This window comes from Falco cherrug, chromosome 11, assembly GCF_023634085.1.
Source record: "Falco cherrug isolate bFalChe1 chromosome 11, bFalChe1.pri, whole genome shotgun sequence".
In the NCBI taxonomy this organism is placed as follows: domain Eukaryota; kingdom Metazoa; phylum Chordata; class Aves; order Falconiformes; family Falconidae; genus Falco; species Falco cherrug.
In genome coordinates this window covers 12,754,614-12,898,792 of record NC_073707.1, presented here as the reverse complement: position 1 = coordinate 12,898,792, position 144,179 = coordinate 12,754,614, and positions in this window count along the sequence as shown.

Below are 144,179 nucleotides of genomic sequence, written 5' to 3'. Positions count from 1 at the left end.
ATCTGGCTTATTTAAGACTGAAGTTGTTAGATTTGGATGCATGTTTCTTAATACAGTGTCAAATGCGGGTAACTGCTAAATTTATTTTTTTACATGGATGTAGGGAAATATTTAACACTCTTTGACTGAATGCCTGCATGTACTAGCAACGACAGAGAGAAAAAGACAGATCCTTAGTGGGAAAACTTGACTACCTGGCAGACTGATTAATCACAAATGGTCAAAACTGAGTAGAAATCCCCCTGCTTACAGCTTCCAGAAGGATAGGAGTTGGATACAACATAATTGCATGTGCTAATGCAGAAGTAGCTAGGTGTTGCATTGTACTTAAACAGTACAACAAAAGACAGGCCACAACACCCTCAGATTGTGCACTTAATTACGAGGATGCCACAGAAGAACATGTATACAGAAACAACAAGAACACTACAGTAATGAAAATACATGCATTAGTTTGTTAATGATGTAATCCACAAGCAATGGCAACATGCCAAATTCATTTCTGTGGCTCAAAGGACAAATGGTCTTGGAGGGTTGGTTACCTTCTCAACATGCTTCCATGCTAATTCTTCTGCTTCTGAGCTACCTGCCTCCAGCCACCATCCAGGCTCGCTCTCACAACTGCTGCAGAAACAGCTGCATTGACTTTGGACGGTACCATTTCTCAGTTGGTTATCCCCAGTTTTCAAGTAGAAGTTACCAATGCCCAGATGCTCCACAGCAATCCTTGAGTATTTAAGCACAAAGTCACCCTTTTGACTTCAGCTGGGACTGAAGCTTATTTGCACTTCACAACCAATTTTGCAGTGTGATAAAGGAACACTGGTGACATTAACTACACAAGTTCAGGCACTGGGACAGTAATTTCTGATTGTGAAACAGTGACAAAAGTTCATTGGAAAGTAGCACCTTAAAACTGTAATAGCTGTTTTCATCTGCACAAAGGATCTCACTCTCAGTGACAGGATAGTTGTCCTGTGAGACCACTGGACTTCTAGTATGGCAATGCCAAAATGTAACCCTAAAGGATAGATCAAGAAAGGAATTTGAAGCAGATTCTGCTGGTTTGAAGATATTATTTTGAAAATGTGTTACAGAAATAGCATACAAATCCAGATCCAGGTACATCATATGAAATTAAAGCCCATTTAAATAAACCATGAAAAATAAAGCATTCTGTTCTGCACTGCCGTAGTCGAAGTATATTAGCAAATCACCTACTGTCAGCAAGCAGTTAAGTTTACACAAATCGGGTCTGTGCACAGGAGTTTCAGAACTTCATAATTACCTTTTTCTTCCTATCAGTTTTTAAAGGTGTCTTCTGAAAAGACATAATTTCCGCTGTAGTTTACATCAGTTAAATTATTCCCTATAATTTTGAAATAATTTAACAAAACAATGACTTAAAACCCAGTGGAAAATACAGGGTATTGTGGTGGGGTTTTTTAACTTATTCTTTTGAGCAGCTTCATTTCTGTCACTTAAAAACCAGGGTTATATAAGTTACTATATGAAAAAAAGCTAATTAGAAAAGCAGACACATTCTATCCTCCCTATATTTCTGGCAAGTTGGTAAATGCTTCAGAGTGATCAGAGACTGGCCTATTTCTCAAGTACCTCATGAGATTATAAGACTTTAAATCATAATCTTAGGAAAATGCCTAAAGCAATTTAAAAAAAATGATATTCTATTATTAAAAAAAAGGAAAAAGGTTCTACTTTCCAAACTGGCAGAAAGACTATAAACAATGGTTTGACGAAAGCTTGTGACACCTTGCACTGAGATGGTCTCAGGCAAGTCTAAACTTCTGCCAGAATAAATACACTTTATCTGGGAATGAAAAAAAACAAAACAAACCAACATTAAAACAATGCTGTACATGAGCAAAGGTAAAGCAGTTCAGTTGGTCAATGGTACAAACCAGTCCTGGTTAGAAAGAATGGGCTGAAAATGTGTTGAGGAGGAGAACAGTTTAACAGCTTTCCAAATTTTGCATGACTGTATGAACACTGGAGAAAGCCTTTAACAAGACTGAAGGGTGTTTAACAACTTCATAGTGTTGTCCATACTATGATCGCAATTTCCTCTTCACAAGGGCAGAAGCTACGGCCATGGGCAGGTTGAGTACATGGACTACAGATGATTAAGCTGATTAGGGACCGGCCCTAAATTTAAACATTACCCTTAAGGACCTACCCTCTTTAATTCAGTCCCACACTCAGTAGGAAGCATAAGAGCCAAACTTTGTTTGCAACTCTGCAGCAAAAAGTTTTTCTATCTTTTCTATCCCATCATGCTGTTTCATGCCAAATAGTGTTCCTTTAACATTGCTTGCAGTACCTGCACTACTACAGTGTTTGGGAACCAAGTAGTTTGTGAAATCTGGATCTTAATTCCACTATGTGATTTAATGCCCCCTCTGAAAAAAGACTTGAAAGCATGTACCCTCACAATAGCTTTGTGAGATCAAATAAATTAAAGATCATTCTTGGTCACTATATAAAGGTCTAATATAAAGTCTTAAAATGGTCTTCTTTCGGGACATCTTACATTAATTTCTTCTGGTTTTGTTATAATTCTTTTAGCACACATGTTCTCAGCATGAGACACCCACAATCTGTGAAATGTTAAAACAATTTATTTTAACAGCTAGAAAGAGCTAGTTTAGCCTTTCACGTCAATGTCTAACACTAAGTAGTTTTAATTAGAACAGGACTGATAAACATGAATATTCATTACAAGTCCTGTTAATGTTAAAATCATAACGTATATACTTTTGGGTATGTGATATAAATACACAGGTTCTCTCTTTATCTAGTTTCCACTATGTCTAGCAGTCAAGTAGTCTGGAGTAGATAAATGCAATTTTGGTATCTCTTCTTGGCTTCAGTGTAGATTTGCATAGCAGAAACAGACACAAGCACGTAGGAGGGGAGGAATAAACTTCTCTGTAGTGTTGCCTTTCAACAGACTACTGATGTGATGTATTTCAGATTGTCCATTGGTTTTAAAGTACAAAAAGAAAACAGGCACATGTATCCTTACATTATTTCAAAATTACTTAGTCTGTTCAAATCACTGCATCCACTCAGGAAACTTCAGAATTCTTGGGGGGGGGGGGGGGGGGGGGGGGGACAGGGGGACACAACATGACAAGAGGGGGACAACTGCAATATTGAAGGGACAATGTATCTATATTATTGTAAACATTATAGTGTCTTTACCAAAAAGAGGGAGGGAAGGATGAATTTTACTCTTATTAACACCACTTGCAAACAGCTTGCTTTACAACCTCAGTCAAAATTAGAAGTATCAAAGGACCCAAGGTAGCCTGCAAAATAATTGGTTATATTTCTATAGAGTTGCTGAATTATATATCATTTTAGTTTCTGAATATTTTTTTAAACAGTAAAATAATGTCATCCTATCAGTTTGTAAGAGTTCATAAAAATAAACTGATTGATGCAGTATTAGATTAAAACTATTACTTCCCAGGACAGACTTCTCATATACTTTGATGAGATGCTGGAAATAAAATAGTCAAGATATTTCCCTTCTTTTGCAATTAGTGTCACTGATATATAAAATTCTTTGGAAACCAGAATAATAATTTAAAAAAGATTGCAGAAGAGTTTATTTTAGCCCTTTCTTTGTTGAAACAAAGAAAGTTTATTATCTTTATTTCTGACTTATTGTCCAAGCTGATAAACCAAGTGAATGATGTTTTTCCTGGGTAAGCCTTTATTTATTTTATGTTCACATTTCATGGATTAGTATCAGTATAGGTTAAGCAATAACAATCAGAATTTATGATAATAAATATTTTTCCAAGCAGTCAAAGATGAAGGTCTGAGAAGGTTAAAAAACCAGAAAAAAACCCAAGTAAACCTCTTTACAAAGAATCTGCCTTCCCCACCCTTGCTTCACAGAACTTCGCTAGGTCTGACTGAGGTTTATAATTTCAATACTATGTTGTCTTAACATCCACATGTGCTTTTTGCTGTCCCTGTGACATTAAAGACCACAACTTCCTATACATCTGTGCACACAGTCCAATTAAACAAGGCTGTTCAGTCCTCCTCCAAAGAAGGAAAACTATGTACCTCTCACAGAACACCGTGAAGCCTCATTCAAATAGCTTAAACTTGATGACTAATGACAGCCCTACTGATCTCAGTCAGACAATGGTCTTTATAAGCTTTTGAAGAAGTATCTCAGGTTCATTTTATATCCCGAGTTCTGATAGTTCTGGCCATGAGCGATACAGTGTAAGAGGCCACAAACACATAGAGAATATTTTTATTGATCAGCCTCCCACATACAACTTCTTAGCGCAGCCACTAACAAACAATTGCTTTTATTCCACTTTCAAGGAAAGATTGAACATGTTATTTTCCCACAACTTTAGTACATGTCCGAGTATCCTATGTAATCTCAAACCTTTTCTTATCAAAACAATGCTTTATGCTTTGGAGGATTAAGACATGACAAAAGGGGTTAAGTAATCAGGGAGGTGCTGATTACAACAAACTCTTAATTTACTTTGTCTGATAAACTTCTCGTTAATTACATGAGAAATTCACTTATTGTATCTGGGGAAAATATGGTTTAATGTAACAGGTTTGTATCATAAATGTGCATTAAATTGAAAAAATGCAGAAATGTATTAAAAAAACTCTTCATCATTTTCTCTGGGACAAATTTATAGGTCTCCAAATATATAGGTTTCTCCAGTGACTAAGGAAGCACTTGAATTTAATGTCTTGTTCCTCTGCAAGCACCTTATTAATCACTGATGTTTCAGACAAACTACAAGAAAGTTGGTGGTTATATTTATTTCTCAAATACATTTCATATAAGCGACTGTACCTTTCTCTCAAATACACCTTCCTTAACAACTTTACAGAACTGGAGTTGGATACAACTCTTCTACACTGCCACTAGTTCTGCACTGAAAGAGTGGTCAGGCATTGGAACAGGCTGCCCAGGGAGGTGGTGCAGTCATCATCCCTGAAGGTGTTTACAAAACACGTAGATGTGATGCTTGGTGACGTGGTTTAGCGATGGGCTTGGCAGTCCTGGGTTGGCAGCTAGACTTAATGATCTCAAAAGTTTTTTCTTACCTAAATGAGTCTATGTTAAAAGCTTTATTAAACTTCAAACCCATCACTTCTACTGGCTGTCCTTGGTCAACTAGATGGGTGACCTTGTAATAAAAGGAAACTAAGTTCGTTAAGCAGGGGTTGAGCCATGCTGCCTGTAACCAATGACTGCATTGTTTCTCAAGTATTTTTCAATAACTTCCAGAATAACTCTCTTGGTAATTTTATCAGACACTGAAATGAGACTGACAGGCCTGTAATTACCAGGGTCTTCCTTCTTTCCCTTCTTGAAAATTAGGACAACATTTCCAGCTTCCTGTCAACTGGGACCTCTCCAGACTTCCAAGACCATTGAAAAATAAAAGGGAGATCCCATGATGACACTGGACAGCTCTTTCAGTGCCCTGGGATGAATCCCATCGGGCTCTGTAAATTGATGTGTACCCAGCTGGAGCAGCAAGTCTCATCTGTTCATCTGTATTTGTAAAACTAGAAGGGAAGGTCTCCCGTTCCAGTATAAGTGGTACTGTTAGTTCTCCTCTATGTGTCATTATGTTGGCACCCATCACAAGACAGTAAATTTATATACATTCCAGGGACTTCAAGTTTGAATGTATTATTATAATTAAATAATGAAATGACAAATATATAACATCTCATATTGAACCACATTAATAGGGGGCTTGCCAGCCCCCAAAAGATATCCAATGTGAAATCCTTCCAAAGCACTAAATAAAAAGGCTTCCAACCTTTTTGGCTCCCCCAGTTGCTAAAAGTTTTGATCCATGCATCTATTGAGCCCTTAGCAAGATCCACAGCAGCTTCATTACTGTACCTTGAAATCTATATAAGCTGTCTACATCAGTGAGCAAGGCAGATGGTATCATACTACTAGCTGCCATGTGACAAAGCAATCTTCATTACTAACTACAGCTGATCAAATAATCCACTGCAAACTACTTATTGGATCTAGCATGAGGTTTCTATGAACGAATAACAATTTGATTGAAGTGCTGACACCACAGTAAGAGTGGATTTATCAGTTCCTAGCTGGTTCGTTCAAGCAGTAGAGGACTCAACCACTTTTGATGATGAAGTCAGGCATGGCTTTAGAGGCTTTTCAGTCGTGTATTAGTGTGATACCCCAGCTGCCACAATGGGCCCCGTCCGTTATGCTCTCCAATATTAACCCTGATACCGTGCCTTGAATTCGGTATATAGATGCAGCACAAGGAGAGGAGAATTCAAATAAGAACATAATTTATATATTCTCTTGTACAAAGTGTAAAAGAAAGGCAAAGGGTCCTACATTTTATTCAGTTATTTACAAATATTCTTCTGGGAAAGAAAAGCACTCAAAGGGAGAATTCTATGTGAATGAAAGTCAATGAGCTAAAGTATCAATAAGCTCAGGACCTGGCTAAACCTAATATGCCACAGAAAGTCATATAATCCCCTGTATCTTAAACTCTGCTCCCAGACAATTAGACAACAATACCTCTGGGGGACTCTTGCCCAACACATAAAATGTTGGCACAAACTTACTATTTATAATTCGGGTAGGCAACATACTTTGAGATTCTTATTTGCTGACACACGAGTGTAGGTTCTTGAATACAGTAGGCTTAAGGAAATAACACAGCCTTTAATTCAGCTAGATTCTGTATGCAGCACAGACTATAGACAAAGGCACAGCAAGCATAGATAAACATGCATGTTTTTAAAAGTATGATTTAGTCTTCTTTCAAATATAAGAAAAAACAACAAATGGAGGGAGGGAAACAGCAGCCACAGTACAGTGATTTTTCAACCATAATGACATCTAAGCAGTAAGCATAAAAGAACATATAAATTTTCATTACTTTGGTCACTGTCCATCAGAAGATCAGAATCACACACCAGTCACTGTGATACCAAACATATGATTCCGCAACCATATGTTAATACTAGTTAAATGACTAGTTACCCACATTTAGCAAACAGTAACCCTACTAAGGGCTGAATTGGCTCACCTAATATAGACACTGCTGGAAATGTTTGTATTTGTGTCATGCCCCTAGTGCCACAGGGGTTTAGTCAATAATCATTTATCTACTTCATTGTGGAAATGTAGCTCATGTCAGCTTCTGTTTGATGAGCTTTCATGGCTGAATCCCAAAGTCAGTCAGTGAAACAGCCATTGAGGAAATGGTATAGTTCAGGAGAAACTTGGTTACGCACTTCACCAGTAAAGATGAACAGAACAGCACCGCAGTGCTGGCAGCCCACATGACTTAAAAGGGTGCATTTGTTCCCTATTTCTTGACTGTAGCAAAACCACTTCAAAATAAACTCCTGCTGATTAACAAAACTTAAATCTTGGAAATTAAAAATCATTGGCAAAAAATAGACCACATTCACCCCCAGTGGGACCTGGTCAGTAGTACTGTGCTCAGAACATGATTTGAAGTTCAAGTTATGCATTCACAGTCCTTTGCAAAGCACAAACTTCGCAAATTATTTGACATCAGCTTTAATGTAGAGACTGTGACAGTGGCAATCATTGCCTTGCACATGTATTGTATATCCCAAGTGTTTTCCTCAAGGCATGAAATCACAGAAGTACTTGTCCTTGAAAATTTGGTTACTACTTTTTAAAACTTTATTTTAGAATTTAATTTTAGAACTTAAAAAAAATTAGAAAGCAATTAATAGTGAAATATTTAAGGATTTTTTCCAATTTTGTTGTCTGGAAGAAAGGAAACAACAGTTCTACTTGGAGGTGGAAATTGCACATACTAATTTGTTAGTGAAATTGAAGATACTTCCTTTACGAGATGAATAGTATTTTCCTCGCAAAATTATAGAAATATATACTGTACTGTCATACATAATCAATATCATTTTTAAGAAGGTGGATAACACACCAGGCAGAAATAGACCACAAAGTCAAATTAAATGAGAAATAAAGTGCTGAAGTAGTAAACTGTACTAAAGATCTTATTCAAGAACCATGATATTACATTTTAAAATAATCTGTATTTATTTTAAGAATTTTTCTGGTTTTCCATCTTTATATAACAGAAATATATACCAGAAAGGGGAACAGTTGAAAGGCAGAGACACATTGTCATTTCCTCAGTATTCCTCCAAATATTTTATCCTTCTCATTCTGAAGTTCAATTTATAAAATTGCTTATAAAGAACAATAGCAAAAAAGGAAAAAATTGAAATTGCTCTTTGTCAGGCTAAGCATGGTTCTTTTCTGTGCTCCAAAAGCTTTCATTACACCTCTTCTCTGACTTTAGCTAGCATTAAAAATGCCAGAAGAGAACAGGAGGGCCACCTCACCCACTCCCAAGGAATGTATAGAAAAGAGCAGTAGGAATTCACAGGTCCTTGGAGACATGAGATTTTCTACTATTATACCCTCCAGAGAGCTGAGCAGCTACCTATGTGTGCAAGGTGAGGTGCCAGTGAGGTAATCAAGACCAAACCAAACCTAAGACTTCTAATTTAGATAATATAAACCTCACCTGCTTTAATTCCATGTGCATTTATGACTGCCTTTTTTGATTTACAGTTGCCGAAATTCCAGGATTCACCAGGATTGGTGAAAAATACAAACATTTTTCATTCACGAATCTCAAAAGGGGGTAAAACACCACATTCACTTTGTAAAGGTGAATTCAGATCATTTACCCATAGGCCTGGAAATGTCACTAGTTCTGAAGTTTTCAGCTGGGTTCCACCTGTTGATTTTAACGTAACTCAGCCAGTTCCTTTCACCAGGGAGATCACTTTCCTCCACACTTTTGAATACCACTGTGGAGGAAAGCTATGCATTTAACAGCCAGTCCCTTATTTTTAAACAATAACGTCTGCTTGGCTTCTCCATAGGAACTTGGAAAGTTGTCTCCCTGCTCTATCAAGGTGATCTTTCTGTTCTCAGTGTCTGCTGCCAGACAAGCCCTTCTTCCAGATACATGGGAAGAGGAATAGATATTTGCTTTGGAGTTATGTTGATATTTGCAGATATTCTTATTTTGCCATTCCACTTGCTGGAACTAAATTATGCCACAACACAGCCCCCTCCCTTAGTAACGCCTTCTTATATTCTTACTAACATCACTTCTGTGATGCAGCAAATTTAGGATTTAATTATTCTTCCTACTGCCTAAAGTACAGTCTTTCCCCAATACCGTTTGGACAGTTTCCTAACACCATGCTACTGCACCTATGGAACAGCTGTTTATATGGGGGTGACAGAATGAACCCAGATGGCCTTCTTCAAAGGAAATCTGTGTTGCTAGCTTTCTCTCTTTAGTCTCACAGAAGAGGTGATCAAAATATAGATACCTTAAAAAAGCAGGAAAAAGGATTTTCCGAGCTTTCTTCACACTGGGAAACCTATAATAGAGAAGGCATGCCTCAGTTCAAATAATCGCTGCTAGAAGTGTTGTGAGTACATTTTAAAGGTTTTTCTTATTGCCTACTGATACTGTAAAACTCTACATAATTTTGGCTGATAATTCCTAGCAGATGAACTGACAAAATTTAAGAAGGCTGTGAGAAGAAAACCTAGAAGTCTGATGCAACTGGAAGAAACAGTAATTCCAGACCTCACACCACTTTTTTTTTTTTTTTTTTTATAACTGTACATTTTTTTGGAGTGGATTGCAGGGTTAATTAATAATGATGTATAACTAATAATTAATCTCTCTCAGTTTTGGCATTGTATTACTCAAAGAAAAAGATGACTTTGGGGACTGAAAATGTAGGTTACAGAAGTATGCTAAGGACATACTTTAGGGAATTCTTGTAGGATTTCCATCCTCTGAAGTGAATAGTTCTATCAATTCATTGAACGATATATTTTTTTCTTTATAAAGATATAGTCTACACTCACTGGAATAGCCTTTTGCTTATGACTTCCCCCCACCCCCCCACCTTTTATGTCTACTGGGTATTTGCAAAAAGATATGACATAATTTGCTCCTTGTCTCTTTGGTCTTGAATCTTTTTCCACTGAAGCCATAAGCAAAATTCCCACTGAACAGAATAGTGATGATCAGGCCTTAAACTCCATTATTAGACTGTTGCATTTATCGCCACCTTCCTTGTCTGTCATCCACCACTGATTACCTGGGCCAATAAGTGTTCTTTTTCATAAAGGTACTGCTTATATGTTTCCATCTTGGGTGACGCAGATAATGAAAGAAACTACATGCAAGGCTCAGAGACATCTTGTCTAAATAGATCACTACTACATAAAAGCTGAACTGGGAACTTTTCATTACATTGTGTCATTTTTTCACTATCCTTCAAGAATATTAATCTACAAACTAAGAATCAGGTAATAATCCTGGAGAAATCATCCCATTATAAGTTAATGGCTGGATTTTCAGTTAATGGACCAAGCTGAAGACAAGGGCAGTTAACACTATAACAAACTACAGTAATATAACCAATTTCAAGGGGATTATTGCTATCATAAACTGTATTAAATGGTTTATAAAAGCAATGGCTTAGCCCCCCCCCCCCCCCCTTTTTTTTTTTTTTTGAGTTATATGAAGTAGGGTAAATGAGAGACTGCTTTGTTAGATAAAGTTGTTTCCAACCAATTTTCTAAGCATTTAGGACACAGGAAATGCTAACAGTTGTGTAATGAATATTTGAAATCCAGCAGAGGTTGTTATTTGCTCTAATAGGTGGGGGGAATCATTAACCCGTTTATGTGATCAGATTTCAATGAAGCTGGTCTATAATTCAGTGTAGAAGAGAAACACCAGATTCAGACTATGCTCAGTTCCTTTGCCAAACTCCATGGCTTGACCATTTCAAAATCTCATAACCTGCCAGTCAGTTACATTACAAGGCTAAAAAGGAATAAAAATAAATATATTTGACAGCCCTGTTCCACACTCGGTTCTACAAGTAAACTAGATCAGTAACTGCCAGGGAAAAGTCAAGCTATACACATTTCTGCTTTTTGACTACTCAGTGAAAACAGGTTTTACCTCACTTTCAGGTATGATGCACATTTTCTTCATTCTTCTACTTCATAATGTAAGATCTCCATTTAGATTATTCTAGTTTAAATAAGTACCCTTTAATATTATCAATTACACATCATGATTTAGGCTAATATAGCTTTAAATCTGTTTGAAACAAACAAACTGGAGACAGTATGCAACATATAAAAATACTCATCCATTAAGACGAAAAAAATAAGAGAGTGAAATGATGTTTCAAGTTATCTAGATAACAACTTGTACATTAAAAAAACCCTGAAAAACTAAAGGTCCTGTGTCCATGGACACGGTAAACAGAGTGCAGTTAATCATGCTCCTTTATATTATCTGTGACCCAAATCTTTTCTTGGAGTGTCTATTTGAATAGCTACATCACGGAGTAGAAGCAAATGTCATGCTGTTGCAAAAGGGCAGTCACTGCAGTGGGATATATAAACATGAGTATAGTCTGCCAGATGCACAATGTCTTTGCTCTCCTCAGTGCTGATAAGGTCTCCACTGCAATATTGTCTTTCAATGGAGATGTGGCCCAACAGCAAAGAATCCAGAGGACAGCAACACAAATTGTCACTGCTTCAAAAGATGCAACCTGTAAAAACAATCAGACTTATTTAACCTGAGAAAATGAAGGGGTGAAGGGGAAAAAAAAATCTTCAGATGCAAGCATCTTGCAGAATAAAAGAAAGTAGTTCTTCATATCCATGCTCAAAAGGTCAACAAGTAAGCTTAATCTTATCTTCCTCAAAATTTGTATATTAGGAAAAACATCTACCAACAACTGAATGCTAGAATAATTTTCCTAGGAACATCATGGTGTTCTATTGTAAATCTTTTGAGTTCTACTAAAATTTATATCAGTATATTCCATGTAGTATCAAATCTATTTACAGAATTTCAGTCAAGAAAAGTTTGGAATACTAAGCCAATTACACCAGGCTCTCTGGGTCATAGGTAGAAGTTATCAGGATCATAGCAAAGGAGAAGAAATATTGTTTAAAGTTTTGAGGGCTCATCAAGAAGTTGTGCTACAAAATATTTCCCGTATGAAGTAAAAGCCTTTTGTCAGGCAGTGATTAGAATGGAAACTCTGGAAGCCTAGGAACCTTTCTAACTTCTACTGTGACCTGTCACAGGACCTTAGACAAGTTTGAGGCTCTTCTTAATCAGTCAGCCTCAAAAAATCCCCCAAATGTGTGCATAATTTCTTTTATTTGAGATACAACTTAAAAAAACAACACTGTCAACTGGAAACTAATTCTTTTTTAAAGCCACTTTCTTAGAGCTAACACCACTGATCACTCAGCTATTGCTTAATCAACCAACTTTTCCACACCTGGTTTACTTGACATAAGACTTTTATCAAACATCACTAAATTGTGAGTTTCCTGATCAGATACATCTCTCAGTCACAGCTTTTCCTTCTTTACACATGGTAAATAGGGATATTTAGATGGAAGAACATGCCTTGAATTCTACCTTTTCACATTCAGTAATAGATCAGACGAAAAATCAGTGTTCACAGTCTCATCACATCTCATGAAATGTACTTGATTTCTTTATCAGACAGTAGTTTCTCATCTTTATGGTCAAGGTAAACAGATTATCAGATTAATTTACAGGACTAATTTCAAAATTAGGTTGACAGAATTCTGTACATATACCATAGAGGTTAAACATTATCAGTACCATAGGTTTTTAATCCATCTATTGTCTTCCTCACACGTTTGTGTACATAGAAATGGTTTTTGTGCCAGTGTTATTTCATTTAAAAAATCTTCAGAATATGATTCTTCCATCCTGTTCCTCAAGCAGCTGTTCCACATCCTTAATAGATTTTGCATGTTAATCATCTTCTTGTATGCATTTCAGATTTCCTTTTATCTTCAGTTTCTGTCCCTTTGTGGTTCTTTAAGCTTTGTACCTTCCAATAGTTGTATAAAATGCATGTTTTCTCATATCTACAGTATAAGTAACAGTTCTAAAAAGATTAAGCTAATCTGTTCAAGTTTCTTTATCATCTTAATTAGGAGCTACAGTCTTCAGCTTATTAAAGTCTAGGTCCCACGATGCCACTTCATTCTGGGCTAAGCAGGACATGAGGCAAACACTCCTCTTTCCCAGGATATGAGAAGGATGAGGAATGGTATTCACGAGCAATGTTCTTCCTCTCAAAGAAAAGAGAGCCACAATGATACTCTGCTCTTCCTCAGTCAGTGCACTCAGCCACAGACTGACATACTGCAAGATGAAGTAGAAGAAAATGCTGCTTCCATTCTTGATGCAGCTCCTACTGTCAAAAGGTGTAGCATGTATCAGACAATTATCCACTAGCAGCCCTCATTTTCACCTTTATTAATAGTCAACCTCCTCCTTCCCGTGGAATACCCATGCAAAAGATAATTTTCCCTGAAATGCAGGTCACCTTCCTCCTTCTCACAAATCCCATTTTGTTATTTTGTGTTCATGTTCCTAATTTTACTCAGTCCTTCTGTATTAGTTTGCTCTGTCCAAAGGGCAATTTGCAATTTCTTCAATTGCAAGTGTCATTAGTATGCTACTTACTTCTTTTTAATCACAAAAATGGATTTTGCCCCAGTATCAGCAGTACCCTTCCAGAATACTTCATTCCTGATGGAGGTCCCTTTCAATTATGGACTGTGAACAGGCACATCAAATTCCCTCTTTTTGTACAGAGATAGACCATTCACAGTCAGAAAACTCCTTTGACTTTCCCAGTATTGATTAGGGGAGACTTGGACTGTTTCCATGCTGCATTACATCCTGTATATCTAACAGGCTCACAGGCAGCGCATCTATATTTCACTGCAATCTGATTACAACAGACAACGGGCTTCCGATTCTCACTACTATGATTTCAAGGCAACAAGCAGTGAGAAACATACGGCACCATTGCTACAGGGATAGGATTTTTAAGCCTTCTAGAGAACCAGCCGACCTCTGACTTGCAAATGGTAATTTCCTGATTTTTAAGATCTCGGCAGTCTATGCTGCATAAAAACTGTCAGTTAGCTTAACAACCTGTACACATACAGCATAATGTCTTCCAATAGCACTGCCTGCCAGGAGTCACCATCTGTACTTCCTTTGCTGAGAACAGCCAAACTGTTACACAAAGTTGGGCTAACACAGGAATAACGTACAAGATTTCTCACCACAAATGTCAGAGTATATATGAAGGCTTCGCCTTTACCATTTGATAGGTGCATAAAGATTCCTAATTTTATATCTTTTCTATCAGGTTCCTAAACAGCAAGAGCAAGGAGGTAAGTTACTGGAACAGAGCAAGGTCTTTGGGACTGCAAAGCTTTTCAAGGCTGTGACAGCTGGTTATGTCTTCATACGACATGTTCTGGGGGAGTGAAAAACAAAACTACCCCATCCATCAGCCATTAGAAACAGGAGTGCTGGAGCCATTCAGATGGTGGAGCAAGCATACGGAAATCTAAGTCATGCTTTGACTAATCAGAGGCAGCTGCTTAGCTGGTATAAACTGACTGGGTAGTAACAAAATACACGGCTGAGGATCTACCCGCTTTCTGTTATCTTCTCTTCTGTAACCAAAAGTCTCAAAGCTCCATGTCCACGTGGTCCTCTACAGCAAGTATGCAAGAGTAAGAGTAACTCACAACAAAAATTACTCACCCAAAGCTGTTATTGGTCCTGCCCTGCCTCAACTAGATCACCAAATGCTTGCCAGGCTGGATGTGCTGCAGGTAGTTCACTGAGCTGTGCATCTCTGGCAGCTGAGGCGGCCTCAGCTACGTCCCACCTGAACATTAAGAGCTCATAAAGACCCACTTCGCTCAACTGGACAGTTTTAATTCCTCCTGACAATTTTTGATGCAAACAGATATCTATTCTACCTTCTGCTGTCTCCAGGGTAGGATCCCATTGCACAGTTCTTAGTTCAAGCTTGCTTTCTTGGCTAACATATTTCTTTCTGCTTTCTGCTTCCTTCCTGTTCATTGGGTAAGCTAAATGATTCCCACGTGCAGTACACAGCTATCTTTTTGGGTCTCAAGCCCTTAGCATTCTGAGAAATTTCTAAAAACACAAGCCAATAAAACCATTGTTATAAAGCTTCAGATTGAACCCTAGCAGGAACTGAGCTAGAAAAAAAAAAAAAAATTAAAAAAAGCATTCCCTTTGAGCCTCCCTACTTCCATCCTAAAGAATCCTGGCAATCAAAAGGAGAAGAGAAAAATGCGAGAGTGATTGCTAAAGTCACATGTAAATGTGTTATTCTCAGCCAACATCTTACAGCAATTTTTTATTGGTGTGCACTACTGCTTAGATAAAGGAACACTTGGGAATTTGTGTCCTGCACTTCCACTATTTTCTGTACACGTAATTTTCTGGAGAAGAAAGTTGCCTTTATACCTGTGAAAACAGCATCTCTGTGATAACATGTGCACAAAGTTTCTCTGTTGCTAGCTGTGACATGAAGGAGGTTTGGGGGAGGAGAAAAAGCATAAAGGGTTGGCTCCAAAGATGTTACATCTATTTTAGAAATAATACTGGGATACATGGGTGTTATATAACACTATTGAAACAAATTTTGTTTCTTAATGCATTTGCTTTACCTGCGATGCTGTATTTGCTCAGCAGGTCAGTACACTGGAACACTGTTCACTTACAATGGCCACCTGTACACCATGTTTACAGTATTGATTTAGGGTAAGCTTCACTACAGCATTTGGGGCTTTTAGAAGCCCTGGGTTTTAACCAGTTTTCCAGTTGGGTTGAATGAATTTTCCAGTGTCACAGAGTAAATATATGATTTACTTCAGATCAAAAATCCAGGACACTCCTACTCTTAGCTTTCTTGCTTTGAAAAGCTAAAACTTAATCCACATATTCCAAAATAAGAACAGTATTCTGCAGAAATATTATTTAAAAAAACCCTCTCTGTAATTTGCGAACAAGTGTTTTCTTTATAATAGCTATTCTAGAAAACACTACTGTTACTATGCCTATTTGCTGCCTTTCCCTTTTCATACTTACATGAGTAACATATACTAAAAGAGACATATGCTACAGAAGCTAGCAACAGTTCAGAAATTAGATTTTAAGCTTTGGAGGATAAGATTTGATTAGTTACAGAGTTGTTCAACATTTCTGAACAAGTACCCTGATCGCACAGTAGGACTCCTGGGCCAGAGAATATTATTAACAGAGACTTAACCTTGAACCTAGTCACTACAGAAAAATGTATCTGTTCCTGTTTCATCATGAGCCAAAAAGTTGCCCAAATAAATGACTACACCTCTCCATTGTAAAGAGGCTTATTCAATTGAGCTCTTGACAGGTGGTCTTAAAAATCTACCTAAAAGAAAGCATGCACTGCCATGTGATATATCCAAGCTAGCCAGCCTATTATTTGGAAGAAGCCACCTGTATCAGCTCAGTAGTAAAGGTGTAACGCTGCACTTGTTTTTCCCAATACATCAGCTGGTTTAGAGGTATCTACTGAGCCATGAGCCAATCTAGTCCTCAGGCCATATGTGCCAGCATACTGTTTTAAATGCAAGGATGAAAATCATGATCACAAGAAGACCAACTCTGACCATGTGACAGATTAAGAAATAACGTATTAAGCTTTTCATAATTCATTCAATTGTTTGTAATTAGGACTCCTTCACTCCTGCCAATTATAACCTAAGTTATAGATTTATATAAAAACAGAAAAAAAATCTACAACTGGTTAAAAAAGTGTTGACAAAGTGTTTTATATTTCAGCATTTTTCACAAAAGTCTAACAAACAAAAAAACAAAAAAAAAAAAACCAAAACCAACCAAATAAAAAAAGCCACAAAAAAACCTATTGCCAAAGTAAAGGAAGGAATGCAAAGCCAGCTGTTACCAGATGGAAACCCAAGACTTGCAAGAGTTGATAGGTCCAGGACAGTCTCACCTGAGCAAACCAGGACCAAGGCTGAGCAGTACAGGCAGCAAACACAATTTACAAGTTCACAGTTTCCTCTAAAAATTACACATACAAAAGAAATACTCCTGAAACAAAAAATGCTATCTAGCTGTTCCAAAATCTTTTAGTGTTAAGTGCAGCTGACTTTGAAGCTCTTCAAAGTTTGCATGTGATCCTTTAGGGATCCTTTACAGATTGTAAGGATTTCTAAAGCACCTGCTTGTCCCTCAGGATGCTCAGCACAACACATCACTACTAATAACATACATAGTTTGAATCATCAACTTTACATTTTGAACACCGAGACGCTCTTAGATACCTCAGTAACACACCACTTCCGCATTGATAATAGGTGCAATATCAGACTTTCTGCAATTTTCTACTTGTGCATAAAACTACAGTACCAGAGCCTATATATGCCATATTAGAAGTCTGCAAGGGCAATCCTGTTTTTACACTGTCCTGAAAGACAACATAGACTCAAACAGCAAACAACTTAAGAAACTAGCTGCCAAAACTCTCTTCCAAAGGCCACATGATACAAATCCTTGCCCTCAAAACAGCCACCCAACCCTTCTCAAGATCCCAACTTACCTCCAGCCTGTGATTGTCCTTCAGAAGTCAAAAGTTTATGTGGTTTTACCTCAAACCAGACCACAGTGCTTCTGCCCTTTCCAGTGTTGTTTCTCTAAAGAAAACTTACCTCACCTCTTCCTGGTCTTCAATTGTCTACAGCTGGGCCAATGTTCTGCCACTCTTTAATTGCAGCCTTGGTTAACTCCTTTATTACTGGCATGAACACAGAAATAAGGGCAAGTACTAGATCAACGTCCTAAAAGGTATTGCAAGTTCTAGATCAATTTGTGGCTCTTCCTTTGTGCATCAGTCTCTGTTTAAATGAGAAAAGGCTGGTCCTGTAGCTGTGCCTGTGATTTCCACGCTTTAATTAAATATTTCAAATAATTTCAAGGACTGAATGTAAGGTGTAAGCATTACAATTATCAAGAGAGTTTTGCCAGCAGGCAAGAAACTGATGACTGATTCTTAAAAGGTCAGATCCAGCAGTAATTTAGTGCAGACAGGTTTTCTCACTCTCTGATCATTTACTGAATTCAGTCCTTACCACCATTAGAATTTGTGTTGGTTTTATTTATGGTGCTCCCATAGCTGCATTCTGCTCTTCAGCAGTGCAAGCAGCGACTTGCTCCACTAGCAATATCCAGTGGTAATCTTTCAGAACCCTGAAGTGCTTTCTAACTTCACAGAGCATGTGCAAGGTACTCTAAGTTACAACATATCTAAATCCAGATTTCTCTGTCGTATCAAGAAGACTGTTTACTTATTGGTCTTGTGTGAAGCGGCCTTTACAAACTGAGGTGTGCCTTTTATTGCCTAGCTAACAGGTAGCAACATAGGCTAATATTCTGTTTTTACCTGAAAGAGTAAAATTCCTAATCACAGGTGGAGAGGTACTTTGACATATTATTTTTTATCACTGAAGTCAATTGGGCTTCAGAGACCTTCAGGAACGATGAGATTACGATGTTCTATGACAACTTACAATTTTTAGGAGGTTTAAGTAAGCATTCAGACTGTCAGGCTTGGAGGGTCAGAATGGAAATTATTTAAATAAATTATGCTAGAAAATGGCAGGAATAAGAAAAGAAAAGCACAATGGAGAACGTCAGAGGGAACTCACAGAGGATTCAAAGGGATAAGGAAGGAGACCAAAGAGGAGAGCAGTTTGTATATTGTTTAATTCAATAATCTAGTTTAAGCCCACTGAATGATTGCTTACTTCAGGCAAACTATAATCAAATCAGGTCTCTATCAACTAGTTGCTAGGCTATAAATGTTAAGATGAGCCACACTTACAACAATTTCAATACTTTCCAGCCCTTACAATTAGTTGCTGCTGGTTGGCAGCATAAGCCACTGTTTGCCTTGCTCCCTATCTTATTCATACAAGTTCTTCCATCTGTACTTCACGTACTGATTCCAACCTTTTGAGTGACTGTGGAAGTATTTAAAGAAGAAAGTTTTGAAGGGTACCACAAATTTGAGATGAGATGGAAAGGACTGGTATGCATTAGAAAAAGTTAATTTCCTGATCTTTTTCAAGGAATGGGATTCTTAAATGCAGGGACAGTATCAAGTCCAAATTAATGCTCAGATCCTTACTTAAAAAAAAAAAAAAACAAAACAAAAAAAGAAAATAAAAGGCTAAACACAAGCATGACTAAGCAGAAAGGATTCCACATTGGAATACAGCCAATTCACATAATACTTACTTATCTGCAACCTTCTGTGGCATCTCCGTAACATTTAAACTAGCAATTGTATTTAAAATAAATTTGTAATTCCACACATTAAATATAACAATGTATAAAGCAAGATATCTGGTCTGATTTTCCTACCCCATGAAAGTTATATTTTAATGGTTATTAGGTTCTTGCCCAGGACCACCCTATGTGGAACTGCAACACCTTTCCAGTCAGATGCTGCCTTTTTCTTTTCCTAGTTTGTCAGGGTCCTCTTGGGTGACTGCGGTGAGGTTGCTGACTGCAGCTCACATTTGCCGATCCTGGTATTATTCATTGTCTATAACTGCCTAATTGGCACACGCTGCCTCAGTCACTGTCCAAATGTTCTAATTAACATTCACAATATCCTCAGGAAAGAGAGAGCAAGTATCTTTTGTGGCTTGTTTAGATATCTCCTGTTTCATACACAGGATTTATCCTCAGAAAAAGTTGTGATATCTGACCTTGATATGTATGGAAAATTTTGCCTGGGCATGCTGCCAGACATTTTGTTTGATATCTACATTTTCTCCCTCTTGGCCATCTTGTACTTCCCCCCCCCCCCCCCCCCTTCTGGCTTCTTGGCTTTTTTCATAACTACTTGAGGGCTCATTATCTTTACCCAAAGATATTGGCATTACATATCTTTCCCATCATGCTTTTTAAGTGCTGTTCCTAATAATATTCTGTGAAAAGCACAGAGGAAATTTCAGAAGCATCTAACTTAGGAACTTCATTTCACTGCCTTTCAGTCAGGAAACTATGAGATAGTATTTTGTCACCACCTGTGACAATAACATTTTACACTTACAGTTATGAAAGTACATATGATCACATATTAAAATATATAATATAATATCATGTTTGATTATTTTTTTAATATTTTAACAAAAAATTGTGCATAGTTTAAACAGAAAGAAATATTCTTTCTGAAACTTCAAATATCATCACTTGAGAATTAGGATAATTTGATGAGAAGATAAGGTTACATTTGTTACAGTTACAAACATCTTCTTCTCCTACATACAGTCATAGAATCATAGAATAATTTAGGTTGGTAAAGACCCTTAAGATCCAGCCATTAACCTAACACTGCATAGTCCACCACTAAACCATGTCCCTAAGCACCACATCTATATGTCTTTTAAATACCTCCAGGGATGGTGACTCCACCGCTTCCCCAGGCAGCCTGTTCCAATGCTTGGCAATGCCTTTGGGGAAGAAATTTTTGCTAATATCCAATGTAAACCTCCCCTGGTGCCATTTGAGGCTGTTTCCTCCCATCCTATCACTTGTTACTTGGGAAAAGAAACTGACACCCACCTCGCTACAACCTTTCAGGTAGTTGTATCATCCTTCACTAGAAGATCTGATTTACAGTAGCCAGATGTATAGATACAAGCCCATCTCTAATATGTAAACATATATGCATATTTATTTAGGGTCTCTTTCCCAGTCACACTGACAATATCAAAAAAGTGATGTTGCTGGTAATCCTACTTGCTTACCTATCTCAGAAAATTCTTTGAAAAAAACAATTGACATAAAATCCATCATTATAACACTGTAAACCACTGGCTACTTCTGAAAGCTGACTGGGTTATCTCTACTGTTTTGCAGTTTGATAACTTTAGGAAACTTCCATGGCTTTTTAATAGGTTCTTTATATTTACTAAACTTACAAGACAATTACTGCTTTTATCAACATTTAAACATTGTGATTACGTGTATCTTAGACTGGTTGGTCCTGGCTTAACCTTATTCTTATGAGTTCTGATAAAATCAAGAAACTGTGGTACTGGTAATTTTCTGTACTAGTGACCAAAGAGACATATGAAGTACAAGTAAAAATATCACAAGTAACAAACCAACACCTTGAAATTTGAGGCACTGGGAAATAGTAACTGTCAGCTTGCTAACATTTTTGTATTGGTGTGCTGAAGGTACCATTTTATGAATCTCTGAGTCTGCCAAAAGGCAGACAGCATCCAAAGGGAAGCTGGAGGGGAAAAAGGGAGAGGGGCAGACAGACAGACAGAGCCTTAACCAGATATGGAAGTTTGGCACTTCTGGAAAACATTTTTGTAATTTCTGGTTTGCAATTTAGCTTGTCTAGGCAATTCTATTACAGAAAATGCAAACCACCTACTGAAGATCTTGTAGAAAGGCCTAAAAATGTCTAACCTCAAAGGAAAAGGTAGTGGCGAAATACTCTGTATCAAGTTCTAGCCCAAAGAACTGCCCAATCCCATCTACAGAGAAATAAAGGCAATCCAAGCTGACCTCGAACTGTCACTGAGAACAGGGCATGCATACCACCCAAATCAGATGCTCCCAGATCCTCAGAAGAAACTGTACCTTTTCAAGCTTTATATATGGTTATTAGATTTCATGCAAGTGAACTGAAGATCTGCTCTTGAGAAAGGAGGAAGTCTGCCTGAAGCTAAAGCAAATTAGTGTTGTTGACCTTGGCCCTGACTCTGCTCCTGTTTAAGTTAACAGAAATACTCCTGTTAGTTCCATTGAGACTTGGCTCAAGCCTCCTGTTGAAGTAAAAATGAAAGCTTTACTTTAGAGAGATTTCAGATAGTACTAGGATTACTAAGATACAACATAAGGTCCTAATATTGAATAGTTATTGTCTCATGTAGGGTGTTTCTTTTATTGACAAGAAAACCTGTGCATACATCCAAAAAGACAGTGAAATCTCAGTTGACTGTGAAAATGAATTACTTGGAGAAGCTTTATTATTTTTTTAGGTGAAAACTAAAGCTATGCTTTTAGGTAAGCAGGAATGCATACATAGAGTCTCTGACAATCCTGGGCAAATGATGAGGAGTCAGATGACTCCCCTGTCTTGGGAACGGGGATATACCTCTCAGCACCACAACCTCAGTGTGACTTGAATGCTTACATTTTACTGAACCTCAGTTCAGTAATTTTTTTCCTATTTCAGTGAGAATAATAATGTTACTTTCCCTGAAATGTGACACTAAATATACTCAAAAGGCAAAATTTCTCAGTTTGTTGTGCTAAATACAACTACAAAGCCAAAGTTAAATGTGACTCTAATATTCATTCATTAAATGTTTTAACCCCAGCGGTAAAAATGCTTACCATACTGCTTGGAATTTTGTTCTTTCCTAAAAATTTGTTTGTTTGGTTCAAAAATCTGCTTTGTGTGTTCCTTTCACCAAACTTCAACTCATTTCATAAATAATGGGTAATTGCAGTAAATCAGTTTAAAAAAAAAATTGGAATTCAGCACAAAAAAATGTCCCCATTTTTTAAAAAATATCAAACAGGCTAAGTCAGCTATCTGGAACAACACATTTACTTTTCTTATGTCTTGAAGAGCTCACTAGAATCTTAATCCAATGTTTACAAAAAATGGTTTTATTGTTCTAGTGAAGTTTAAAGGTGTAGATTTTACTGCCATATTTCTGAACAGTTTATTTGAACCATGGAAGGCTTACCTAGGCCACAGTACATGGGAGCAGGGTCAGAACTACAGTCATCTAATATCACTATTATAAATGAATGTAATTTTTTCAAACTAGCATTTACACCTTACAGATTTTTATACTAATAAAAATGATACATTCCCTAGAGCCTTCTGCTCAGTGTGCATTTCTGTGAGGAACAAGCAGCATTCTCAACCCTTTTCTGATCTCAAGAATAAGTGCATAAGAGTCATCTTCTTCCTGTGATTTGAGTGGAGGAAATGACCTATTGTGTGGCAAAAATAAATCACCTCTCATACAAAGGGAGAAACAGTGCTAAATGCTGAGAAGTTCTCGAGGGAGTGGATTCTTGAATTTGTATATCTTGATTATTGAGTAATACAAGGTACAATGTATAGCCATAATCATGGAATTTAGACAGAACAAACCAATTCCTTATTCAATTTTCAGCAGATTTGACTGTCTATCTTCAGAGCGTGTGGCTTATAAATTTAAGCAGATCGCCTCAACGGCTTGCATTAGTACAAAATCCCTACATGGTGGGGGATATCACTTTAAGGAACCCATACTTCAAAGAAAGCAACTCTATTTCACTGCAGTATTTCAAAATAGGGAGGATATATTTCCATAGCGAATTTTTTCTTAAGGAGTATTCTTGATGCCGGTATTGGGAAATATGAATACAGTTGTATTCATAGAAGAATATTAAGACAACACAGAACAGTCACTGTGCTTTAACTTTTCCTTGTATTAGGAGGAACTGTAATTCACTGAACACTATTGTCGCTTTTGTTTTGCACTCAACAACAGTGACTCTGGTTTCTCCTCATAACACAAAAATGACAAATATCTCCAAAACTGCATAGATACAGAGGCTTCAATAGCTGTCTCCCTCCACATCAAAGCATTAACAGGTAAGGGACACAGACCAGAGTTATGAAACCGGGTTTTTAAAACAACAAACAAACCAACTACCACCACCAACAAAATAAATATGTAACATATGCAAAAATGTCCCATTATGGAAAAAGAAAAAAGAAATCTATATATAATTAGCATTATTAGAAACTTATGATTGAAAAATTAACACGGAACAACTAAGAACACATCATCAATAAAAGCTAGTTCTTGGAAGCAAGTAAATGCAGACTTAAAGCCAAAAGTTCAATGTTAATTCTGCCCTATCTGCTTTGTACATTAAAATACATCACATGGTTTGAGTCATTTTACATTTCCTGATTTATTCAGGTTATAAGGAAAACTCTAACTAGAATTTCTCACAGTCTGACACACATACATATGAAATGAACATAGCCTATTTTTGGCTTAAAGTTTCAGTCTCACTGAGATCTAATAAAGAAGTCAGATTTGAATGAATTTGATTTAATAAAATTAGGTCTGTATACGTTTGTTATTAGCTGGTGGAAATTTAACACTGGCTCAACCTGAAAGGATTAAAACCTTTTGGGTTGTTTTAAATGTTTTCAGTCTGGATGAGCCTTTAACAGAAAAATGCCAGGTGGTTCAAATGGGATAATAAGTGAAGATGGGAGAAGTGAAGTGACTGGAAACTAATTTCCTGTGGATTTAGGCTTTTGTTAAGTCCACCACTGTGGTAACGCCAGCATCCACCATATCCCATAATGTTCAGAGCGAGCAAGAGAAGCTCATGCGGTCTGAAGCTCTGCTACCAGCTGGCTGATGGCCGTGTGCTGCTGCTGGGCCTGCTGGCTTATGTCAGACAGAACCCGTGATGTCTGAGCCCCCTGGGCTTTTCGTTGGTGAACGCTAATTTGAATCTTTCTCCTGTTCACCAGTAGCTGATTCCCATGATATTTGAAGGTATAATCCACCTTCTCCTTGTCTGTTGCAACAGACTGAATGTGACTTACAGGTCAGGAATCGGTTAGGAAGACAGGTAAACTCAATAGATTACAGTTATTCATTTGGGTATCATTCTATTTTGGAAATCGTCCTATATATGTTCTAAGTATGAAAACTGAAGAAGGAAGATAGAGTATCTGGACACCGTACAGATTTTTTATGGCATTTTAAATGGCTAGTGTCATACACTACACATTTATATGGCAATTACATTTTCAAAAGTACTGTTTCAACCTGTGTAACTAAGGGATTTCACTTACCAGAAAAGAAAAAGCACATCAGTGTTTGATAAGTCATCTTCTGTTTTCCTAGGCCACACAACAATCAAACAAGAAGTTTGCACCACTCATGGCTTCATTTAGCTCTTAACTTTTAAGTGGATTCTGAAGGTCATGACTTAAACAGAGGGAGCTATATTTTCTATTTTGGTCTGGTTTTAATTTGGGTAATCTTTCCATTAAATATAGCTATTTATGACATTTGTTAAAAGCCTATACTGCTAATTTAGTTTAAAAAAAAAATCTAATGGAGTTGTATTGGAAGTTTTCCATAAAATTAATGTTCCAGACTTAATGGATGTCTAAGGTATCATTATTAACGGGAATATTCCATAAACTAAAATCAGAGTCTTTGAATTGGTGATCTGATACAGTTAGATCAGAACTTATTGAAAGCTGGAACTGTGCCAAAGTACCCAGGAATTCAATTTAAACACCTTATGGAGGTTAATGCTTTTACAGTATTTACTTTAATTAGTGTTTTATTAAATGCTCAATTTCACTCACATACTTGGGCAAGAGTAGTGGCCAGCCCACGGGTAAAGCAAGTACAACAGAGGTAAGATCACTTTACTTTCTCTACATCTGTCAAAAATACCAATCTTTTGCATGGTTTCTAGGGTTATATTGCTTTTGGCTACATTACCACATCTCTGAGAAAGTCATATGAAGTCATATGTGTGTATCACAGACTGTACCATGGCCAGCCATGATTACATTACAAACTGTAGGCCTCATCACAAACCTTTTTGCAGATTCACTTCTATTGGTCCTCAATACTTGATAATGTAACTTTTCAAAATGCATGGGGTGTTGGCATATCTTGCCTTCCCTTCCATGCTGGATTTAAAATCACTGGTTTTATCTGGTTGATTATACTATGTATTTTTATCCTGTGGGGAAAGAATGGATTGCCATCGTAGCTAACTCTTAACACAAAAGAGTTTGTTCTTCCTTTACTTGGAGACTGGTCCTAGGCCAGTCCTGGCCAATAAAATCAGATTTTGTCCCTGTTGACTACAATAGGTTTTAAAAAAATTCTTACTCCATGTTTTGTCACAATAAAATTAACGAACTAAAAATAAAATTTTAAAATGTACAGAATTTATCTTTATTGTAATTTACAAATTAATCAAGAAGAAACCCAAATTTTGGAACTATGAGAAATTCTGTAATCATGGTACATGTGGGGTGACTATATTTACCACACTCTTTGGACTGTCGTGTCTGACCCTTATGCAAGAAATTAACTCCATAAATATTTAACCTTCCAACTCATATATCAACTTCACAAGACCACCATATTTAAGCTTTTTAAATGTAAAATAGATACAAAATATTTATCTTATTTCTTCACCTCCAGTGTGGAAGTTTATTCTCCCAGATGCATCTGCTAGTATGCGATGACAATAGCAATTCTGTTATGAACCAAAGTCAAATATTCTACACAGAGAGAATTCAATAGTTGATACTGTTTTATTTCTTGGCAACATGGGGCTTAGAAAATAAGCATATCCTTCTATGAAAAGCACATTCTCAGCTTCCAAATGTCACCTAACTAAAGCCACTAACATAGATAGATGTCCTTATATTCTATTGTCTTCTTCTACAGCGTTTTTATATGCATCAGAATTAAGTAAACACTTTTACTAAAACTTTGCAAATAGGGAATCAGATTTGTTTGCTTCATTATCTTTTCAGGTTCATTTTGTCATGGACAGAAGACTATAGAGACTAGAGTATATATACACATCCATATATTAATAAATACAAAGAAAAGGACAGAAATGTCCTGAAGTATTCATTTTCAGCAGTGATGCACAGAACAAAGGCACATGCAAATTATAGATGCCACCATTACCCCAGTTTAAAAACATGAGGACTTCAGAAGAGTTTCTTTTGTGAAGATGAACTCATGGTGGAGCTGATTTGAAGGCACATTTAAGCATGCACATGGGCAGTTACCATGAGTGACTTGCTAATATGCTTGCTATTCCCTAGTAACTGTCAATGATGAAAGAAATGAGAAAGTGTAAGCCCCCTGATATTTACAGTACAGTACTGAAACAGAAGAATATGCACATAGGCAATAACACTGAGAAGTTAATGCAGTAAAGGTAAAATTAAAACACCACCTGATCCCCTAGAAACTTACTCATCTGCTAGACTCTGCATATAGTCTGGATGTAATTCTTGTCTTTATAAATAACTATTTTGTAGTCTTGATCAAAACAGTCACTGGGCTATATTCCTTATATCCAATGAATTAAGGTCGTACCTCCCAGAAAGGAACTGGAAAGACTAATTCATTCATAGTTATGAAATGAATGAATATTTACTGAGACAATATTCTATAAAAATTTAGATACCCATTTGACATCATGGCCAAGAGATAGAGATCTACAAGTAACAAAGTGGGGGAAAAAATTCCAAAAGGGATACAAAACTTAGAAAGGAATTGTCTACAATTAAAAAAAAAAACAACAACAAAACAAACTGATTCTTTAAAAATAAAGAAATCAAGAAAACAGAGCAGCACTTTTGACCTAAAAAGATCAAAATTAATATATAGTATAATAGGTAACTAAAGCTATTAGGAGAGTAGAATAGATTATTTGGCATGGGGGGTGGGGGTGGGCAGGGAAACAGGGGAAAAAAATTTTTTTCCATGATTTATGTTCTAAGAATCGTTTACACAGAACAGGATTTTATTTGAAGCACTGTAAAAGAAATTCAATACTATTTTAAAAAAGTACTACAAAACCCCCAAAACATTAAAAAAAAACCACCCTGCTGTTAAAGTCTGAAGGAAACACCTTCCAGAAAGTGGGGTTTTTTTCCGTTTATTTTTGTTTTCCAAAGTCTGAGCACAGTGAGTCAGAAACACAAATAAGTCGCTGGCAGTAGCTTCAGGCTCAGACCATTTCAGTGGGATTGCAATGCTGTACACAATCCTGGAAGGAAAGTGGCTAAGAAAGAATACTTAATAGTGGAGGAAATTAATCTGGGTCAGATTTTTGGCTGCTGAAAATCAGCTTCAGTGGTAGAACACTCATTTATAACCACTTGGAATAAGGCTATGGAGATACTGCAATACTTCGCTTCCAGAAGCATATTGATGTCTTATTTCTTGACTGGCTCTCTTGATACCTCAGAAGGTAAATGTATTATACTGTGCTTGAGCTTAGAAATGACGCAGCATTTTACGGGAGGTATAGCAGGAGATGGAGACAGGAAAAGGAATCATGCATACATTCATTCAAGTCTTTTCAGATGTGCCTGCCCCTGTGCTCCAGGGTGCTGACTTGCCTGGGAGAGCTCTAGCCATCTCTGGTAAGGGCATACCTCAGAACAGCAGTGCTGTCACAGCACGGCCTTCAGCTTGTGCTGCCTGTGGCCACAAGCATGTTGTCAGCTGGTTACCCTAAGCTGAGCTCCACCTTGCTGAAACATTACAAAGGCCATAAAAGATGTGAGCTCAACCAAAAATGGCTACAAGAAAAATTACATTTCAGGGTAAAAATCAGGCTTATCCACCATTGCTGGCTGCTTGAACAAAGTTATGCAACCCCTACACTGTAAGGTACCTTTCAGCCCAATGATTTGACTAGAACGTCAAGTACAATTTTGCTTTAAGGTCTGCCTGGCTACAGAGTGTAGTGGCAACCCCACCTGCAACATGGGTTCAGTAGTAGGTGCTATCACGTTAATTTCTTAAGTGACAGAAAGGTTTGAAGCTATTTGCTCAGTTCAATATTTAAAGCTACTATAACATTTGCATTTCAATCCTGATGTTCAATGAGCCACTGCTTTTACAAGGAAGATAGAAGGATGCCTTTCACCATTGCACGTGATCTTCTGGCTATAAATAAGAAGTGTTTCTGACAGCTCTGTACGGATAGAGAAGTAGAGCTTATTGCATTTAAGAAGGCAATTGGCACATCAAGGCCTTTAATTACAATAAGAATTGTCCATGCTTTAAATACCCAACTTTTATGGGCCAGAGCGGCAGCTAAGTGCTTAGGCAAGGGTGTAATGTTGTCTTCTAGACGCTGGCTGAAAGCCAATGTTCTTATGGCACAGAGTAGTAGTGTAGTGCAGTGTAATTCTACCTATTGACCCAAAGACTGGACACTCCAGCCATAACTTGAACAGGGTGATTACATGCCTACTCCTCTGTGAAAATGGGGAAGTATATAAAACTCTTATCAAACTGAAGAAGTAGAATAATATCCTTGCCACTTTTCTTCCACCAGGATCAGTCCAGGTCAATGGCCCAGCAGAAGGGCTTCAAGCAAGCATGCAAAGGCGTGGGTGTGAGCAGGTGTCCCAGATTGCTTGAGGCATGGCTAAGAAGCACCAGGGTTTATCAAGCTAATGGTAATGTGCTATCTGGTATTTGTAAGGTACCATCCTTCCAGGAAGGATACAGGAATGTAATTGAGAGGCTGAGAAAATGTTGCATATGTCAGCATAGCATATGAAAAGTAAATGTTGAGCCAGAAAACAAACTAAGGGTGTGTTAGTAGGATGCTTCCTACCCCATGGCAGTGTAAGGCTGGCAGCCTACACTCCAACTTTCTGTTTCTTGGGCAGATGATGTTTAAAATATTCATCCTCTCTAAAGCACACAAAAATTTCTGCCCTGCTGGTGGCCTTCTTGTAGGTTTTGTTAATAGCAGTGGTGATCTGGCCCCAAGCAAGGTGTTTTAAAACAACCCTTATAAGCTGGATGCCAGGGAACAATAGAGACTGAAAAAAATCTTCTTCTGTATAGACAAAATATATCTAATCCTATAATAGCTAGTGTGAGGTGTTTGGCAGACATCCCAGAGTGAAGGACAGAGCTGATCAATATTAAACATTCACAGGCAAGTGGAGCAAATCAACAAGAAAAATAGAAGAGGTAGCCACTGTTTTGAGAGAAGAGGGAATGCTCATGCTAAGGGAAGGAAAGCTGGTTTTTGGATACTACCTCAGTTAAATGTAGAATTTTTCGTTTGGATTACATAGCTGTTAAACATGATCAACTATAATAAAAGCACAGATTTCTACCTGTCTCACAAGGCCTTTCTGGAATACAGTGTTTGCCAGTGCTTTTCAAATTCCACAGCTGAAATACGACATTCCTTTTAAGAAAACAGCTCTATAGATATTCATTTAACAAGGTTTGCTTGTAGGTTCTCATCTACATCCTCTGTGCAAAAGAGAAGGAGAAAAAATGTAGCCTCATGGAACTTCAAAGTTCAGGAAAGAGAAAGACAGTAAAAATAATCAATTAAATAAAAACATTCCCCATCAAGTTAATATATCCCAATAATATGTAGTGTTTCGACTGTTGTTGCATTCACTATACTTCAGAATAGGATTGGTTCTTGATCCGTTCACAGATGGACACAAAGCGGCCCATGTCATTCTAAATCCACAGGACTGTTTATGATGTCTGTCACAATCAAGTTCAACTGTGCTTTGAATTTAATTCTCCATTCCTTAGACCTTTGAGCCTTTCATTCAAGAAAAAACATTCTGAGATGGTTCCTAAGTCTTAATAAATTAGAATTGCTTTGACATGTAACTGTTTTAGACCTTACTGCTATGCACAAGAGCACTATAGTATATCAGGTGCTATAAATTTGGCTTATAAATCTCTTAAACATTGTTGTTAAACCTTCACTTGACTTCCTACACTTCAGTTTTTTATATGCCCTCAATTTAAAGTAAAATCTGAGGTTTTCCTGCATCCTTCCAATCCCTGTTTCTAGTGTCCTAAATGCCAGTCACATATTTCAGATGCATACCTTGCATGCAAAAGAAAGGATATTCAAATAACACTTCAAAATGTCAGCCAAGCATATTTCCTTCAAACTCATCTTCAGTTCATGCTGTTTCTTTTGTGTTCTTCCTGACTAAATTATGCTGTATTTCTCTTGAGTTTTTCAAAGAAATAGAGAGTGTCTGGGAAACCTGGAACATCTCTTAGCTTATCAGGACAGGACTGTGAGGCAAACCTGCAGTCAGCAGCACCTGAACAAAACAGAGGATTTCAACTCTTCAGCAGGAATGAAACCAGCATTTCAAGATTAAGTTCTTCCTGACCACCGTGAAGAAGCAGGGGATGGAGGAAATTAAGGAGCCTTTGTGTGAGGCATGGAGCATCCTCTCCACATTTGCGCTTACCAGCAGAAGATATTAACTGTTCAGCATATCAGAAAGGGCAGTTGTTTTGGGATGGTCATCTCCAGCTTCTGGTATGATGAATAGTCTTACAATTTCCTCTTCATTAATATTTTTTTTAATGTCTGAGGGTGACAGTCTTTTTATGTAGTATGTTTGATTATCCTGCTCACACTTGCCCAGTAAAGGGATCCAAATTAGGGGGCATGGCCCAAAAAACAGGCAACTTTGTGTGTGGGGTTTTTTTTTCTGTAAACATCATCCTGTTTCTATTCACTTCACTTGAGCTGAATTCACCTCCAGAGGGTAATGAGACTATGTCCCTAATCACATACCTCCTATGTTGAGGAGAAGTTAGCAGAAAAACTCCTACTGTCTGCTTTGAAGGTCACTTTAAAAGACAGAAGGTTTCTGCAGTAACTAGTGATAAGTAAAAGATACTTCTCCAGCTTTCTTTTGCTTTTCCTATCAATACTTAATTCTATTATAGTAGGAAAAAAATATAAAAATAATCAATAAAACCTTAAATCACATAGGAACAGAGGAAGACAAGTGAATATAAACAAACAGATTCTGTGTAATTCCAAAGAAGAAAATTCAAAGACACTAGGCAGACTCCATATCATTTTGTTGCTGTGTGTCTTGGTGAATAATAGCTCTGGAAACAAAATTCCAGCAAGATTTGTCAGTTAGTCAAAATGGATGTTTGTAATTATGAAATGAAGTGAGTTTTAATTCAATTGTCTCAAAATAGAAAACAGAGGATAAATACAAACTTGTATGAGAGAAATTGGAGACAGAAAAAAAAAATGATTGTTTACAAAGACCTCAAAGACATGACAGTATTTAACATATGCTCATTTTCAGGAGCTTGAGAGCAGCTAGTGACTTTTATTGACATTCCCTGTAGAAATAATAGATGGGATGCTGGAAACTTTAATCAAAGACTCTTCTAATCTCTACATTCATGTTTCACCTGAAGAGACAAAATTCATAGCCTGATATAAATGCAGTCATAGTGCTAACTGTTGGAATAACTGTACAAAGACAACAATGAATATCAGAATTTAATTCAAAACAATAAAGAACACCTAGAGACATCTTAAACAACATGAACATGATTCTGCAACTCTAAGAGCCCAGACGTTTGCTGTTCTGGTGAGGACAGTTTCTCAACTCTGGTAGGTTACATAGCATTCTACTCAGCTAAGAGTAGATATATAATAATAATTCATTCAAACTGTACGTGACCTTTGTTAAAACAAAACACTATGCTCCCACTTTAGCAATCATGTTAGCTCATTGTGTGGCATATCTAATAATTTGACTGCAGATACTACCCAAATGACATATTTATTCTAGACCATTCCCATGACGTGCCAATGTCATTAAGACTTCTGAGCACCTCTAACCCTCTAGCTCTCATAGAGGATCTCTGGCTTTCAGTTTTGACTGTTATCACCTTGGCACCAGTGCTGAAGGTATATTGTGCTTCTAAGGGCCACTTCAAAAACCAGACATTCAGTTCCCAGTAAATAGGTCCAGCAGGACAAGGACAGCTAATCTGCTGAGCTCTTAATTGTCAATCTTCCTGTAGAAGTCAACAATAACCTTAAACCTTGCTATAAGCACAGGAAACCCAACAAAATAGCTCAATGAAGGTATCGCCATGGGAGTTCCTAACTATTTTTCCATATATGTTCTTTCGAAGTAGGCTGGACTGAGTGATCAAGGAGCACAAGATCATGGTCAGTATAACTTGCAGAACTCGGGAACAAGAGCCTGGAGAATGCCTGTAGGCAACTCACATACTCAACAGTTTAAAGTAACTTGACAGGATGCCTTTCAAAATAATATGGGTGAAGCCACCATCATCTGAGATCACTGTTCAGTTCAGAGTCTACTGGGACATTAATTGCAATCAAGGGGTCAAATGCAGTTTGGTTGTCCTTGTAGGGCTCGTAAGAGGCCAGCAACATGCTTTTCTCAGGGAGCTCCACTTTTGTTGATTGGCCTCTTCAGCACCAAACAGTTCTTGGGAACAGTTTTAACCAGCTGTGGTGGTTACACAGTGGCTTAGGAAGCAGACAAAGAGTTTTAGACCAGGAAACAAAAATTTGTGACTTTCTTCAGGAACTCATAATAATAAACAACAATACAAAAACTTCAGATATTATATGACAGAAAATTTAAGCTGCATCAGCACATTCTGCATTAGAATTTTATCTTCTGTTCTTACATGTGAAAACCTCTAACAAACTCTGTCAGACCTCTTGGCGATCAGCAAGATGATGCATGCCTCAATAATCCTCGTCTCCATTCTTGATAGTACTCAGCATAGGAAAAAATTGTCTACGATGGTGATGTCATATGCAAAAATAATAATAAAAAAATCATAATTTTTGGAAAAACTGATTGTTTCAAGTAATGAAATCAGCAGGGATTACTATCTCAATCTCACAAAAACGAAACACAAGGATGGATTTCCATCTATCTTTGCCATGTATAGGAAGCCCTAGCTGGCTGTTTTATCTCAGTAATGCCCTCTTGTGGTCCTAATAATTCTTGCAGAAACCATTTTCTTTCCATGTGCCTAGTAAACTTCCCTCTTCCTCGGAACTTCTCTTCCACCTGCGTTCCTGATATTCCACAAATTCCAGCCCCTGGGCTTTATAGAAGACAATTCCAGACAGTTTTCCCTCAGCTCCTGAGGGACCACCTAGTGCAGTCCTATTAGGCACCATCTTTAGAAAGACCTGCAGAACCCTGGGAGCACTTCAAAGTTGCCTTTGCCAAGAGCACTTGAGGGTCTCTACACATTTCTGGGATGTAATTGTTTCAGTCACAAACCCATCCACTTTCTAGCATGTCTCCATCTCACAGAATTTAGTGTGCTGGTTTAGCTCACAGCAGACCTAGACAGATTATTATACAATAAAGTAAAGCCCGTTCCCAACTGATTTACTAGGAAGTTGGCCACTGGACCACTCTTCCCTTTTCAATTTCCATTAAGGAAGTCGTATGATTTCTCAGAAATCAAGTCAATTAAATTAGGTGAAATAAATGGAACATTCCTACAGCTATGTTATCACGAAAATCTCTATATATTGCCCTTGAGAGCTTGTAACCAGTTATGTCTGAGACATATTGTACTATTTGACTCAGTCACTGATTAATTATTTAATTACCATCCCAGAAAAATGTGCAGCATGTGTCAGCTATGCAGTAAATATCCTCTAGTGTTTGGGATTTTTAGTTAACATAAGTGCATTTTTATTTTATTTATTTTTACACAGCTGATCACATCCTACAGTAAATAAAGATGTAACTTTAATATGGGGAGGTTAAGAGAGAGAATAAAAGCCTGGAAAGGGAATACAAAGCATTAACAACAAAGATTTATCGGTGAGGGTATATCACAAAGGTCATGTCAAGGAAGTTCTCTATCAAATCCTTATTACCAAGGTGTAATAACTTTGGGCGAAAGCATACTGCGTATCAAATTGATATTCAACATTCTGTACTTTGACCTAGAAGGCAGGATAATACTGATCTATCATATGTAATCACAGATGTTTTTATATTTCCTCTGTCTGATTATTTAGATTTTCTGAATGATTTCTGTAAGGACTTTATGTCATTGTGGTTCTTATTAAATGAATGTAATAGTGATGATCTTCTCTTACTAGACCACCAAATTGCTGTGATAACAGTGATTTAAGACTCAGAAGCATGGTGGGAAATACCAAACACTGTCAGAGAGACATAGGCACTAGGAAATAAGGTCATATGACTCTCCTTGAGTCCTGGGATCTAGGAATCAAACAACTATTGGTTCATTATTGCTGCTGAAAAGTGCAATGATTTAAACGCAGAGTTTATAATGAGTCAACTTCAGTAATTACAGTATTTATAAGGAAGCAGTCAAGTACATAGTGCTTTTGCACTCAGATTTCTGATCATTGCTTTTCACTTAAGAATACAAACAATAGAAACTGTGGGCCATTAGAAAACATGGGTTTACCTCATATAACGTCTCTCAGCTTCCCTGGAACTTCCCTTGAAAATACATAGTTGTATTTGATATTTGAAAGGCAGGCTACCAGGGTCAGCTCATTGTCTTCTGACATGTAGAGATTTCTGGTTTACTAGTTTTCCTAAATTTTATTCACCACAAGGCCAAGCTTTCTGTTATCTCTTCCCATTCAGTGTATTACTGTTTAACCTTCGCTGTTCAAGAAAACATTTTTATAAGGAAAACCAGCGCTAACAGGTTTTTCACGTTACAGACAATTTTGACTCATTGATTTAGTCACATGTGATAGCTTTTCCAATTAAAATATTTTAATACAAATTTTTAAATAAACTTTATTTTTCTTAAGCTTTCAGAAGCTTTTAAATGTGCTTCATTGAACATGGAGTAATTAACAAGATTTTTCAGCCACACATAATTTATCATGCCTGAAAATACATTATATGAAAGTGATTTGGTAAATTAAAAGTCACACTTTCCCCAAAATATACCATAAATACTGTCAAATGTGCACTAAATGCTAAATTTCTACAGTCTGAGTAGTATGAGGCAATTCCTACGTTGACTCATGACATTGTCAGAATAGTACTAGGTACAGCAACAACAACAAAAGGGTTTTGGGGAAGATGTTTAAGAGTATTGATGACATTGCTTTGTAGGCAAGGGGATGAAGAGACGTGAATTCCCCCTGCACTGGAAGGTGGATCAGGGAAGTATAACCATCAGGCATTCCAGTCCTTAAAAACTGCCTGGGATTATCTTTAAGGACCATAGATAGTTACTGCCAGTGTGCCCCACTCATGCTTTCTCAGTGGCAAAAAGAAAGGAAAATTGTAGCAGGAGTCCCTCCTCATGCTAAAGAAAAATGGGAAAGCTGATAAAGAAGCCAATAGCCCAAATCAAAACGCTTGTTAGTCTGGATGTGCCTTTTAGAAAATGGAGGTGCTTATGACAGTACTTTATTTGGCAATACCATTGGGTTTTTTACCCCACCTGTGCTCCCGATGCGGTACTTGGCACATTGCCAGTACAATGCTTGTCAGAAAAAGGGGTCAAAATTAATCAAAACTCTAAACTGTCGATTTTTAAAACAATATTTCAGCAATTAGAGCATATACATTAATTTGGTGGATACACTATTCTTCTATACGAAATAATAGATGTAATTCCTGCTGTGAAAGAAAAGCAGAATCCAACTTTAACTTCTGTGGTTATCATTTCCACATAATACCTTGTGAATTACTGACAGGCTAGATCAGCTGTGACAGGTGGAAATTGTAAAACATTGTAGTTATAAATTACATTTATCATGGACTTTTTTTACCTATCATGTGATCACTTAGTCCAAACTTTCCTTTCCAATTTATTTCCACAGTTCTGCAGCTATCATTTGAAATATTTTCAAGGGAAATAAACCTTTTGAAAGTAAAATGGAGTAATCACTTTTCTTTTTCCTGCCCCACCTCTCCACCTGCCCAAATAAGATTTTTCATTCTTAACCCTACTGGCCAGAAGCCCAGAAGACACAAAATCTTCTTTGGACTAATGATCAACTTCCAATTTGTACTAAGTTGCATATTTTGAATAAACTAATTACACTGTAACATTCTTGAGAGCTATTTCAGAAATTATTTTAGAATTTTAGGTATACATTAACAATAGTGATTTCCTTCACTTTTAAGCCTCTAGAATTGTAACTACATTACCTGGAGACTTTACTAACCATGGTAAAAATTATTTGAAAACTAACCAAATAACTCTGCAATATTACTAAACTATTTGTTTATATGACTATCAGTATATGACTGGGACAGTCATATAAAGAATTATATAATATAATGTAAAATATTATATTCTAATATTTTAAAATATATTGAAATATATTAAAAATAATATAACATAATAATAATATAATATATAAAATAACAATAATATAATACAATATATTAAAATATTTTAAAATACAATAATAATGATTTGGTGGGTCTTACTACATGTTAGTAGTTCACATCCAGAGTTCCTGTCTCTTAAAGAGGATGACATCTATCTCTAGGAACAAAAAACCAGAAAGAATTATCTAGTCCGACTCCTGTTCCTTCTGCAAATACAGCTTTTGTGATTTCCATTGTCTTTCTCAGTCTTAACTCCATACAAACATATCAACTCTCAGAACCTAGTCACAGGTCTTACAGTATCAGATACTTCCCTTTGTGCAGGCCACCTAATTTGCTGAGAAATTGTTTACATTTCTTGATTTTAAAATATTTTTGTGTTTTCTAATGGCATGGTTCACAAGATAACTTAGAATAATTAACAATACTGATTATGAGATATAACAATAGTCTCTACATCAATCCTTTCTATGTGAGTTTAGTTTGAGTAAGTAATTATGCATTTTCCATAGAGAGGAAGGAAGGAAATATCATCAATCTTTCAGGAACTCAGTGTATATTGAGGATCTTCAGAAAATGTGTTGTGTAATAATCTTCCAAAAGTAGTCCAAAGGTTAACTACTTACATACTTTTCAGGAACAGAAACACATTCATCTTAATTAATATAATCATAACCTACAGAAGACTGTTCAAAAGAATCATACCTTTACTATACAATATGAAAGCCAACAACAAGAAAAAAAAACCCAATAATTATATTGTGCTACAGTGCTGGAACTGGCTGTTCAACAGAAAATAAAGTAATAATCTTTGTTCAAATCTTTTTATTTTAGCCATGCAACTCCACCCTACACGCCAGTTTGTATGTGCTGCATCATGAAACACCACGGATGGAAATTAGGAGCCAGTAACTTCCTTGTTTTAACCATCCCTCTTTTAAGCTTTCTCCTGTTCCTTGCTCTTTGTAGCACTTCATAAAATTCTTTGGTTAGGTTGTATGTTGAGTTTAATATCATCACCCACTTTAATGTATTAGGAAACAGACACTCAAGCAGAGAGCAAAACCATGTGTTAAATCAGAAATGGGATTAAAGATTAGGCTTCCTAATTTCAATCTATGTTCTTAATTCAGTAGGTCACATTAAACACCAATTCTTGCAAAAATCACGTGAACCAACATTAAAAAACTAATCTTACATCAGTATGTTAAAACAGAGAAGATTTCCGTGCTTTGTGGTTTACAAAAGTAAGACAAACTTATCCTGGGTCCTAAATAAGAGAATGAACAATTAATTTTAAAAGGACATTGAGTTTAAAACTCATAATTCTTCACATTTTAGTTGTAATGAAAAAATAGGGTGGTAATACTCATTTCTATAAAAGGAATGAGCTGAACAGGTCTTTAAAAGCATAATGTTCTGCCCACACATTGTTAAAATAACCAAACACTCCCTTGGTTTCTTTGTAAAATAATGTTGCACAGGTTCAAGAAAGAGGAGAGTCCATGTCTTCCACTGTTTTACAAACCCCGTTATCCTTTCACAGAAACTAAAACACCTCAACCTAGCAAGCTTAGATCAAAAGGCATCACTAAAACTTAATAAAAGTAATAAAAATATGTTAATATAAGTGAGAAAAAGTAGAATGCAGGAACTGCATTTTTTTGGAAAATACGCAACTTAAAAAATAAGAGAACGCTTTCAAACTTTTAAATGTGTTTAAAATTAGACCATCTCTTGTGACAGTCAGTTGGGTATTTTTTTATTTGTTTCAAAATTTTTCACTTTTTGGGTAACTGAAGACTTGGTATTCATCACAAAGAAAAACGTTAATAATATTTTTTAAAGACACTTTAATAATGAAGGGGAAAAAATCATTAGAAGTGTTGACTATCTCTGTGGAGGAGTGCAATGGTAAGTTTACTGGCCAAAAGGTGTCAACTTTTCACCTCTCACAGGTTCCTTTATGTGAGGCAGTGGAACCAAAGAAAGAGAAACGTTGGTGTGTTCTCTTATCCTGTCACTGAGACTGCATGACAAATCACAAAGCAGACGATACCCTTAGAAAATAAATGGCAATCTTTTCAGCAGAAACTGTAGACCTACTAGTCATTGTCTTCAACTTGCTTAGCCAGCTGGTAAGGGATGATATATTAATATTTGGATTATTCCTAAATCTTGCTAGAAACCAAACTTGCTGGCTAAGTATGAACGCGTCTTGAAAGCCTCTGTGTACCGCTATATATAAGAAACAACACAAAAAACCCACAAAGCAACCAGCCTGTATCCTCCCTCCTTTTCAACTGCATAGAGAATGTCTTCTCTTCTTAGATGGACAAAATTAACAGAAAACTTTGCAAAAAAGATTCTTCAGAATGCTGTCACGCAGCCGAGCTTTTCTGGCTTAGCACATGGCTGCCCACTGGCTCAGCTGTGGTTACTTATCTACAAGCCTACTCTTCATCTGCAAGAAAATTGCAGTCATAGCCACTCATTTTCCTCCAAGGCTAAGTCAAACTATTTTGTGTTTGCTGCAAGGACCCACTTAGGTAATACCTTCCACAGACCAGCTGATGTGCAGTAACTTTTGAAAAATGTTTTTTACTTCTAAGCGTAAGGCTTGGTTAAACAGGGTTCAAATTCTTAGGCTACCTCAGTACAGAATCAGCACTGAGACATTTAGAAAGCTAGTAAGAAAAGCTTGGTTTTCTGAAATTGTTTCACTAACAGCACTACAACCTTCATTTTTTAAGACTAAAGCCACACATTAAAAAATTGTCTTTAACTGTATCCTTCTCAGTTTACATTTTTCTCATCTATACTTCAGCACTTAAAAAAAACCATAAAATTGTAGAATGCACATTTCATTAAATCATATTTCTCTGCCGCCTCCAACACTGATCAACCATAACTTACAATAGCTAAAACTAGATGTTCATTTTCAAACCAACCAACACATACTTTATTAAATCGTTTACAACATTATAAAGCTAATATTACCAACAAAAGACAGACACTTTTTTTGCTCCTTCTACACAACTGGCCACTCAGAGATGTCAGTTCAGCAATTGGAAGTACGCAACATGCAGCTGGGCATAATATTTAAGGTTTCTGCTGTCCTACATAATGTTAGAAGAATGACTGGAGTATTTTTTCATAAGTGAGAGATATGGGACTGAAAAGGGTCTTGTAAATCTCAGCAGAAAACAAAGAAACAAAACAAAAAAACACCCCAGAAAAATCTTTTTGGTTATTTAAAGGCTGGAGTACACCCAAGCTAAGAGCAGCATAATAGACAGATGAATCAATGGCATACTTTGGACTTACAATGACAGGACCCCTTAGAAATTCTGCCAGATTTTGCCCACTGGTGTCTCAGCATACCAATCATTCTTCTCAGGATGTTGCTGATTTATTCTGTGTCCCTTCTCTATTGTAGAGCCAAACACTTTTTGTTTCATCTTCTACCCCAACAGAAAGAGTGGATGTAGATTTTTACTTTTTGCCATTTTAGACTGAACTACATGACTCAGGTGATGCCTTTGGAGGGGGAATAGGAATTTTTTACAAGAGAGAGAAAAAGAGGGGGAAAGAGAGGGGGAAATGCAAAAGTAAAGGAGGGAGGACTCTGCTTTGCAAATCAGTTCATCATTGTGTGAAATCTAATTTACCAACTTGGTTGTTTTCTTAGATATATAGATACTTAAAACTTTTTTTTTTTTCAAATACCAAATTTGGATGTAATTTATCTATGCAGCATATGACTAGAAACACCACTGAAGAATGAACTAACAGGTTCTGAATTTCTTATTAAAATCTTAGCTTATTAGCCAAGAACGGAAACCAGAACAGAAAAAGATTTAACACATCTGTAAATCAGGGTGATGCATGCAATCATTGAATCCATTCCAATTCACTGAGCACTGGCTCCATTCTAGTTATTCTATATACTAATTACCTATTTACTCTATCATCTAATCTATTTTTTTCCCCTGTCTAAAGCTCTGGAATGGTCAAACCACACCAACTTATCCAACCTTTGAACAAAGTCCAAGATTATTATTGATCAAAAGATTCTTGTAATGTTTAATACATCTTCCATAATGAAGCAACAGAGACACATTATTTTCCAGTGTAATACTTTGCTGGATAGATCAAGTTTAGAAACCCAAGGTGAAAGAGTAGCACTTAGGTTAAATGCTATTGCATGATCACACCATTTATTTTGAAAAAGATCTTTCCTATTAGTCATCCATTGTTTTGCAGACTCAGAAGCATCTGCTCTCCTATGGAGATGTGTCAAACTAGCTAAAGCTGTAAGATAATAATAATTTTTAGGCACTTTTAAAATGATTGCAAATTAATGGAAGATACCATAGACCTGATATTTTGGAAATATCACAAATACTTGTTCCAGAATAAAAAGATTTTTAGTTTGTCCTACTTTAAAATAGTTTTTTTGCAGGGAGGAGAAGGATATAAAACTGATTTCATTGTATCTTCTAGATTTTTATCTGAGTATTTTTTAGTTTTTGTGGTCTATGATTAACCAGACAAAATATGCTATATTTTGAGTGGAAATAAAGGTTTCCTCAGGCTGATTTAATCTTTAATGAGTCAGATCCTTAGTATAGCTCAAACAAACAAATACAATGAGATTGATTTACACCCCATAAGAATCTGACCAGAGACTTTGAGATTGTGTCTCTAAATACGCACAGGTAAATTTACAGTGGTGTGAAATACATGCTTAAGGAGAAAGTGATGCCTATTTCCATCTGGCTGAACAGGTCTCTAATAAAGCTGGGGTTTTTCAGTATTAGTTTCATGTTTCCTTCTCACTGCAGGTTGTTGCACTGATTATATGTTTCTCTCTAAATATTGTATGAACTGCTGGAATTTGATCAGATGTTTGATGTATTTGCTGGTCCAGCAAAATGTGTTGAATATAATAAACTCTTTTGCTTTACATTTTCATTGCTTGACGGTCCTTCAACTAGAAAGTGGGGCTTGCTATCTATTCAGCTATGATTTATTTTCTTTGGAGTTGGACTGACATTTTTTTCTGCCTGGCTGAAAAAGGATGCATAGAGGCATACTTCCAAAACCAGAGGATATGTACATTATAGTAAAGCATTTACATACATAGCAAGCAAGATCATTCCAGGTGCAGAGTAAAGAAAACAGTATGAAGTAGCTATAAGTGGATCTTATAGGATGATTGCTTTTTCTACACTATTCGATGTTAAAAATTGTCCTGGCAGTTTGTCATGTTAGGATGATGTGTTCTCAAAAGAAACCTAAAACAATAAAAGGCCTGCTTCACAACAATTTTATTTGGCAGAGGTAATCTGAAATATTTGTATGTGAGAGACTTGGGCTAAAGATAAAAAAGAAATGCTATCCACCATCTTAGTGCCTGACAGACAATAATCCTTTTCTTTTTTAATAAATAAAAATCCAAAACACAGAAATTAATTTTTATTTTCTCAAGGATGTACTGCATTATGCACAATGCACACACGATTCCAGATATGTCCCCAAAGCCAGAAGTCATTTCCAGGAGCATTCTTGGTCTTTCATTTCTGGCTCTTCTATGAGTAGGACATAGTAGGGGGTGTGATTCATATGCAAATAAAATGTTATTCTACAGTAAGTGAGACCAAGCCAAGAGTCAACCCTCCTTACAGCAAACTGTGCTTATTGTTTTATTAGCCAGATGCATGAAACTCATGTTTCGAAGCCTCCAGAGATAAAGTGCTTGATTTGCTTTCTTGAAAGAAAACATGTTGATCTAAACTACTACTTATCAGTTCTCAGGCAAAACTTTCTCTGTCACAATAGCAGAGGTGACATATTAGTGGTAGATTCCACTGTTTATGTCAAATTTAGGAAAGACACTATACTTCCATTAGATGAAAACTCAACATTACTAAAAGACATAGTCCAGTTCTATATTTGCAAACAGTCACTGTCCCTGCTTTACTTTCACCAGGTATGCCTTTAGCTGCAATGCTTTTCTAACTTCATAATGCATAAAAGTAGATAAGTGTTTACTGAGGTTATGGTATCCATTTTAGGTAAGTAAAATAATAGCCTATTTAGGAAACGCTATTTTGGAGGAACACTATTGAACAAATGAGATTACAGTATGTTACCAGCTAAGGACAATTACTAAGTATTATGTTTTATTCATGCAATTTACTGATGTCTTTGACCAGTCTGACATTATGAAGATTGAGTCAGTCAGAATTTATAGACAACAAGCAGAGTCAATGACAACTTGCCTCGTTAAGAAGAAATGTTGGATAACTAAAAAAATATGTTTAGTCATTTGCCTGTCAAATCCTGTTTTTAAAAAAATCCCATGAGCTGATTTCTTCTCCTGAGCGTATGGGCTTGGCATTTATTGTGGCCTTCCTGTCTTACACCTCTGGCTGGAACTGGCAGCATGATGAAAATACCAGCTAGCATACTCCCTCTGTACAGAGCCATGATGATCTTAAGAACATGCAACCACATGCATGCACACGGCCTCTTTTCTGAACTAAAGCGTCACACCCTGATGTAGAAATTTACTCAAGTTCAATGGTTGAAATGAAAGACCCTAAGGGGCTTCCTTTATACCCATTATTATAGATGGGCTTCCAGATCAAGGAAGAAATCAGGGAGTCAGATATTTTGTATCTAAAGAGATCAGAGAAGAGACATCACCGCTTGAATACATTTGGGGGTGTCACATGGAACCCATCTTAAGTTAATACAAAATTGTCAGAATAATTTTGTTTTATTCATCAAATACCTTATTCACAAGAACTGCAAAAACTAGCATCACTTCCTCTCATGCCTTCCATATGTGGGGGTTTTAGTACCGGGAGAGAACTTTGTGACATTCAGAAGTATTAGATAATATCAGTTCAGTGCATGCTTTATGTTGGAGAACGTTACAGTTGGCATGATAAAAATGGTTGCCAATATAAATATCTCCAGATCTTGACAAAAGATAAATCTATAAGCATAAGGTGATAGGTCAAATATACTGACTAAAAATAAAGAAAGCTTCTGCAGAGCAAAAAAACCCAGTGCTGTAATTGTCTGTGTCATGTCTTATATTGCAACACCTCATGTGATAAATTAAACTTTGCACTTTAAGTCCAGCTTAAATTGGAGATAAGAAAACAATACAATACATGACCATACAACAGCACATCTTGTCTAGCCACATGGAAAGCTTTTTATAGAACCAGGCTTCATTTTCCTTCACAACTGTAATAAGTGACATTTAAAGGCATATACAGCATATAACTGATGTAGGTATAGATTTGTGTCTGTATATATACATATACTCTGTCTGTGCTCGCATGTAAGGAACTGCAATAATCAAATACATAGCACGTGAACAATTTCAGTGGCTAAAAACCCTCTTACAGTCAACAATCAGTTCAGCAACATGGATAATTCTAATAGAAACACTACTTTAGAACAAGCCCTTACCATCTGTTCCACCCTCTAATTACAAACGCAACAAGAGTATAATTCACAATTGCATCATTTAAAAGACATAAGGAATTTAATGTATGTCTCTGCTCCCCTTCAATGTAGCATGCATCTGTTATGTTTTCCTCTTGCTTTGTAGGCCCTGAAAAAAGCCCAAGGATTTTTTTTTTCCCTTAAAAGATAAAATTATCTCCATTTGCATTGTTTCCATAAAAGATATTACTCATATAAGTAAGATTACTGAATATATGTGGAAAGTATCTGAGAGCAAGTGTCTGCCTGTCCCCTATAAGCTATTCTTATGTATGCACTTACAGAAGACCATAAACAATCCCTCTAGGTATATAGCACTATCAACAGACAAAGTGATCTCAGATCTTCATGAATCAAGAACAACCGAACCAGTAAATCTGGGCCAGCTTCCACATATTCTAATAAAATAAGGTGCTGAGTGTCCTTAACTGCTTCAAGAGAATGCAAGTTAGAAGGTGTCTGATTTTGAAAATTATCCAGAGACACAGGAAATACATGGATGCTTAATTTACACACACACCAAAAAAAAACCCAAAAACAAACACACACACACACCCCCCACACCCAACAAAAAAACACCGAACCAAACCAAACACCAACAAAACAAACCTAATACCACCAGGAATGTACTTCTGCAAATCCTTAACTGTCTTTCTTATCAGACCTAGAGGTCTCATAAGTCTTAGGTTCTCAAGAACCTAACAGAAAGATTGTCCTGTAAAAAATGCATCTAAAATTGTCAAGTACAAAAACATGTATTTACTCAATTTAAGCTTTACCACCTGTAGAGTACTACTGCACTTAAACAGTAATCAATTTAAAATGAGCTCAGGTATGGCACCTGCTATCACAGTTTTGACTGCAGCACAGATATACTTTTGAACATGTTCCCAAATCACTTTGGTGAGTTTTAAACGTGTACTCGATGAAAATGTATGATGTATTGGAATCTCCATTTTGCAGATCTCAGAACATGTAACAAAAGACAACTCTTCCTTGTAACTACAGACTTCCTTGGAAAATAAGGAGATACAATCCAAGTAAGGCAAAGCATAAAGGTGCTTTCAAGCTTCCCCTTTTCTTTGAAGGTGCTATGTTTAAAAACTCACAAGAAAATACTTATTTTCAAATAAACAATTTAAAATAAACATGCAATGTGTATTTCATACAGTGTCTCAGATGGAAAACTGAAAAATCAGCACACAATACAGGGAATTCTAAAGATAATGTTGCTACAGCAACTCACCCACATCACAATTTCTGTATTTTTATTGTGTTCCTTCTACAACATAAATAGTAATTTAATAAGGAAGAGACTTAACAAGGAAAGTAGGAGAGAAAACAGTGCAAATACAGTGTTGAGTTACAATGGGTATAAGCCTCCTAAATTACAGTTCTATACTTCAAAAGGACATTGTAGAGGTTCAGAGATTTTGAGATCAAATTGTTCAGTTGACAAGTTCTAATAGTGTTGGTTGATTTTTCCCTAGAATGTTAGTACTGAATATTCCACTGTAACACAGTATCAAGCTGTGTTCTTGTATTTTTTGGCTCATTTTTATCTGTGTTTTATTCCTTCATACAGCAGCAAAGCCCACATAACAGAGAATACTTTCAGTTGCTTCTGTACCATCTTGTACACTTTTGGGAAAAAAACCTCATCACTGCTTTTGTAGAAATTAATTAATTTTATTAGAGGGTAAGAATCCAGCTGTACTCCTTCTAAGCATATTTCTTAAATAACAAGTTGATCAGCCTTAAGCTTTTGCATATAGTCTATCGAGTTTTGGTTTTGCTCCTTAATGTTTTACTGAGAATTCTATCATAGGAAACAAGCTAAATTATCATTTCTATCAATATTGAATTCATAACATTTTGGAAGTTCTTTTTTCTAACTATACTTCTGCAGTGGAACTAGTTTGGACCATATGCAACTTTATAGGACACTGGAACAGACATTTCTGATAAAAATTTAAAAGCAACTGCAATACATAGTATAGGCCATTTAACTAGATGCCTAAGAGTAAAACCAAATACTTCTGAAAAACTAATCTCAGTTCTTGGTGCACAATCCTTCCAAAATTTTAGCTTTTGTTCTTCAAGTTAACCTGGTTCTCTTGGATTTATAGTACGGTAGAAATAGTATACCTGCTGATATGTCCACAGAAGGACATACTTTTAGATCTATCTTAATATTTATTGTCATCTATGGAACTTTCTCCTTCCAGTCTGCAGTCAAGAACACACAACCAGCCTGTCCAAGATGTAACCTCTTCCTGGAAGGCTGAGCAAGGAAGCTTCAAATGCTCAAGCCCATCCCATTGTCCCTATGCACTACCAGAGTCAGGTCCTTCCTTGGCCTTTCTGTGGAACAGGACACAAAGTCCAGAGGAATTCAACACATAGTTCTTCTATCTCAAAGCAGGAAGACAACTAATTTTGGTTTTTTAACCTCCCTCCCCAAATCTGACTTATTTGAAGATAAACTGAGCTAATACATGTGTAGTTCAGCTTCATATTTAAAACACCAGCACATTTTCTAAACTCTATTAACTAATACTTGACTGACAAAATCAGTGGGATAAAAACATAGGACACACACATCAGGACTCAATAACCACCTCTCCCCACTTTTCAGATCCCCTCATTGAATTGAACACCATCGACAAAAAGAAATAGAGATTGTGGATATACTGAGAACTAGGTCTGTAATTTTCCTAGTGATAGCAGCTTATAGTATGCAACTGCACAGAGGCAGAGAGCAGAACATTTTCTACATGTCTCTGGTGAAATCTGTTTCCTTGTAAACATTGTGAGTTAAAATGTTTTATTTCAATGCATTCGGGGGGGGGGGGGGGGGGAGGGGGGGGGAAATGAAGCACACCTAGATTAAACAAATGCTCACAAAGCTCAGATATTACAGGAAAACCAAAACACCAGCAGGTGTTCCTCCTCACTTTGTACTCTAGCCCAGTAAAATAAACTACCACACTACATGGAGAAAGTGTGAGTCATTGAACATTGTAAATTTTCCTAATGCATCACAGCTACAGAAACACCTGTGCTAAACACAGTAACATTGTGCTAATCCTCTGTGAATATTTCAACAGCCCTCCAGTGTTTTCTTTCCTTAGCAGCATGCTGGGGTGGTCAGTGTTTTTCTTTCTCTCCCTCTCCACACGCTTCCAACGCTTCCAGGTTTGAACTCAGCTGGGGTGCCTGACCATTGCCCAGCTCCTGCGGATCTTCTGCCAGAAGCTTCCCCGGGCACGTCGGCCAGCCTGCTCGGAGGACAAGCCTTTAGCGCCAGCAGGGCCAGGCTAAAGCGTCCTCCGTGGGTGGTGCAATGCCGACGCCAGCACTTTGCCTCCTGCTTCGGCCCGGCCGGGCACAGGGCTGCCATGCTGACACCTTTTCCTGTTGGTTTTTTCTTCCACTGTGTAAGAAAAGGTGTAACAACTCGACTGGGCGGCAGTCCTGTGCTCTAGAATGGCTACTTCTCTAAAAGTAAGCCATGTTCTCATGCCATCCCTTGTGCTGATAAAGGCCAAAGAAGGAAAGCAGGTGGAGGATGATAACATCTGACAAGGCTCAAGAGCACCAAGTGAATCACAGGGAAAAAACTGTTGAAAACCACCGGGGATAACGCCTCAGGAACCCTCCTGGAGAGAAGCCACCCCAGGCCCTGTGCTGGTACAGCCCTGCTGGCCAGAGCTGCTTCACCCATGCATGCCACGTCCATAGGGCACACGCTGGGTGCTGCCCCCCACCTGGGGGTGGGCCTGTGAGGGAGCGGGGGGGGGGGGGGGGGAAGGGCAGGGCCAGGGGAGACTCTGGAACCTTCCAGAACACCACAGGCCCCCACCAAGCTCAGGCCCAGGGCAGGAAGGAGTGTGACCGTGAACCTCAGCCGTGTGTCACCACCCTTTCCAGCAGCTGAGGTGGAAAAACCTGCCTTGTGCGAGCCCCACGGTGCTTTGTGTGGGTAGGGGAGAGGCGATGGCCTGTTTGGGTCCAGGCAGCCTCCTCAGCCCACCTACCACCAACTAACTTGTCCATTTGATAAGGAACACAGACTGGGGTTGCCATTACAGATTATTTAAACCTTATACTCATGATTTAAGCAAATTTCTGACTCTAGGGATTAGGGCAAGCTTTGGATTTGAAGGGTAACGGCACAGTTTCTGGGCTGCAGGCTGTGTGATACATGGCTACACTGCAGCAGCTCCTCATGTCGCAGCCACTGCTAATCCCAGGCTAATAAACTGGCAGAGATTAAAAATCCTAATGGCTGGTGTGTCTGAGGGGGGCACAGTGGGGAGAGAGAAATTAAAAGGACACACAAATCAAGGATTGTAACGCTGCTGTTTGTAAATAGATCGCATGCAGCTAAACTGCAGTTTATTGCACCACTGACGGGGTTAGTGCTGAGAATGAAGCCAGGGAGTCAAAATCAGATTTCCTATAGTTCGCTAACTTCACAGTTCACATATCAGCTCTTTTCTAAACTCAGGCTTTACATCAAATAAAGCTATGGTTTACATCAGTCTGGAAAAAAAAAATAAAATGTTCAGCACTTGCAGAATTCGCTACCCCTCATTCTTAGGAAGGTTTAATTAAAGACCAGGAGCACTATGTCCCTTCCTCCCTGCCTGGAGCTCTTGAGATTAGTTCCCACCTTGCTCCAGCACCCAGGCAAGCCCAGCCCTGTATAGCGAGCAGGATGAACCACATACAACAAGGACGAGGTTTCTGACCTGCAAGGTCCACAGCCCAAATATAAGTCAAGAAAAGTATCTTAGGAACTTTTTAAGTTTTAAAAAATACATTTAAAAATGCATGGCACTATCTAGCATCCATTTCCATTAATCATTTTTTCAGTTATTTTTTTTAATAAAGTTGGGACACTTTGAAGACATGAATACAGTTGGTGATGTTAAGAGAAAAATTCCAGTTGAAAAAAATATTCCACACTGAAAAATGGGGTTTTTTTGCATAAAATGTATAAATGTTAATTGTAATAAGCACTATATAGGTATTAAACAGCATTTTTTCCCAGTGATCAAAGAAAGAGGGAGATGTCAAGAACGATTAGGCGTAGAGATGAAATGGATAAGCCACAAATGTCCCTTTCATAATTGCTAACTGTGTGCATCCCACTTTTTCATTAATACATTGTCTGTAAGATAGCTCATTATAACTAGAAAGTTAGCCTTACCTTATCAGTTAAGTATACCCCTCCTTCACACACAAAACTTTATTTTGTGGTGAAAATTATCCTTTTGCTTTCTGTAAAAAACACATTCCATAAACCCCAACTTGACACGCATTGATTATATAAGGCAAATAAAGAAAGGAAGCAGGATTTCTGGGCTATGCACAGAAACACTATAGCTACAATTAATAACTACATAATTCTATGCTGGCATTTTTAGAAGCATCTATGAATTTTGATCTCATCAGCACAGCATTTCAAAGATCTACAGTTACTCTAATCTCACCACAAATACTTGGGGATTGGTCTAAGTATTTTAACACTGGTTTTGTCACCTTACTCTCAGCTGGGAGCAACCCACCATCCAGAGAGGTGTTCTTCCTCCCTGTGCAAAGCAAGATAGAGAACAGAAGCATTTCAGAGTGGCCCACACTGGGATAATTTTTTGCAGGGTCATAAGAGTCTCTCTTGCAGGATGGGAGAGAGTGGTCCACATTTCCTCCAGCAGAGCTATCAATTCAGAATCTCTACAATTGCATTCATCCCATTTTCTCAATTTATAAAGAGAAGCTGACTCCTCCTGTCACATTTTGACAGACATAGAAAGCAGATAACTATGCCAAGAGTGGATTTTTATTAAATAAGTAATTCTTTTATCTCCCATTGTAACTCTTACCAAGGCAGAGTGAACCTTTTAGAAGATGTTAATGTGTGCTGTAAGTTAGAAAAAAATCCATTTTAACCTCTACTTTAATTGATATCTTAGTGGATTTACAAGTTACCATGAGGTTACCCCTGGGTATTCTTTATTTCAAGTAGAGCTCAACCATGTCCCAAAACCAGAAAAGAAATCTGGTCTATCACCCATAGGTATTTAACAATTCTGCTTCATTTTATGCCTTCTATTCTTATCATGTCAGCAGCAAAAAAAATTACTTGCTAATGGCAAGACCAGTTGAGAATTCAACTTTTCGCTGTCATCAGTGGTTTGATCTAACCTTCTATCATCTCAGTGAAATCTCCAATTAAAGTGTATATATCTATCCTTATCTTCCAGCCTATCCAGGTTCTTAAATTAAGTCTTGCAGGCAGTCTAGAGTGCTTCTTTTTCTTGTTAGAGATTGAAAGAGTCAATGGGCTCATCAAAAAACCATTCCACCGAGCGTAAAGCTTCCTGCTCTGTATGCCGTTCTAGAAAAAGCCAGTCTGCTACAGTTACATTTCACTTGAACAAGCTATTGGAATTCCTCATGAGTTTAGTGTGCTGTTAAGAGGGGACACATACAAATGTCCCCTTGTACACCTGATCACCTCTATGGAGTCCCAGCAACTAGGGTTTCTTTCCTTTTAGTCTTCTGTAACAAAACAACATGGCAGACACTCTCCTAAGCCTCTTGACAGGTACGTGGTTCTGGAACCTGGTTCTGCCTTTACTCAATACCCAAGTGCTCGGTAAAGACTAATTTCTCTTTGTTATCCACCAAACCACTTGTTTCCCTTTGCACTACTGCTTCAGGAAATATGTATAGTGTAGAAAATTTTATTGGAGGAAATTAGGTATTCTCTTGTCCAAAGTCATGTATTGTAAGCCCACATCTGAGTACATTAGCACAGGACAACCACTGTGTAGCACTTTATTAATGCAGTCTTCTAAGAGTAATTTCTCTATATGACAAAGAGGAAATTCTAAAATTCTGCTTCTGGAAGTTTTTGGTGCTTCAAGAGCTTTCTTAAACCAAAATCCATACTTCAAGAGCTCTTTCAAAGGGCTGAACATCAGAATTAGAGTCCTTAGCTTCATGTTTCAGACAGCAAAGGTAAAAGAGTGGCAACTAATCAATCACACAGTTGCCGTTTGCAAGGACTTTGTTTTCTAAGATAATTAGAGTGCTTTCAGGACTTGTCCAAAGGTATTGACAATTGAGATCGATAAATCTACTGCTACTGTTGATTCAGATCTGACTCACAACTTACTTTGCTGAGGTTATATCCGGATGAATTAGAAACAGAAAAAAAATATGACAAGCTCAGGCTGTTGCCTTAGCAAAACCTGCCAAGTTTAACTATGATGCCAATAATCTCTTGTATCATTTAGACTTAATTAACTTCTGAAAAAGTAAAAAAATAAAGGGATTACTATATCCAGCTAAACTAGGTTTTGTTTAACCACATGGCCAATCTCCATGAATACTTTATACTAGATGCTTCAGCAAGACGTGCAAGAACCTGGGATGGCAACAGTCAAACCTTAGAAGACTCTTTTACAACCTCTTCAACAGTACACACAAACTCTGTAAACAGACTGGAGGCCATGGAGCATTGGGATTGCCAAGAACTTTTTCTAAATTAGCCAGTTTTTATAACTCCTCTTTATGAATTACCTGCTGATTGTTATTTCACTCTATTACAAGCATTGCCCTGCGTCATGAATCTGAGGCCTAGAAATATAGGATGGGTGGGGTTTTTTTCCTTTTCTTGACCTTCTAGATATGTCTTCTATAATTTAGTCTTATATGCTTTTAAAACCTTGAGCAGTTTTGTGATTTCTCAGGCAAACTTCTTTTATTTTTCTTTGCATTGCTGCATTATGTAACCCTTCAACGCAATAAGGAATATGAAAAATACTTTTACTATGTCTGTAATAACTTTAGGGTACTACTACAAGGAAAATAGCATATTTTTTCTGAGTAATACACATTGAACAAATTAGTAGTAAATTTGTTGGAAAGACATTAAATTATTTTGTTGGCTCCAAGTTTTGTAATGTGTTTTTCTAAAAAGGTAGAGAAGAAAATGTTAAACAAAGCTCTCGTCCTGTGCAGACTTGTGACTCAGACTTAACACTGATAGACTGTATTTGAGGTCTTGATAGATCTAAACCATCAAGGTAACTTATGACATCAGACTACAACTATTTTCCTCAATACAGTTGGGAAAATAATGCTGAAGTGAGTGGAAGTCCAGCATCCACAGCATGTCAGCTTTAGTAAAATTGTTGCAAGACAGATATATAACTTCTGTAAGTTCTTTGCAAGATCTTGTGGACCTTTTTTTCCTAGAAGGTGTCCTTCTGCTGCATGTGGAATACAGTTCATCCCTCATTTTGTCACTTCACCCTCATCTGATCAGAAGCAATGGAATCACTGAAGTTCACTCTCATTTTTACAATAGCATACTGGTAAACATGAACATTGTAGCCTTCATCCATCTACCCAGCACATTTGCCATCACCACCGTGTTGCACAGTGGTGATATCTTGCTGCTCACACAGAGACCTTTGAGAATATCTGAAACACCATGTCACTAAGCTAGTTTTAAGATCAATCACATTCCACTAGGTAAATAAATCAGTCAGATCACTCAGCATCATAGCAATCCACATGTAGACCTCACAGAACAGCTTATTGCACACTCTATGACACACAACATTATTTTTCACCTTTGGCACTTAGTTCACAGATTCTCTACATGTTATAATCGAGTAACTGAGGTTGACAACTGCCTACTTGGGTTTCAGTTTATGTGAATATGCAAGTGTCCACAGATTGAACCTGATTTTCCTCCAACCTACACCAGAGTTCGCTAAGGGTAACCATCTGACCACCCTCAGTGACACTTGCATGGCAACCCACAAGAGGAGAACCCAAGCACATGAGCGTGACATTATTCATCTTTATTAGAGAACCTTTCTCAAGTAACCAACTTTGTTAGTCTAACGGCTGTATCTATGTTCCCTATGTGCATATGCAGAGAGGCATCCATTTCCACGAGCTGCTTTATGTGAACATACTTGGCCTCCACGGACACGGGAGTGAAGGGTGTTGTTGCTTGTAACTGCTGGGAAATCTCACCCAGCTGCTCACACAGAACAACATGCTCTTGTCATCAAGGCAGTGACATAAAAAGGTATAATGGAACTCTGTCTGGTATAACAGTTGAAAGCAAGCTAAGACAAGCTAAATATATCATGGCAGTAAGTTCTATTCTTGTTCAGGATAATGCAGACAAATAGTTTAAATTAAATAAAACCCAATTCTTTGCTTAAAATAATTATGGAGACTACTCTATGTATATCATAGAAAGCATCATTTTTCCATGCTCTATTTATGTTTAAGAAACTGACTTTTATAGTATTTTGGCTATGGAAAGCATATAGTCATTACTCTATAAGGGTGTGAACCACCTTAAAAAAGTTAAAGCATTATATTACTTATGTAAATTTTATGCCCCCACTTAAACATCATTCCATTTCTTTTGTTTTTCAGTCCCTACTGTAAAAACTCATCCTCTATGAAAATGTTGATATTTTGTCCTGATTTTTGACAGTAACGACAGCAGAACTATTCAACCCTTTCACCACTTCAGTTTCCCTAGGATTAAGGAGTGTGGTAGCACTGCAGCCTTCCCAAAGTGGGGCAGTACTGAGAAACTCATTTTTTTGGCTGGCACCAGTTCAGAGATGAAGCCCTGATGCAGCAGAGCAAATAGGCTGCATTTCTAACAACTGTGATTACTGCATAAATGAGTTTAAAAACTGTGGCATGATATCTTTCAAGTCATTAATATCAGTGCCAAAAATCTGTCTGCATTTAAATTACATGTCACGTATTTAAGGTGTAATCTACATAGCATGTGTAAACCAGAAAACATCTATGATACCTCGATTTTTCCCTGGGGAAAGGCACAAAAATTTTACTATGGTAAAACTGCAGGTGGCCATGTGTTGAACATTAGATTTCCAGAGCCGGAAAAGCTGAATCCACATTCCAGAATGCACTGAGAATCAATATACATATTAAAATTTTTAGAGAGAACTGTTACATTCTCATTCTCAATGGATGTGTTCGTTGAACTTGTGACTTTAAGTACCCTTCTGGTAAAAACATTGTTTTGTAATTTGAAAGCACTGCAGACATGGTACATGTTGTTGATATTAACCCTGGCATTTCTCAGATGTGGTACCACTGTTTTATAAAAACTGTCCTGTTGCTAAAGTTCTTTATTTTTGAATACACCTTATATATCACAGTAAATTTTAATGTTCAGAAGTAATACAAATGGAGCTCTGTGTGCATAAATGCTTGCAAAATTAGGGCCTATTTTTATTCCTTCCATTTTACTACTCACTACAAGATATGCATCATGCTAAATCATGTTATGAGCCTTTTATACAGCAAAAAGAAGCACTTAAGCTTTAGCACGTTAAATGCTGAAGTAAGGATTAATGGAAAATTATTTCTATGTTCTTGTGTTTCTCCCTTTGATTCTCCAGTCCTACTGAGTATTTTAACAACAGATGCTATGATCATCAAGTATTTATTTATTGGAAAATTCATGAGTTTTGAAAAAATATTATTGCTTTGTAATACTAACACAGAGCATCAGCATCAGTAGTTCTTTATTTCTCCTGAATTTAAAATGTAGCATTGTTTTTTTTTGAATTCCAACACAAATTCAATCTTAAATCTTGGCTATCTTACACCTGTCTAATGTTAATTTACAGACATGTTCTAATTCTACCTGTTTATGAGTTTTTCACACATTTTTCTCATCTTTCTGTCACAGAGTGATAATGGATTTCTGAGACATTTTAAATGCTTAAATACGCACAAGGTGAGCAGGGGGGCAGTTTAATGTGGTTCATTTACATCAACTACAGTACAAAAGAACATGAATCACGGAGCCATACCAAAATAAGGCATATTATTTAGTAGAAATGATGCACTCATGCCAACAGAGATAATGATAATTATACCATAACTTACAACAACTTCTATGTACATAACTCTTGCCACTACTCTGTGCCCTACAAATCACATAAAGATTTGTGACAAGATAAAAACCTTGATTATATGAAGTGAATGAAGATGAATTAATTTTCATATAATCAGTATCCTTTTTATGATTCTAAAAAGGAGCAGAATCTTAAACTTTTAAATATAGCCTGAGATCCATTTTGAATGTATCCACAACCAAGTTTTTGGGCATACAACAGAAGTTTGGTTTTGCTCAATTATATTCATGTACTGTATATCCATGATGCAGCATAATTTCGTAGCACCGAGACTTTTGAATGGAATACCTCAGGTAATGATTTACAAATTGGATCAAAACAGAAAAACTACTGTGACCTTACTCAGTCACGTTACTGTTTGTTTCAAATCCAGATATGGTTCCATTCTAGGCTTACCATAGCATATCAGAATGGTCTGTCCTGGAAAAATCATCTCCTCGTGCAGTACAATATTAGAAATAGATGTTTTTGCAATATATTACATGGAGCCAACTCTGTATATGATATTCCATTACATTAAGAGACTTCCTGATATAATCAGCAAACAGACAACAAAGATTGATTAATCAATAAATGGGCATGGCCTTATTACAGTGAACAAATGAGACAACTCAGGATATATTGCTTTATAGGCAAGATTTCTTCTTTACAAATATTCTCCATAATTGATTGTAGTGACCTTTTGGCAAAACTGGAAAACATCCTCAATTAATAGGCTACTTTTGCAGAACAGATCACAGTGGGGAGAACTATGTGGTTTGCACAATAAGACTTTAGAGAAAAGGAGGAAAATGTGTTTTAAACTTGCTCAGTGGGAAACAGATGAGAGCTTTACTTTCTAAAGCAGTATTTGTTTAATAAAAGCAATGCAAAGGCAATTTAGCATTTATACAGTATTTCAAGAATAACATCACCATCTGAGTTCTAATCTGTTGGTCCCTCTGTTGTGGGAGTGTGGGATTACCTAGGAGTCAACTACAACTTATGAATTATTGTTAAAGGCAGATCAGCAGTCCTTTTGTAACAAACGTACTAACTCAGACCCTCGGTTTATAATGCACACTATATATCAAAAACAATTATTCAGAGCAAGTGAGAAGAGAAATAAGAATGTATAGCAATAATGGCTTAAAATCTATCATATGGTCCAGGCCAAACCAACAAAACTGCTTCTGTTCTCCATCCTATTCTTGTTTGGTGGAGGAGATACCCAAGCACTGTATTTCAAGATGATTTCACTGGCAACTGCACATAAGTCTACGACAAACTCCCTAATCACATTAATAGACCTTTTGTCTTAAAGCCTTCTAGTTACTCCTCCATATCTCAACTTTCCAGATTACAAAAATGTTCGGGGGGGGTGGGGTGGGGGGCTGAGGGCAGGCAGTGGTAGCAACAGCAACACCTGAGGTGACTTGCTTGCAGAAAATTAATGCAAAAGTATTCTTCTTTTACTTAGTACACTTTTTAATGGAAATGGTAGGCTTTTTTAAAGCAGTATGGAAATTGATAAAGATCTGAGTGTTCAAGCCTGATTTCAAAGTTGAGATATGGGAAACAAACAAACAAACAAAAAATTGGAATTAGCAAATTAAAAGAAATAGCATCTTTCATCAAACGAAAAGTATGGGAATGAAGATCCTTTAGAGTCCCTCTGCTTTGGGCTGGGAAACAGGAAAAGAAAAACTGCAGGATTAGTGGTCTGATTTTAGGGCAATAGGCGTAACATTTATCTTCTGAATATCAGACCATCCATGAAAGAAATGCATTTTGACTCTCCCACCCCCCACTGCATTTTTCCTCTCCATTTACAGGGTCAGCCATTTGGTGCACTGTTAGCACCGGATTAGCTGCCTTTTAGGGCACAGAAGAGGTTTTGTAGTTGGCATTTTTTTAACTCGGAGTGACTAAAGGAAACAGCATTTTTCCATGAAGTCAGAGTAAAGAATGATCACCTCCTTGGGAGAAGTTGTTGCCAGCTAACCCGGGAAATTTCAAATAAATTTGCAGGCCAGTTAAAGACAAAAAAACTCAAATCTTGTCATTCTTCCTTCTAAGAAAATACGCTGTCCCATGCGCAACCTAGATGAGCTTTGTGGTGGTAAGCTACCTTGAGAGTTGAATGAATCTATTTTTTTCTAAGACTGGCAAATATATACAACAAAAAATTCCAATCTATTTCAAATTAAAAGAAATGACACCTACCATTCCCACCCAGAAAGCCTTACATTGATGACCTCGTCTGTAGTTGTCTATTTTTATTTGTTTACAGGCTGTAAAAATTTCATTCTGCAATGTTCTGTAGCAGAATATAACTGCAAACTTTTCTTTCTTTTTTTTTTTTTTTTTTGAATATATGAAAACGAATTAGACTTGATTTTAGTTCTTCATTTTGTGAGATTCAAGTCTGCTGTTTTTGTGTTGTAGCTTCTGGCTACACTGTGATCAAGTGTCACAAAAATACCATACAGTCCAGAAGTTGCTAATTTAAGCAGCTTTCTTGTTTCCTGCCCACCCTCCACCACCACCATTCTTTCCATCTCAGTTCAAGAACTTATATTTAAAAAGGAGAATTGGGATTAGTCATGATTCTGCTACAAGAATTGATTGAAACTTTGCATGAATTTTCCGGCACAGCATTTGTACAAACTGGCCTAATAAAAAACAAAACAAACAAACAAAAAACCCCAATCCAAACCAAAAACAAGAAAAAAACCACACACACACACACAAAAAAAAAAAAAAAAAGGAACGGGCAAAATTTATCCATTCTCAATGTAATATGACCCATTCCATTCTGTATATTATTAGAGAATAGTTTTTACAGGGCACTGGCAGAAGTCAAAATAATGTAATATATAGTTACAGTTACAGAATATATTACACGCTGCTTTGTCAGCCCTTGTCGCTTTTCATAGACATACTGGAGATCCATTTGGAAGCCACATGCTAACATGAAAAAAAGTATCCTCACTGTTTCTTTTCTCTGTTCCATCCACCACAGGATTGCTGAGCAGACACTTCAAGCCAGGCTGGAGTATCTATACCATCTATAACCTAAAGCTGAGACATCAAATCCATTGTCTCTTCCCTTTCCTATGAACAGAGTAAACTGGGCAACAAACTCAGGAGCAAAGATGCATTACAGCCCACAAAGCTGCCTGAAAATGTTTACAGAATGAAGCCAATGGTGCAGAGAAGCAATTCCTAAAATTTCATACAGTTTGATACATTTCAAGGGAACCCTCAGATGCAAGTTATTGCAGCACGGTGACTCTGTTACAGGCTACAATATGTACTGTAGATAGGAAAATAGCAAGCTCTGTGATTTGGATTAATGGTATAACCCTCTAAATTTGTGGGTGATTGTCAGTGTACACATAATTCATGCCTCAGTTTTAACAGATCAGCACCAAGTGAGCTAATCTTCTACCCAGCACAACAATCCATGCCAACTGGCACACATCGGAGCTCTTTACAAGCACAGATGTCCACATCTTCCTCTCTGAGACAAACACAGAAACATACTAAATGTCAAATAACTCTAGTCAAGCTATTCACTGAAATAGCACCAATTATGTTCAAGTATCTTTAAGGTAATCTGTGTTCCTAAGCAAATCAGAAGTCCTTCTGACAAATCAAGACCAATTTCAAGCAGCAGTGACACAAATACACTGGTTATGCTATGTCCTCGGAGTTACTCTTCTCTACAGTTTTTTTATGGTAATTGTTTATCTAGATTACTGAGTCAGAAAGGCCTCCTTTGACCTCACCATAAAGTTTTTGCTAGTATAGCTATTTTGTTAAAGAGCTTGATTTATTCCCTTTCAGATTTGGAAATGTAGGCTTGGGTCCCAATTCCAACATCTCGTTACCACATACACTGTGATAACACAAAAGGAGAGCCTGTTTAACTGAAAATGTCTGCGTTTTGACTTCACCTCTTCTTTCAAGGATGTGACAAAACCTAAACATAAGGCACCTACTCAGTTCATGTATACAATGGAAAGTTTATCTCACTTCAGTACACTGAATTTCATGAAGCACTGCCAACTTATACTATAACTTGAATCACTGTACTAAAAACCACCCTGGGGTTACATTCAAATTTAATACTTTTTAGAAAGATGCCTGCTACATGAAAGTAAATGCTTCATTTGATAAGCGTGCTTGTTTTCCTTCATACAAACATTCACAGATATTTTGTTGGATCAGTCATTCTGTGTGGCTGCCCTTTGCACTCTTTGCCATGGTATCCATGCATCTAACAACACTGCATGAATTCTGTATAGAGTCTAAATGCAGACTTTGTGAAACCATGGACATCAAGCAGATTCATAATAATTATTACCAGCAAAAGTTGTGGTAAAGATGTAAATTGAACTTTTCATCCTCAGGGAGAGGTTTTCTTACTAGTAATTTATTACTATTATTATACCTCCAGAGGAAATTTAACTAGCTACAGTCTAAACTGAAGAAAAATACATATAATATCTTAATATATCTCACTTCACATATATAGTGTCTGATGTGATAAAGGCCCCCTCTTCAAGCCTAGTTCTAAAAAGTATTTAAACCCAGCTAAAGAGGGTATTTGAACATGAACTCCCAAAGTTTTAATCTATTTTTCAGCAGAGCTGGCCTGATGCCAGACAGTACAGTGCTACAATTGTCTCGCTTGCTTTATTGGATATGTTTCTTCAAGGTGAAAAGTCTGGATACTTTTTGCTAGGCCAGCATTTTCATTGCCAGATCATGTGCATCATGAACATAGGTCACCAGGCTTGTGTTTGTATCTGCAAAGACAGGAAAAGCCACCTTGGTGACTGCTATACAAAAATTATTTTTAGCAGCTGCTGGTGAGCCGTTTTTTTAGTTTCTTTAAGGAAATCAGGAAAACCTGTAGGCAAGTAATTGTATGGTAAAGACAGTCTATAGGACAGAGTGATAAAAAGCTACTTTCTGGGCTTTGAGAAACAGTCCTGTCCTCCACCACAAACACACTGAGTCCTGCATCTGGGCATCTACTCCTAGATTGTTTTTTAAATACAGATTTTAAATCCAAAGTTCAGTCCAAATACAGAATATTTCATTGCCATTTTTAAGTGGTTTAATTTTTTTTTATTCCTTTTGATGCTTCATTTGAACAAAACAAGGCTATCCTCCCCATCATAGGGATTTAAAAACCACTACAAAAGTGGGGGTTTATCCAAGATTAAATTAACCTACTGCTCTAACTGACATGTATTCAGGTTATGACAACAGGGCTAACTTCCCTACTGATAGACTCCAATTTTCTCTTTCATTCAGACATTTCCTTCCAGAACCATGTGCCAAGGCATTAGTTCAATTCTGACTCAAAAGGAAGAGTACCACCCACTGAATCAGCTCCTGTGGCATCCTGAGTTTTCCTTGGAGAATCCCCTCGGCCTAAGGTCTGGACATTTGATGTGATTTTAGCCCAAGGCAAAAAGGGGGGTGGTGGTGGTGGTGGTGTTAATATACATAATGTACATATATATGAAACATATGGAAAATTTATCTTTGCCACATGAGACTGGAGGTTAGTACAGCTCATTTTAGAAAAAAAAAAGAACATCATTTATAAAACATACATGCTATTTTCATGCTATTCCCTTTCCTTAACTTTAATAGAAAACCCCAGAGAAAGCAATTTATACTTACTAAAACCAGCAGCATCTCTTCTATAAGATAAATGCCAAATTATAAAGCGAACCAACAAAATAAAACACTGGCTGTTAGTCCATTGGAAATCTATGAATTACTTTCTTCTCTGTAGGTTATCTTTTCTTTTTTTTCTTTCTTTCTTTTTTTTTTCTTTTCTAAATACTCTCTTATCCTCCCAAACTATGAAAACCCTGGCAATGACTGAAAAACCGCACCAGCTTATGCATAGACAGGTAGATGAGTTTTTCATTTGATTAAAATTTAAGTCTATCTGTTAAAACTCACACCTAATGGAAGGCCACATGAAGATATCTGCTGATGTCTCCCATCCCCAAAATAAAATAAAAATAATCATATCAGGCATCTTGTTTAAATGTCTAATAGTGGTTTTATTTTGACAATTCAATGTTGAAGGAAGCAACTTGTTTGTTTAAATTGCTATCAGATTAACAGGGCGAACAGGTTCTCCATGGAAGTTGCACTGCATGTAGAAATTCAGAAGGAATAATTACAAAAAATATAACAGCCTTGAAAAGCCAAGTACTCTGTCAGTTTTAATAATCCTTCTTTCCTCATAGCAGATGAGGAGCTTTGTAAGCTGACATTGATATTAGAAGAAATAGGGCTTCTCATAATAAAGCTACACAATATTGGCTCCGTCCCTAAATATTGGTATAGAATTAAATAACTTCCTTCATTATTATGCTCCTCAGGAGTCATTCATGATATACACAATAAATCAATAAATCAGAAGGAATGCCTTGCAATGCTAATACGCTTTTAAAAAGAACAAATACAAGGATTAAAATCCTAATTATAGGGGAAATAATGAAGGTGTACGATAGAACTGTAGATTATATATTGCTAAAGGTGTCCCATTTAGTTACTAAACCTACAATTTTCATTCTCAGAGAGGAAATTTACCCTTAAAGCATCATTTTTATCTGACAGTATTACTGCATTATAATCTCAGCTAGTACTTTTTTAATGGTTTATACTTTGTTGACATTAAACTTGAACAGATTTGCCACTTTCTGTTCTAGCCATTTTAAATATTCAAGAGATACAAAGCAGTGAAAACTGACTTTTCTTGCCAGCAAGGTGTCCCCCAGCCTTAGAACGGTTCAAGTTTTCTTGTTCAAACTCTTGTTCAAACTGCTCTTTGCTTTACAGATTCTCAAATGCAATATGATCACCTTCTAAATTTAAGTTTTGGACTGTGTTGACTGAAGCTCACAAACACATAGTCATACAGAATGAAGCACCGCCATGTAGAAGCATATACACTCATATGATACGATATAGAAAGGCACATAGGTCTAATTTTTTATCCATAGAGTACACAAACAAATTTGCAGATTACCTAACATGAGGAAAATATTCAAGAACAAACCAACACAGCAGCAGATAGCTTTTATCTGCTACATAAATTGTCACATATATTCAGCTGATCGATCCCTAGTATGGCACTAGGCATCAGCCACAAGCACAGGCTGGAAGTTGTATTCCATTTAAACAAGATAAGCATTTATTAACCACACCGTATTAGGAGTCCTGACAAAAGGAGAAAAGAATAAAGTTATTAAAAGTCTTTGAAAGTACTTAGATGTTAATCCAAATGCTTTCAGTGAGTTCATAAGCAAAGGGGAATTGCTTTTATTTGGTGCACCAAATCACTCAATAATTCTGATATGTGTTCCTCAAGTTCAGATATGTCCTAAAGATGACCCCTCTCAGTCCTTGACTGAACTTATTGAAGTACAGACCGCATTAGAATTTCTACAGCTTTATGAATGGCCTGTCGTTTTGCAGTTCAGTATGGCACTTTCAACAAGGAATTTGCTGCCTCATGATCGGAAGTCACTATGATATGTCCAATGGCACTTCAATGAGTATGGCCATCTTGCAGAGAGGAAAGACAAATGAAGAAAAGGAGTGTGCCTCAGGGGCAGCTTAAATAGATGGTTTACCAAAAACGTTCCTTTCACTTCTGATCGCTGCTCAACTTAAACCAGTGATCTTACTGATTCAAGACAAATGGAGAAGAGGTTGGACTGACTGAAGAAAGATACAGCACACGTGCAGAGGTGGGGGTGGGGGGAGGAGAAAGAGAGAGGTAAAAGAGATATAACAGAACAGTTCCTTCCCTCTTCCCCTCATTTAGGTCCAACCTTTTGAAAATATTTTATATAAATTTGAAGCTCAGGATGCAGCGAGACAGTGAACTCGCTGTATGATCCTCAATAAGGGGTATGTTACGTACTGGAAGTTTTTTGCAGGGCTCAGTGAAGATATTTTCAGGGAAAATCAGATTAAATGAGGAGAAAGACTTTTCTTGCTTTCATCTAATACTGAGGGATGACTTTATTTGTTTTTTTTTTTTTAATTCAGTAGTACATTCTAAGGAGGCAATACCGTATTTTAACACCTCCATTTCTCTGTCCTTAAAATGAACAGATCAATTGGACATGGAAGTGCGAGCTTTGGAAGGATTGGCTACTGCATGGAAACATTGATCATACATTGCAATTTAGCTGGAGGTTAGTTTGAGAGAGGAAGTGAAAACCTCAGTGGTTTTAAAATAACTAATTTCTCCCTATTTTATAACAAAACATTTTAGTGCTTCTTTCCAAAAAGGCTTTCATTTAAACCTTTGCAAACCTTGCTTTTTACTCTCTGTGTGTGTCTGTGTGCACAGAAGTAACTTAATTTCCAGAATTGCAACAATTATTTGTAAATTTTTTTGAGAACTATACATTTTTTATGTTTCATTTAAAAATTTAAAATACATTTTACAATTTCACAACCTCTCTGAAACAAAATCTTCACCTCTGGTCTAAAATGATACATGAGGAATAAATAATATTTTAGCTTTACAAATAAGGCTCCTAATCACATTTTTTTTTTTTCCTAGTTCACTGCCATTTATGTAAGGTTGTATTTGTAGACATCACATTGAAATGCCACATCTAAATATTTAGTTTTAGGCTCTCATTTCCACAGACTTTTGAATAAAACCTGTATTTTAAATGAAATTTAATAAAACCTTAAGTTCATTAGTTGGTAATGTATTCACACAGCTTAACTAACGACACAAGGAGAAAGAAATTTGGAGGCAGAGATCAAGGAGAGAAAAAAAACCTGTTACAGTTGAAGAGGGATGACAAGTGAACGAGGCGGGTGAATGAGGCATGGAAAGTGTTTTAGACAAACCATCAGTATGAAAAAAAATCTGTTAGACTGGACAGACAGCGGGAGTGAATGAGAAACAGTAGGTAGGTGCTAAATGGAGCTGGTTACAAATTTCCATCCAGTCAAAATAGATTAGATGTACGCAGTATTTTTCATTGGTGTTTTGTCAATTCCCCCCCCCCCCTTACTTCTTCAAGAATATTATTAAATGAAAAGATGAATAGCAGAAGATTCTACTTTGAACTTGACACTGAGAAGAAAACAAACCATGGAAGATAATAAAGCAGGGTATTTTCGTTTTGTTTTTCTTTTAAACACCACAATTTTTCTCATGAATGTAAAAGCATGTAATAATATATGAAATGTGGTTGTATAGCTCAAGATCATCTCACCAGTAGGTTTTTCAGTCATTCGTTTGCAATGGGGCTTTCAAATTTTCCATTAAGCAATCCAGCAGCACTCATTCCTCCTCCATCCAGGTCCAGTGAGAATGACCAATAGTGATACTCAGCGTGTGCTTCTCCCCACTCCAATGAGTAAATGTTCCAACAAAGTAATACAGTGTATACAGTCACAGTTATTCTCCACAACGACACCAAAGTTAGGTTTTTTTGTGTTTGCTTTTTAGTTGTTTTTGTTTTTAAAGAAAACTACAAGCTTCTAAGCATAGTGCCAGTCTGGAGAACCTACATCAGTGATGCCCTGGTGCACTAGGTTCTCCTAGTCTGATTACCTCAATTTATCACAACTATGATAGAAAGAGTTCCTGATCTTTCCTGATATTGCCCATAGGAGAGAAAGGAAAAGGAGACATATATTGTGAAAAGAATATCTAGCCAAGGACCATTGGGGATCGTTTTGTTAAATCATTCACTTTCTATGGATAAAAAGCAAAATTAAAATGCTTTGGTCCCAAAATGGACCTAAACCTGTACCTTCCCATAGTCAAGCCTAAACACTACATCCATATGCTTGGAGTGCAGCAGCTGTGTCACAAGGTCTTCTCTTATTGTTTGCAGCAGAGTATGATGCAGCAGCACGCTCTCAAGAGCACAGCTATGCTCATATTAAACCTGCCCTATCATCTGTTTTACACAACCTGACTATAAAACTATACCTTGATTTCCAAACTGACTCTTTGTGGTTGGTTTGTGTTTTGTTTTTTTTTTTTCCAACAGAAACTGCAGCTCAAGAGGATTTCAGCTGTCCTCTATAGATTTCACAGAACTGTATTTGAATGTCTGTGGCTTGCTGTGAGAGTTTCCTCGGCAGGTAACTCCCCGCTGCTACAGCTACTTCTCAAAGTCCCTTCTATCTCTTTGGAAGATACCACTTGCGTCATACAAGCAATTTCCATTCTTAACATTTGCCTTTTCAGTACCTCCTTCTCTCTGTCAGAGCTTTTATAAAACAAAACTGCCTGAAAATATTTAGAAAGAATGTTTTTACCTCTCAATTCCTGTCATTAGCTTTTAGGATCTCACTCTTCCTCATGTCAGTTTCTACTGCCAAGGGCTAATAAGTACAATAGGGACAAACTGGGAGATACATATAGGTTCTAAAAAGTGCCTAGAGACCCACAGGACATAAAAGATCCTGGCAAGTAAGGCTGCCGCCCCGCTCCTCCCCCCAGCTGCAAGTCTCTACCTTGAAAGTGATTAAGCCCTAAACGACAGTGAGTGATTTTTGGTTCTTGAAGTGTGTGGATGGAGGCCCAAGGTAAAGCTGGGGCCTAGAGGTTATATGAAGATTTCTTTAGCTCCTTAATGTATCCCAAGATACACACAGGTGTCTCTGGCTATAGGGGGTAACCAGTCACCTGTGCTGGAGAATTTCACCATAAGAATCCCAGGTTGCCTCTCCTTTATATGTTTATTCTGTAGAGCCGCCCGTCTGACTCTGCACACTCCTTGCTTCAGAAACTTGTTTAATTGTATTGTGCTTGTGTACAATCAAGATCCCTAAGAGGCTGTTTACCAAATGCAGTTATTATTTTTCCATTTAACAACCTTTTTTTTTTTTTTTTTTTTTTTTTTATCCCCTTGGTGTTTTCATAATTTTCTCAGATATATTTCAGTCTTCACGTTTTATTGAAATGCATTGGCTTGGCACATGGGTAGTTTATGGATACTCACAATTTGAACAAAACTATTATTTAGCTGACGCTACCTGCTCTCTCCTACTGTTTCAGCTGGGTTAGTTCTTATTCCTGAAGACTGCTGGGCTTCAGGTACAGGCATATGAAACAGTTAACTTTTCTTTTTGAAACTAAATGGATAGTTAAAGATTATTCAACTACATTTACAACCCAAGTTGCATTCATTCTTCCATTTGTTTAACAGTTTAAAGGACTATTTAATTTATTTTTTATTTAAAGGACAAAATATTTCCTTTTTTTGTTGGTTTGGCTTGGGGGTTTTGATGTTTTGTAGCTGAAGATTTTAGTGCAAAACTTCCTGTAGTCCACTAACTCTGTCCCAGAGCCTTGGGCTATGAACACAGGCCACAGATTTACTGAAATAAAACCCAATATTTGATAACTATGTCATTCTAATGAAGCCAGCGTGACCTTCAGGGTGGTCACATAATCCAAAACTTCCCTGCTATTAAAGCTGACCAGATTTTGATGGAATGTATTCTTTGATTGTGAGCTCCCTGTGGTGAGATTTCAGAGCATCCAGCCCAAACCTCCTTAGCTTGTTTCTTCAGGAGGTAAATGTTATTGGTGAGAAATTGGTGAATGTCTGTTATTCCAGTTATTTCAAGCCTTATCAGTGTTATTCATTCAATAGTCAATATAATTCATTCTACAGTCAACGTAATTAATTCAATAACCTGAAGAAGCAGATGTTAAAAAGTCAACAGATCACTTCCTAATAGTGTGTTTAAATTCTGTTTCTTGTTATAAAACAGGAATTTTTTGAAATAAGAGGAATTTGAAATAACACTGATGTTTCCAGAGAATAAAATGATTCTAGTTTATAATGGACTCTAATATTACCATGGTTACAGGCTCAATAAGCTGTTTATTTGATCAAACATTCCTTTAGGCAGTACTATTAAAACTTTAATTCTTTTTAATAGCTTCTGTTTGTGGTAACACTTATGCCAGCATTTCTGAGGTTTTCAATTTGTTCTACAGCTTTTGACCTTATTACCCAGCTTATCCTTGTTACAGCGTATCAGAGAACATTTGTCTCCCAGTTTAAGTAGAGATGCTTGTTGCATTTGTTGTCTTGAAAAAGCATGAAAACAGTCACTGGGTGGGTGGGGATCCCATTTCATCATTATCTTTAGAAGATAATATCTTCAGTAGCTATGAATTAATAAACTATTTTCAACTGAGGATATGTATATACTCCTTCATTCAGAACAGCTGGCATACCTTTTGTTTTTAAGAAAGCAATCTTGTCCCCAGACACGCGTTGTTCTCTTTAGGTCTTTTTAATAAGGTAATCATCATTCCGTAGTTTCAGAGCTGGTCTTTGTCAACAATATCTGAATCTTTCTTCTCCTCATAACCTAACAGAAGGACTAGAGTTTTCCCAAAAAGAATGAACTCAAAAGAAGTTCTTGTTACTGAGGCTGAATGATAATGAAAGTGTCACAAACGTACTTTATAAAATCCCTCAGGACTTTTGCAAAGGTATACTGCCACTTATTGGTAAAGTCAATTATGGAAGTAATGTCCAGACCTTGCTGGGAGTATCTCTGCATGAATTGGTATGGAGGATATTTTAGTAAATTTTAGTTGGTATGGAACATCCTCAATATATGAAATAGGAACAAGAACTGCAGAGAATTCACCAAAGCTATGCTGTACAGATTTATCCGTATACAGCAGTCTCATGTATAGCTCACAGAACATAGATAAGAACTCTCAAACTGTATTGTTGTCTGCTTTTTTTCCTCATCTATTTCATTTAAACACTGTTTGTTAGTCAACAAATAAAAAGGCATCCAACACTTGTGTGCCAGATGTGCAATGGTATGCCAGGGCAATCTACCTGCAGTGTGCTTCATACCTTTTGTTTCACAGAACATGGATGGCAGAAGTTATACAACACTTGGTCTGATCTCAGAAATCCGTTAGTGAGAATAATTTTTTTTGCACAACATCAACACTTCAGAGTGGACCCTTGAGTCCCCTAACTTGGGCATGACTAAAAACTCTACTATGCTTTCATTTTTTTGCCAGAATATTGTGAAAGAAAGGGAAATTTCTGTATCTAAAACACAGCTGGACCCTAAAGGTCTCTAAAACAATACTAGTTTGTAATATTTCTAGTTAATCAATTAGACAACCCAATGTTTTTCTTGAAAGGTGTTTGGCCAGGAAGAATCAGGTGAGAGGAGTTGTTTCACCTTTCCTGATGAAGGTCATTGACTATTGTCTGACAAGTCAGCAGTAATTAGACAAAACTGCATTGCAAAGCTTAACAAATAAAGCTGTTCTGTTCTGCACAATTCTGTCTGGCAGCCACAGGAAAACAGAGCTGAAATTAAGTCTCCATTCATTACAAAAATAGTCTAACAGTAATTCAGAGCTATGGACTGTCTGTTGTTTGTCAATGGTATTGAATGGTTTCTATCTACTGTAACAAATCACTCAACAGTAAAATAAATGGTAGTTGATTGTATGCCAATGGTATATTTAACAGTACTCTATTGTATTGAATGCTGCTGGAAATGTAACAGGTCTCGATAGGGGGAAAAATACATGCTATTTTTAAAAATAAAATATTGATGTAATTGGCTTTCCCACCCACAGTGCTTCACAAGCCTAGAAGCAAGATTAGTTTTAATAGTTCATCAGAAAAATTAGGAAGATTGGAGACAAAGAATCTTGTCGACTTCAAGGCATTTTGAAAGTATTTAATTTAAAAGAACAACTATCTCAGACCTCCTTAGAATGAATTCTCAGATTTCCCTCTGCCTCCCCAACAGTTAAAAAGAAAATAAAATCAAGTACCATCCTACAGTGCTAAAAGAAAGAACCGAATAGTAATGTTCCTCCTAATGAACACTCTCCGGCAAAGAGGAGCAATCATGGAACTAAAGCTATAATCATTCCTCACTGGCAGCCAGTTTTAGTGACTGACTGGCAGGCAGGCAAGGCCAAACAATGGTGGATGGTTTGCATTTACTGCAAATTTACCCTCTGAGGGTAAACTTTCCCCTGCTGCCTTCTCTGTTTGCCATTCTGCATTTGGGTCTCATTAGGCCACAAGAATACTTTCTCCTCCTTCACTCTTCTTTCCTTTAATCCTGGCATTTGGACTTTTTGTAAGCAGGCAAGTTGGTAGTTGTTGCAAGGTCCCATCTGGTTCAGTCTGAACCAGCAAAGAGAACTTGAAACTGCTCTTATTTTTACATCTACTAAAAGCGCAAGAACATTGGCCTTTTGTTTCTTACAGCAGATGAACAACACAGCTCCAAATACAAAGACTTTCCTTTGGGGCTTCCCATTCACAAGTTCCTACAGCAAATAAAAAATTCATGGGTATTTTACTTGTAATTTTTCCTTGCTGACCTAAGAAGATGTGTATTCCTCCTTCCAAGGGATACAGCCTGGATGGATGATGTAATAAGCAGAAATGCATTCACTGAACTGCTACACATAGACTAAAAAGAAACAAACTTTTCTTCTTTGAAAGGTATTAACCAGTATTGGGTACCAATATATCATAAAAACTTCAAGCAGGAGAAAGTATTTTTTCCTAGCAGGAAAAATAATAAAAGCAAGTAGGACCAACAGTAATGGAAAGTTCACCTATTGAAACAGTTGAAAGAATTGGCAGCCAGCTAATAGGTACAACCCTTTCACCCGGAGAAAGCTGGAGAACAGAGTAGCATTTAAATGGTTCCTCTCTTCCCATAGTTTGCGTTAATGAAATTCTTAGGACTCAGGTACCTAGGCAATGGTGAGCTAGAAAACCATAAATAAATGAACAAACAAAAACCAGACAAACAAAACAACCCTTATGGTTACCCTTGGTTTTCCTTTTCAAATGTGAAACAATTAAAACTATTTTCAATATATTGTTAGCAGGGTCAGGGGAAGAAGAAGGAAGAAAGGGAGTCAAATTATTTCAACCCACTAGAATCAGTGTACCAATTATACCTAAGAATACTTTAAATCACACACCATCTAATCTAAAGCTGAGATTTCAAGTAACTGCTCAATGTCTAATATATCTTATACCACTAACATGCCCTGAAAACACAGAACTGTGCAAAATATGCAGCAACATGTGCATACACAAATGCTCTCTTTGCCAAGTCCCTCATAGAACCGTAAAACCACTCCAATTACTACAAGTAATCAGGAACCATCAGCTTCTTATTTCTTATCCTTATAAGACAACTTTGTTTTACTAGTTATTATGAAGTGTTTTAAGAAACTTCTAAGAGCAGGTCTGGCCCGGTACTATTTAACTCAGGAGAACAGGCTATCACATGGTACCAAAAACTGTAGTGAGACAAAGTTGCTTGGAAATGCATACAAGTGACACCACATGCAAAAGGAGTGCAAGCTATAGCCAAATCTGATTCATTGATTTTATTAACCAAGTAAAATACATCAATTCATGCCCTCATATTATCGTTTTAATCTGTCCACATGAACATATCCAAGAGGCAGAACCTATATAAAAAAAGTTTTGCAGGACTAATCCTGCATTCTTTGAATATGTGCCTGGGAGAGGGAAGAAGGTGGGATGTTTAAACAGAATTTTAAAATGAGGATTCATCTTCATTTCTTTATTTGGTATGACTAAAAATCATCCAAGTTAAAATACATTTTAATTTAGTCTCAGATAGGTACATGGAATAATAATTCATATGCTTTCTCAGTAGATAAATTTTTAACCTATGATAGAATTATTTCTATCAACATTATTTTTAGATTCAGTGTGAGACATTTGGATGCCAACAACATAATTAGAAAAGAAATAATACAACAACAACCCACATAGTGTCTGATTATATTTCAATAGCCTTTTTTTTCTTTTAAACAAGCAGCTTCTATTAGTAACATGAAAATGGAGCATGCTGAGTGACACAGGCACAGTGTTTTGCAGATGAGCTGTGGATTCTCAAAGAAATGCTTAAGTTTATAAACTACAGAATGGAGAATCAATTTTGGTGCATGGAGAATACTTAATTGCAGTAACATTTATGCCAAGAAAATGACATTCTGAAAACTCCATGAAAAACTGACACTGACATCCCACTGAGAGGCGTTTTTTTTTCTTTCCATAAATAGACTGCAGGGCCCAGCTATTTATTGCCTGTGATACTATGAAAAGAGAAGACGGAAGGTTTGTGAGGATATGTTGTAGTCTGCATTCATTGAGAAGGTGGAAAACCTACGTACCACACTTAAAACTGCTCAAAATCAGCAAAAAAGGCCTGGAGCATTCACCAAGCACACAGATATCTATCCATCAGCTGGAGGAATGATGAAAAGAAGGTGAAAGGATGGTGCACAAAATAAGAAAAATATTCAAGTTATTTTATAAAACACCTTCTCAAAAGCAAGGATCTTTGATATTCTCATGGAAGGCAGTTATAATGGCATGTTTCTCTGAGATGATGGTGGGTATGAACAGCTGTAAACGAAGTCTGATGCAAATCCATTTTTAAAACTCAGTCTGCTGCCCTGATGGCCCAAATCCCCCTTTTTACACAACGTGGTTATGGAAGCATGCATTGGTATTACAAAGAAACAACTTCCCTGTTAAAATTTAGCTAAGATGATGCAGTTTCTCTCTTATTCCTTTTCCATGAAGAATTTTGGGAAGCCTGGTGCCAGCAAGCTTGCAGAGGTAGCATAACAAGGATGCCAGAACATTAAGCTGTTACTGTATTTTCTGTGTCAGTTTCTGGCTCTGAGAGCATTGTTGTACACAAGTACTGAGAAGGGGGAGAGATGAAGAAGAGAACAGTGGATGGGATGAAGAAACAATCCAAGTAACTCCCAAAGTCAGATGGGGATAGGGAAGGAGAATCAAGAAGGGAACCACATCCTTCTAGGAGTAAACTCTAAAAGCAACAGTAAGTTTTAGGGTGATTTTCCTGTACTTTGAAAGAACTTGGACAACAAATGAGAATCTGTTGTACACCAAAAGTGACATTTATATTAAAGATTGTCTGAAGGCCTTCTACAAGCTGTTTTACTTTCAGAATTTTACTTTCTCCATAGAAGAATTTGGTTAGGAAAATCCCATCCTAATCTTATTTTACGGTTCACTTCTGCACCTCTGGTTCCCTTGAAGACATGGGAAGTACCTTCAGCTCAGACTCATTGTATACAGGCAAAATTAATGTTTATGTTTGTCAAGTTGATATAAAAAACTTCTGCAAAACCCTTCATAGTATATTATGCTGAAGCACCATTACTAAAACAAAAATGGATCCTTTGAGAACTTTTATTTGTGACAACTTCACTCAAATTAAAATGCTGCAGTTAAGGACTCATAAAAATAAACAAATATAAGCATGATATTAAGTGCACCTAACAAATAAAATAATAATAATAATATTCAGTATTCAAGGACAGATTTTACAATCAAAGATTATTAGCCTAACTCAGCAGTTAAAAGATAAAAGGCTCATTTTCTGTATGATTGTACTTCACTAAAATATAAGTAAAGGGAAAATATGATCAGCCTCATGGATTTAAGAAAACAGTTAATAAAAATCTAGTTAATTTTTTTTTTATGATGAAAACAAACCTATCTTTCTTAATGGCAAAGACACAGTACTCATTGTAATCAATTTTTATATAGCTTCTTTAAAGGAAAATTTATCGATGACGATAATATTTCATGCTTCTTAGCAGGCTGAAATTGCCTGATGATGAAAGCTACAGAATTCATTGCTCCAATTACTAAGCAATAAGTTAAGAGCAAAACTCTGCAAAAAATATTTCTGATCAGATTTTTTGCTTTACTTGTTGGATAATTTTCAGACCATGCTTCAAAGGGGGTGTGGTATAATAAAATAACTGATTGAATTGAAAGATTGTAGAACTATTTTAAACTGCAGATCCCGAGGTCCTCTTAAATAACATTGACACAATGAATGCTGATGTCAGTGTATGCTGATGCCAACCATATGTAAACTTAAACCATGTTTGCTTCTCAGCCCTAACATTGGGACAACGTATTCGTCAATCTCCAACATACTAAATGCTTTGCGAGAAGAAAAAGCAATTCCTGCTGTGGTTACAAACTATACCTTTGGAAAGGCTTGCACAGGAGCACGCTGATGTGAGGGGCTCACCTCTATGTACTACCTCACTGTAAAAAGGAAATAATGAAAGACCATCTTTATGTACACAGTACAACAAAACTGGAGAAGTTTAAGAGGTTAAAAGAACTCTTACTCTATAAAGAAAGAAGTAGAATCTCAGAAAGGTAAATCCAGAAGATTCTTCGACAGTCATTATTCCCTTTTCAGCTTTGGATGCAGAAAGCGTTACTGGAATTTCATTATGATCCCTATTATTTAATCAATTATGTTGGTAGGGAGGTTGAATTTACTATCAAATGGGAATTAAGAGGAATTTAAAAGGGCTGTAGGAGGAACCACAACAATGAGATATTACAGTGTTCTTTATGTGAGCCTGAATTTGAAGAAACCATTCATGAAAACATTTTAGATTGCTACTAATTAATCAGATTGATACATATAGTCTCAAAAACACATCTGACAGCTAATAGTACTTCTCAAAAAGCCTTATCCAAAGCCTATTGAAATCAAAGGAAAGACTGTCATTGACTTTGATTATGCCACACAAATGTAATTCCCATATGTATAGAGTGCCCAGTAAATGATCTGCATTACAACAATCATATTGTTATAACAATATTATTGCATGTTTTTAATGACTAGTCTATTATTTTTAAGATGCCAAGCATTTGCTGAACAGCCTATACATTTAAGAGACCCATTTGTAGGGCACAATGCAAAGTTAATGAGAGCCTTTACACAGATTTTAATAACTGATTCCATGGGACTAATTTCAGCGCAGGATGCCAAGCATGAATAAGAGTGACAGAAGGGGTTCCATTGAGGCAAATTTGATTTTTTTATGGTTTTAGAACAGTATTTTATTTTGCAGAAATAGCAAGTTTTTTCTCAAAGCGACCCCCTTCTGTTGCTCTTCCTAATTTTTCTAAAAGCAGTCCCATGAAATCAATGCAGTTATGCTCTGCCAACTCAGTGGAGGGAAAAAAAAGTGCTAATAAAGATGGAGGGTATTCAGATATCCTTTTATTTATCTTCTTTGTTCCTTTCCATCACCCACTCTCCTTTTTCTTAATTTTGCACATGGAGGCTTTTCCTTTCCTTTTCTAAGTAATTATGTTTCCCAACAGAAAGTCATAATCTTACATTAACCTACTGAGTAACTGTATATTACCATTTCTTTACCTAAGGACAAATTAAAGAGTATTCATGGAATAAATGAATACAATTCAGACCAGCAAAACCAAATCAACATACAGCATCACTCCATGGAGGAATTCCACATTCAGTATTTGTGGGAATTATCAGTATGTATTTTACTGGTGGTTGAAAAAGCCAATGTTAAATGATTACAGGTCTTGGCAGTCATTTGTGATCGATAGGTCTCTTCGAAGTTACAAAGGATTTCACACTGACAGGATTTCAGGAAGAAACTGCTTGACTCTACCCCATAAGTGGAAGGGACTGTTACTGGCATTTCTATAAGATGAGTATGTGATGAAGCAGTTAAAGTGATAGATAGTAATTAAAAAGACATAAAAATGGATCATTCCTATAGCACAACAGAATTTTCAGGAGTATATTGCATTCCAGAATCTCCAATTCTCTAGCTGAGTCAGCACCATACAGAACATCCTGTCCACCTCTGAAAACAAGCAGGTAACTACATGTGTTTAAACAACAGGGACACATCTGAAAATGAACAGAATCCAAGGAACATTGAAAAGACAGTTAAACCTCAGAACAGAGTCAGTTAACAGACATACACTTGCAACACTGAATCAATGACAAAATTATGACTTAATATTTCAGCCTTCTATAATTTCAACTTATTACAGCCTCAGATAGTTTTGCATAAGTATAGACATGTTTTATAAGTGTCAGTCAGACAAGAAAGGTTTTCAGAATGACGGGGGGAAAGCTTTTTTTTTTTTTTTTTTTTTAGTTTTTAATAATCAGCATCCTCCACAATGACCCAACACAATGGATTACTTCATTTACATATACAGTCAATAACTGTGTGACTGCCTGCTTTCTTTGTATGTTCACACCGTTAGCAGTGGTTAACTGAAATTAAATTGTCATAGGCTTAACATAAAATGTCATCTGAAATGAAAAGAAATGTGCTGTTTTACTGGAATGTGAAGCTGAAAGCACAGTAGTGGTCGCCTGGTATTATTTGTCTAAGACAAGACGCAAAACCAAGTGAACATTTACTATTTTTTTCTAGGCTGACATCATCTTCCTATTCCCTTGCTTTATTTCTGCTGAGAAGTTTTCTTCAAAGTTATGACTAGAAAACAATTTGGAATAAAGCCATAATTCAATAACTTGCTCTCTGTTTCCATTCTGTTTTCAAACAGTTCATAGTTTTCCCAGATATCTAATATGTAAATATGTAAGCAGTTTTTAATGCAGCTTACCTAGTCACGTACTGCTGACTCCTAGCCACGCAGTGTGAATAGCAGTAATTAAGCTGACTCCTGAAAGCTGTTCCTACCTGGAAGTTGAAACCAGAGTTGATTTGACATGTATGCTGACACCTCCAAACTGAAGTGTCTTTCTCCTCCAATTTTTCTCTCACCCCTCCCCCTTCCTTTTTCTCCCTCCCCACCAAAAGGTGTCGTATGATAACAGTTTATCACAGCACAGGTATCCCTTTGGGTCTGCAAAGCTCATGGGGAAGTTTATGCTGCTGCAGTTTTGCACCCAACTTCCTCCAACTCAGGTGTAAAATACATAAGCCACGTCTACACAAACTGCTGATGGCACAGGCAGTTTGCTTTGTTCCAACAATGGATACAGAAGATTATACAGGCTTTATGGGAGGAGGTGGGTTTTATGAAAAAAAAAAAAAAAAAAAAAACAACCAACCAACAAAAAAACCCCAAACCCTTTTGTCTATTTCTCAATTATTTAATTGTCAAAAAGTAGACTTACAATTCACTCATAAAATAACTCTCTCTAGGGTAAAGGGAAATGCACCTGTCTGAGTAGTGGTATCTGAACAAAGTTAGACATTCATATAGCACTAAAAAGAAAACAAGAAGAGACGTGAACAGTGCTGCCTGGAATCACTTCACATAGCTTGCATCACTCCACTATCTTCTCCCGCAATTTTTCCTGTCCCATAAATCAGGACCTTTTGGAACGTTACGTATTAAATACCATAAGTGGAGTGAAAGCCCTTTCTGCATGTGCAAGAGAGTCACTTGAAAAATTAAAATTTAAAGAAAATCAAACATAATTGCTGTCAGTCTTGGGGAAATATGAAGTGTTACAGGAAAATTACATCAAAGGACATGTTTTTTTTTCCTGTACGTAACTAAACTCAAAATACAACAAATTAAGTAAAAAAGTGCACACCTTCATAATCAAAGTTTGCACTGGAGGGTCTGAAGGAGTGATTTCTCACATCATTATGCAACAGTCCTGGCTTTTAGCCTCATTACTGGTGATCGAGGCAGTTAAAATACTATGTTTCACAATAAAATTATGCTTCACCTGGAATTAGGGAGGGGGATTTTGCCGTATTAGTTTATTGTGTTCAGCCCTTACCTCCTTTCTTCATTTTACTATATTGCTTTGACTGTTTCTTTCATGTATATATTTTTTCATGAGTATTTCTTTACTGCGCATGCTTCTTTTGTTCTCACCAATGCTCTTTTATTCTTTGACTTGCTGGGCTCAACACAATTAAGACTGCTAAATCAACATTACCAACCCACTCAAATTCTGTTGGCACAGTAACTATCATTTCAGATTTGTATGTCCTACACAGCTTTGGGCTTTTTTAATCTGGAAGGTCACTTCAAAGTCATTTCAGAATAACTGAACTGTTTATTGATCTCCTAATTATTCTGTGTTTGCAATTCTTCAGCTGTCTCTATGTTATTTTGTTATTTTAGCTTAGCAATTTAATAAGCGAAATAATATTTATAAAAAAGGAAGATTTTAGAAAAGGGACTAAAAGCCCAAAGTTGTTCAAATGAAGAGGAGGACAGTTAATTTCCACTGAACTCGGAGGAAGGAGATAAAACAAGAAGCAAGGCTGATATTTAATCTACATGGTGGTGCTTTCCTAAACAAAAATAAAACAAAGAAATAACAGATTTAGGTTTTGAGTAATGTGGCGCTGCAAAAGGTGTGATTATACTGCAGGAATCTCAGACAGGTTTGCTGGCTATGTTTTGCAGAAGCATTTTAGACCTGGTTTTTGTTCCCTACAAAATGCTCCTGATAATGAATCTACAACAACAAAAGAAGAGAAAAACATTTCCTTACAGAGGTACAGGCACTGCTTATATTACAGCAATGTTTGAACTCTTGGTATTTATCCTTACAGGTATTTTTATGCCGTTGTGATTAAATACAGTCAATAAACTGAATGAGGCTCAAGTTAGCTTCACAATGCAAATATCTGAATTTTACTAGAATTTACTGTATGTTTAATACAGCTCAGCATTGCTTTTTAATAACCAAGAATTCTGTGCTATAATACAGACAAGGTCTGGAGAGTAGCTGTTATTCCAAAGATGCACTGACTGACCCCACAAGTTAAAATAAATGTCCCTGACCTCATTTGTGGTCTCTAGCTAGCTGTTAGCTATAACATTTTGCAGTCTTAGTGATCGATAAAAATCACCCAGATACTCAATATTCCTCTAAAGGGAAGGAACACACCTTTCTTGGTCACGTGAACAGCTTTAATTCACAAAAGAAAGAAGATGCTATCCCTCATATTTGGTAGCCACAGTTCATTGCTGAGTTTGACTTCATTTTCACGCAGACACTATTCAATACAAAGCTTGCTGTAGGACATGACCTAAAATTGCAGCCAGATCTTTTGTCCTCAAAGGGTAATCAAAGAATCAAAAGGGACCTAAACAATCCATGGTCCATTTTCCCTGCACCAATGCGGCAAACTGTACTCCCTGCCTGCTTGATGTCTGTACAGATTTAGCAAACATAATCCATATCTCTCTGTTTGATCCACATCTTCATTGCAATTAACAAATAATATAGTATGCAGGATAGCTACCCATGGCAATGCCTCTCAACACCTCCTTCTGTTTTAACATTGATAAATTACGACTTTCTAAGCAATTTTGCATGACCCCATACTGGTTTAATCTTGATAATTTGCCCAAACTTGCCTCAAATGTTACTGATCTCTTTGTGGTCTCAAATGTTTAGTTTGGTTAATTGTTAACATTTTCAGTTTCTATTGGTTATAAACTAATAGGCAGTCTTACAGAGCAGCTCAGGGGAAAAAAAGAAAAAAAAATGTTCTAAGGATGGGATCCTGAGGAGTCCAAGAAAGCTGCAGGAAACTCCTTGGGGAGCAACAAAGCAATTTTTTGAGGTAAGAAAATTAAAAGCCTTCACATTTGTTTGGCAATGACTAGGAAAACCAATGGAAGTGTTTAAGTTATTATTTTACCTAGTTAAATATCTTTGTCTCCCCAATAAATCACAAGAACATTATTATGAAAATTAATATATGAACACATTTGCTGTTATCTTCTATTTGCATTTAGTAGCCATTTCCACACAGTGTGACTAAAAAGTGACAAACTGGAGGGTGCTAGTATGGTATGTAGAGCGCTGTGATTTTTATTTTTCCCCCACCCCATGAGAAGAACATAGGCTTCACACACTGGCTTTGGTTTAGAGAACACTTGCTGAAGTCCCTCTAGAGTATCATTTAAATCATGATCAAACAAAACCATTTTGTTTTCCTAATGAGCTCACTGAGCCAGGATGACTACCATGTGCAGATAGCAAAAGAATAGCTTTTTTTTTTTTATGTTCGTGATAATTACTAATGGGCTTTCCTGTAGCTTTCGTGGTAGTTATGTGCACAGCCATATATTTTATACTACAGTTGTTCATTATTACCGGTCAAAAGAGCTACAGAGTTACATGAAGGAACCACCTGGGTTGCAGGGCAGTGTAAAACCCTCTATATTAGAGTTTCATTTCTCCTTACTCTTTTTTTTTTTTTTTTTTTTTTTAATTCACTGTTTATTCCCATTATCCTTTCTATTCAATGTTTTTATCTTCACAATACTGAGCTCCGTTTATTTGTTTCCATTCCTTATTTCATTAATACTTATTAGACAAATACATTTGAAATTACCCAAAATGTCACTGATATTTCCCTTTGAAATCATGTGATATTTTATACAGACATTAATTTCCCAACTTGTTATTTTACTGGTTTGAACAGAGCATTAGAGGGAACTCCCTACATTTCAGGTTGTTAGAAACACACCCTGCACCCACAGCCGTCCCCTGTAGTAATCCTCTCTCATGGGCAAGTATCTGATTCCTTTGAGCTTGATCGAGTGCACTGACTCGGTTGCACTTACTCAAGTGCTTAAACTTAAGAATTCTTTTATTCTCTTTCCAATCTGGAGTAAGAGCATTCTGTAGCCGCAACAAACAGGATATACAGAAGGGCTGGAAAAGCCCCGTTCTGGGTCTAAAGTTAGCAGAATGAGTCAAAGCTTTCTGAAAAGCTGATACACAGTTTCCTGCGGTCAATGTAAAGGCAAGTATTCTCTGCAAAGGTCTCTAGATCACAGCACAAACAAATATTTAAACAATAACATCGGATGTGAAGAAAGCAAAATATCCCAACAGTATAATAGCAACTGTAAACCGTTCTAAGTTGTGCAGCTCTTTGAAAGCTTCCTTAATTCATGCTGACAAAAGGCAGTGACACAAATGAGTGAATCTACAGACACGCATCTTATTTCAAATCAAAGCAGATGAGTCATCTGACAATCTAGCTGTTGTGAAACAAAAAGAGAAATGAGAAAATTGTGTCAGTTCATTACTTGATGAGATTTTGTTTCATGTATTTTATTTTCACTATCTGATTACCACTGTTATTTATGTTTTCAGAGCGCTTTCATTGGCTCACTTGCTGATTTTTTAAGATAAAAATCCAAATTACAATTAAGTTGAAACTGGATTTACTTAAAAACAAACAAGAGAAAGAGGAAGAATTTCCTGTGTAATGGCTGACAGTGAAATTGTTTGAAGTAATGGGGTCCCATTTAAATACCAAGAACTTGGCAGACCTAGCAGCACTGAATTTGCATAGGCTATAAAATCTTAGGCGTACTTTGGAAGCTTGCTGGAGTGCTTCACAGAATATAAAACTTCTTGGCATTGTTACAAATCTTGATAAATTAATAGGAGAAACCAAAACACTGCTTACAGCCTATTTTGTTTTCCAGGTATGAGGTTGTCTTCTTGCTCCATCTGCCCCTGCTTCAAATTTGTCTGCCAAATCTTCCCGCAGTGCCCCTCTATGCCTCACAATAAGTAATTCCCACCAATTCAGAAGATGCCTGCTAGCGAAGGCACAGCTGATCAAGATGGCTTCTTCTGCTGCCAAACTTCAGCCAGTGAGCTATTCATGGCTCCAGTCCCTGTTTCTGCTCATTAGGCCACGGGGAATTGTATGAATCATTTTTGTTCCCTGCCAGGAAGCAACGCCAGTGTTTACTATTACTTATGCAAAATAATTTTCCAGAATCACTTTACAAATGCTGAATGCTCAGTTGACTTATAAAGACTGAAATGAATTAATAAGAAATAAATAAGCAGTCCCAACTGCATGGGTTATCAGTTTTATGCACAAGATGAGTAAAAGCCTTACATATTTCCACTACACTGGAATCATAATAACCCCTTTTCTCTCGAGAGAAACAATGGCTGAAGTACAAAATTAAGATGTGCATTATTTTTCTTTCATAACAGGGAGTGGACTTGGTTGAATTGAGTTTTATGGGGCATGCAAATGGTGCTAGGCTATAGGTTGCCTTTGCCCTTCTCCTATTTGCCTTCCTCCTGAATAGTTTCTAATTCCTTTTTGCTCTCTCAGAATGACAGGACGCAGCAGGGAAATAATACCCCTAAAACGTAAACCTGCAGCTAGTCTGGGATGGGGAAAGGAAAACCTCTTGCAACTAGATCACAAGAGCTACTGAGTAGAAACCTGAATAGGCAGCCAAACAACAAAATAAATATCAACATAATTGAAATATATAAATCAGGACAACAACTGTCTGTAATAATTTGCCTGTCAGTTAACTTGACTGCATTTGATCAGCTATAAAGACATTACTGTTAACCCAATAGAAAGGAAATTCTATTGAAAAACAGAAAGAAGCCTTTGTTGGAAAACCAGCAGAAAATTGTGCATAAAACCTGATGGGAGCCTCAGAATAATCTCATTAAACTGGAACACACTTATTCAAGACAGACAAAAAGGGTTCACAGCAGTCTTAAAATCTGGTTTAGGAATTCCACTTTATCTCCTTCTCAAGTAGAGTTCTCTCCAATTACTCTATATTAAACTCTATGACATTTTAATGTTCTCAGCAGGGTAAGGATTTGTCCAGAGCTAGTCATTTTAATACTCAATGTACAAAACAGATCAACCTGATAAGGACAGACCCCAAACCATAAATCTGTCTTTCTGTAACAGAGAAGGATACATTGGCCCTAACTTTTCCTCTGTGCTCACCCTCTCCTCACAGCAGGCTTTCTGCAGAATTGTTAGAAAAGCCACTCTTTAAAGGAACACTGTCAGGCTAAAAATATGGACGGAGAAGGGAGAGTTTTGTTCACATTTCCTTACTACATTACTCATCATAACTCATTGCGTTATTGATGCAGCCATATTTTTTTCCCTTGACAATTTTACTGTTTGGGTGTTTTTATTTTTCACTCCCTTGGCCAACAAATCAGTCAGCTTTAGTTTCAGAACTTAAAGGCTAGTTGAACAAGTTTATATTCAAACATAGGAGTATTGTTTCTTGGTGTTTATGTAAAAATTATTTCTGTTTAACCTGTGAAACCTCATTCTGTACCTTCGTGTCTGAAATCCCCACACTTCCCCCCTTTAACAGTACACCCTGTTTACACATAGGAACCCATCTTTCTCCTGGGCTTCACCAGGTTCCCGTCAATACCCCCATGTCCTCCAGAGCCTCTGGGTATCCTCAGCTGCTTTTCTGCTGGTTCTCTGCCTGCTCTGCACCACGTGCCCTGGCAAGGAGTACCCATGCTCACCAGCCTGCGGAGAGGCGGTGAAGAACACCTGACTGTTAATCTCACATCATAGCATTGACTTTGCTGCCTCTTGGTCCTCAATGTAGCTGTTACTTTAAAATATTATACTGCTGTTAGACTTGGTTGTAACAAGTTATTGGGCATGGGATGGACGAAATTTCATTAATGTCTTTTTTTTTTAGGAAAACTAGGCTAAAATAAAACATGAGTATTTTTTCAGTCTGAAATACTTGAAACCAGATTTAAACTGTATTTTGAATCTCCATCAACCTTCCTATAAATAGAAAACTAGTGATTTTTATAGTCTCAAATTACAGTAACATGCCCCTCTGTTAAGCAAGGCAGCTAGAGATTTAAGACTCCTTAATGCTTGATGTGATGTCCTCAATACAATGTTTTCTACGATCCAGCTGCAATTTGCAGACTTTGAACAAATTTGCCAATGATATAAATGCTGCCTTTCAATAGATACTTCTAGTAATACATTTGCTGTTCTCTGACAGAGCAATGACTGCTGCCTGTCTTCACACTGCCAAAGTGCCCTCTGCTGTACAGCAAAGAACAAGTCTATGGGGGAACTACCATCCTTCCTAGCCACCCACAGCCACTTGGGTTACTAAGACAAGACACAATTTTGTGTGTCCTCTAGGCAATTGGCTCTAAGATCATCTGTCACAGATTCTCCCTCATTTAGCAACAGAAACAGCTGGAAAAAAATTCCCTCTTCCTTGTCTTTATGGTCATCTCCTTGCTTTGTACCTTCCACATCTTCAGTCTTTCCCCCTGGCACCTGCCTTCTATCTCCCACCGATGACTCAGGGATTAGATCAGCAGACACATTAACAAAAAAAAGTACCTGTTTTACTAGCAACTATCTATCTAAGGCACCAAAAAAAAAAAAAAAGCCCAAGACTGCTGTGCCATTTGGAGGAACTTGAATTCACTCTATAAGCACTGCAAATTAAAATTGGAGAGGGGAAGAAAAAGAGAGAAAATGAAATCAAAACCTCTTCAGTCAGATTATTTAAGCTTTAAGGAGGAGATAACCCTTGCTAACTGGCTTTAAGAACCTGCCTAATGCATCATGCATAGTTCAAGACAATATTTTCTGCTTTTACACTTCATGTGACATTTTCTATGTGGTTTCAGACTACAATTTTAATAAGGCAGGAAAAAAAATCCTTTAAGCTGTTTCTGAAGTTATATTTAATAGATGACCTTCTATTTGTGCAAACAGAGCTTCTAAAATACTAGCAAGTATAGTTAAAAATACTGTGAGGTGTAGGTCTCTCCTGAAGGATTTTTTTTTTTTTTTTTTGGTGTATATTTAGGAATAATTGGTCTTAGGAGTGATTTCAAAGGCACATAGCATGAAGTAGTACATAAAATTCTATAATATAAATCTAAACTCAAAATTAAAAAAATGCACTTCAAGAAGATGTCCCAAAACAATTTATGGAACAGGAGAATGTTTTCTTACTTTGTTTGCTTATTTGTAAATGAAAATGAATAAGCATTTACGTCCTGTCCAGTCATCTGTTGCTCCCAGTATTCACTCCTTCCTATACCTTGCAGCCCCTCATAAAGAGGATGTAAATCCAGTAGCCATTGAATCAACCATAAATCCCATAATGTTCAGACAAAATTTAAATAAGGAAAAATGAGTATGTCCATTCCTAATCACCAACTGACTTATATAACTTTATTTACTATTGACTGGATAGATGGTGAAAAATTGGGCAGCATGCAAAGGATCTCGTTTAAAGCTCAGATCAGAGTCACAATGCTTTTCAGGTCTCATCTGCGACTTGATATTCAATAAGCATTGTAGATTAAAGTTCTTTATAAAAACAAGGCTTATGTTAGCTCTTATTTAAGAGCTGATTCATATTCAAAGTCTCCATATTGATTATTGTGCAAAAGATCGAATGTCCTCTCTTACTATTTCTTCCTGTTTTTCTTCTAAAAGCATGGTGTGCAGAATGAGACATATACTCGTATCAAAATTTTGCCAGGAATTTAAGATGGACATGGAATATTTGTGCGCAAATAATGTCCAAAGAGAAATAAGTAGCTTTATAAGAAGCAAAACAAGTGCAGGTTGATTGAATTTGCTAACAAGAATGTACAACCAGTTAGTAAAGGCTCCAACAGATATTTTCCCATTGTTTAGATATCAGTATAGGCTGTCTCAAGCCCAGTAAGGACTGAACTCCTGCTCTCACATTTTCCTGAACAGGATACACTAGCAGGCTATCACTCTGTATGAAATGTTTTCATTCCATGACATTTGTTGAGTTTCTGACACCAGATTGTCTGGTTTCAGCTAAAGAGGCAATAGTTCTTCAGGAAAGACAAAAATGCCCAAAATGTCTCTACCCATATACATTCGTAAACAGCGTAATCTCATACATCTTCATTTCTCTGGAAAAAAAATGTCACAAAGCTGATGATTTGCTTTTAAAAAGTGTGTCACTCATGTAAACAGCAGTTCATTTTTAGACTTCTATAGTACCAATATGAAAAAAAAGGTAATGCTATAATTCCTCTTGTTGAATAGCACATAGTGGCAGAGTTGAACTCTTCTGATATGCAGATTTATTAATGTGTAAGATGCTCTACCCATTCCAAGGGGTAGAATGTTAAAATAAAAAATTAGGAAATAAACCACTTAGCTCTGGCATGTTCCCACGCATCAACAGGACACAGGCTAGTGGTCATGAAGTAAACGCTGAAAGATTTTTAGATGACCCTATACACTTGTCTCAGGCTATACTCATCCCATCTAGCAGAAATAGTCTCATATGAATTGAATCTTCCAGTTCAAATCTGTAAAGGACTAAAGCATCCAAAAAAATTGAAACCCAATGATTAGCAAACCACATGATATTTTCAGAGAAGAGATGAGCCATTGTTTGCAGTATGAAAACTCTTAAGTGTACTGCACATTTTCTATGGTGGAACAATTCTGTCTTTCAAAGAACACTTGGTTGAGCAAAGTACTTATTCTCTGTTAAGAAAAGTTTAAACAAAAAGAAACATCTTGTGTATATTTAAAAATATGACTAAAACAATATAGCCAAAACACCTGGCTACTCTTGATCTTTGAACTTTCTTATTTAAAACTCAGTCCTGACCCAGAGTTAACTGCAGTAATTTGTGAATATACTTTTGATTTAAATGGGTATCAAACTAATTTTTTACTTTCTTTGTAAGCCAAGAGCAAAGATAGATATTCTCAGAATTTCACAAAATCTTTAGTTGATAAGAAGCAGATTTAATAGCTGCTTTAGCTGTCAGCCCATTACCCAAAATCCCAATACCCAAACTGTTTCTATCCCTCCACCCCATGAAGTAAAATGTGAGAAAACAAAACAAATAATACTGCTAAGAGAGAATAAAGCTTTCACTACGCCCAAGGCTATGATATCTGAGGCTCGGTTCACTCAGTGAATACTTTGTGTCCTATTCCACACTGTAACCAAATTAACAAGATTTGTTCTATCTACTAGCTTTTCCCAAGATATCCTAGGATTTCTTCCTATAAGAATAAAAAGTGGTAAAGTCACCAACAGTATGAAGCTAAACAATTTGAAAAGATTTTCTCAAAAAGTATTTTCAAAGCCAAACTTAGTTACTAAATAGCAGCAATTGTTCACAGAAATTCCTTTGCAGTGAATAACTCAAAAAATGCCAAAATGAATTTGAACTCTAATTTCTAGTTTCCTTCTTTTGTTAGTTTTTTTTGGTTATAAAAGCGTATTCTAAGTTAGCTTGCAGAATATTGAATAATCCCTTGAATAAAAGGACCTTCTACAAAGTGTTAGAAGTTAATTTGACTTGGTTAAGCATTATATGACACTTGTACTGACCCCCATGTGAACCTTCCCATATTAATTTATATCCCTAAAGTGAGATTTAACATTTATAACTCTAGAAGATATTATACTAAACTCATACTAACTATAATTTTCTAATATAGCTAAGAACTTATGCAGCTACTAAGCAAGGAAGGTCATTCCAATAAATGATACTCAACTAAACTATTGACATTTCATCTAGGATTAACTGGGTCTAGAAAAGTAGAACCAGGGGTTCTTCACTACCCATTGACATTTCTGATGATTATTGAGAATCTTATCTATTAGAAGCAGTGGTACACTTTGTTCACAAAGATGCAAATGAAAATCCTGAACATCTACAGATTTGGCTATTGTTTTGTGTTAATAAATTAGCGTCACTGCTCCTATTGGGATTTTTCCATTCATACTCTGCAAAAGCTGTCCATGTAAATCTTGATCAGACCTCAGTTAATATATTAACCAGCTGAGCTTTCATATATTATGAAGAGAAATGGTCCAATAGTTAAGCAACTCAAATATTCTGTTAGTACACAGTACTACAAGATTACTTGTAGTAAGTACAAGATACTACAAGTACTTACATTTATACAGCCAGTTAAGGAAGCCCCTACAAACCCATTTTTTATTCAAGGGTATGAAAATGTCAAAATGAATACTGTGATACACACCACTGCCCTCCACTGCGGTGCTGATACTCCTAAATGTATTGTGGTACCATGAAGAAAACACTCAATTCTGTAGGGCCAGATTCTTAATCCACTTATGCCAAAATAATCAGAGGAACACCGTTAGGAAGAATGCCACAGGGCATATATTCAGGTACCCAATGTACGTGATGAGATTTACCTCTCGAGGATCATGACAGTCATCTTTGAAATACAAGCTTCCACAGAGAATGACTTACTGGATCTGCACATTTAACTATACTGGAGGGAAAACCACCAGTTTTCTAATTTAGTGAGAAGTCAAAAATTACGTAGCTGAGTGTACCACAGCAATAATATTTAATTGTAGCATCCTTCTAGCATCTGTTGGAGGTTGCACTGATCTGCTTATGGTGCTAAAACACTCTTTGAAGGACTAAATGTGTTCTTTATTAGGGTACAAGGTACCATGGATTCAAATACTAACTGCAGCATGAGCTGATATAGCAAATAATCTCTGCTGTCTAGAAGAAACCCCTCACCATTTAGACACATGAAATCTTTAGATTCAGATGGAAACAAAGCGCTTTCCATGATATTTGACACATACAATAAATTCAAGTGCCATACATCAAACTTTTAACAGATCACTAAGTCCAAAAGCACAGCGGACCTGTCAGCACCACTCTCAGTGTCTCCATATATTACACAGTCACACCGCCATGGTGAATAATAGCCCATGACTTACTCCACAGCCAATTGCTCACACTGTACAATGAGATGTATATTATCTCTCAGCTTCAAAACATCAAAACTGGTATTAGTCAAGCCGAAAGGCAGAGAATAGTATGATACTAGACAAGTATCATCTAAGAAGCTGCCGATCGGGTATCTAGAAGGTACCTGCCAGGTAATTTTCTTTCAGCGTATCTGAGTGGTACCCATTCAACCTAGCCAAAAGGGAAACCAGGTAGTGCTATTTACCCTCCTTGTGACTACAGTGGAAAGGAAGTCCACTCCCTAACAGAAGCCAAAAATCTATGGGTAGCCATAAGTATGCTTCCAAAATTTTCGTTAGCCTACCATACTTTCCCCAAGACTGATGATAAAGACACTACTGCCATCAGTAGGCGTTGAGTGGTGGGTTTGGGCTTTGCAGCTTGAGAACTATCCAAGACAGAATCAAGCCAGATTCGTTTAAGGCATCAACCCAACAGATTTGTCTGCTATCCCCAATTCACCATGAGCTTCATGTGTGATATTCCACAAGTCACTTTCCTTTTCTGTGCTTCATCTGCTCATCTTTCTAACAGGGATAACAGCACCTCCTTACCTCCCAGGACATACACGTTAACTGTGTTAGAGATCATATAGACTAGATTGATGAGGCAGAAATACCTACATAATATTATTGTAGATACACAGATTAGATCAATGATAAGAATCCAGATAAGATTTCAACACCAAGAGGAGATGAATAGATTAATTTTGGCATTTATTTCCATTATTCCCCTTTCCTTTCATCCCATGTACTAAGAGTTAGAACCAACAAAGTAGCTGCAAACAAAGCAAGCAGCTTGTACTCTGGCATATTTCCTCATATCTGGAATTGGAAACAGCACAAGAACTATTCATTCTTGGATGAAAAGTACATAAATATAACAGATGATCCCTTTTAGTAGCTCACTGACAGCAGCCGCCTACTGACTGGATGTGTTTGGAGTATTCAGACTGGATGCGAGAGACATAAAGGACCCTTGGACTCTGGAAATGTGTGCAAACATCTGGAGTACATACAACCTGTACCTGTAAACTTAACCAAACAAATCAGCTTGCTCTGCTCCTTATTTGAAACACTTTCCTTTTACAATGCATGGGAAAACTATAGCAATATCTGTTATACCATTTACGATTAAGAAAATCAGGAGGTAGACAGCTTAGATCTATAAAAGTGATTTGATATATTTGGCAATCCAACTTGGCCTCCCTGCAATGAGCTGTTAAATGAAATTTTGCACAGCCATGCCATCAGGCTTTATTCACTTGCCACATTTTATTCTGAAGGGTAAAACTGATGGCTAATACTAATCAATTCAATTATTGCCAGAATTGTGTCAGATTTTGGGCTGAAATCGATCCCTTCTTGAATGTGTGTGTGAGGGGGATGTATAAATAAATAAATCAGAAATCAACAGCCAAACTGAAGAGAGAGATGGCTTAAAATGCTAACAACTTTTCCTTTCTTAGAGGCACACTAGATCGGTATTTTGAAAATTTCCACATGAGAGCTTTCAAGAATTTCTTTTAAAATAAATGACAAAATAAATAAAAATAAATAAATAAAAACAATGTAGGGTTTGGGGGTTTTTTTGCCCAGCAATTATTGCTTAAATGAATCTTAGTGCTTTAGAGGAAAGTTCTTCAAATGATGGAGAGAAATGCCCCAAATCCCTCTCCCTGGGAACAATGGTAAGGGTACCAAAGGCAGTGCTGGAATTAAAAACATTAAATCCTCAAATCTATCACAGGCTCTGCCCATGACTTTCCATACCTGGACAAGCTGCTGAATTTTCTCGCTTCAGTTTCCCTATTAGTTCCACAGGTAACAGGTGAAATGTAATTCCCCTCCAGTACTTATAGATGAAAAGTAAGCATCAGAGTAACAGTAATTCCAGCCTTTTCAGCTGCAGCTCTATATTTTTGTCACACACAACTGATTGAAGTGAACATAATGGTGGGATTCCTTTGTATCATCTATATGACGATGTCACTACCTGTTCTGTGCCCTCAAGCACAAAGTAGAGAAACAATAAAAAAAAAAGAGGGAAAAAGATATAAATTATTAGTTATTAAAAGGGGAAAGGAGAAGAGATTTCTTCTGAATGCTGTAGGATTTTCCTTTTACAGAAACCAGAAAGGATATCAGTGCCAGAACATGGTCTGGTTCACCCAAACTCCTGGCACTGTTTAAACAATTTATTTCATCATTTTATGTAGCCAACACTGTGTTGCATTTCTGTTTACATACTCTGCAGGGGCTACCACCTATGGGAAGAAAGATGAGAACATACTCAAATTATGGTATCTGTAAGACTCATTGAGTCTTTAATGATTTTCAAGCAGAGACTTGCTGTGAAAGCGATGCACAAAGTCAACAAAGGGTCCAGGTACAACATTTTTGTAATAAAATTAAAATTACTAAAATAAACTTGTAGTTGTCTGACAAAGAAATGAAAAATACAGCATATTTATATATAATGTATCAACTGAGACCAGATGTAGCACATGTGAACGAGGCTGGGCTCAGTGAGAGCAGGCTGTGCAAATTGATACAGACTTTAAGTGTGTGGCATTGGATAGTTTTTGTTTCATGAACATATTTTCTTTTCCCAGCTTGCTGGTTTAATGACAATAATACTCTAGACTCAGGTATAAAGGAAGAAATACTGTCCTGTTTGAGAGTCTTTAAAAACTCCCGGGTTTTGCCACAGTAGTAACTATATATATATATAGATCGATAGATAGATAGATAGATAGGAAGAAATTAATTAAATTATATATGCACATACAACCTAGACCCACAATAAGTACTTAAATCTAAGTGACTTTTCAATGCATATTGGTATATGGATGTTTTACCTTCAAGATAAAACAACTTTTGTTTTAAGATTTATTACTCTGAATTTTTGTCTGACTTACATAAATCAAAACAGTGTACACATAAATTTGTTTCTAAATAGTTCAAGCTTTATAGTCTCATTGGTTAGCTTTGCTTTTAATAAATTTACTAAAAGAAAGAGAATGTTACAAAGAAAACAAAACAAAAAAACCCCAAGCTGTGAGGTTGTTTTGTGATGATTTCTATTACAGCGGCAACTGCAGAATCAATCTATTTATCAATCAGCACCAGAAAAGAGGGACATAAAAGTAGAAATTTTAGGATGAATGCAACTGTTTTGCATCAATAAGAGACACACTCTGGAAGTTCAATTAAGAATTATTTGCTGTTGCTCAAGTAAATGCTCTCCGAAGTGCATCCATCTTACAGGACTCTTGAAAGGCATTTCGAGATAAGTGGATAGCACTCCACTCTACATTCTCATTCATTTGCAGTTTTTCTGGCCTCTGTATAGGCATGAAGTTTCCCCTATTTCTTTCCTGTTTCTTTGGCCAGCAACCCTCAATTCAGTCTCATCTGCACCATATAGCTGGCAGAACATCCTTCCTCATAAAGCCAGATAATTATGTTTCCTTCAGTAATTTAATTCCTTTTCCACTGACCATGAGCAGATTTGGGTTCTTCTCCCTTTATCACAAAGTCTGGATCCTTTTAATCTATTGCATTCATTGTAATCTATTTGTTTTCCAGTACTATTTTTTTCATCTGTCACAGCAAAGTTCAATGATGCCTGTTAAGTCAACAGGGTAAATCTTATTTCTATGAAGTCAGCAACAAAAGTGCAATGGTCCCATGCAATGTTCAGTATCAGGAACACAACATCAAATGGGTAGCTCTGTAATTAGAAGTGGATGCTGTCAGAGAGAGAGAATTATACTTCTGAACACTGGTAGAAAAAAACCTTGCCCTCCTTTTACATGTTTACCTAGACATTACTCCATTTCCTGGAAATCTAGACTTCCTCTAACAGAATATGACTGTTAGGGGATATGGAAGCTTTTTGGTATGACAATATAGGCAAAAATACAGCAATAATTGGCATTTCTATCTCCTTTTTCCACAAACTTGAAAACAAACATCCCTATGAATTTTCTCAGGATGTCACTTGTAGATCCACCAATGATTTGGAAGCTATATAATAGCCAAATAAAATCAGCAGAATGACAAAAATATCAGACAATTTCAGCAATACAGTCAAGAGCATTCACAATCAGCAACCAAGAATTCACAGAGTTTGACAAATCAATGAAAACATTAACAATCCAACACAGGTTATTTTAAAGTGAAATTTTCCATGATGCAGACTATAAACAACAGATCTACATACAGATCTAGATGATTGGATTAAAACCCCAAGAAAAATAGTAGTGTTTTTACTAGCAAAAGAGTCAGAGAAACAAATAGAAAGAAACCACAAACCTTTCACCTCCCTAAATACAGCAAAAGAAAAAGCAGGAAAAAAAATATACATATATGCTTAAATAGAAAGGTATACCTACACTTAGATTTAGGCCGTGATGCTACAATATTACTGATGCATTAGGACTTACATGTTCTTCCAATCTCTATCGTTGTAATGGAGTTAATTATTCCTTGACAGCACCTATTTATTTTCTTTTATTATTAAATATAAATTGTCAAACCATAAAAATCTACACTTTAGATACCTAAATTAAGATAGACCAATCCTACTCTAGAACTGCTAGAATGTGTGGGGCAGTAGGGTTTTTAGTTGTTATTGGTGTTGTTTTGTTTGTTTTGGGGTAGGAGGTAGTGTCTTTTCATTTTGGTGATCTCCCTTTTTCTCCCTTGTAGCTACTACCAGTCCCTGGGGTCTTGACTTCATCCCACTCATTTTTATAGTCTGCCTTTCCCCACCCCCACCCACCCCCCATCTTTGTCTTCATTTTTTCTGTCACTAAAGAGGGGAGGGGGGTTCTCTAACCCCACCTCACCTGACAAAGAGACATTCACATGTGACCAGATCTTTTCATTCACAGAACAGAAAGGATAACGTGATGCTAATGTGGTATTCAGAAAGCAGCACTGTTTACTTTGTTTGTCTCTTTATCATCAGTTCCTTTATCCTTGGCCTGATTTGCTTAAGCCCTTCAGGCCTGTTATTAAGCACAGCATATCCCACCTCCTTACTGTCCTGACCCTGCATGGAATAACGAGTACCTCACTGATGGAACAGAGACTGAGGGTGGCTTTTGTCACATTTTCCTTTCGAAAGAAGAAAGAAAGAAATATTTTTGGTTGTCTTACTTGTAGCTGTTGTACCTATGTTGATTTCCTGAGCAAGATGCTGACTCATTTCCCAAATCTGAGATTTCTCCGAACTCCCGAACCAAGTGAGGTGAATTTAGTGTACCCCAATTTGTCAGCTGCAGGCCTCTGTATCTTGCTAGCCACATCAATAGTCACTTGGTGAATTATGAAAGAAGACTAAACTAAATGTATTTTAGCTCAAGTGCCTAGGACACATTACAGTTTTAAACGTCCAAGGTCACACTAAGATGTCTGGTTTTTTTAAACAAACCAATGGCTGATTAAGATAACCAATTTGTGTTTAAAGACTGGTATAGGCACTTGCCACATATTTAGTCCAGTCTACAAATAAAAAGCCAATCACAGATTGAATCACATTGAATCATAGACTGAATTAAAAGAAATCAAAATAGTATCACTTATCGATACTCTCCATAATTTCTATCATACAGCACTCACCTAAACTCGCTATAAATAAGAGCAAATCAGCTAAATCTGTGGCAGCAGTGCAATAAAACACGCTAAAACAAATCAAGTACAAGAGGTTGCCATGCAGCTTTAATGTGTTGCTGTAATCTAGCCCTCTTCAGAGAACGTGACACCACCTGTGGCTCAGAAGATTAAGCTTAGATAATATCTAAGGCTACTTGACTTCTGTGTGAGAGCATCCACAACAAGATTCAAATATTTTCTGCTTTCAAGCACATTGACTTTGCTCCACTTAGGGGACTGACTCCAGTTTTCTCAAGTACTGTGTGTGGATAAGTCCCAGTGATTGCAAAGACGGTAATCCAAGCCGGGGAACCATCACCCGGCTTTTGTATCCATTACTTCATCAATGAATTCTTGTTGCAGTGGTTAAAGAGGTACTCCAGTAACAAAAGGTAAAAGTAGTGCCAACAAACTCATCACAAATGTCTCTCCAGCTCTCAAGTTCACTGAATTTAGGAAGGGTCCATTAGTTTTCAAAAATGCAGGATGAACACAGCACCTATCACTTAGTGCAATAACACAAGGGGATGTGTGGGGAGGCAACTCAAAGAAGGAGTTTTATAGTGGCCAGAGTGGTCAAGGACTAAATTAGGAACTTAAATTCAAAGTAAGTCTGAATTTTGAAAAAATGAATCCGAATTTGGACATAGCGGCACAGCCTCTGAAAGCTGGCAGAGAACCTCAATTTTGTTTGATTTAGTTATATCTAAATTACCTACATAAAAAGAGTGTTGGATTTTTAAGTCCTTGCCTCCCACAACATTTAAAAAGTCACAAAAAACTGGGGAAAAAAATTAGCAACTTAACCAACACAAAAAATGTCTATTTGAGGAAGAAAATCCTGAGCTGTCTAACAATGCCTTTAAAAAAATGTATCTAGTTGAACACCACAATACAAAATTATCTTGGAAAAAAAAGAAGGCTTTGATTAAAAAAAAAAATGTGCCCATACTCTCATGTACATGCTAAATGCTAGCAATCTTACCTAAATGAATGTAATTCTGTATGCCCACTGGCGGTTTCCTTAAAAAAATTATTTCAATAAAGGCATCATTACTGACTCAGATGGTCATTGCATGATCTGTATAAAACACACTTGCCCTCCTATGAATTCCTGTTTCCAAAGAGCTAAAGTGATTCCACAAAGACATTAAGAATAAGTAAGACATTTGGCCAAAATACAAGATATTAGTTTGCCTTTAAAAGAAATAATAATGTTAATAGCAAGGCAACTGCTTAGTACCTGGTCAGAAGCACCTTTAAAATGCAAGCAGCTGCTGCAAGTAGGAGAGGCAGTTGTTTAGATTGGAGAAGAACACGGGAAAAGTGCACACCTTGTGGTTTTCGGGATGACTATCGTATTGGTTAGAAGTCTGAAAAATTAACTCTAGGTTGAAAGGAAGAATTATAACAGCTGAAGCTTAAAAAAAAAATAAAATAAAATTAAGCCTCCCAAAGTCCACAATTCTGCCCACTGCAAACATCGGAAAGGATTCCAACGCCAGCAGCTGTGTTTGCACCGCAAGCTGGCCGGGCAGAAACCTGAACAACTGTGTCTGTCTGTGCAAGCGGGAGTCCCAGGCTTGATTCCTGGGAAGGGGTGTGCTCTCTCTTCTGTGCTTTTAAACCACTTTTCCAGCTAAGTCCATTTTTAAGTTTGTTAGAAGTCTTCATTCTTACTCCTACGGAAGACCTGTCATATTTATAAGGTTGTAATTTAAGCAGTTTTGCCTCTCAAAGTAAGTTTTATGTCCAACATTAATTCCGCTGAATCCATTTCACTAAGAAAATGAGTGATATAGCTGCCAGCTTCCATCAACAAAAGAATTACTTTTTTCATTCTCCTCCTTTAATATAATTTGTGGTAGTCAGTTATAGAGTTATGGGTCTTCAAATACTTCATAAGTATTTTCAGCAGATTTCTTAAGGATATATTTCATAGCGTATTTTATATGGAGTATTCATAAGACATGAAATTACTTCATTTCCCAGCAACACAGGACATCAGCAATCACACTAAACTAACCCTTGTAAAAGCTTATTTACTAGAGATGTCAGGATACAAATTTCTCATGATGTGAATCATCATAATCAGCCAGTAAGGAAAGGCCATTTTCAAAAAAATATATATAAATAACCTGATGCAGATAGATGCTATTTGAATCCTTTGAAATCTGTGTTGCTCTTCAACCAAACACTGGCATCAACAAGTGTTTTTTTGCATGCTTTTTTTGAAATAAAAACACCAACGTGAGCTATGGTAAAATTACATCATTATTCTAGCTAGCTTATGTGAACATCGTAAAAGTAACCAACAGGGATGGTTGAAATAAAAATAAAACCCAGAACAAAACTATTATTTGTTATATAGTATTTGATATATTTCAAATAGTTTTCAGAGTTCTGCAGTTACCCACTTTTTTCAAAGGGGAAAAGAGTGTGTTTTCACCCATAAAGTGAATTTCCCATTCATTTTACATGAATTATTCATCATTAAGTAAAATATCAGGATCTCCATTTCCTCAGAAGATACTCTAGTTTTAAGAAAATGAGACTTATTAGACTTAGAAGTACCAGTCTTTTTACAGTATCTTCTCAATATATGGAAAACAACAGGAAAAGGCTAATATTTTTTGTCAGCATTAAGTCTGAGAGATTTTATGTATCTAGTCTTACACACTATTAACAGTAATATTTCAGCATCTAATTTAACTTATGTCCCAACCAACATTCTTCCACCCTAATTACAAAGCAGTAAAAAGATAAATTTAGAGCAGAAAAGATTTCAAGAGGAGTAGTAGTGTTTTCCTCCTTTTTATAAATAAAACTAGAAATGTAGAATATTATCAGAAAATATTAACCAACTTTTGCAGTGTATTTAATCCTGTAACTTAACAGCAAAAGCTACACAAGTAGGTATAAAGGATTATAATACTGTTCTGAGAACTGTCAGAAAAGATTAATTTCCTTGTATTTTTATTGTTGTTGTCTAATAAAACCATCAGAAACATCAAATCCGGCAGCAGTTCTAGGCTTATTTGCTGTATTCATTTGTCTTGAAAGTCATTGCATGTGTTTCTTACATCTGCACTGGAACACTCTGCTTCTCAATTTAGCCCCTTCATTCCACTATGGCAAATTTCACATCCTCTGTCCTTCAGCATACTGTATTTGCTTTCACTTGACCATTAGCTTTCAAGTAACATGTTTTTTTAGTACCAGTTTAGACATTAAACAATTATATAGAATGAAAATTTATTTATGGCTAGATCTTGCTTTCCATAGAAGAATCATTTTAGCAAGACCATTCCTATTAGTAGGCTTTGTCAGAGTCCCATACTTACTGACCAGGTTCTTTTAGGTATTTCACACATGGAGGGTGTAATGCCTAATATCAAATTTAATTTATTAATTTGAAGACGGCTGATATTACACCAGATTTCTGATTTAGTGGAGTCATAAAAAATGCATTTATGTTGTGTTGTGCAATATAAATGACACTTGGCAATATATATGTAGCAATTGCAATACACAGCTCATTCCTGATCCCAACGTAGCTCCTGTTATCGGTCTCTGGAATATGCTCACTGGCAGGATGCTGGGCATCCCCAGTCACTGGGGAAGGGTACATGGGCTGAAACCAACTCAGGCCCATTGCTCCTCACTTTTTATACTCTAGTTGCACTGATCCATGCCACCTATTCACTCCTTCCATCTCTCCTGGCAACTCAGTGAGACATTCACACCCTTTTAATGTTTCCCTGTGAGTTCATTGACACCGCCAGTCAATCTGATCAACTGTTGATAGCTGTTCATCTAAAACAGAGGCCAACCTCTGTGCTGAGATGCAGTCGCTTAGTTGCAAGAGCTGTGGTCAGCCATATGATGCTTTGTTCCCTGAGCTTCACATCACCCTGACCCCTCCCCTCTGAACCTTCTCCCATTTTAGGGGTCTATTGGATGTTCTTTCATATTTTGACAATATTTAGGTTCTCAGGTAGAGGAAGTGAAATCCTTTGTCACTCATTCAAAAGCACCATTCCCTACCCATGTATTTCTGTGTTGTTAGATTGCTATGGTAGGAACCATAAGGCAAGCCACAGTAATTTTGATTTCTGACTACTGGATTTATAGAGTCGTCATTTCTAAGAGAAATGTCTTCTTACATTCATCATACGCTGATAATGTGTGCCTAATAAATCAGATGAAAGACAAATTGAAACATATAGCACAGCACATGTTATTTAACAAAGAAAAGTAATGCGTATCATCCAGTTTTGGTATGCAGAAAACTTTAAACTCCTCTGGCACCCAGCACAGTTTAACTCGAGGAACCAAGAACTAGCCTTTTGTTAAGAATAGCGGGAAGCAACAAGACACTAAAAAATTTAATAGCAAAAAAAAAAAATAATAATCTGTTGCTTGAAGAAGTGCTTTGCCAAAAGCTGTTTCCAAGAGTAAAATCAAACCTTCTCTCACTCTACACCTTCCACTCCCTTGTGAAGTTGGGGTTAGTACCCCAGAGCTAACGTGATTAATGAATTTCAGGGTCTGTATAGTAAGTCTGGAGAAAAAATCTGGGGCCTAGTGAAAACAAATGAAGCTCTACAAACGGAAGCGCACATAGTATTGCAATATTTTCTTGAAATACTTATGAAGGTCTGTACTTCCAATGTAAACACAGCCCCCACCAGCCTTAATAATAACTAAATGTACTTTGCTCTGAAAGTAGATTTATAACAACCTCCCCAAGTCATGGGGCATATTCATGAAAACCTTTATATTTGCAGGTAACAAGAGAAAAGGAATTAAACCTCACACTGCACAGCTGAAAGAATCAAAACAAGAATTGTTTCTGCTTTTAGTTGAACAACGAGTTCGACTTGGATTTCTCATTATATATAAGCTACCCGGTATCAGCAGCAGCAAACGACACATCCTGATCTCAGCTGGCCTCAGCCAGCTCAAGCTCTCTCATTTTGACAGGAACGATGTTCCCTCGGGAACATGTGTATTCAATTCAGTGCGACAATTCACATCCAAGATAGTACAACTTGTTTTAGAATGATACCTGAAGTTTTACAGATCACCTATGGCTATTTTCTTTTTTTTCCTCAGTAACTCCAGTTCACCATGCTGCTGTCTGAAACATCACCCAAAAGCACTGGATAAATGCATCCAAAGCATCATTTGCAATATTTAAAATATGACTTTCTAGAAGACATGAAACACCTGTTAACTCTTTGCCAAGGTGCTTTTATTTTACTCTGGTTCTGTACCTGTTTATTAAATCAAGAGCAAAATTTCCTTAAAAGCTGCCTTAGAGTCTCTTTATGTTGCCAGAATAACATAAAGATGATGATGATCAGGGAACCACAAGCAAAAAATTCAGCACATCTTAAGAAGCTGCTAAGCCTCAGCTGAGACAAGTTGGCTGTACCAACCACCTTCCCAGACCAACACAAATGCAAAGCACAGTGAGCTGGGTCAAACCACCAGAGTCAAGGACTCTGATGTTGTGTTTTCACTGGACTAGGAACAATCCATGGTGCCTGCCATCACCAGATCACAGCTGAGGGGTGCTAGCTTTGGAAGATGTCAGAAGACAACTGCTTGTGATCCTTTGCCCACACACATTTGTCCAGAGACTGACAGGTCTGCTATTCCCTTGACATTAAGCTAGGAAAAAAATTTTCTAAAGTGGCTTTGTAATTAATTGGATTATAAAAATGATAAAATATAATTTGTTGAAAGGAGATTCAGAGAACAACAATGCATTCATGAAAGCATCTAAAAGATAATTTAGTGTATGCAAGGAACTTCCCTGCTTTGTGTCACCTTTCAGCAGATCTCAAAAGCATTCATTGGGGAATTAAAAAAAAAAAAGAGGCTGGCTTTTTATACCACAAATCTATTGAAACTACCCTATACATTTCTATGTTTTTCCAGTTATCCTGGTCCAACATTTCTGTAATTCCATTAACTTTCTGGGTAAATTTTCTGTTTATTATTTTATATTCACTAATTGTTAAAGGGGGCAAAAGAAAGGAAAAGCAAACCTTCTTTCATATGGAAATAAGGCATCAGTATGCTGTTACACTTATGATTTAATGATGCCTTTAGTGCAAAATTACAGAAAGTGTATATGGGAATCTATAAAATCTAATTCATGTACTTGCATTTATGTCACTTTGTATTTCATACTACACAAGCATACATTTTTGGTCTCCACTATATGTCCATTACCACTGAAAATTGCTCATTTCTCGTGACTTACAACCATCCAACAACCAACCCTCCCCATACAGCTATGGAATTGTCACCTACTGGGTTTTTTTGATAGCATATTTCAAAAGAAAAGGGTTCTCTTTAGGACTTCCCTATTAGATAATTGCATTACTGGCAGTTTTATGCTGTTTAAAAGCTGTCTTACAAGTAAGTCCTAAAAACGCTTGTTCTGCTGCCCGTTTTTCATTAATTTTTTGTAAGCATTAAAAACATGCTGATTTCTTTAACCATGCACTTCACAGATTATTAAGGAGATGACTTCCAACTCTACCTGTGAAACATGCTTCCCACAAATGCTCTATAGTGTCAATTTAAAATTTGCTGCGCCAGTAACAATTCCTGCCAGAAATTTTCTGCTACTAGATATTCAGAGAACAAACGTCAAACACCTGATTTATATATACGAACTAATTTCTTAAATTAACATCAGGAGGAATTCTTATGGTCCTCATCTAACAGGAGGAAATTAAAGTGTTATAAGTATAGGCCGTTCCTTACATAACTATGAATAGAATTCTCACACACCATTTTGAAAGCACATATTTTGAGCACTGGGAAAAGTCAGTGAAGAGGGAAATCCACAAGACTGGACGGAAGTCTAGGGAAGTGGCTAACATAACCTTTTATTGGATGCCCTGATACAGATCAGCTTGGAACTTCTGGAGATTACAATATCTGAAATTGAAGTAATGCACATACCCTCATTATACATTCAGAGAGGCAAAGCAGATATCTCTCATTAGAGAGAGGAAAAAGTTCTGGGCAAAATATTTTTCATAAACATTCAATGCATAAAATTAGCTTGGCATGCTGAACCACTGATTGGTAAGTTTAGATAAACATCTTCACTTTTACATCATAGTATACTTAATAATGTTAGTGTCTTTTTCCCTCCAGAATTAAATACATTGACCTATTTTATTAAACAACCCGTCAATATTATCTTAAAAATATAAATGTAATCATTGTTAGTTCAACAGGTAATTAATTATTTAGTGACTCCATACGCAAACCATTTTTGACTCTCCAAAATTTAGTATTAGTTTATGGTGACACACATACCCCTCACCACCCAATGATTTTGAACCACCAAAAGATGAAATTGAAAGCAAAAAAAATATTTTTCAAATCTTTTTTGGTACTTGATCTAGGCTCTGTGAACAAATATCCATTTAACAAATTATGATTCCTAATTATCAGCTTCATTCTTTGCTGTTATCAAAGTGATAGAGACCTGAATTAACATCATCAGCCTAATTATCTGCTCAGTCATACTAATGAACATCACCCTGCTGTGAACTAGGATGTGCAACGCTGAGAATCTCTCCAGAAATCCAGACTTCAGTTCAGCACCTTTCAGGAGGCATTAAATAACCTCACCCCAGAAAGGGAATCAGTGTCAGGGAAAAAGTTTGTTAAAAAATTTAGATTCTAGTTGTACTTGACAGCTTGAAGAAGAAATGAATTTGGTTTCATTTGTTTAGAGATTCTAGGTTTAGAGCAATGTATTTCAGTCCTGGCAGAATTAATAGATGGCTCACTTGTTTGTTAGGATGATTTTTCCATTTCAATACAACTCTATTGCAACAGCACCACAAAAAGTCCAGCATGTATCTGTAACACCCAATACCATTTTGCAGCATCCCTCTTCACAGGGCAAAGAACTTAACCAGATGCAATGGGGCTTAATGGAGTTTCACAGCTGCACAGCTATTCCTAATTACTAAACCTCCATGGCTATAAATCAAAATTTTCCAAGATTTTGAACCTATGGTCAGGTGTGCGCAGTTCAAACCCGCAGCAATTCCAGCCTGACTGCCCTTAGAACAACCGACCAAGGCACAAAGCAAGTCATTACATCTCAAGTTGAGGTTTTCGAGGGACAATTCCATTACCTTCTCAGGAATCACAGTTCATTGCTTTAACACACAATAATTTAATTCCTCTTTCTAAACCTTACACTACAACAGTTCTTCTACGTCTAAATTTACAGTGAGCTTTCACAAAGTAGAGAAGTAATTGATCTCTTAGGTAATACAATTACATATTCTCAGAATAGAATCAGTTCAGTTTTGGTGTTTGTTAAAAAGGATTTGTCATATGCTGTATAATGAGAATAAAGCTAATTTTGATCTCAAAACTCTTATTTCAGGTATTTTATAAAGCCCACTGAAGATACATACAGAAAAATAGTTATATACTTTGAAAACTGGCATACCTACAGGATAGCCAAAGTATGGTCAGAGTTTTCAAACTTGTCTACCACAGTGTTTTCAAGTGCAGCTGTCTGTGCTATTTGTGATTTTGATACAAAAGACTAACAGGATTTCCATTTTAATAAGGTCACACTGCACTTGCTAACACAATAATTAAGGAAAAATTACAGTAGATATCAGCTGTGAGACAAAGTGACTTAATTTTATAATGTACCAATTAACCTTGAACAAATACTAAAAAAAAATATTTTCCTTTTTTTCTATGCACAGTGATATGTTTGTAACTTTCTTTCTCATGTTTTAGTTATCCAAGAAAACTGACTTTCAAATGACATATTTCCATGTTGCATGTAGATTATTTTTTCTTAAGCACATCATTAAGTAGGTATTAGACTTTAGAGTGTTAATTATAATTGGAAAGATAAAAAATTCTATTTATAAATTTATAAATAAAAATATTATAAATATGTAATGTGAACATTTATGAACTGAGAGCACTGAGACAAGAGATTAAGGTCAACTGTGTTATATGTCCATCTTTCTTTGTACATGGAAGGTATAGACAGATCTGGTCTTGCAGAGTAGCCTAAACAATTGCAGCTCCACAACTGCAATGCTGTAGCAGACCGTGAGCTTGCTTCAAAGCAAAACATCAACTCAAACCTACTCTAATAAGAGAAAAAAAGACTTACCATGCCTAGCTACCCAAATAACCTTTTAAAGCTATGTCCATTTGCATACCTCTGGCATTGCAGATAAAATGAGTTTACGCTAGCAAAGCTGGCTGTGCTCTGGGAGAGACCAGAAGTGCTCATGTAGGAGCTGATATGTTTTCAGTGGGACAATGGACAACTACAATAACCATTCCTTGCAGTTACGGAGGGGGAAAAGTAAAGTATAATTTAAGATAGACCCACGTTACAGTCTTGTGAGAATTAACTCTCTTTCCTGAAATTCTTAGAAGTTACTTGTAAGATTACCCCCAATATTTTGGATAAATGCGTATCAGTTGTTTTGGGAGTTTTTGTTTTGTTTTCCAACATGCTTGATATTATTGGTTTCATGATTCTGTAGGCCATAAGGTAGTTTTCTTCCTCTGTGACTGAAGGATTGAGACAACAGAGAAAGACGCACAGGATACAGGAAAGCACCATAAATCACACTCCTGTGCACATCTTTGAAGCACTGAGGATTTGCAAAAGAACATAGGCAGCCACCCAAATTTTCATGAATAGCAAATAGGAAATAGCACTACCTTCAGAAATAGCAGTAAACAAAAACTTGGATTGCTTATGAACTTTATTTTTTTTCCAGACATCAAATAGGCTTCATTCATTTAGAATCCTCAGAATGCCAAAAAGGAAGATATATAACAGTATACTAATTAAGTCAGATCTATTGGTTTATTTCAATGGAAACCAAGTATTATTTGTTTCTTTCTTTATCTGCAATAATGGAATGTGATGTTTGAGTTTACAATGTGTATGTGAACTTAAATACATAAACATTGACTCATGTATATGAAGATCCATAAATTGACGATCCGGTAGAAATCCAATTGGTGTTTGTGATAGAAAACCCAGCATGTACGAGAGTTAAATTGCTAAGCAGAAGCAAGAGTACTGCTGAATGCAGAGAAACAAGAACCTCTTCATACTGAAGAGCATCTCAAAGGAGTACATGACTGAGAACCATATATATTGATTCAGAGAATATCAGTTTGATTGGCTGCTTAAACATAAATTGTGTGTTTTAAAGTCTCGCTCCATGTCCACTAAAAGCCAAACAAGTACCTACATGGCAGATCGCCTCACTAGGACAGGAGGTCAGTTAAGCTGTTTTGATGCACGTAGATTCACCGAGTGCTTTCTTTTGGATTTTTGTAAGTTAATTTGCATCTCCATTTGTTTGCATTTGTTTTACTAGAAAGCCTCAGGTTAAAATAAGCAAAAATATTTTTAAAAAAGAACTCTCCTCAGTTATACTGACTTTCTTTGCATATTTGTATAATGCCACAGAAGTTTCTTGACCTGAACACAAAACCCTTCAACCCAGTTATGCTTTGAACTGAGGAAACATGCTTTATTTTTTTGTGAACATTGGTTTACCAAAAAAATAATATTAATTAGCATTGTCTGTTTATATGTAGGAGAAATCAGGAAATAAGTTTGTTTTTACATGTCCCCTTTTTAAATATACATTCAGGTTAGAGGCAGGGTGAAGGGGTGATTTCTGAGGAGCTTGAAAGAACTAAGAAAAAATTAACTTCAGCACAGCTGTAAGGCTACAAGGAGCTTACCCAAGAGAATGAGATGACTGCAACGCTTTCCTCTGGTTGTTTCCAATAGTTATTTTAATTTGTTTTGCCTTCCATGACCTTTCACAGTTATTAAGAGAAGTCTTCGTTTTTGTTTTGTTTTCGATCTCACACATATAGGCAAGTGAATTTGTGAGAAGGACGAGTCATGCGTACCAAACTGCTACATGGCATCACCAGCAAATGAAGGGGTAACATTCCTACAACACCAAGCTGAAAAATTCACTAAACTCACAAAACTATAAAAAATACAGTGGAAGGCAGCTCAGCAGGATCCCACAGAAACCCAATAAATGTTTCTGCAGGGTTCTAGCAATTTTTATCCAGGGACACTGAAAACTCACTTTCTGAGATTTGTTTAGAACAAAAGAATGATCCAATGGTTTGATTTCAAACATAGCTGCCCCCTCTTCATTGCCTCCTAAGCTGAGCCTGGAACAGTTCAAAACCTTCCACCGACAAAACAGAGCAATTTTCAGCTGACCATTTATTGCTGAGACCAAAGATAAATGACAACAGGCTTGCAGGCTTTGACAGTTTTGTCATCCAGAGTTAAAAGTTTCAAGCACACACATCTGTGCCACAGTTCTAATGCAAATATGACCCGGTCCTCTCCGACTGAAGTGCCTATTGGCAATTCTGTGAGTATTTCTCCACAATCTTTTTATACACAGCCTAAGGACTCCGACAAACTCTCTCTTTCCCTTCAAAGGCTTGTTAAGTATGTGATGAATAAATCTGTCACTTCCAATTCTAAACTTACTTTCTGTTTTGATTGCTGCAGGATCTTGTATCCATGGCAACTTTTCACCACTCAGAATCGATTAAAGAAGCGATTGGTTTATCTAAATAGCCGTGTTGATGGAGACGATTGCTTCCCTGAAATAGCAATCGTGACAGGTACTGTAAGTCTCCTTGACCAGTTAGTTGTCCAACACAGCAAGCAATGAATTCTCAAAGAACACATTGTGGTCAGTTGAATGCTCAGTTCATTTCTCCTCTCTAAAACAAGTCTCTAATTAAACACCCGTGCAAATCTGTATCTACATTTCTGATTAATATGACCTGCTCCTTTTTTTAAGCAGAACACCATAGCATACAGATCTTGTCAAAGGTCTAAGCTGCATTTTTCTCCAAACACAGATTTTATTTGCTTTGGAGTTTAGGACAATCAGATTGATTTATTAAAAAGGTGGAACCAGCAAAAGGTTTTAGTCAGCCATAGATGAAGGTTCAAGCGAATTACACAGCATGAGGCCCAACGCACCGAAAGCAGTTACAGGTAGAGGAAGGCAAGGCAGAGCAACACTTGCAAAGGGCTAACCACTTCACAAAGTGTTTCCAGTTGTACAGAACATCTTTATTTTGCACATTTGTCAAACCATAATGAGTTCCTAACTCACATATTATATGTGAGGAAGGCTCTGGGGACCAAACACTGAAGACCTTAAGCATACATTGGAATTTACAGTGATTAATGTGGTAACGCATCTTGTAAAGTCTACAAAGGTACACATTGAAGAAAGAAGGAAATGCTTGAGGGGACAGAATCAATTCTTAATGCTTAAGTGCAATAAATGGGCATGAATCAGCTTAGTGGGATTTACACAACAATATATTTAGATGTGAAAATGATGCCCAGAGAAATACTGCAACTAAAATATTCTAAATTAAAACACAGAGGAAGACTTCAGCCATAAAGTTATTTTGCTTTGAAGACAGAAGCTTAATCTGTGATTGATATTCATTATATCAATATTAGCATGAAACAAGCAGGATGCAAGCCATTTTAGTAACACAGGGATTTTGTGCAGATTTCCTTAAAAGCTCAGGATTCCAGGTGCAAGATCATTCATTGCGGTTAGTCTTGCCAACTTCACCCAGGGAACAAATTAAACAAGCACAAGCATGAAGTAGCTGCAACTGTAACAGGATGCCTGACACTAAGCCATCTTCATTCAGATGACTTGACAGCCGAACAAAAGGTTAGCAATCCCGTCTTCTCACCTCTGCTCTATGCCATTCTTCTGTGCTCCCAAGCTTAGTAGTATTTACAATGTATATGTGATGAATGCTGAGAGATCATTTAGGCTAGTTAAGCTGCAAATGGAAACACTGGTTTCGGACTGAAGAATAGAGAAGTTTTTCCTTTTGTTTCACTTACACAGAGAGCTCTTTTGGCTGATACCACATAGAGCACCTCTACAGCCGTGTTATGAGCATCCAGCTATTAAGATTATGCTGACAGGGTGCTGAAAATATGAAGTCTCCAACAGTGGGAACTGTGTTGTGAAGCTATCGAATCCTCTCCCTGAAGTGACAAGACATGGGAAAAAGAGAGTATACAACAAAAAACCGTAAAGAATGAATGGAAGCCAAGTGAAGAACAAATACTGAAATGGGCCAGGTGCCGTTTGCTGTTCCAGGTCTCCCATGGGAGGAGCAGCAGCTTGCAGGAATTGGATTCTTTACTTCCACATTTTGCAGTGTGAAGTTCCCATATGACTATAATATGAGGATAGTTATTTATGATGTAAAAAGAGATAATAGACTCAGATTTTGGTGAATGACCCCATATTCCTGGTTCTGCTATAACCGTCTCTGCCTGATAGATAACAGAAGGAATGAGGAGTAACATTGCAACCATGATGTTGACAAGTGAGTACCTGGGGCTCCTCCTCACTGACTCCAGAGCTCTGTGTCTGAGCCGGACGCCTGAGAGCCATAGGCAAATCAGAGAAACAGCAGTACTGCTCAGGCATTGTTTTTCTATACCTATAAAGAAGAACCACTAAAGATATTTCTCCCTGTGGACTATAGTTTAAACCAGGAACTGCCCTATTTCAAACCCAGAGCTGAAGAGAGTGTATCAAATTGAAGTTCAAGCCCATTTCGTAAGGCATCATGAGCGTGAATGTGCGTTAGACATACAAAAATCTTAGGAAGATCAACACAAACTCAAGTCACATCTTCTGGTGATGCAGTGGCTGACAGTGACCTGTGAGGAGCAGCAGTTCCCCCCTTCACTGGCTGTACCAGCCTGGGGGGTTGTGCAAGTCAACGGTGCACAGCACCAGCAGCCAGATTAAAGACAAGGAGTGAAGACTCTTCCAGGATTCTTGTCTCTTCTGAGACATCTCAGAACAGCAGAACTAACACATCTCAAGGAAAGTCACCTTGGGCTGGCCCATGACACTTTCACTGTGAACACTGAGATATGAACAGTGTTTGCAATCACAGCTTGCTCATGGGGTGGGCTGCTTTGGATGTTCTGGCCACTACTGCTGTCCCCAGGGCTGTCAATGTGATAGGCTGGGCTATCTCTTCTGTTTCGGCAAGATTTGTATTTTGATGGTATACCTCCAAGACCAAGAAATTTTGAAGTCCTTTTAGTAGAGGAGACTGTCAGAACTTATAAAAAAACCAATACAAAACATTCCGTGTTTCTTTGCTGTTAGCCCAAACAGTTGTTTTCTGTGGGATTTCAGGACAATATATGGATGTAAACCTCCTAAAAGTCTCCATACCTCTAGTTTTTCCTGTCAAAGCTCAAAAGATTCATTCAGGGCACCAGACATTTCTTTCAACATCTACTTGTTAATACACTAAGGCTTCAAGAGCTGACAGTGAAGAGATTTGCTAGGAAGTAAAACACCCGAGTGACAATTAATTACTTTTGCTTCTGTCTTACAGTGCTATACCTTCTTAATACCCTTTTCATTTTATCCCTGCTATGTAGTGTACTGTCATTATTAGAAGACCATGATGGTCAGTGGATGCAAGTTATTTCATTTTCTTTGTTCTTAAGTGCCTGTAACTTAAATGTCTCTGTGTGGTCAATAGACAAAATTTGATATTTTCCCAAAAAAACACAGAGACCACATATCAAGCTATCAATACCATAAACTGAAAACTACAGTCTTGACTGAGCAGAAACAGCTGCCAAGGAAAAACATACTTGGGAACCACAAAGCAGAAATCAAGCTCTTACACCTAGTATATATCCTGTTAATAGTGCAAGTTACATTATTTTAGTATATATAGATACCCATATTTCTCAATTATGTTTTCCAAGCTTAAAATATACACTAAGAATGAGGATCCATTTGACTGTCTGGACTTGAAGTGTTATTGTCACGTTAGCTGACATAAGGGCAGGACAATTACAATACTTCAGCAATTAATAGATTTTAATCCAGTGTGTAAAAGTTATCCACATTTTAAAAATTGAAGACACTACAAAGGGAAGAAAAAAAATACCAGTAGTGTGATACTAAGCCTATCAACACTAAGACTTTGGGAAAATTAAAGGAAAAATATTGACACTAATGTTTCCTGTGATGTTTTCTGTTAAATTTTCTTCTGATAATTAAAAAGTAGTATTTGGACTGTTAATTTACAGTATCCAATATTTCATTTTTTCCCCACACCTACAGTTCTGCACCGAACATAGCCAAGCAAGCATGAACCCATTTTTTAATACATTGCTGGAGAGAGAAATAGCCACCTTTGCCAACAGTGGTTTGTCAGTGTGGATGTACACTCTTTTCCCAATCATTTGGCATTGGTCCCTCCCTGCTTGGAGGTTTTTAGACACAGATGAACTAGATCCACCTAATTTAAGCATTTGGCACTGGCATGCCTGTTCAGAGGACAGCTGCCCAAGGCTCCCTCCGTAGTCAACGCACAGAAAGGCCCTTCTGAGGATAGCAGGTCCTGGGAAAATACCTAGGGAAAACTGAACACTTAATCTCAGTGATTTAATTATATGGTGAGCTGGGATTAAGCTAAATTTTTGAAGAATGTGCTTGTCCTTTAGTCACTCTACCTGTATTGTGTGCAACATCAGTGATGCTTTGTTCATGCTCATAAGGGGAAAATGACCAAATCTGTTTGTAGCTTATATTGAACTTTACCTGTGAAAAAGGAAAAAAAAACCAAACACACACACACACACACACACACCCAAAACTCTTGTTCCTCAACTCCATAAAAACTTGAACACACACCAGCTGCATTTGAGTTTAAAAAAAAAAAAAAGAAAAAGTTCTAGTAGCCCTATATGAAAATTTTCACACATTTGCTTTGATCTTCTAACTTTAATATTACATGAAGTCTGGATAACAAGCCTTTTCCTCTTGATACGAGATAGGACTGTGAAAGAAGACACCAAATTCTAGTTTTATTTCCTATTTAATGCTCTTTATTCTGGTCAACTTGAGGCGCCTTCAGGGTTATTGAATCACTCTTCTACATGCAGCTGTTCAGAGATTCTGGATCTATAGCAGGGAGCTAAACCATAAAGCTGACAGTCAGAGATTCAAGTCTCTCCCCTGCAGTCCTGGGGCTCCAAGACCACAATAAAGAGTGTGGAAACTAACTACCAAAAATCTAAAGTGCAAATCTTCCTTGGATCAGTATGACAGCCTGACGGACTGCCACTGCTCTGCAAAACACTCTAGTTTTGACATATTTCCACTTTTCATAGGAACAACCACCACTAACCAAATTACTCAGGCAAAGACCTGTGCGGAATGAAGCATAAAATTTTTTCTTAGTACATACTAACATCCTTCAATGTGTTGATTTAATAAGACTGGAGGACAGGATAACATTGGTAATGAAATGCCTTTTCCCTCACTCTCCTCTTTGCCACGGGTCAGGAAGACAACAGAACAAAGGCAGAATCTGAATTTGTTTCCCCTCAACCTACAGCACAATGGTTAATCCACAGAATCCAGTACTGATACAGGAATTATATTCAGTAATTCGAGATTACCTAATGCATGTTCACAGCCCACCAAAAATAAAGGAAAACAGGCAGGATTTCTGTGCGTGTGTGTTTGGAAAAGTTTAAAAGCCCACAAACTGATCCAGTTAGCATATGGGTGACAGAGAGAGAGAAGTTGTGGTTTAAGACCGAGAACAAAAGCAGCTCTAGTAAACCCAAATGCTTTCCATATTCCAAGGATATTAAGAGGAAGAAAAAGAATAAATGGCAGGAAGAAGCAAGAGGAAAAAATGAGCAACAAGAATCATTTGAGTTTATGGGGCAATAGAAACTATTACTTGAAGGTGGAAAAAAGTTACTTGGCTTAGCTTGTGTTATTCCAAATTTAGGTCCTTTTCATATTAGCAATAGTCTTCACAGCAAAAAAAGTGCCTTCAACTCTATAATAGCCTAGGTGTACCCTAGCTTATTAATGGAAAAGAACAAAGCCTTTGAGTAACTTGGCTTCCCACCCCTCTCCCTCACTCCTATTCATTTATGAAACTATGCCTCCACCTGGCAAATGGACACAACAGCAAATTCCTAATGCACTGAATCTGCACATCTAACATACCGCAAAATTTTGGCACATATGTTATTGGCTTCAGTAAACGAAGGTTTTTCAGTAAATGAAAAACTTTACACATGGAATTTGTTGCAAACTCACATAAACATTGTACCTACTTGATGAGTCCAGATGAAATGTGTGGTTTAGTACTTACAAAGCTCAGTGTGGTTTAGTACTTAGAAAAATTACATGTCTACAGCTGCCTGCTTTTTGAGCTGGAGTAATGGCATTGGGGAAAAAATAGTATTAAGAGAAGTCTGTTGACCTAAGAGAAGGCACAAACCATTTTACAGGCTACTCAAAACCAAATCTGGCCCAGCAGGCTGGGACTGTGTTGGTATAACATGAGCTGCAAATATTCAGTTTTATTGAAAATAATTGAAGAAGACAGTTCACACAATTATCTCAAGTAAAATTTTGTGCTATTGTCCTGAACTGAAAACCATGTTTTATGGGAGGCTTCATATTCATAATTTTGTCCTCAGACAGAACAGAATTTTATAAGACACTTTGAACTGAACAAACAGTAAAATCCTCAGCGACCTTTCAAGATAAAAAGGTCCTTCCTCACCCTTGCAATTTTATTTAACAAAACACCACAGAGCTGGATTTAGGGTGGGTGGGAGGAAGGAGAAACATTCCCTCATAGTACTTCACACATATAGGTGTCTTTTTCTCATTCCACCTCAAGGACCTCTACCTCCATTTCACGCACTGGGCAGCTGAAGCTCCTCCAGCCCCGTGACAGCAGATTCCGAGCCACCTGACCGCAGGGTTGTGCCCACTGAGCCCAACGTCCCGCGTAGCAACGGCTGCTTCTGCTGAATGAAGTGGTCAATGTATTAAATATGAATTTGCAAGTTCTGGGGACAACTGGTCTAACCCAGCAAGATATGCAAGAACACGTCCAACTAGTTATGAGAGTAGTCCTAATTACTCAAATTGCGATTATGAGTGGTTATACCCACTACTTAAATGCAAGTCTTTTCCTGTTTATGCTGCTCATGGCCCCATGACCACAAAGACATCAATAATTTACACCCATTTGGTGGTAAATTGAACTCAGAAATTATACCTAGGACTGGAAGAACTGTAACCCTCGGCATTCATACTTTCCTCACTCTTAGTGATACTAGACAGAATACTATAAAATATATTTACTCCCAAGTTAGTAACAGCACAATATTCATATATATAGACATTTCTGAATCCCAAATAAGCAGAAGGATCAAGGGAATAACCTCACACTGGCATGACTTTTTAGACATACACTAGAGTTTTCTTCACTTCATTTTTCACAACTTTCCTATTTGCCATGCTTCTCTGACTGCTAACACTGACACAGTAGGGACATATTCTGCTAATCTGTTCTTACAGCACAGTTATTTGATTATCAATCAATATCTCAATTTCAGTTACTGTTCTTCTGGTTTATTTCAATTTCTCAATCTGTTACCTAAAATACTTTTATATATTGCTTTTGTCTCACAGGTTCCTTAAAAATAAGAGCCAAATGTAAAATAGATATTGTCATCCTTAAAAAAGCCTCAACAGTCAGTAATGAAACTTCAAAGAAGTGGTTAAGTTATAATATCAATAAAACGGTGATCAGTAAATTCTCTATAGTTTTACCAGGTAGTTAAAGACCTATAACCCTCTAAAGATTATAACCTATAAATAAGTATAAAGTTACTTACTATATTTTTAACCATTATCCATTAATAACATATCTGTCTGATTAACCACATAACTATTTTAATAACTCATTGGTCCTAAAAAATAATTAGATATTAATCTGCAAATGGGTAACTTCTAACAAACCAATTATTAAAAAAAATTAAAAATAGTCCCTAAAATTAAAAAAGGAATAAACCCCAAAGCTGGCAGTTTTCCTTCATTTAATTTGCCATACCAGAAAAATTTCAACAAGAATGAACTATCTGAAAGCATTTTATGCAAGTTTGATTGATTCAAAGTTCCTATGTCCCTGAAAACAGAGCAAGTTAAGGTGGTGCCGTTTACGCTACGAACAACGGCAAGTCCCGAGATAATCAAGGTTAGCATTAGGTTAACTGAAAAAGTTGTTATTTAATAATGTAATTTGTGTTTAGACACTTTACAAGAGATCCCTGTATTAAATCCCAGTGTACAGAACAGGGGTTGGGTTTGGCTTAAATGATGCACCAGCACAAGGTCTGCATAACACTGCTCACAGTCAAAACAAAATACAATTGTTCATCAAAAAAAGCTGCAGACCCTCCACACATTGAATTTACCTAAATCTATGCCTACTTTAATTTTCTAGACTGTCCTTACAGTCAGAAGTTAACCCTGTCCTTTGCTTCTTGAGGGAGAGCAGTTTCCACAAACTTCTGGCAGTAGCCCTCATCCTCTGTGCAGAGCAAACAATAGTGATCAGACCCTCAGTTAGTATAAACAGACAGCAGATCCACAGTGTCACACCAATGGAGCATGTATCCTGCAACAGGTTTAGCATTATTTTTTTTTTTTTTGTTAACAGCCAAGACAGTAGTCATACAGCATATTGGAATTGCAGTTGTTCATATAAAAACCCTAACCCCCCAAAAACCTCAACCCACAAGAAAACCCACCCCCAAAAAAAACCCCAAAGAAGAAAAAACAAAACAAAACAAAAAAAAACCAACCTCCAAAGAACCCCAACAACTAAGTACAAACCCAAACAAAAAATTACCTTTGTAAACCACACTTGCCTTTTTTCTAGATAAATCTATTGCTCTATTCATGGTTATCTGTATCAGTGCATTTACAAATTGCTTATTTTTTCAGCTAACTTATTGCCTCGAATATTTCCTCACATCTTTTATCTTTGAGTTTTTTCTTTTACAGCATCTAATACTTCTTTTCCCCATCGAAAAAAACCCACATTAATTAAAATAACCTAAAATACAAATACAAGAAGTTTTAAACAGCCACAACAGGGAAGAGAGTCTTACAGAAAACCTCCCAAAATTGTCAGGGATGTAAACCACCATTCACAAGGTAATACATAGCTACTTCTACAAAGGAAGGAAAAGATAACTGGAAATATGATACATTGTGGTAAAAAGTCTCCATCAAGTTAAGAAGTAACCACTACGGAACAATAGTCATATAGAAAAAGCAGGGCTATGGGCAGATGTTTTAAATCACTGCTTTTAATTACTTCACATTCCACATCAGCTGGCACAGAATCACTCACTGGACAGCTGCTTATGTTCTGCTTTCTCTTAAAGGTGAGCTACAAAGCTAAAATGAAAATCAAGTTCATTTTAGATGTGTGAGCCGAATGCCCTCCTCCTCCTCACCAGACGAATGCGTCCCTGCTAGCCTCACCGGGTACCCATCGCGCTCAGGCTCCCTCAGTGAACGTGCTTCCTGGTGTTCCGTGGATTAGCCTGCCTCCCCCCTCAAAAGCGGGGCTATTAACTAAGCTGGGCACATTGTCCATATCGAGCTCCAAGTGGCTTTCAGGCCACACCTCATCAAAGCCCTAATGGTCCAGCAGGCCCGTGATACGGGCTTTGATAATCATGTGCCACCCCACCGACTACGGTGCTCAATCTCCTTGAAATAACTGCTATGACATGGTAGAATTTTATCACATTGAAATTCTAATTATCCAGAGTATTTTCAGCAAACCTGGGATGCCAATACATTCTCTGAAATTTCTACTGATGCTGAAAAATGTACATGTTTTTAACATTTAATTCAGAAATTTGTGAACATGTCCTCCAAATTCAATTAATTATGCCTCTTGTTTTGCAGTTTGCATTAAGAACTAAAAGAGAAACCTGCAAAATCCCCCCCCCCCCCTTCAAGACTTAAAAGAAATTAATTAGAGAAATATCTATCTTCTTAATAACTTCTCAAGGCTTTTCCAGGTCTCTAGCCAAAAAAGGAAGTTCTAAATGAAGAAATGGGAAATTGTATAATCTGCAGCCACAGATGCAGCAGAGCCACACTGCTCATACCCTGCCGTTTCAAGAACTGCGTTTCCTCTAACGATCTATCTATAAGTTTTTCTGACTGACACTTAGAGCGCCAGCTTTTAGTTCTATTCCCATTTGTAAATATGCACCATATCACAGATTACAGCATGTGGCTACCTACAATGCATGTTCGATTTATCAGTACCTTTAATTACATTACATGTGTGAAATTGCACCAACTTAATCTGTATTGGAACCAGGTTTTCCGAAGTACCACTTCTATTTTCGCCATTTTCTTCCAAGTGCAAAGCATAATGAGTTCCTTGTGGGAACTTAAGCAGACTTAAAATGTTTAAAAATAAAGACTTTGTAATTCATTAACAAGTAGGCTGCTAAGAATTTTGTCTCTGAGACTAATTCACACTCAAGGCCAAATTCTTCCCTTAGATCTGGCATGATTGATCTCAGTTCAGATATTCTACTCCACTTATAAACGAATCCTTTTAGAGTTTCACATATGTACAGAAGACAGTCATTCAGAATCCAGATCTAGCATCTGGTCCCAAAGGAAAGGGTTCATTCCTAGCATCATAGCTGAGTAGGAAAGAACTGCTCCCCCCCAGCCCTGGTAGATTTTCCACACAATTCACATTCTATGTGAGAGTGAAACCAAGACCTTCGGAGGATTTTTCCCAAAGTATGAAAATCAGCCCCCCCCCAAAAGTCATTATACCAAATTCAGGTCAGTCCCTTGCAAAGCAAGAGGTTCAAACCTTTGAGTGATAACCTGGAACCTAAGCCCCACATCACAGCCCCTCAGCCCAGCTGCTTTTTAGCTCATCAGCTATTTTAGGCTATTTCTTTTACCTTTCTCTATTTTGACCACCATTTTCCACTTTGCATAGGAAGCACATGTCTTGATAAAAGATTTGTCAGAAGTGCTGGATTGCATTACCTGCAATTCTGCTTGGGAACCACTTCCTCTGCTCAGGTTGAGGTAACTGTAGTAGAGAGGTGACCACAAGAAATTCACACTCTCAGTACTGCTGTTGAAGTACACTTCATGACACGCAGAGCAGATACCACCTGTCACTCCTCTGCTTTTAGTGAAAAAAAAAGAGGAGAGGACAGTGAGACCTGACTCCTCCTATAAATACACATGGCCCCACAAACCAGAACAGACAAGGTTGTTGATCCATCTATCCAGTGGTGGAGCTACTGCCAAAATTTGCTCATGGAATAAATGGCAGATGTTTGTGTTCTTGGCTAAAGTTAACAATTCTACCCTATAAACCATTCACAACTTTGTGTTCACATACACATCAAACTCTTGTTACTCTTTCTAGGTAGGTATCATCCTAAAGGATACCTTGAATGCAGTATAAAACATACTACTCTCTGCTCACCTTATAAAAGCGAACTCTCAGAACTGTAGTGATTAATTGATGGCACCTTTGTGTTTCCCAAGTTTTCGGGGATCCAGCATCCACTAAGCTGTGCAGAAAGAGAATTTTTAAATTTACTCACTTTGTTCTGGGTGTGTTGCTAGTTACTACTGATCTTGAACAGAAGCAAAAGCGGCCTCCAGTTACCAGTTATATTGGAATATATCAATTAAAACTGGATACAAGTAGAATCAGAAATTTATTGTGCTGTTCAGATTGACAGAGTTCATAGCTGTGCTTCTGATTTCAAGGACAGCCAAAAGCTCGGTGCCTCTGTTTTATTATGTTTCTATTCCAGTAGATTCTGGTGTCTCCCATTCATTTAGTCTGAAAATAGAGGTCTATTTAATGAAGTTTGTAACAAATATCTTAATAGATGGAGGGAAAAAAAACCCAACACATCAAAGAAAAGGCAGAGGTGTTTGAAATTATGAAGAAACAGAAGGTGAACATCTATATAAGAAAGAAACAAGGATATAAGCATAGAAAGTGAGGATAAAAGGAAGATGAATCTTCTGACTGCAAATATACTTCACAGAAATGTAGCTCCTTTTTGTCAGAAAAAAACATCAACATGGAACATTTGGATACTTCAAGTAAAACACTGGGGTTTATTTTGCACTTGACATAGAAATATTTTGATTTTGACTGAAATATTGTTTTATAAGCAAAATTTTCTTGGAATGTCTTTGAGAAGAACTTAGAATTGTTGTGATTCTTTTCTGAGATGGGATGAAAATCAAATTTGAAATCACACAATACTGTGACTAAACAGAAATTTTATCTTAATTCCTATCCTCCACAGAGCTTTGATGGCCAAGTATTTCCTGACTTCTACTCCTACAACAACATTACAAGATTACGCATCTGCTACCTTTCTATTATTGCATATTACAGATGGCAGAAGCAGGTGAAAGGGATCAGTTATATGTCTATTAAACATTATGTTTTCTAGATGCATGGGCTCTTTTGTTGGTAAGATTTTGCCCAACACTGAAAATGGTCAAGCGTCAAAAACTGTCTGAAACAATTTACTGACACAGAGTCATGCATACATATTCATCATGAGACCTTCCTCAGTAAGATGGTGTTTAATTAATGATTCTGCAGGTCCCATTCTTCCCAAGATAACTCTATTAAAGCGAATGGATGTTTCTTGCCTTATATGTTTTAACCTCTAGAAAGAATGCTGCCAGTGAGGCTAAACTGATAAGCAGATCAGTGTATCACACTTTAAAAAGATGAATGAAACACTTAGTATTTAGCAAGGTATTTATCAGATGAATTCCAGTAAGAATGTAGGTTTCATATTGCTTTTATGGTCCGTTTTACTGATGGTATCTGGCAAGCTCTCCAGGTACACCAGCGTGCATCAGTGAACAGTCTCATGAGCTACTGTTTTAAATGGCTCACTGTAAACAGCCTATTGCATATAAACAGCATCCCACATAGCATTTGGTGGATAAGCCTGATAGAGTCTCAATTGTTATTATTCTCCCCAAAAGACAATAGTTGATTTTTTCATCTCTTTCTTTTGCTTCAAAGCTTTGAATAAAAGTTGTTGTGAAACTGTCAAAGCACTTCACACTTGGCATCTGAATGTAATTATGCCATCCAAAGAAAAGTCATGCAACACTGATTACACTTGGGTTTACAACTCCAAACTGCTTTATAAAAGCAAATGAAACAAACACAAACAAATATCATATGTCTTAGTGTTTCCAAAAGCAGAGACTTCCAGGATACAAGAAAGTCCAGAGAGGTGCCACTGTCCACCCATAGCACTGCTCATTGCTACCACTAACAGTAAAAGCATTTAGAATTTTTGGTTTGTTTGTTTGTTTGTTTTCCTCCAATAATACAACCTAATCTTTTTTTAAAAAACCTAAACACACACACAAAAATAAACACAAACCACAAATACGATTATTCTACCTGACCTCCCTGCATTTGCATTCTGAAAAAATAAAAACCAAAACCCAAAACTCACCTAAACATAGAATATTCATTCCCCTCTTAAAGATTATAATGCCTACCTCTTACAAAGATGGAGTGAAACTTCTCAGCCATATAGTCCTGATATTTATGCTGACCCATAGGATTTTGGCAGGGTACCCTCGCAAACCTGCTCATTACAGAAACTTTTTCACATCAAATGGGAGGAGAACCGACAAACCATACAGTACCAGACAAAGGGTACTCTGCAACAAAGACAGGGAAGGCCACACTTTGAAAATAAATCAGTCTTTCATACTGAAGCTGTGAATACACCTCCTGTTCAATTATATCATATACAGTAGAAACACTCCTGGTCTCTCAGCTTGTAAATCAATGTTTCTTCACAGCCTTCCATTAAAACACAGGAAGAATACAAAGACAGATATATTTGTCCTTGAATAATGTCATTAATCATCAAGAGTTAAAATAATTCCAAAGCCATAAAAGGTTTTCCTAACAAAAAATATGCCATAGGCAAAAGTGGTTGACAATGTTTGACTGCAGGAAAAAAAGAAAAAAAAAAAAAGTTAAAAAATTCAAAGAGAAAGTATCTCTACAAAGATAGCAAGTAGATGTAAAACCAACAAATACCTTCATTTACTGCCCAGTCTTCCAAGTGTGAGAACATGGTGGCACTAGGCAGAAAATTACTTTTACAACTTTTACAAACCAGAGGCCGACCACCCAGGCACTGGCTACTGGAAATAACTTTGTGAATACAACACCTTTTAATTCACTTAAATCTTTATGGGCCTCTCCAGTGTTTTTATTATAAAGGAATTCACTCTTACTTCAAATGGCAGAGGCAAAGCTTTAAGTTTTTCAAATCAGGAAATTGAAAGAAAAAGGGAATGGGCAGACTAAGGTAGGTTTACTCTCTCTCTCTCTCTTTTTTTTTTTTTAAGGCATAAACCAGAGCCCATTAAAGACTTCTTTTAAACTTAATGGATTTTGGATCAGACCTCTGGAACTTTTTTAAGCTCTTGGTAGATAATTGCATCTCTGATCTAAGCACATTTAAATTTTAGCTTCTTTACTTGTCAAGTCCTTTCTTTCCTCTTAGGTATTACAGCCCAGCTGGTAATTAGACAGCATACCAGCTCCAAAGGCTTCCCTCACTGCTGCCACCCCCCACCACCACCCCAAAAAAATAAATCAGCAGCTTTCTTCTGGTGCAGGGACTCAAGACACTCAAAAGGAATTTACACATTTTCCATCAGAGGACTTGCAGATGTCATGACTCTTCTCTCTGAGTGTTCTCTGCCTTTCCTCAAATGCCTTAAGTGTTTTCCTCTCAATTAGTTTAAAAAGCCACCTTTCTCACATCCAGTGGTCCCTGTTGCCTTTATGCATAACATTTTTCAGAATTATTAGTATTTCTTTAAGTATTCAGATTCTCATCAGCTCCAAAGGCTGTACCCACAGTAGACTGGGAATAGGATGAAAGTGTGGGGAGAAAAGCCCTTCAATATTCAGGTTCTGCTTTTGCAATGAGCTCTACACATGCAGAATTTTGTTCTCAGAAGCTGAGCTCCCCTGATACAGCAAATGCCTCCCAGTGTTTCTTTATGAATGATGCCAAGTACAGGTTTTTCCTCAATGACCCCCAGACAAACACTTCCCTCCCACAAAACCTTGCCACTGACAAAAAAATGGGCTGTTGTCGTGCAAAGCTGTACTGATGAGAAGAATAGAGTGGAAGGAGCACACTGTCTTCTCCAATGCAAGTAACAGGTATCTCCTCTTGTATTTCAAAAAAAATTAATTATTTTTTTTTTTAACACCCTGCCTCCCAACAGCAGTTTTTCTGACAGCCACTTTCAGTCTGAAAATGAGCAGTTAATTGAGCAAAACATTTTCCTGAACATGTGAAAAGTAGTACATAACAATACCACAGCAGAAGTCTGCTTAAGTATTCACAGTATCTGCATATTATGATTCAGATGATGGAATGAAAATGCTTCCCAAGCTCTTTGAAGTCCTTCTTTAACAAAATTCTCCATAACTATCAACTTACAGTCCAAAATACCAATGTTACATGAGCAGAATTCCCTCTTGCCACCTCCAGTTGCAGACCCTAGCACAAATGCTTAACCTCAGCTGTGACATGTTTTTAAAGCACCAAACAATGAACCAGGTCCAAACCTCAGCTGTGACATGTTTTTAAAGCACCAAACATCAACCAGGTCCAAAATCAGAACCTGACCTGTGTGATCTAGCAAAAAACCCGGTTCCCTGCATATCAGGAGCCAGTTACCTCCACCAGCAAAGCAGAGGCAGGAGACTCCATACTCTCACTCCCACCGAGCCCTGCATATTGCAGGAGTCAGGACCTTGCATAACGGCCCATCATCAGCTTTCTGCAATACCTGGTGTTATGGTATATATATATATACACACACACACACACACACACACATATATATAATGGGTACAAAGACCTGCAATACCTACCAGATCCTGCAGAGTTTCTGGTTTAGGAAAGAACAATAGTGTGACCACAACTGTCAGAAGGTTACTGACCCCTTGGATAAGACTACTGTTGGGGAGATTCCCTGGATTAGTTCAAGAGACACAAACACACAGCTCAAGAGATCCTTACACAAAGGGGTTATTTCACATTTTTGTAGCTTGGCTAGTAATTTTAAACTGTATTTGAATTCCACATATTATTATGGAATTAGTTTCTTGTTATGTACCATTAGAATTTGTGTTTGCCAATACAAACACCGAGAAAATTCTGACATGAAGCCCAAGAAGGCCTATGCTGTTTATGCTGCAGAACGACCCAAACACTAAGTTTAAATATACATTATTCAACACATGACTTCAGCTCCACAGAGATGTCCCACAGCTGATGTTTCCCACACCAACTTTTATAAGTTTATAACTTACATTTTAGTAAATCTTTTGTTGGTGATTTGTTAAAATAGCATATATGAAGTCTCTGAAAAATTGACTCCCAAGAAGCAGTTCAGTGGATGTTCTTGCTGATTGACATCAACCCTGAATACATTCAAGCAGAAAAAAAATAGTACACAATGAAAGTCTGATAATTAGATTCGATGCCCCTTGCCTCAAGATTTGGTCTTGACACGTTAACAGGCTGCCAGGGATTGCTGTGGTAACATGTCCATAACAGAGACCAAACTACCACAGCCGCAAGCAGTTGATACTGTAGTAAAATACTTCTGAAAAAAAAAAGCATTCCATTTTTCAACTTGTCCTTTCCACATGCCTCCACTTGCAGCAAAAAAAGCTTGCAAAGACCTACAAGAACACATTTTCATGAACATTCCTTCAATTTCTTCCTAATTCCTCGTGGAGTGGACTTTATTGCTAGAGAGAATTCTGCTTATCTTCAGTTTAAGACAAGGTAATTGTGCTTGAAGCAGTACTGCAATCACATTGCTAATATACTTCAGGTTTCCTTTGTCATTTGTATGAGAAAGGGTACAACTTTATCTACAAATAGAGCTCATTTTGTATTTTTAAGGTAGGGATGCATGCAAGATTTATAGAGAAACATTTCTCTTTAGAGACAATATGAAGATTAACCGACACTGGGCTAGTATCACAAGAATTCAACAAAAATATCCTCAGAACAGTATAAGGTTAGTCAAAATAATTTCAGAACAGACTCAAATAGAAAATGCTAATTCACGCCCCCCCCCCCCTTCAAGAAAATATTGAATGGAGTTTTAACTTAAAAAAATAATAATAATCTAGAGTTCTGGTCTTATCTATAAGTCTCAGTGGTGTATATCTTTTTATGAAACTGATTTGATTTAGAAAAGAAGCTAAGTTTCATCTTTCAAATGAATCAAGAAGATGTGCTCTGCTAGGAATTCACCAGCCCACAAAATAGAACTCATTTGAGAGAAAAGGTCTGTACTCCATGAGTCATTAACACATTCAGGCATTCTGGATAAGATTCAACAGGAAAAAAAAAAAAAAAAATCAAAGCCTCATAAGAATACCGCGCACACAGAACAGAAACCTGAGATGCAGAGGACTCAAAATGGTAAACTTACTTTTTTTTTTTATTTTCTGAATCCACAGGTTTCAGACTCACAATTTTTTTAAATTGTATTATGTAAGTGTCAGGCACACTTAGTTTTATAACATTGCAATCTTTTAAGTTCTATGACAATGCAGTATTATTTTCTATTAAATGTTCTAATCTCACATACCAGCAATATATTTCTTTATGTTCATATTTTTATTTACAATAATTAACAGAAAGGTCAAGAATGGGTACAAAGACCCCATTTGTTGTGACATCTTCCCAAGGTTATAGTATCTTACACTGCCTTCTTCACAAGGAAACCAGTGCTTAAGAAAAGCGGGGTGGGTTTTCTGGGACACGATGTCTTTTTACAACATTTTGAAGCATTGCTTTGGGATGTTCCTAAGGCAAGAGAGATAAGACAGTCATGCAAAGTCACAAATCAGAAATGAAATCTTAGTTCCAAGGTGTTTCGCTAATATAGCAAATGCCTCATTCCTAAAAAAATGCAACTTTTTTTGTAAGGTAAAATAAGAGGAAGCGATACAAAAACCCCACCAGTATTTAAAAAAAAGAAAACAGTGCTGCTCCTGTGCCTTAGCAAATAGGCAGATGGCACCTATGTTTCCAAAGACAGCAAACTAAGCTGTATAAATAACAATGATTTAATTAGTCTTGATGGGCCAGGTTTAGACAGGCTTTAAGTTAAAGCGAACTGTAATTGGTAACAAGAATGATGAAGTAAAAATCACTTTCCTAGTACAGCAAAGATTCAACATATTATTACAAGTTTAACAACAGTTTTCTCCCCAAGAAGTGTTTAATATAATATTCCCAACTGCCAAGAAGGCGGAAGACCTCTCTTGCCACATCCGTGCATCAGCAAAGCCACATTGCACCCAGCCCTCCTCTTCTGTCCCTGACCTCTCTCACATTCCAAAATAAAATTTTCGGTTTCCATTAGGTCCACACCACATATCCCAGAGGAACAAGAAATTTCAATGGTTAAACTTCAGAGATTGAAACCAAGCAACCATAGTTACACATCCACAATGGAAACACCACTAGGAAAGCAGGGAACCGCCACAGAAACACTGCTGCACCAGAGCAGAAAGGCTTCGCCTCGCTCCCACCTGCGCCGTGGCCTGGGACACGGGCAGCACCTGTAGCTCACGCTTTGTCTTTGAGGCAGAAATGCCTTTAGCAGCTGCAACTCAACAGCCTGATCAGCCCATTTGGGGGGATGCCATTCCCAGGCTGTGTGTTTCTATTTGTATTACAGCAGACCGGAGAGCTACTAAGACCTCTTTATCCGCTTGCCCTGTCTCAGAAACCCTTAGCGAGCCCTGAACGCGTGCAGCAAAGCTCGTTACTCTTGTAGCTGAGCCTAAACACACGAGATGGTGCTCTCAGCTAAAATTCACACCAGATGTTACATGAGGTAGCCAAGTCCCAGGTATGTGCTGGCAGGCAGGTTACTTAGCTGTTATCCAGTAGTCGGGCAGGTCCATTATCCATGGAGTTACTTGTTGGTGTGTAGGATGCTCAGCTGCCCCACGCCACCGCATTATGCCCGGGCTGGCGAGCGGCTGTGGGCTGTTTGCCTAAAGGAAAATAGAAGCCACAGTCATTTCCTTGTACATCTCCTGTTCTAAAGAACTGTTTTAAACACCCAGTAGTCAAGTGATTAATAGCCTGCCAAGGAATATTAATGTTATAATACTAAAATTAATTCATATTTCCTAAAATATACCATAATTACAGGCATTCGTATTTTACTAAATGCTATAACAACTGCTAGAAATGCAACAGCGCTCTTAAGAGATGAAGTTACTCTCCCTAGCATCTCTAGATGTATGTCTGCAACATACCCTAGAAATAACCAGTGGTTAAGCACATATATTGCTTTGGTACTTTTCCTAGCATAGAGAGTCATTCATTTAAAAACTATACATATACACCATTTCCTCTTCTTTGTGCCGATATGAATGCATTCTATTTTCATTATATTGTTACAATAGCATCATCATCTATAGCCAGTAGTGTTCATGTTATTAAATAAAGATTACAGATATATATATAATATATATATCTCCCCATCAGTGCATCTATACTGATAGCTGAGGTCAGCATAAACCCCTAGCTGAAGGCTAAGGTTTTAAACACATCACCATTATCTACCTATCAAATAATTAAAAAATGTAATTTCATTACAATATAGTATTGAAAGCTGTTAACAACTCACATTTACACTTCACTTAAGAAAATGGAATAGGTATTAACACCTCTTTTTTATTAAACATATATTTACCTAGGTGCATTTCAATAGATCACACTGCCTACATTTGATGGGAAGGTAGCAGAGCAATGACACACCTCTGCAAATGCTTTAACATGGTTCTTTTATACCTTCTGCACATTCCCAGTCACTAACTAATTAATTACAACTCACTGATGCAGACAATCACTCAAGCACACACATGAAAACCAGAATCAGGGCTAGAACTTCAGAGCATCTGGTTCTCAATTACAGGGCTGCTCTGTGAGAGCACGACACTCATCTGCCTGTTATGCACACAGCAGCAGAGGCTTATTTATAGTTGCTCCTCAGGAAGCTGTAATTTGTATTAAAATATGTAATGACTGAATTACTCTTCAGAGCCTGTACTTGAGAATAGCAAGGTGTTCCCACCAATCTCCACGCTACCTAAAGCTGTAGCTAATACCAAGGATTTGTACAAAAGGCAACCTAAATTGGAATGAAACCTGACCTTTACACTGCAGAAAAAACAACTATTGCTTTTTTTTCAAGGATATGTCACCACTACCACAAAATAGAATTCTTGTTTATTCATACTGATAGACAGGCATCTGCTGAGTATTAGCAGGGCACATAGCACTAGGCAATGGTCAAATGTAACACAGAAGCTTGAAGTCATGCTTGAAAAAAGATCTGTAAAAATGCATCTACCTTCTTTCACTACTAGTTTTTCCTTTCCTCTCACACACAAACCATCTTCAACAAGGTACTAATCAGAGCTATGCTCGCTTGGTGCTTCAAAGGGCACCTAAAAGTTCTTCCTTGCTAACTCCCCACCAGCTACGCCTTCCCTTCACCCTGCTGTGCATCTCACACACCTGGCAGTCAATTGCTAGTTTCACATAATTAGTCTGTAATCTCTACCAGTTACATTATCACCTGCTCTGCCTACAAATCCAGGGCCCTCCCACCTTCTCCAATTAGCAAACTCTTGCTTAATCCTTTCTGGCATGGAGTTAGGAAGCATAATTTCTATTAAGAAATTAACTCTTTCCTGAAACACTTTTCAGTTTGTTACATCAGTGTTGTGCTTCCAAATAAACCAACATAAACCTACAGCAAATTCTCAGTGTGAGATCAAATGAGGCACTCTCCTTAGTGGCCAAGTGACTCTTGTGCTTTAAGCAGGCATGCACCCTGTTCCACACATGCATTACAATGCCTAAGCCTTCATAATCCAATTTTAAAAGGTTATGTAAATTAAAATTACATTACATGAAATGTCCTTGTTAACTGGTTTGTAATAGATCTGTACAACACAACATCCCAAGGACATTGAGTTTCCCTCCAGCAAAATCCATAAGTGATGTGATTGAATAAAGATGGGATGATTCCATTCTTAATTTAAAGCCCTGGGAGTTTTGTAAAGGTGTTTCATCTGCCTAAATCCCCAGAAAGAAAGTGTATGATTCATATACAAGTTCAATGGGCGCAGTAACAGAAAGCAGTGTTATACAACACCCAAAAAACCCCTGAGTACAGATTGAGCAAGCTGGCTTCTTTCACCTAAGAAGAATGACAGTGAATGTTAGTCAAGTATGTGAAAGTCTGGTGCAAAAAAGATACGAACAGTCTGTCTTGGTCTCAAAGTCCACAGAGCAGAGAGCTTATGATGCAGAAAATACAAATGCAACTTCAGGAAAAACAAAAGCAACCTTTCTGATGGAAAAAGTAGTGAGATGCTGTCATAAGGAGTTTTGAAGAAAGTTTAAAAGTGTCGGTCAGCGATAGCCTTGCTTAGCAGGGAGGTCATGATCCGGGGCTGGTACTGAGCGAAGCAAAGGAGTTAGAAGGAATCAGAAGTGGTACAGTGGGTTATGCCAGCAGTCTTGTTACTATAGCTGTGGTTCTAAATCCCTTGCCTGGGACAACTTTTGGGATACCCAGAGAGATGGAAAACCTTCAGAGAAACTCAAGTTTGCAGCTGATTTTTTTTCCCTGGCAGTTAGTTTCAAGATGTGATGGTGGTGGTTTCTCCAGAGCCTTGCAATTTGCGCTATTACTCTGGAAAAAAAAGTAATCCTTCCAGAAAGGCTCTACTGAAATTAAAGTGCATCTTTCTGTACAGATCATTAAATGTTTTCCTACTCTATTCTCCTACAGAAAATAAGAGGGAATATGCAATAAAAAGAAAATGTGACCCTGAGGGGAGAACATGTCCATTAAAAAAGAGGATTACTGAATGTAAAATATGCGGAAATTAAATACGTTGCCCTAGATATTCAAACCAAATTTTTTAAATTACACCACAGAAGCAGAAGTATTTTTCTCTGGTAGATTTTAAGCATGTGACTTAACAATTTACATCACCAATTTACAGATATCACTCAGAATACATCCCAAACTTCCTAAACCTTTCACTAGCAGAAGCACAGTTATACCCTGGTTTACCTCATTCTCTAGATTTTATACCACTGCATATTTCAGCATATCAAGAGTTGTGAAAAGCACATTCTACATAACAAAGACAGACCTTACCTATTTTGGAAATAACCTGAATTTACAACACTGGGGATTAATTACGTAATTCATATTAAGTATATTTTGAATATAATTACCATAGGTAGGATTAGAAAACAATAAATCCTTCTGATGGTCCACTTTTATATTTTGGGTTTTTTGATTTTCTCTTAGGTTTCTGTTATGTTCACGTATCTCCAGAAATCTGTTCTAAGTGCCTTGATTACAGCCATACAAAAAGTTTATGGTGAAAACAAAACTTGAGACAAGTTCCCCACATTTTATTCCAAGTTAAACGATTTCATCATTCCTTATAGGTGTGTATATGCACTTCTTGCTGAAATAATCCAGGGGCCATGTCCTGTACATGAAAGCCAAGCAGGACTGGAAACCATCCACTGAGGTCAGCAAACCCATATTCCTATTTCCTTCTGGTTTATTTCCTACACTATCATCTCAGATACTGTTCTCTAAACTAATTTCAAATATCTTTACGGGTAATTTCCAGATTTTAAAATTTCTTTATTTTCTGATTTTTTTCCAATATTGTTCACTTATCTCCTACCAAAATGAGTCTTTGCCCCACAGTTGCTGTTAGCTTGTCTTAAGAAGGTACTAAAGTTGTCACAGGCCTGAATCTAACAAAAGGACTGGCATACAATTCACCTATTATTTAAATGCCCTTAGGAGTTCCTCTCTGTATCAGTTTTTAAAATCCACAAAATTAAGAGGAAAAAAAAAGCCCCACATTACTTCCATGCTCAACTCACTAGAGACAGCTATGATATCAGCATTCCTCTTCTATCCCTTGTCAAAACCACTTAGAGAAAATAGAGATAGAGAAAATTATATTCAAAAAGGCTGTGAGACTTTGTTGTTGATCCTATTAATTCATGAGTTTAAGACTACTTATTCATTTTCATATGGATTGTAAGGAAAATGGTTATGCATCTTACTCTGCAGAAGCAGTAACAGAGATGTTGGGAAATTATCGCCATTGTATTTCAAGTACAAACATGAAAAACATGACAACTGTGACATCTTTGTTTTACTGGGTTACATCTATCAACTCTCTGGCGAGTATGGGAAAGCCCAGTTCACAGCCCTGGGTAGAAAATTCCTCAAACATTTTCTGTCTGGGGCTGTGAAGTGTTGACACTGACCTGGGGGGCAGTTCTGAAATCCAGTAGCACTTGTCCAAACAAACACTGCGCGCTCACTAGAGCTCTTGTGCACACAAACTATAAATATTACACCCATGTTACAGATTTCTCATTTGTTCATCTACTTAAACAAGCTTAAGATACATATTTGAACTGAATCAGCTTTCAGCCATATTGCAAACTTCCATCACAGTTTGTAGTTTTATGGGATAAAGTATCACAACATTACTTACTGAATCAATAATATTAATACAAGACGGAACTTATTTTTCTTCAAAAAGAGGACAACAGCACTCCGGATCACTAAATCAATTTCACTTTCCTGAAATACATACCAGTTTTGTTAACATAGCCTCTTGATAACATTGCTTCAGTTCTTATGATTTTGGTTTCCTTGTTTCCATGGTCTTAGTGCCTTTACTTTTCTGTCTTAGGGCTTCTTAGACATTGGAGATGGACCTGGACAGACCCTGATGAAACAAGCTCTCCTCCTCAGAGTTTGCCATTACTCAGGTCACAGTTTGGTCCACCACAGAGGCAGGCACTAGGCTCGAAATTCAGAGTTAAGTCACAATTACCTCCTGAGGTATTGATTAGGAGAGTTTAATTTAGAGAGATGTGATCAGTTGGACCAAGAACTGTATTTTACTGCATATAGATGGATGAGAAATTTTTTCTAAAGTTATAGAACAACTACTGCAGCAATAATATTGTTTCCTTTGTTTACATTCAAGTTGTAGAAATCTCTAAAAGGTACATAATTCTCTCATAAATGACACAGAATTGTTCACAATTACTATAGAGGTATTATAATTTTTTAATATTTTTAATATTATTTTTTTTATTCTAATACATTTTCCATATGGCTAGATTGTAATTTTTTCTTACACACAAGAGTCTAACATCCTATAAACATATGTGTGGCAATTTTACAAACATAATAATTTTCAATAAAAGTTAAATTCATGTATATAAATGAGTGTGGGATAAGGATCTGAAGGGCTAACCCTGCCAGATGCTGATTTCAGTAGGGACTTTAGCACTACATTGCTGCTCTCCAGAGAAATTTAAGAGGAAAGTTAATTTTAAGAGTTCAAGTCTGTTTTCATAAAAGCCATAGATATTTTTGTGATAAATTTCAGAACTGGGCCATACTTGAACTTTGAAAGACAGGTAACAAATGCTTCAGTTTGCATGATATAACACTCACTTGACCAGAGGCAATAAAAAGGAAACAGAAGATGAATCAACTGCTCTCTATAGGTTTAATCTATGCAGACAAACGTGCCCTCCCCATGCAAGTTAACTTCACTCCAGTGGTTTCAAGCACTCCTACTTCTGCCGGTCATGTTTAGTAGTGTTTATATTTAATCTGAGTCAAACTAGGCAGTTCTTTAACAAGGCAAAGCAAAAATGCCACTTCTCCATGCTTCTGGAAGATGTTACAAATCAGGGGTTTTAAAAGGAAGGAAAGGGGGATGGACATGACCTTATCCAAAAAGCCCTGCAGTTTTTCTTCTACTTTAGAAAAAGCTGCCCTCACGTTGTCTTAGGGTAGAAGTCTGTTAGTTTAACATGATGCCAATCAAACTCTACAGGTTAAAAGGCCATAGCTTGTTTATCTTTAGCTCTGATATTAACCAGTAAGGAGATTGAAAAGCAGCTGTCGGGACTTCAGAGACAGTATTTGAGATTTAACAAATGCAATATTTGGGAAATTAGAACACATGCCCTTCAATTATTTATTATCTGCCATTTCTTTTGAAATTTTTGTTAAATTGCAAATGGATTAAAGGCATCTATAAATCATCCTAAAATTTAAAGATTCAGAAGTCCATACCTTACAGCAGAAAGAGTTTTATTTTAGCTCTAGTCCTCCCTCATTTTCTAATTTGAGAATTCATTGGAACTGGCATTTCCTAACCACAAAATACAGTACGAAAATTGTAGCCTATGCAAGAAAAATGTGAGTCTGATCTGCAAAGGATCAGTATTTTGTCACTTGTTTTTATTTTATCATCCATTCTAGACAAATAGTGTGTTCATAAATTGCTATGTTTTAGAAATACTGGGGGCTAATTCCATCCCCTCTCTAGATCAAAAGCACGTGCAGGGGAAAAAAAAAAGAAATAAAATGCTTATGTTGAGTTTGCCGTTTCTTCTAATAGTTACCCCGGAAGGTTTATATTGTTTTTGTGGTTTTGGCTTGTTTGGGGTGAGGTTTTTTTCCTTTATGAAACTAAATTGGATTTATAAACTCCTGTTCCAGAGTTCTATGCGAAATCCCAGTTTAGTTTTAATCCAGATTACAAAACCAAACTGACTAGATACAGTTTACTAACTCCTCAGCCATGTCATCAATTTCAAAGAACTCACAGGTAGGTTAAAGATCAAATTATAGAGGAGTATACTGGCACAATTACCATCTTTGATCACATACCTAGGGCCAAATTAACTGTGGCTGTAAATCGTCAGATCTCCATGCCAGCCATTTACATTTTCTACAGCCAAATTAACATTAAGACAGGCTTCTTTTCCAGGTATCACGAAGGATGGCACCTATATGCTGGGTTCTCCTAGTTTGTGTCAGCTCCCAAACTGGAAGAAAACTATACTAAGTGTATTTAACTACAATTATAAAATGGCCTTTAACTTTGCTAACAAATGACAGTAATTGGAGGATTAACTATATACCAGAGGAGATAATTATTTCATTATGTAAGACCCTATTAACAGTGTTTTAGACAGAGCTTTAGATATTAAAAGAACATCAAAGTCACGCCAAGTATTTTTGACCTCCAAGTCTGATGATTGCAACACTCTAACCCGAGTGATTGCAAAACTCACCCCAAGGCTTACCCATAGTCAATTCTTTACATATGTATGGTGTGCCTATACTAGCCGCCGGCAAGAACTGCACCGACGATACGGACACAATGTGTCTGAATAATCCTGGAATCAGAACAGCTTGTGGACAAAGAGACCCTGGCCTCTTTTGTACTTCACCACTCAGTAACAGACACACCATATGTCCTTTTTCAGAATGGTTTTCTATTTACAGTCCCCAAATCCCTCACAATCAGTAATCTTATATTTGATATACAGGAGTCTGGGTCATGGAACAAAAATTATGGCTGCACAGCTGGTTGAAAAAATTGCAGTAAATCATGAAAACAGCAAGAACCTTTGGCTATGTTGCAGCAACCAAGAGTTACGGTGCTGGGCAATGAACACAGAACTGGTCCAGCAACTGTCCACCAAGTACCCCATTCTTCTAATAACCATTATCATCCATTTCAAAGCATTCAAGGTCTGCTAAATGTCATATTTCTTTAGTGGGTGATCAAGATGTTTGCTAGAGTTCACCAACTACTTCTTTAGGTTTGGATGAAACTTTCAGGCTGAACTTTATAAAACAACAAAGTTTGCCATTGAGTCACAACCTTGCTAATTGATCAGCTCTCCAGAGGGTCTGATGAAATTTTGTATTGAGTCTGTTCAAAATGATCATAGGCCAAGCGTCTCAGTCCTAAAATAATCTAAAGATTTTGACAATCTGAATGCCTTAATGAAAGCCTCTGACATTTTCATAGCTTCAGCTTTTGGGGTGGTGGAAGAAGTGGCTGTCATATTTTAAAACCCATGAAAACTCAGCTCTCTAGGTGTTGTTGATGTGTCCACACAGAATTTTTTGCAGCAGCTGTTATGGTATTGGTAGCCACTGGGATAAGGGGTTTGGGATCCAAAGGAAAAAGTAGGGGGAAAAAAAGCTGACGCTAAATACCCCTTTTCATTCTTTCAGATTTATAGCTATGTGATAATTCAGTATTCACTAGTAACTGCATATGATTTTCAGTTTTGTTGTGTGGGTGTTACATGACATTTAGAACAAATTATAAAGAAATTAGCAAAACTTTCAAAAAGCAAACAGAACCAAAATCATAGAATTCTTCATACAATTGTGCCATACACAGAACAGTTTGGAAAATTAAATATGTGGTAAAACTAGAACACATAATGGAGTTGGGTGGATGGATGGATGAGTCTGAAGCAGCACTGTATCTCTATGGAGATAGGAGGGTGGCCCTGGGATTTAGGCTTCAAATGAGGGCAGCTTCCAGAAAAACAAAACAAAATCCTCTTGGGGGAAAGACAAAAAAGGAGTTAATAAAGCCAGAAAGAAATTACAAATTGGTCATCTTTCTTTCTTTGTGAAGAAATGCAAAAGGTTCACATATGGACTAGAGTAAATATTTTGAGCAAAGTCCCTGCTTTTATTAGCATACACCATAACTTAACTTGTCCCTCACTTTTGAATTCTCCTCCCCACAAAGCTGGTGCCAGAACTGACACTGGCCTGTGCCCCTGGGCCAGGGCACGATCTGCTGTGCTCCACCATGTGGGGACAGCCCATTGCTTCCTCTCCAGCCTCTGATCAAGGCCGAGGCTTACAAGGAGGTTGCCATGGTTCATCAGCTGCTCCATGTGCAGCCTTCTTCTCTTAAACAGTTTTGAGTGGGCCTCATAGCCCCTTTAACAGCAACAGCTGCACTCACCCTGGATAAGAAAACACATTTATCACTCTGCTGCCATGCAGAAACTTGTTTGTGAACCCTTAGCTAGTGCGATGCTCAGTACCCTTGAACAGGAATATTACCACTCTAAATTCATTGTACTCAAAAGATGAAAGTTCCAGATCAAGAAAACCTTTTCACCATTGACACTACTTCATTAACGAAACTAAATAACCAGTCTATGTTAACCATAACAGTTTGAAAACTGGGGGCCAGCCACATTCAGAGCAAAATGAGTTCACTGACCTGGCTAGTTCATTGAAGCATTTCCCCCTTCATGATGAGTATTAGTTTATTAGTGCCTGAGTTTAGTTGAAACCAGATGTTTCTGATTATTTTTTTTTTTTAAGACAACCTCACTGTGATGGCTCTGGCAGCCTGTATTTCCCTTTAGCCCTACATGTATGTGCAGTCTGGGAGTCAATTAAGCTACAGATCAGCTAGTAAAATTGTTCATAATTCATGATCTACCCTGTTTGCTGAGCATAAGATTACATCACTTATTTGAGAGACTGGAGATCGCAATGTCTTCTTACATTTGCGTCAAACCTCTATTACTTAACAGCACTTGACCTTTTCGCTTGTCTGTAGTGGAAGGGGCTGTTGCCTGGTAGAGGGGGACACATCTCCTACCTGTCAGAGGAACTCTCAAGTCAGTTAAACCAGCATAACCTTATTAGAATTTCTTTACATTGATAGAACCTTCACATTCATGTTATTGTAGCAAAAAGACAGAAATAACTTAAACGATACCTCAAAACTAAGCCAATGAAAACGTAGCTTTCATTCCCAAATCCCAGGCTGCATCGCATCGTAGGAGTCTCTCCTACTCTGGATGCTTCTGGACCTTTTGATACTGCAGGATAAGGCCTGTGATAAAGAAAATGTAGACATTTTATTCCTTCCTTGCTGCTGTATGCTTGCCTCATGCTGACCAGTGAGGAAATGACAACCAGATGCCCCTGTGACCCACCATTCAGTGTAACATGTGGTCACCTCATTTGGGAAGGAGCCAAAGCCTGCTCTCTTTAATTGGCTGAATGGTCCCCTACACCTGCAACATATTAGGGACAAATTCTCTTTAAATAAAGCTGTGCTTTTTCTCCCCCCTCCCCTGCTTTTATCTGGGGGGGTGTTGGGGAGAAATCATGCCTGGAGAAACATGTACAGACACACAAAAGTGAAGTTAATAAAAGTGTCTGGTAGGAAAACAAAATACCATTTATTATTAAACAGCAATAAAAAAACACATTGATGTGTATAAGGAATCAGGCAACCAGGGAGCTGGAGAGAGAGGGAGGGCAGCAGTATCTCATGAATCATTACAAACATTTGCTCTGATCTTTAATACCAGACTTGGGGAAGGGGGCAAGCATTTGTAATTTCAGGTCCTAAGCCCTTTCTTGCCAATTGTACAGCAATTCACCTTTGAAAAAGAACAAAACCATCGTGGCTAGAACAACAATTTGCTGCAAAGAGCAGTATAAGCGGAGAAGGCCGTCTCAGAGGTGACTTTCACTGGGCCTGGCCTGGCCTGCCAGGGAGCTCTGCCAGCAGTTATTTTTTAAAGAGGAAAAGGAATATTTTAAAGACTAGAATTTTAAAGATAAAGGCATCTTCAGGGCAGAAGCAGGTTGTTCATTTCTCTAGAGATCCACTATCTGAGAAACTTATGATGGAAGGGCTATATTTAGCAGCCATTCAGCTGGCAAATAAGTGCTCTGCTATTCATTATAATCTCAAATTTTCATGAAACAAAGCTAATTCTCTAAGACTTCGCAGAAGCTGAGCTTTAATGTATTCTTTTTTCCCTCTCAGACACTTTTTTACTGTGTTTTTCTTTCATTGCTTGGTCTTTATCTTGTGTGTGGAAATTAACTCTTTAGGGGACATATGTGGAACACTAAGGACATACCTTGGAGGAAGGAGCTGCCAAGAGTTCTGTACAATGGTTCTGGAGCCCCAGACAGACGCCAAACTGCTCGTGCTGCACAGACTCCTTTGGATCCTTACAAAAAGATTGGAAGTTTTTGGAGATCCATTCACAAAGTCCAATGTAAAGTAAAGTTTATTGTTTCTGCTTAAGACTAAGGAAATGTTATCTTCCTTTACCGATGGCCTGTTAGGAAATGGAGCGCAATATGAATGCAGGGTGTGAGGACAACCATATATCTAACATTCATTGTACTCCTTTCAGGAAAAAAAAGTAAACCACATTACTCTTGCCACATACGCTCTTGTACTTAGTTAAGACAAACTGTGTTATTTTATTTAGAGACTGATTTGATAGCCCAGTGCCACCCAGGCACGTTTCATTACAGTCATTACATTAACATTAAACATATCCATATACCATACAGTCAAAATAGTTATACAATTATAACAAATGTTCCAATTGAATTTTTCCAGATATCTTCCAAATCTACTTCATGGAGTAGAGCCCCTGAAGGCAGGATCAATCATTTGTAAGATATAATTCAACTGGAGCTGTTGCTCTGCCTTAAATAATCATATATTAAAAAAAAAAAACCAATCTGCGGTAGATTTGTTGTTCTTTTAACTGAAAGGAGGAATCTTAGTAAGAAGCTGAAAACTCCGAAGCTGAGAACAAATACTTGTATGTGGGTCAGCAATATGAATATGTTCAGTTCCTGGTAAGATTTGAAAGTGCTCAGAGCTACGGACTTTGCTTGAAGACCTTTTCTACCCTCAAAAGATTAGACAGAATGAGAACACTCCTCTTGCTTTGGGGTATCTGAGCTTTTAATCCTCCCCGTTCTTATTAATTATCTGATTTGTTCATTTCCCCAAAAAATATCTTCTGAGGAGGGAGGGTATCAAAGAACAACGAAGGATGAAATAAAGTCATTGTAGAGATAAGATACTTTAGAAGATTTGAAATACTTTCAAGAAACCCCTCTAGTTCTCTCTGTCCACACACCAAGGTATTTTATTTTCCTGTCACTGCATACATTAGCATTAACTGATTTTGCATATATCCCTTGTAAGTACAAATATGTATATATATATATATATACTAATGAACAGTGCACAGTTTCCTCAGCCTGAGAATTCGTAGGTATTTACTGTGTATTCATCACACACACACAAAAAATATATAATATCTTGTATCACTAAATACAGCCTTTTCCTCAGGCAGCAAGCTGGTTTTACATCACTCTTCAAATGGAATGCCAGAGGGGTGGGAATGGGATGAGCCCAGCACAAGTTCACATCCTTCTGAGGTTGCTATCATTCCATAAGCAGGCAGGGGAACAAAAAGGGCACTCGGTGCCAAACCATTTGCCTCAATAAATCAAACATGATGAGAACCTTTGGACAAAACCTGTAGGCTCATGTATGTGATCTTTACTTGGACTCAGCTAAATTTGAAGTATTTCCTGTTGATAAAAATGACATGAGAAATTCTTTGGTGGACACCTTCTTATCAAATCTACCATCTTTCCTCCACTGTTACCCAGAAGAACTTTTTCACGTGGGCATTTATCTCATTAAAGTGTTAAACATATTCACTCTATATCAGCATTTTTTCAAATGCAAGACTGCATCATCCAGAAGCAAACCAGCAAAAACAAAAGCAAAGTTCACAACTGTGTACAATGTAGAAAATACTTAAGGGTTTTTCCCTTCCTGCCCCTGGTTTATTTGCTGTACAGGACTGTTTGCAAAATCCCATTTAAAACATGGGCAATTGCAAATCTGGCTTTGAAGCTGCTGTGACAAACTCATTTCATACTGGTGTATAATCACAGTTTTCACAAACGATTATGTGATAACACACTGTCAGTTTATAGTCTCATTACACTTCATAAATATATATCTCAAGTTTTTCCTATCTTGATACCCAGGTCGAATAACTTAAAATATAGTGTAGCTTTGTGCTACCCCTTGTCTTTTTGTTTGTTTGGTTTTTTTCACTGTCCTGCAGCCCTGGCCACAAAATTCACACTATTCTGCTGTGACATTGGTTGGGTCAATTTGGTCAAACCACAGGACCACTGAAGAAATGGCAGGTTCCATCTGCTTTGTGCTCTCAGGAGACAGCGTGAGGTTTATGCATGCCTTCCCTCCACCTGCAGCAGCCGTGCTTCTGCAGTCAGAGAGTCAAGAGTGACGTTCACCCCATGACATATGCTATGTCTATTTTTCATGCTTATTTTTACCTCCTTACCTTGTCTGGAGCTTTTTCAATACTTCTGTGTCACAGTACCATAGAGGATGACTGCATGGGTGTTTTTTTTTTCTTTTTCGCTCCAGAGCTTTTATGGTTATTTTGCACACATGTGATTCTTGACCCATTTTTTATTGCAAAAAAAAATCAACTTTAAGCAAATACAATCTCACATTGAAAACACACTACCTTTATATTTCCAGATTCTTTGAATATAAAAAATACCCAACTTTTTGCTGACATTATTGAATAAAATACACTTTTGGGAGCAATTAATTTTTGGTAATTCAGAGCATGTGAAAACTAACCTGTATTTGTGGATTAAATTCTGTTTCTAACTATTGGTATCTTTACTTTCAAATATTTTTCAAAATGTATTTTTATAATGCTCAGAATTTTTAAATATTGTATACAAGTATGGTGCAAAGATGGTTTTGTGATGCTTTTTGGCTGGTAAAGTCCATACTTAAAAATTTGGCTCTACAGTGCTGGATGTTAAGGTGCCTGCCTTAACACATCGATAAATATGCTACCACAGTAATCAATACAGTCCTTACATTGCTATCAATAACATCCAGCCTGTGAAATCCCTGAGATATCTCTCGGCCTGCCTCATTCGCTCGGCACTGTGAATAACAACTCCACTGCAAAAGGGTTTTGGTCCTGCCACCGATCCATTCCGTGCTCGCCGTGCAATCCTTTTCAGCTGCAGTCACACAGGACCCAGCCATGCAGGCTGAGCTCCAGCTCAAAGGCAGCTCCATATTTCATTTTAGTATACACAGAACCGGCCGTCATTCTTTTCTGGCTAGACCCAGCCCTGCAGACAGGTTCCTCAGGGGATTAGGGGATGTCAGCATGGGCAGCCATGAGGTGAGGGTTGCCTGCTTCATTCCCCTGAATGACGGATAAGCCAATAACCATTTGTTAAAGCATCATTAACAGATTTCAGAGTGAGCTGCTCATTGAAGTTATTGTTCTTGCAAAGGCATCGCAAAGCAAGGCAGCACACAACTGAGGATGGCTCGTGCTTTGTAGAAAAGTACAGAAAAAACTGAGCAAATCCAACAGGCCAAATCCTATACCAGAACTCATACAATTCTTTCATGCCTTCTTGAGGCAAAACTAGGGAATTCTGCTTAGTTCTGCTGACTCTTACCAGTGTTGTGTGCTGTAACACCCACCCTTCCAGCAAAACTGTATAAATGTGGTTTCTCTCAGAAAAAGTGACAAAAATGTCTCTATAGAATGTCATTACTTTTTGCAGAATTCACCAGCCTATATCACTATACAGACATGAAGTTTTGCAATGAACTCCAGATCAATTGCAGGTCTTGACATTTATCTAACTTGAATGCTAGAGAATATACTTTTTGGTTTGATTCGTATCTGTTACCAGCTAAATGGATCAATAAGGTGGTTTTTTTTGCTTTTTTCAGTGAGAGAGGGTCTATACTTGACATCTTCTTTTAAAGTTGGGCAGACAGTTTCATTCAAACTGCAATTCTCAGCAACCTCTGATATTCTAACAGCACCCAGCTGCTCTTCTATTGTTAAGGGATGGTTCAAATCTCTATTATAAACCCTACTTCTTTTTTTTTTTTTTCTTTAAACGAGTTTAAAATGCAGCTGTAAAAATTGCTGTGGGATGTACCTTGGCATGCTGAGCTGACTGCTAGCCTCGCTTTCTCTTGCCTGCCCCCCCCCCCCCCCTTTAAAATTTGAATTTAGATTTATTCTGCTTGGAGATAGAGGAAGGAAAGCGAGTAATAAAAATAACCTATTTCAAAACTAATAGGCATACAACAAGCCATCAGATATCAGGTATGTGGCTTGACTATGTATTAAAAAAAACATATTAGATAACATATATTTGCAAGTTCCAGACCCCAAAATCTTCACAGCATTAAAAGAAAAAATGTAACAGGTAAGTTGATGTTAAAGGTCATACATCTGAGAAAGATCCTCCACCACCAAGTCAGGATTCTCCTTCAAGCCACCTCTACGGCAGTCCATGGAGCCACTCGGGGTACTGTGGAGGTAGTCAGGACTGAAAGCACTGTAGCAGTGTACTGTAATATATTGCTTTTATCAGCAGCAGATCAATACAATTACGTATACTGTACATGTTATATTTCAATAGATAGCAACATACCGTCGTATGACTGTTTCAGTTTCTCTGCTTCCTCAACAGTGAGTTCATTCTCCATAGTAATGCAAAATACAGCTATTAAGGGTAGACAGTTAATTGTCATGGATATATTTTAGAAAAAGGTTAATAATATGTACTGTCAACGTGATGTATTCTCAATGGCTATGGTGCTGATATGATCAACAAAGTACATCGGGTTCAGAGTTAGCCTTCACTAGCCCTGGAAGTCATTAGCTATCAAACTGATCTCCAGCTATTAAAGCACATGGGTAGGGTGCCTAGCTATTCCAACAGCCCTTTTTTATGCCTGAAGCATTAAGATATATTGGAAAACCCTCAGCTTTAATCCAGAATTTCCATACTTTTGCAGATTTAATTAAGATTGTGCTTGGCCTGAAGAGAAACGCCAAGTTTTGTACTTGCTACTCACACCAATATTTACTAACACCTATTAGGATTGTGAGTATCAAATAACAAATGTGAAACAGTGATATCCCAGGTCTTAAAACATTAATTTTAAGAAATGGTTGGGTTTTTTTCTGAAAGAAAATTCTAGAAGTTCTATTTGCCGATCCAAAGATGTTCTGAAATCTCAACACAAGCAGTTGTTTTCACCTCAAACACGCACATTGCATACCTCAGAAAAAAAGAAGTTATTTGTGAAACTGCCTTAGAAGCAGGTGGCATGTTGTCCTCTCCTTGATAGCACCAGCATGCTTTATATCAGGATGATACAGATTTCAATACAAAGGGCAATTGGAAAATAGCCTGTCAAACAACAAATTCAGCCACAATCGACGTATGTTTGGTCACAGATACATCTCAAGCCCTTTTTCTCACCTATCATACCTCCATTCACTGATAAAAATTATTTAGCCTTTTGCAAATTATTACTATGTTCTGCTCTGAACGATAACTTGCAGCAGTGAGTGTCACAAGTTAATTTAAGAAGACATACTTCATTTTACATATCACTGTTTTGAACACGTCCAAGGAAACCAGAAGCATTCTCAGTAATATTCACTTCACATTCCTTCATAAATAGATAGATACATAATCCTGTTCGTATCCCTTCAACCACTCTTGTTTAACAGACGCAGTCATTCCCTTCCTTCTTTTTATGGCAGAGACTTCATAATTCTTCACATCTTCCATCAATTATTTACTCCTGAAGTTCAAAGTTATATTTTTAAAACATTTCCTTCCTTAGAGAATATACTTGTAACTTGGTTTTATGTGATGGAAATATTAGAATGTTAATAGAAGTTAAATGCTAAAGTATCAAAGCTGATCAAATGACAGTTCTATAGTGAAATAACTCCTTATTCGTTTTTTTAACTGTTTCCGTGCTCTTTAAGTTATTCTGAGCTATGCACCTGAAATTATGCCTCACATCAAGGGTCCACAAAACTATGATACTGTGGTGCTTTTGCTATGAAATTCTTATCCCAGAATTTTTATTACCTGAAGGGATAGAAACATATTCCCAGTTCATTTCAGGTAGCTAATCTAGGACAAATTCCCATGGCTTTCATCTTCTATGTAAAATATATAAACTGTGGAATCCAGGAAATAGAGTGTTTTATGTTCTGTGTGAAGGAAAAAAGACTACAGTGCTGCAGCATGGCAGCAGCCAGGGCTGCGTGCAACACATACCAGAGACAGCTACAAGGGCATCTCTGCTTTTTTCTTTGTACTAGAATGCATGAGCGGTGTGCTTTATTGCTAAGACCGAAGATGAAAATTGTAGTTAAAAAACAGGGAAAAACCATTACTTCAAACTTGGCAAAAATATGGAATATAGGTATATATATTTAGTTGATAAAGTAATAATGTAAAAGCTTATAAATGAGTACAGTTGATTTATTTGAAACTTAGCAGCCTTTGAGCCAAAGCTTTGCAGGTATTCCTCAGGGCAGTAATATAGCATGACAAGAAACACAACAAGCTGAAGTTGCTAATTAAGTTTACTTTAACTTTCCATTAGGTAGCTTGGGTCAGGTACTTACAATCTAAAGGCTTGCCACTATTTCACTTAAATGAAGTGTTCCTTACAGCTGTAATCATGATGTACAACACAGTTCTGGCCACAGCCATTTCCTCTCTGTCAGAAATCTATGCATAGTTGCAGTTGGAACCCATGTGCATGCAAGGATTGATTTCTTGACGTTTTGTCAGTGCCACTTCTCCCTGCATGACTGCTGGCCTGATGAGGAAAAGCCATGTGCCTGGCAGAAGCCACGTGTTCCATCTCCTGCCCCAGGCAGCAGCCTGCTCCACAGGGCTCCAGTGGCAGCTCACCTGCAGCAGTCCCTCCTCCGCCCACCCTCACCCACAACGGGCAGAGAGGGAGAAAAACCTGTGGAAAAAAAACAGAGAGAAAGAGGGGAAAATCCAAGTAATCAGCCTAAGAAATTAATAGAGGCTGGGAATAAACCTCCATCCCTAATTCCTTTTCACCTTTCCCAGAGAAGATCAGATGAGATTAGCTTGATTTTAAAACTTCCATGTACAGAGCTGACAACATAATAACAACAAATTTGAATGGCAGGAGAGAGAAGAGGGGAGGGAGACTATGAACCCACACACTAGAATTTAACATTATTGTGAATAGAAAACAACGCTTTCTCAGACTTTGGTTATTGTGCATTGTGAGTGATGTCACCTCCGTTTCCCTTGCTGAGTGGCTGTAGAACAGCCTGCAGAAAACTGGAATCAGCCTCTAAGCAACTGCCCACTGACCGTCATTGTAAAGCCAGGAAAGCAAAGCTACTTCCAAGCCAGCCCCCATTAATTGTTCCCACACCATCTTTGCTGCTTAACACAAGCTGTTGCAGCCAGCAGCTTATTCCACTAGGTCCTGAGAGTACAAATTAACCCTGAAAAAGAAAAGAGCGGAACAAGGACTGAGAAACAAGGAGGCCCTTGAATTAGCAGGATTTACCATTCAGTCTTATATTCTTTAAAATAAGTGTCCATAGTCATTGTTACAAAGAACGGGAAAAAGGAGGTGGCATACAAACATCACCTAACTTCTTAATGTGTTTCTTTCAGAAACATTTTTAATTAATATTTTAAAAAGCAGCAACCTTGTTACAATTGTACGTTCACAGGTTTAAAATCTGCTTTTGTATTATTACAGAAGATTTAATCAATCAAAGTTTAAATCTTTTTATATGTGCAGGCATTAAACATAAGTCTCAGAACTTGTAAATTTTTTAACAGCAGGAGGACATGACAGATGTCCTGAAGTGTTCTCCCAGTCCAAAGATGTAACTTGTTTAAAGCCAGTCTGTAGGCTTCTGAGACAGAGAACTGTTGGGCTGGATTCTGATGTATTAGATACCTCTTCTGTGGGATCTAAGCTTTGTGACTACAGAAACACTGTTCTGGAGAGCATTACCAGGCAGGTGTCTGAGGCTGAGCAAAGACAGTATTTGGAGCTATAAAACTCTAATTCAAATCTTGAAAAGAGAGGCAGGGTTTATAATCTACAGGCTTATTTAACCTTTAATGTACATTATTGGCAACATTCTCTGCTTGCGCTAAATATATGAGATGTATCTGAGATCAAGGCTAGGTTGCTTTGGTTACTCAGAGAACTAACAAAAACCCAACTGCAACCACAATAAAAGGCATGAAATCACATAATCTGCTTGCAAAATAGTAACTACTTTCATGGAAGTGAGGAGAAGTTCTTTGCATCATCAAGTCACAAACCAAATTACAATACCCCAGATGAACAGCCACTAGAGCATAAAGTTAAGAGAGAATACTGTTTTGAATTCATCCCCAAAAAACAATTCCATCATTAGTCTCCATTTCACATTACAGTTTTCCTCAGGTGTGGCAAATTCAATGGGGTCCACAAGAGCTGAAAGCAAGGCTGAGAATACCAAGCCTTCTCATTCAAAATAAAAATATTTTTACTTACAGTCAAGTCTGGACTGCATGCAAAAGGTGGAAGTTTTCATACCTCATTGCCAATGCAATGAGCCTTGTAAATCCATCTTTAGCATGGCGAGAAAAGAGGGGAAAAAAGGAGGAAAGAAATATTGTGCATCAATCTAAGGTCAGAACGATATGTATTAAAGAAAAGGAAACCCATTTGCTTGAGCCACACTCTAAACAAAGATGACAAGGCTGTTACATTACAGCTAGATCACAACTCAATGGCTTATGTACATCGACTTGCTGATTTCAGTCCAGTTCCTAGAGGACAGCTGTTTCATTTGGTGGACACCTACTGCAAATGGCAGCATCAGGAGCTTTGAGTGGATGGAAAGATTATGCTTCCTCCATCTCAGAGATGGTCCTTTTCATTATATTTGAAGGACAGAGATTAGGTACTTTAAGTAAACATTTGTATTTATTTATTCTATAATACTTTTGATGAATATGAAGTCACTTTGAGGAAAAGGTTATTTATATAGAACTGTATATGAAAATTAAAAGAGAGCCACTGATGAGTTACTGAAACAAGATTACATGTCGATAATTTGGAAGCAATGATTGTGCTGAATTAAAATAATCTTAACTGGTTTAAAGGCTTTCAGAATGAATGGCAAATTGATAATAAGCAATTTTGCTTTGATAGCATTACAATGCCAGGGTTTCTTTCAAATCAATTCCTATTTCCTCTACAAAAGAGGTTTGCAGATGGTAATTGCAGAAAACACATCTTTACTGTCAGAGCAGATCAGCTTTTGTCTCTGAAATCAGATCAGCTCACCTTCTTCAATTGCTATTATCCATTGAACTATAAGGCAGTGCAAGTGTTCCATAGCTGCTCGGTGGGATGGTACCGGGGCCCTAGGAAGAAACAAGGGTACTGCTGTATGATCTGTGCACGCCAGGCGCACAACACACTGTACAGTCCTGTTAAGGACAATACTGACTCAACCAGGCACTTTAGACAAGCCTGGAAAATAAGCCAGAAGCAAACCAGC